At 37.6% G+C, this 138,181-nt stretch overlaps 15 protein-coding genes, 4 long non-coding RNA genes, 1 other non-coding gene and 3 pseudogenes across 37 annotated transcripts; 12 read left to right on the top strand and 11 right to left on the bottom strand.

Annotated features, from left to right (window-relative positions):
• The first annotated feature begins 548 nt into the window (after positions 1-548).
• LOC126596947 (ADP-ribosylation factor GTPase-activating protein AGD3-like) lies at positions 549-8,723 on the top strand. Of its 5 annotated transcripts, none has more exons than XR_007614073.1 (20): positions 550-1,143; positions 1,830-1,906; positions 2,321-2,421; positions 2,508-2,578; positions 3,035-3,097; positions 3,192-3,236; positions 3,357-3,422; positions 3,539-3,586; positions 3,675-3,770; positions 3,851-3,892; positions 3,971-4,186; positions 4,328-4,459; positions 4,576-4,800; positions 4,946-5,032; positions 5,116-5,451; positions 5,978-6,123; positions 6,217-6,310; positions 6,848-7,338; positions 7,499-7,690; positions 8,382-8,723. XR_007614073.1 is itself a non-coding variant. In XM_050263663.1 (19 exons), exons 1-19 carry the CDS (start codon positions 1,099-1,101, stop codon positions 7,611-7,613), a joined length of 2,487 nt encoding a protein of 828 aa, XP_050119620.1. In that variant the 5' UTR covers positions 549-1,098; the 3' UTR covers positions 7,614-8,082. The 5 variants fall into 5 exon arrangements, 3 of the variants coding, with proteins under 3 accessions (XP_050119620.1, XP_050119619.1, XP_050119622.1); XR_007614072.1 differs by lacking the exon at positions 8,382-8,723 and adding an exon at positions 7,786-8,082; XM_050263663.1 differs by lacking the exon at positions 8,382-8,723 and having other exon boundaries at positions 549-1,143; positions 5,978-6,125; positions 6,228-6,310; positions 7,499-8,082.
• A 1,881-nt stretch (positions 8,724-10,604) lies between these two features.
• On the top strand, positions 10,605-13,495 carry LOC126596951 (inactive leucine-rich repeat receptor-like protein kinase CORYNE). The gene is made up of 2 exons (XM_050263669.1): positions 10,605-12,169; positions 12,979-13,495. Exons 1-2 carry the CDS (start codon positions 11,301-11,303, stop codon positions 13,289-13,291), a joined length of 1,182 nt encoding a protein of 393 aa, XP_050119626.1. The 5' UTR covers positions 10,605-11,300; the 3' UTR covers positions 13,292-13,495.
• Positions 13,496-15,265: 1,770 nt separating this feature from the next.
• LOC126595219 (uncharacterized) lies at positions 15,266-17,735 on the top strand. Its single transcript, XM_050261591.1, has 2 exons — positions 15,266-15,321; positions 17,096-17,735. The coding sequence occupies exons 1-2, from the start codon at positions 15,266-15,268 to the stop codon at positions 17,733-17,735; spliced, it is 696 nt and encodes a 231-aa protein (XP_050117548.1).
• Positions 17,736-20,292: 2,557 nt separating this feature from the next.
• On the top strand, positions 20,293-21,179 carry LOC126596956 (light-regulated protein 1, chloroplastic-like; annotated as a pseudogene).
• On the bottom strand, positions 21,174-22,939 carry LOC126596955 (uncharacterized). Of its 2 annotated transcripts, none has more exons than XM_050263677.1 (7): positions 22,620-22,939; positions 22,414-22,546; positions 22,226-22,269; positions 22,034-22,144; positions 21,862-21,954; positions 21,674-21,780; positions 21,174-21,601 (listed from the first exon to the last, which is right to left on the bottom strand). In XM_050263677.1, exons 1-7 carry the CDS (start codon positions 22,709-22,711, stop codon positions 21,543-21,545), a joined length of 639 nt encoding a protein of 212 aa, XP_050119634.1. In that variant the 5' UTR covers positions 22,712-22,939; the 3' UTR covers positions 21,174-21,542. The 2 variants fall into 2 exon arrangements, with proteins under 2 accessions (XP_050119634.1, XP_050119633.1); XM_050263676.1 differs by having other exon boundaries at positions 21,174-21,569; positions 22,620-22,934.
• A 6,622-nt stretch (positions 22,940-29,561) lies between these two features.
• LOC126596948 (pentatricopeptide repeat-containing protein At5g13270, chloroplastic-like) lies at positions 29,562-32,536 on the top strand. The gene has a single exon (XM_050263666.1). It carries the CDS (start codon positions 29,722-29,724, stop codon positions 32,014-32,016), a length of 2,295 nt encoding a protein of 764 aa, XP_050119623.1. The 5' UTR covers positions 29,562-29,721; the 3' UTR covers positions 32,017-32,536.
• Positions 32,537-34,705: 2,169 nt separating this feature from the next.
• Positions 34,706-37,919, top strand: LOC126596953 (protein NEOXANTHIN-DEFICIENT 1). 3 transcript variants are annotated; one of them, XM_050263673.1, is made up of 12 exons: positions 34,706-34,910; positions 35,125-35,236; positions 35,397-35,544; positions 35,648-35,731; positions 36,159-36,222; positions 36,413-36,459; positions 36,586-36,640; positions 36,735-36,773; positions 36,883-37,051; positions 37,172-37,232; positions 37,328-37,384; positions 37,488-37,919. In XM_050263673.1, the coding sequence occupies exons 2-12, from the start codon at positions 35,152-35,154 to the stop codon at positions 37,663-37,665; spliced, it is 987 nt and encodes a 328-aa protein (XP_050119630.1). In that variant the 5' UTR covers positions 34,706-34,910; positions 35,125-35,151; the 3' UTR covers positions 37,666-37,919. The 3 variants fall into 3 exon arrangements, with proteins under 3 accessions (XP_050119630.1, XP_050119631.1, XP_050119628.1); XM_050263674.1 differs by lacking the exon at positions 35,125-35,236 and having other exon boundaries at positions 34,909-35,076; positions 37,514-37,919; XM_050263671.1 differs by lacking the exon at positions 34,706-34,910 and having other exon boundaries at positions 37,514-37,919.
• On the bottom strand, positions 34,769-35,151 carry LOC126596958 (uncharacterized). Its single transcript, XR_007614077.1, has 2 exons — positions 35,015-35,151; positions 34,769-34,915 (listed from the first exon to the last, which is right to left on the bottom strand). It is a non-coding gene; the product is annotated as an uncharacterized LOC126596958 (long non-coding RNA).
• LOC126596950 (serine carboxypeptidase-like 45) lies at positions 37,910-40,877 on the bottom strand. The gene is made up of 10 exons (XM_050263668.1): positions 40,530-40,877; positions 40,314-40,415; positions 40,140-40,235; positions 39,549-39,641; positions 39,343-39,416; positions 38,987-39,268; positions 38,762-38,886; positions 38,564-38,656; positions 38,360-38,477; positions 37,910-38,258 (listed from the first exon to the last, which is right to left on the bottom strand). The coding sequence occupies exons 1-10, from the start codon at positions 40,783-40,785 to the stop codon at positions 38,109-38,111; spliced, it is 1,389 nt and encodes a 462-aa protein (XP_050119625.1). The 5' UTR covers positions 40,786-40,877; the 3' UTR covers positions 37,910-38,108.
• Positions 40,878-47,278: 6,401 nt separating this feature from the next.
• On the bottom strand, positions 47,279-57,481 carry LOC126596949 (coiled-coil domain-containing protein SCD2-like). Its single transcript, XM_050263667.1, has 17 exons — positions 56,947-57,481; positions 56,277-56,452; positions 55,573-55,648; positions 55,397-55,438; positions 55,242-55,304; positions 55,101-55,150; positions 54,989-55,016; positions 54,710-54,784; positions 54,346-54,456; positions 54,199-54,259; positions 49,088-49,207; positions 48,851-48,972; positions 48,581-48,650; positions 48,430-48,471; positions 48,281-48,321; positions 47,747-47,873; positions 47,279-47,615 (listed from the first exon to the last, which is right to left on the bottom strand). Exons 1-17 carry the CDS (start codon positions 57,310-57,312, stop codon positions 47,494-47,496), a joined length of 1,692 nt encoding a protein of 563 aa, XP_050119624.1. The 5' UTR covers positions 57,313-57,481; the 3' UTR covers positions 47,279-47,493.
• Positions 57,482-62,071: 4,590 nt separating this feature from the next.
• LOC126596946 (RNA polymerase II C-terminal domain phosphatase-like 3) lies at positions 62,072-68,623 on the bottom strand. Its single transcript, XM_050263661.1, has 12 exons — positions 67,545-68,623; positions 67,278-67,410; positions 67,123-67,178; positions 66,972-67,029; positions 65,451-66,884; positions 64,590-65,186; positions 64,361-64,507; positions 64,003-64,265; positions 63,788-63,899; positions 63,407-63,664; positions 63,079-63,125; positions 62,072-62,979 (listed from the first exon to the last, which is right to left on the bottom strand). The coding sequence occupies exons 1-12, from the start codon at positions 68,189-68,191 to the stop codon at positions 62,916-62,918; spliced, it is 3,816 nt and encodes a 1,271-aa protein (XP_050119618.1). The 5' UTR covers positions 68,192-68,623; the 3' UTR covers positions 62,072-62,915.
• A 4,528-nt stretch (positions 68,624-73,151) lies between these two features.
• LOC126597315 (L10-interacting MYB domain-containing protein-like) lies at positions 73,152-76,223 on the bottom strand. The gene is made up of 4 exons (XM_050264100.1): positions 76,134-76,223; positions 75,718-75,785; positions 73,584-73,925; positions 73,152-73,508 (listed from the first exon to the last, which is right to left on the bottom strand). Exons 3-4 carry the CDS (start codon positions 73,914-73,916, stop codon positions 73,401-73,403), a joined length of 441 nt encoding a protein of 146 aa, XP_050120057.1. The 5' UTR covers positions 73,917-73,925; positions 75,718-75,785; positions 76,134-76,223; the 3' UTR covers positions 73,152-73,400.
• Positions 76,224-78,265: 2,042 nt separating this feature from the next.
• On the top strand, positions 78,266-80,591 carry LOC126596964 (transcription factor bHLH63-like). Of its 2 annotated transcripts, none has more exons than XM_050263687.1 (7): positions 78,266-78,622; positions 78,868-79,023; positions 79,201-79,266; positions 79,372-79,440; positions 79,603-79,686; positions 79,796-79,935; positions 80,151-80,591. In XM_050263687.1, exons 1-6 carry the CDS (start codon positions 78,611-78,613, stop codon positions 79,925-79,927), a joined length of 519 nt encoding a protein of 172 aa, XP_050119644.1. In that variant the 5' UTR covers positions 78,266-78,610; the 3' UTR covers positions 79,928-79,935; positions 80,151-80,591. The 2 variants fall into 2 exon arrangements, with proteins under 2 accessions (XP_050119644.1, XP_050119645.1); XM_050263688.1 differs by lacking the exon at positions 78,266-78,622 and adding an exon at positions 78,643-78,774.
• A 242-nt stretch (positions 80,592-80,833) lies between these two features.
• On the bottom strand, positions 80,834-80,906 carry TRNAK-CUU (transfer RNA lysine (anticodon CUU)). Its single transcript has one exon. It is a non-coding gene; the product is annotated as a tRNA-Lys (tRNA).
• Positions 80,907-81,087: 181 nt separating this feature from the next.
• LOC126595218 (uncharacterized) lies at positions 81,088-83,846 on the bottom strand (annotated as a pseudogene).
• A 2,168-nt stretch (positions 83,847-86,014) lies between these two features.
• Positions 86,015-88,687, top strand: LOC126595154 (uncharacterized). The gene is made up of 4 exons (XR_007613514.1): positions 86,015-86,255; positions 86,339-86,488; positions 88,244-88,406; positions 88,549-88,687. It is a non-coding gene; the product is annotated as an uncharacterized LOC126595154 (long non-coding RNA).
• On the bottom strand, positions 87,946-89,683 carry LOC126595153 (uncharacterized). The gene is made up of 2 exons (XM_050261536.1): positions 89,344-89,683; positions 87,946-88,948 (listed from the first exon to the last, which is right to left on the bottom strand). The coding sequence occupies exons 1-2, from the start codon at positions 89,530-89,532 to the stop codon at positions 88,154-88,156; spliced, it is 984 nt and encodes a 327-aa protein (XP_050117493.1). The 5' UTR covers positions 89,533-89,683; the 3' UTR covers positions 87,946-88,153.
• Positions 89,684-92,314: 2,631 nt separating this feature from the next.
• On the top strand, positions 92,315-107,537 carry LOC126596232 (putative disease resistance protein At1g50180; annotated as a pseudogene).
• On the top strand, positions 92,707-105,769 carry LOC126596233 (putative disease resistance protein At1g50180). 5 transcript variants are annotated; one of them, XM_050262745.1, is made up of 4 exons: positions 92,707-92,853; positions 103,421-104,091; positions 104,731-105,419; positions 105,616-105,769. In XM_050262745.1, the coding sequence occupies exons 2-4, from the start codon at positions 103,572-103,574 to the stop codon at positions 105,640-105,642; spliced, it is 1,236 nt and encodes a 411-aa protein (XP_050118702.1). In that variant the 5' UTR covers positions 92,707-92,853; positions 103,421-103,571; the 3' UTR covers positions 105,643-105,769. The 5 variants fall into 5 exon arrangements, 3 of the variants coding, with proteins under 3 accessions (XP_050118702.1, XP_050118703.1, XP_050118704.1); XR_007613921.1 differs by lacking the exons at positions 92,707-92,853; positions 103,421-104,091; positions 104,731-105,419; positions 105,616-105,769 and adding exons at positions 98,516-99,600; positions 101,058-101,306; positions 101,410-102,761; XR_007613922.1 differs by lacking the exons at positions 92,707-92,853; positions 103,421-104,091; positions 104,731-105,419; positions 105,616-105,769 and adding exons at positions 98,516-99,600; positions 101,058-101,306; positions 101,407-102,761.
• On the bottom strand, positions 94,692-105,907 carry LOC126596236 (uncharacterized). Its single transcript, XR_007613926.1, has 3 exons — positions 105,760-105,907; positions 95,037-95,194; positions 94,692-94,840 (listed from the first exon to the last, which is right to left on the bottom strand). It is a non-coding gene; the product is annotated as an uncharacterized LOC126596236 (long non-coding RNA).
• Positions 97,098-111,569, top strand: LOC126596234 (uncharacterized). 4 transcript variants are annotated; one of them, XR_007613924.1, is made up of 5 exons: positions 97,098-97,486; positions 98,053-98,101; positions 107,978-109,095; positions 110,569-110,817; positions 110,921-111,569. XR_007613924.1 is itself a non-coding variant. In XM_050262748.1 (3 exons), exon 3 carries the CDS (start codon positions 108,113-108,115, stop codon positions 109,097-109,099), a length of 987 nt encoding a protein of 328 aa, XP_050118705.1. In that variant the 5' UTR covers positions 97,098-97,486; positions 98,053-98,101; positions 107,978-108,112; the 3' UTR covers positions 109,100-109,368. The 4 variants fall into 4 exon arrangements, 1 of the variants encoding a protein (XP_050118705.1); XR_007613925.1 differs by having other exon boundaries at positions 110,918-111,569; XR_007613923.1 differs by having other exon boundaries at positions 110,569-111,330; positions 111,369-111,569.
• Positions 111,570-112,941: 1,372 nt separating this feature from the next.
• LOC126595575 (protein LAX PANICLE 2-like) lies at positions 112,942-122,580 on the bottom strand. 2 transcript variants are annotated; one of them, XM_050261853.1, is made up of 4 exons: positions 121,288-122,580; positions 121,022-121,072; positions 120,827-120,899; positions 112,942-113,440 (listed from the first exon to the last, which is right to left on the bottom strand). In XM_050261853.1, exons 1-4 carry the CDS (start codon positions 122,208-122,210, stop codon positions 113,249-113,251), a joined length of 1,239 nt encoding a protein of 412 aa, XP_050117810.1. In that variant the 5' UTR covers positions 122,211-122,580; the 3' UTR covers positions 112,942-113,248. The 2 variants fall into 2 exon arrangements, with proteins under 2 accessions (XP_050117810.1, XP_050117811.1); XM_050261854.1 differs by having other exon boundaries at positions 112,942-113,437.
• Positions 122,581-133,823: 11,243 nt separating this feature from the next.
• Positions 133,824-135,619, top strand: LOC126597359 (uncharacterized). 2 transcript variants are annotated; one of them, XR_007614227.1, is made up of 4 exons: positions 133,824-134,245; positions 134,346-134,538; positions 134,637-134,703; positions 135,393-135,619. It is a non-coding gene; the product is annotated as an uncharacterized LOC126597359 (long non-coding RNA). The 2 variants fall into 2 exon arrangements; XR_007614228.1 differs by having other exon boundaries at positions 133,824-134,538.
• Positions 135,620-138,181: the final 2,562 nt, after the last annotated feature.

Raw genomic sequence — 138,181 nt, 5'->3', positions numbered from 1 at the left:
ATTGTACATAAACTTGTCATTAGAACTCACTAGTTGATTATGCTTGAACCTATGTATTGTGTGAACTCTTCACCATTATTAAGAACTACTCTATCTTCGTGGACGTAACTCAACTTAAAGTGAACCTCGTATGTCTTCTGTTTGCTTTCCTATCCTCATTAGATGACTGCAACAACCTTATAAAGATCATAAACTTGACATTTACATAGTTCTAAAATCTCTCAAATTTTGTGCATAAACAAAGGTCATCATTCAACAAGTAACACGTAAGTCAAATCCCGGAAACTCTCCAGTCTTCAACAAGTAACAAGTAAGTCAAATCCCGGAAGTAAGTCAAATTATTTGTCAATTTTCTGTAGCACTCCCTTTCGACGTTTTCAGGTTAATAATAAGAAGATTCTTGCAAAAATAGAACTCAGTATGAATTATTTGTCAATTTTTTGCAATAATTTATATACCAATATTATAAATATTATGCTAAAAATATAAGTAGACGAGAAATTCATAAAAAATCATACTTAAAAAAAGTTCCCGCACCATTTTTCATTGAAAAATGGCCTAATTGCAATCCAAACATCACAAAAACAATCGCTCTCAATTCCCAAGACTCCCCATATTCTGTAATTATAGGCGTGTATCTATATGCGGCTTAAGCTTAACAAACACTCAAACCTTCGTGCGATGATGTTTTCTTGCCTCTTTCTTTCTTCGTAGGGTTCCTTCTCTCTCCCTCTCTCTCTCTTCTTTTGGGGTGGGCCGTACTGCTACTACTTCTAGGGTTTTGAAGCTCAACTTTAAAACAGTGAAATAAAGGAAACTAAAACTAAAAGAGGGTTTTTGGGTTGGTGGAGGTGTGTAGCTCCTCAGAGTGTCTAAATTTATGCAAGTTGGAGCTGATTTGGCAGATATAGATTGTGATTTGGACTTGGGTTTTTCCTTAATTCTGGGTTTTTATTGGACCTGAATCTAAAATGTGCAAAGATCTTGGTGGGCGAGATTGACTGCTTGGACTCGCCGGAGAAGATGAAGCAGAGGAGTTGTTGTTGTACTGATTGATATTTTTTAAGAAAGAGTTGGAAGGGAAATCAAAGCTCAAAAATGCATTTCACTAAGCTCGATGACTCTCCTATGTTCCGCAAGCAGGTTCCTCTCTCTCTCTGTTTCTGTTTCTGGGTTGTTTGGTTGCATGGTTTTTGTGAGAGCTTTTTGTTCTTTCTTCCAAATGCCGTGATTGGCTGCTGAGAAAATCCGGAAGTGAAAAGGAAGTTTGGAACTTGAATCTCATTTGGGGAGTTGGTGGGTGGTGATTTCTGAGTTCCAAGGCAGACCCAACTTTGTTATGGATAGATTTATTATCTTCCGATTGCTAATTGCTTGCATTTTTGTTTCCGTAGTATTGTTTGTCTGTAACTTTCAATCATTTCGGATTCCATAGAAAAACAGAAGGTTATATTGCAGTTGTGTTCTCTGCTTAGGATCGAAGATACTAACGTTGCAAAGATGCATGTTAAATCTGCTAATGCTCTGCTCGGGCTTTAGATTACTCAGTCTCTCCTAGTAACAAGTGTAGTGAATGTTAACTAGCTCACCGTTCCCCTTCTTATTATATTTTCTTTGTGATGTATGTGATGAAATAATACTGTCATGGTCAACTTCTGAATGCAAGGATTCCTGTCATTGCATTCTGGTTATATCCATTCTTCAGGGGCATTGAACTTTCACTAACAGATATCACAGATGCTGTTCATACTTGTGTATGTTATGACATAATTTCTAGTCATAAGCTTGGCTGGGGTATGCAGTAACTTATGTTAGTTTTGTTGGTGCAGATACTATCCATGGAGGAAAATGCGGAAACGTTGAGGGAGAGAAGTTTGAGATTTTACAAAGGATGCCGAAAATACACGTATGCCTACTTTTTGGATGCATTTTAGCTTTGCATTTGCAAATTCATTTACATTTCTGATAATGTAAAATGTAAATTTGGCACCATTTACATTTCCGAAAATACACGTATGCCTACTTTTTGGATGCATTTTAGCTTTGCATTTGCAAATTCATTTACATTTCTGATAATGTAAAATGTAAATTTGGCACCATAACAAACTTGGCCGCTTAGTATCTTTAGCTGTTTGCACTTTTATAGCTCTCAAATATGGAGAGCATTTGAACTTCGAGACTAATATAGATGTGATGAAGTGGTTCTGGATCTTCCTTCCTCGCCTTTTTTCTGGATGGAAATCAACCCGCACTAGACTTGGATGTGAAATTTTGTCTGGGAATTACTTAAAGGCCTTTTCTTTTTTTGTCTTGCTTGCAGGGAAGGGCTTGGGGAAGCATATGATGGGGACATTGCTTTTGCTAGCGCCCTAGAAACTTTTGGCGGGGGGCATAATGATCCAATTAGTGTGGCTTTTGGAGGTATGCCAAATTGTCAGCATAAAGAGTACCAAATCGCGCATTGATGATTTTCAAATCAATAATTGAACTCATGTCTTCTTCACCAGGTCCTGTTATGACTAAATTTACAATCGCATTGAGAGAAATTGGGACGTACAAGGAAGTTCTTCGATCCCAGGTAGTAACTTTGTTTTGTTTGTAATCTACATGTCAAATCTATTGCTGGAAGCTAATTGGCTTCATTATGATTTTACAATTCAATATACTATTTGAGAAATATAGTTATTAGTTGAAACTTGAAAGGGTTTCCCCATAATTTTGGCTTGCGATGGATTCCTTTTGAAGCTTGATGTTATTTCCATTTTTTAACTCTTGCGTTAGAAAGTAGTTTTACTTGAACAGAAGGAACTCAACTTTGTACATGTCATGGCTAACTGTAATACACTGCGGCTTATGCAGTCACAAGAAGTTTTTGGTGCATTAGCTTCTCTAGTCCTTACATATATCAAATGTCTTTCATGCTCTTCATTTTCAAGCTCTGTGTTTGTTGCCTGTTGGATGATTAGTTTATTCTTTATCATGGATAATGTAGAGTTGTTATCTTGTTTAACCTGTTTTTCCCTTCCCCCTACAGGTTGAGCATATGCTAAATGACAGACTGTTGCAATTTGTGAATGTTGATTTGCATGAAGTCAAGGTATTGTGAAAGATTTGTTCGTTAGATAATTTAGGTTATCACTTAGTTTGTTTTCAATATCATTAGCATCCAATTGAGTATTGTCCTTGTGCAGGAAGCACGGAAACGTTTTGACAAGGCTAGCCTTATTTATGACCAGGTGTGTGCTTGATATCCTTAATTAATTTGATAGATCTTCCAGCTATATTGAGATTATCAAAACAATTTGAAGTAGTTTTGGTTTTGGACACTTGGTTTGATACTTTGATACTATTTGCAGGCTCGTGAGAAATTTCTCTCTCTGAGAAAAGGCACAAAGAGTGATGTGGTTACCCTTCTTGAGGAGGTAATTTGTGGTGCTAATTTCTTGTTTTCATTTTATTTTATAAACCTGGGCTCTTATCTATATTATTGGAAACTATCCATTCTTTATGTTCTAATACGCTATAAGAGATACTGCAGGAACTTCATAATGCAAGAACTACATTTGAGCAAGCTCGTTTTAGTCTGGTAACTTTCTCAGTCTTGTTCTTCCCGAAATCAATGAGTTCACGCCATTGAGGCCTTGGATTTATGATTTGGACCTTTCTATTCGCAGGTGACTGCTCTTTCTAATGTTGAAGCGAAAAAGAGGTTTCAATTTCTGGAAGCGGTCAGTGGAACAATGGATGCACATCTTCGTTACTTCAAACAGGTAGATTGAAAGTCAGGCTTGCTCTATGTTTTGCTTGCTTTATCGTTAGCATGCTGACCTTAAACTGTTGTCATGTGTAGGGTTATGAGTTGTTGCATCAAATGGAGCCATATATTAATCAGGTTTGTTACATGTTGTGGACTTTTTTCATATGTTTGTAATAAGAATCATTTTAAATTGGACCTGTTGTTATTTCCTAGGTCTTGACATATGCTCAACAATCAAGAGAGAGATCCAACTATGAACAGGCTGCTCTTCATGAAAGGATGCAAGATTACCAACGACAGGTTGATCGAGAGAGTAGGTGGTCTTCTAATGGTTCTAATGGATCTCCTAATGGAGATGGGATACAAGCCATTGGTAGAAGTTCACATAAAATGATAGAGGCCGTTATGCAGTCTGCTGCAAAGGGAAAGGTTTGATGAAGCTTCATATTTGCCTTTAATTTATTGATGGGACGTATGCTCAACTTCTTTATGCATTTTCATGGTGCAATTGTTTTTATTTCATCTCTACGTTTAGTACTATAGACAAGTTTAACAGTAAGCAATAATCAGGTTCAAACCATTAGGCAAGGTTACCTCTCAAAACGTTCCTCAAACTTGAGAGGTGACTGGAAGAGAAGGTTTTTTGTTCTTGATAGCCGAGGAATGCTCTATTACTATCGGAAACAATGCAGCAAACCATCCGTAAGTACTCTTTTCAAGAAAGAAGTTTGGAGTCTGGATGCAGGAGGCTAGAAGTTTGTCCTGGGTTATTATATTAATATCAAATTTTGTTGTTTTTTTTTGTCTACAAATTTTAGGGTTCTGGTAGTCAACTTTCTGGTCAGAGGAATAGTTCTGAGCTTGGTTCTGGACTGCTGAGTCGGTGGCTTTCTTCTCATTATCATGGTGGAGTGCATGATGAGAAATCTGTTGCTCATCACACAGTGAATCTGCTTACATCAACTATCAAAGTTGATGCTGACCAGTCAGATCTGAGGTTTTGTTTCAGAATCATTTCACCGACAAAGAATTATACTTTGCAGGTTCGATTCAGTGTAGCTGGCCCTTGTGAGCTTAGGCTTGCTATGTATTTATCTGGTTTTTCAACCTGCCAATATGGCGAGTCTTTTATGGTTATTTTTATCTAGTGGTTCCTGCAATGATATTGATTTATACTTGTCAGTGCAGGCAGAGAGTGCACTTGATCAAATGGATTGGATTGAAAAGATAACAGGGGTTATTGCTTCATTACTTAGCTCTCAAGCTCCTGAGAGGGTAATTGTTTTGAAGTTTTACATGATTATGTGGCCATTGATTTTCATAGTATCATTGATGGGTTTGGTTCAATTATATTTCAGTTTTTGCCTGCTAGTCCCATGGGAAGTCATCGTCGTTCTGCCAGTGAGAGTAGTTCATTTGAGAGTTCTGATTTTGATCACACTGGAGTTGAAGAACTTGTATCTGAGAGGAGCCTTACTTCTGCAAATTCTGAGCGCCCGTTGAGAAGCTCACAACACCAAAGATCTTCGTTAAAAACCGAAAAGACTATTGATATGCTACGACGAGTATGTGGGAATGATAAGTGTGCTGATTGTGGTGCCCCAGAGCCAGATTGGGCATCATTAAATCTTGGTGTTCTCGTTTGCATTGAGTGCTCTGGTGTTCATCGTAATCTTGGTGTACATATCTCAAAGGTTAATAACAATATTTTTCTCACTTGGCCTTTTTACATGTTATATCTGTGAGCCATGCACTGTTTAACTAGTGTTGTGTAGGGATAACTATTATTTTTTCATGTTCTTGATTCCTCTACTGTTTTTACACATACAATCTCAAATATTTATTGAGTAGGAGTCTAAAGAACCTTACTCATATGATTCCTACTAGTATGTGGTTTACTTTTCGAAATGGCAATAAGAAAGTTTTGAGATGTGTAAACTGCCAATGGTATGTTAAATCTTTTTCCAAGATTTTCTTTTCTTTGGCAATGAATTGTGAGTGCAATTACAGGAGAACCAAGAATTATACAAATGATAACTTGGTAAAGTATTTAATATGCTGGAAATTACCAAAATTTGTTTTGGTTTGTATATTTGTATATGGACAGTAACTTCGTCCTAGTAATTATTTTTGTTTATAATGTACTTAACCTATCAAAAATTGGATATCTGTACCAGTTACTGAATTTCTGCAAATTTTCTTCTTGCTGTCTTACTGCAGGTAAGGTCTCTTACACTGGATGTCAAAGTGTGGGAGCCTTCCGTTATAAATTTGTTTCAGTCTTTGGGTAATGCCTTTGCCAACTCTGTCTGGGAGGAACTTTTGCAATCAAGAAGTGCCTTTCAGGTTGATCTTATATCCACAGGGTAGGGATTCTCTGTTACAACTCTTTCGAGTATTGTATCTGTTTCTTCTCTACTGGACTGTTGTGAGTATTCACTTGTATTCTTCTGGTGAAGGTCATACAAGTCCGATAAAAAACAACTAGTTTTTATCAGCAAACCTGGTCAGAGTGATTCTATACCTGTAAAGGAGAAATTCATTCATGCAAAGGTATCTCTTTTCATGCCTCGTAGTTACTAGTTGGATAACTTGAAAGCATTTCAATTTATGATCTAATTGCTAAGATTGTAGTATTAAATGCTAAGTTCATAGGGAAGCAATTGTTTCAGAACATCAGCCAATCTGAAAAACACATATTTTGTAATACTAAAGACTAAAAACAATTTTGTCTAGACTTTAGTTTGAGACTGAACCTTTTTTGGCTCGTTGGGATACTTGTTGTCCTCTCTTTTACTGCTTTTTGGTGATCATGGCTTAGGGATCTTGCAAGAACGGCTGTACATAGTGTATAATGGCATAACATTATTGTTCGTCTATGACATGGATAAGCCTTGCTTGAATTCATCTTAGTTTTTAAAAGACTAATGATTTCTGGACTAACTTTTGTCAACTTATGATACATGAGCATTCTTGAAAATCATGTATTATATAGCGAACTGATCTCCTGACTATACTCGCTACTAGTTGAAAATCTACAGACTGCTTCAGAAATGTGGAAGTTAATGTGTATTCTTTTGTTAATCACAGTACGCAGAAAAGCTTTTTGTCCGGAAACCAAAAGATGCACAATATACTCATTTGGTAGCACAACAGATTTGGGAGGGTGTTCGCGCTAATGACAAGAAAGCTGTATATCGTCACATTGTTAATTCTGAGCCAGATTTGAATGTGTTGTATGAGCAAGCAGCTTGTAACTCTTCATTAACCCTTGCCAAAGTAATGCTGATGCATGAGCAGACTAGCCATGACCAAAGCTCGAGCTGCTTAGCTGGGGATTCGTTGGACAAGTCGTCTCCTAGCTCTTCAAACTTGAGTGGTACAAGTGAAGGCCAGCAGGTGGAGGATCTAGATGGTTGCACTCTGCTTCACCTGGCTTGTGAAACCGCAGACATTGGTATGCTTGAACTCCTCTTACAGTATGGAGTGAATATAAATGTGACTGATTCAAGAGGTCAAACACCACTCGACCGTTGTATTCTCAGAGGCAAAAACACATTCGCAAAATTGCTTCTTACAAGGTGATAATTTATCTCATGGTTGGATTTGCGGTTTTTAAAACCCATTTATTACATTTGCCTATTCTGTGCGTATTGAACGAACTCTCAGTTTCTTTAAAATGCTGTGTTTCCGCCTTTTTTTTTGTGATTTGCAACTGAAAGGGTTCTATTGCATCTGCAGGGGAGCTGATCCACGGGCATTAAATGGGGAAGGAAAAAGCCCCCTCGAACTAGCAGTGGAGTCGAACTTTGATGATAGTGAAGTCCTTGCTATGTTATCAGACTCCAATGGGTGAAACTCTCGTATTTGTAACGAAACTATCCGAGGCCAAATTCATGAGTGCTGGGATGATCATTATCAAAAGAAACAAAGGTACCACATTTGTATAATTATAGTGCGTAAATTTGAGAGATTGTTATCCTTTGAACGAAATATCAGCAAGTGTTTTGTGGTTTTGAGAGTGGTAGGATACCGATGGGGTGCATTGTCGAAAAATGTCCGCCGGTGCTGTAATCTAAAATGGCTCCGGTGGTCTAAGCCGAAAGCATGCGGTAGCTTTCAGCCAAGGGCTCTGTAATGTGTTCCTGTGAGGATTTAGTGTAGGCCATTGTGTATTTGTACATTATTTCTTTTGGTGAAAGCTTTTGGTGGCTGTAATAACTCTATGAAGCTCAAAACTTCGACCTTATGTTGTTCTAGGTTTAGGTTTTCCGAAGCCGCAATAGAAAATATGAAGGTAATACAAACAAAAAAAATTTATGCTATATTTCTTCTTATTCGTCTTTCAATTGTGTTAAAGAGTTGATTACAAATAGCAGATATGAATTAAGCTAGTTGATTTGGATAGTGTAATTGGAATGCTACACTTTGCACCAAGTGTAATCGAAACTTTGCACGCGAGTTTGAAATTTCGATTTTCTCGTAAATCAAAATAATTTAGAATATTTTTTTTCAACTGATCTTGCATAACATTTTAACCACTCATGTTTAACTAGACTTAGCTACTTGATTGCATCGATTCTTGTCTTTTTAGAAGCATTTGATCCACCTTCATATTGTACAGCGTAGATTCCACCATCGCATAATCAGACGAGCTAAGATCCTACACCCCTAGCTTTCGAGAGCATTTTCAAGCATTTTACACATTTGGACAAAACCACTAAGCAGCACTTGCCATCGAGAATATGGAGTTTTGAGCACATTCAATTGATTGGCTTATGAATTCTAATGCCTTTTCCGTGAGTGAAAACTGTCCGTTTTCCGTCCTTCAATCGTGTATGTCATTGTCGTGGACGGGACCAGTATATGTAAACATAATTTGCCAAGGAGACAAGGCAATCAAATATACAGATTTTTGGATCACCAAATTTCATCCATGTCAGAGTAAAATACAAAGTTTGTGAAATGAAGTGTCAAATGTGTTGCAGTGGCACTGACTTTTTCTGAAGGTCAGGGATGATGATGTTACGCTAGCTATTGGAGAGTCAAATGTAGCAAGTAGGCCAACCCAACCCCATCACGTACCAGACAGCCTTGTATGGGGCTTCCATCCAAGTCAAATGTAGCAACTAAACCAATAAGCCCTATGAGTTCGTTTGTTAAGTTGGAAGAAATTGCGCCCTATGATAAGATGAGATTAGTAGGACACATGATTTATTATTTATATGTAAGAATAAGTTAAATAATTTACTCTATTGTGGATTCATAACTTATCATGTCCAATTTAGTTCTATTTATCTCACATTTTGACATAACAAATAAAAGATCAGACTCAAATAGGCCATTTATGTTACTCATTAGCTAATTATGATTTTTTTTGAATTGCAACAATTAGTAACCTAGATATGTAAAAACCGCGACAATTCAAAATACGAAGGCTATAACAAAACTACTCAAACTATAGCGAATAAAATTATAACTTTTCTTGCAATTTTGGATATGGCAGTATGACAAAATGCAATAGTCAGACACTCTCACAAAGAAATGAGCTTGACTTTATGAGTATCGTTCCACTCCATCTACGTACGATTGCAGTTCACACGAGCCCACGATGGTATGAGCAGCAACAAGAACTTTCGCATCGATACATACCATCAAAGTAACCACTTACTCGTTATGACACAAAACATGATAAGGAAGCATAATTCCAATTAAAAAAAGTTTATATTTTTATATTTATTTATTTATTTTTATTTCTGAAATTGGATGCGAAAAAGAAAAGCCCTTGCCCTTGCCCTTGATGCTCGTGTTGGGCCTGAAAAGGAAGAGGCCCACAGGTGCACGCGTGTTGGCCTTTCACCCGTCCCGAGACACTGGAAAGCGAAAACCGAGCCAACCATGAAACAAAGATTATTCCCTTCGGCTTTCATTCCCACACAAATTATTAATTATTGTTTCAATAACAAACCCAAAAGGCCAAAGAGATAATCACTTTACTAATCACCATTCGTTTAACCTGTAATCCCCGAAAGAGACTCCTATGAGATGGAGACTGTCATGAGGTGTTTCAAACTAATTAATTACGAGACGTTTGGTTAAAAAGTAAAATACAGCACGACACATTGATTTATTTGAGATATACTCTTATTTTATAGTTTTCGAATTTCATATAAATATGATATATTAAAAATAAACTTGCATGAACCGGGTTTACAGTAATTGAATGTTCGGTCTAAAAAATAGTACTATGTGAAGAGATTTTTGTATGCATCATTTTATTACAAGAAGTGATATCACGCACCATCTTTTGATCGCTCATCTATTACAGAAAAACTGTATTTTGCAGATTGACGCTTGTCTAGTGTTGCAAGGTCATGGAAGTTTGTGACCTGATGACAGGAGAGATGGCGACCGAAGCTTTGGTGAACAACCGTAACTATAATGGTCTTAAGGTAGTAAGTTTTTACCCGCACAAAATGTTTACTTCGTCTGCTGATTTTATTTGATTATTCAATTCAATGATTAAAAAAAAAAAAATGTGAAAGGGATGTACAGAATCACTTCCTAGCATTACACGAAGACAAATAGCGGCATACTACGGTAATAGATAGTCTCTTTAGTATTATTCTAATCGAAATAAATTCCCGCTGTTGGTTCCCTGTAGACGGCCAGAATCTCCTCTCCTCACCAACCAGCGGCGGAGACGTGTTTAGCGTTGTCCTGGCCTTGTCTCACGCAGTTCGATGTTTCGCTTTCGGGCCTCTCGTGATAGCGACACAGTGCCAACGTGTCTCCGTGGACCCCACCGCTTACGGGGATTCGAAAGGCGGGAAGCCCCCAGTTTTGTCTTCCGCAGCATGAGAGAGAAAAAGAGAAAAAAAAGGCAAACAGCTACAGAAAGTGTGTCTCTCTCTCCTCCAAAACCCAGAGAGGGATTTTGTGCAGTTGGGTAGTTTCAGTTTGTGAAGAGAAGGGGACTCGCTTTCTGTGTGAAATAGCAAGTTTTGGGACTTGCTTTGTTTTTTTATTTTCGGTCGCCATTTTTTGCAAGCATTTTAACTCAGTAGTTTCAGTAGTGGGTTTAAACTTAAAAGAGTACAAAAAAACAAAGAGTGTTTTGATTTGAAGTGAAAAAAATATGCGAATCGGTGACGAAACGATTCGTTGCGTCTTTTCTCTGAAGATTTTCCCATCAAAAAATTCGAATTTTATCTGATATTCTCCCTCTCTATCTCTCTCCCCTCCTTCATGACTCCTTGAAGCTTTCTCCTTGATGGGGTTTTCTCACTTTCCCGCAGAGCTCCAAGCGTTTCTAGGCGGCGTTGCATTTTCTGCGCCTCCATGTTGCACGGTGGCTGAAGCCCTGAGAAAAAATAGAACAAAAATTTGAGGTTTTGATGCCAAAGCAGCTGTTGCTCTGAGTATTTTTGGTCGGATTCTGAAGAAAGATTGCAGCTTTGATGTTGGCTTTGCTAATTTTCATCTGGGTTTTACTGGGTTTCAGTTGATTTTTTCCTTGGATTTTTTTTGGATTTCTACTGGAATGGATAGAAGAAGAAGAAGAAGCACCTCGGAAATGAACAATCCAATCCCAAGGCTTCTCCTTTTGCTATTGATTTTCTGCTGCCGGCAAGGGGCTGTGCAGTCCCAAGAAACCGAACCTCCGTCACCGGCGAAGCATCCCCACTCGAAGAACGAGCTCCAAAGAATCATTCTGAGCATCGTGTTGGGAGTCCTGACCGGACTAATTTGTGCCCTCCTCACTGCACTCTTAGTCCGGTGCTTTGTCCGCTACATCAGCAGAACCCCAATTCTCAAAGGGCCCGTCATATTCTCCCCGAAAATCGACCCCAAAACGCTCCAATTAGCACTAGCTAGTGAAAACCGGTTGCTGGGTTCTAGCCCCAATGGGAAGTACTGCAGGACTGTTCTGGACACCGGGCTGATTATTGCAGTCAAGCAGCTCGGACCCTTTTCAGAGTGTGGCTCACCGGAGGCTCAGAGCAAGGCGGCGAAGCGGCGGATACAGCAGGAGCTTGAAGTGCTTGCTGGCCTGAGACACAGGCATTTGATGAGCCTGCGGGCTTATGTTCGCGAACACGATAGGTTCTCTTTGGTTTATGATTTTGTGCCTAATGGGAGCTTGGAGGATGCTATGAATAGAGTTAGAGAAACCCAGTTGCAGCTTAGTTGGGAAGTTCGGCTTCGGATTGCTGTCGGGGTGATTAAGGGGCTTCAGTATCTGCATTCGTATGTTCCTCAGATTATGCATTACAATTTAAAGCCTACAAATGTTATGTTGGATTCGGAGTTTGAGCCGAGGTTGGGAGATTACGGGTTGGCCAAGCTTGCGCCTTATTTGACTGGAGCAACATCTGGCTACAGTGCTCCAGAGTGTTTCCAGAATGGCAGGTACACATATCAATCTTGGATGATATTCGAAATTCGTAAATGTTTCGTTTTATACAATTACTTTGCAATTCTATTGACGGAGCTATGTAGGTGTATGTGTAAATGCGGAAATGGTAATTGTGTTTTATGATATTTCCCCATAGCTCCTACTAATTTCCTTTGCTTTTAGAATACTTATCAGGAGTTCGGTATTCCACATCCCAAAATGTTGGTACACGTTTGTAGTTTCGATTGAATTAGGTTTGCTAGCTTTTATTTTGTATTAGCCATTTAGCTTCTGCTCTGTCAAATGGCTTTCTCTCCTCCACAAGGCCATGGACATCTCCTAATCCTGGGATGTGTGACTGTTGTGGTTGGGATTGCAATCCGTCTCCAGTTTTTCGCGCTTTTTGTTTCCCTGCGCTGGAGGGAGAAATGCTCCCTCCCAATACTCTTCTACTCAATGACTTAGGATTCTGATAATCATCCCTCTTTGACAAGGCATAGAACTCCGAAATTACCTCGTGATGGTTTATTGATAGTTAACAGTGAAATGCTTGTTAGTTAAGATTCAAGGCTGTATGAATGGTTTTTTGATGTTTGCCTTAGAATTTAAGCTGTGGGGTTTTGTATGTTACAGTTGCGTTGTTTGTACTGAATTATTAGCTTTGTAGTATTGAAAGCGAAAAGAGAAACTCCCTTTAGGAAGAAAGCTTTGGCTGTGAATAGGTGAATGGAAAGAACAACTTGAACAGGAGATATTTTTATTTATTTTTCCTTTGAAAACATATACGCTCTTTTGCTAAAGGCAACACATTCAATTTCACCAGGTACACCGATAAGAGCGACATTTTCAGCTTTGGGATGATATTGGGCGTTTTGTTAACCGGAAGAGATCCAACCGATCCCTTCTTTGGGGAAGCAGCTAGTGGGGGAAGTTTAGGGCGCTGGTTGCGGCACTTGCAGCAAGCAGGCGAGGCACGGGAAGCATTAGATAAGAGTATAATAGGGGAAGAAGGGGAGGAAGATGATGAGATGTTGATGGCAGTGCGAATCTCAGTGGTATGCCTATCTGATCTGCCCGCAGAGAGACCCTCAAGCGATGAACTTGTTCACATGCTAACCCAACTGAACAGTTTTTGAATCAGATGTAAGTATGTTTTTGAAGCTCCTATTTCTGTAGATTTTGGGGAACTTAGACTTCAGAAGTATTTGCTTCTGCAATCTGCACATTTCTCTTAGAATTGTATACTTTCACTGTTTAAATCTGTGGATATTCACTGTGGCGAAGAAGCTGGAAGTCAAGGAAGTTTCAAACTTTTGGAGTAAAAGTGAGGAGATTAACAATGTGGGGGCACATATCAATTATTTTTGTTTTTCACCTCCTAATGATTGTAGGGCTTTGCTGGGTGTTTTCAAAATCACGGGAAAGATCGTTCTACCTCTTCACCCAGCGACTCGTATAATTCCAATGTCGATGTCGTAGTCCCATGTATTGGAATTTGGTGGTGTACTTACCTTTTATTTTTTTTCTTTTTTGTCAAACGATAAATTTGTCAGATTAGAGAGCCGGCATGATTCAAACATCCCGTGATGCAAGGGCAACATTCATGTCCACCACTGGTTGAGGGTTGCTTGCTGGTGTAGTTGCCTGTTGGCTTTTTAAGTATTTGGAATGACCAGACATAATATAACTGTAAAATTAAGGGCTTGTTTGGTATGTAATTTGAAATAATTTTTTTTAACATAAAAATAGTTTTTAAGTCTTAAGTCAATAATTCTTGTTTGGTCAAAATATTTTAAAAATTGAATTCAATCAACTTGAAAAATAGCTTATTTATGAAAAAAAAAAACAGTAAATTTTAAACTCATTTATCTCTCCTATTTTTCTCTCCATTTTCTCTCCTAATTTTTTTCTCTCCTATTTCTTCATTTTTCTCTCATTTTCTATTCTCCCCTCACTCATTGATCATTTTCTTCTCTCCTCTCTCTCTCTTCCAATCTGTTATGATTTTTTTTTTTTTGAGAACATCTGTTATGATTTTTATCTCTCCTATCTCCTCTTCCTTTGTCTCTCTCTCTTCCAATCATTTCCCTCAGCTTTCTGTCTCTCTCACCGTTCTCCCTCCTTTTTAAATTTCATATCAAATAAATTTTTGGGTCTTATACAAAATTGTTCTTAAGAAATGGTTTTATTTTATTTTTTTTTGAAATTGATAATTTTTTTTAATCGGATACGAAACAGGCTTTTAAAGAGCCAAATGAAACTCAATGGGAGCTTCTTGGGCCTTGGCCTACATATGTCGATATTTTAAAGAACAATATTCTCGGGCTTTGCTTTTATTTTTAGTATTAATATAATCAGCTACCCCTTACCTATAAGGCTTCGTTTGGCAGCTCGGACTGTACTGATTATTTCTGTCGGATAGGATAAATAGTCACCGGATAGTACTGACTAAATTAATCGGGTGTTTGGTGCAGTATCGGATTAATGACCGTATTATTTATACTGTGTTTGGTACTGAATCGGATAAAAAAGTGGAATGTCAAATAACAAAGAAAGATAGTAAATTTCATACATCAATTTCAAAATATTTTCCAAATAAACTGACAGAAATAGTTTTAAGAAAAAAATTGTTAATAAAATAATTTAAAAAATGGAAAAATAATGATAGAATAATGCACAAAGGGCTCTGCTCTTAATTTGTCGTTCATCTTCTGCAGAAAAACCTATTTTGTTTATCTTTTGCAGACAACACGGATCAGTTATGGGTTTGTTTTCACGGCAAATCGAGGCACTGTGAAGGTGCGGCTTTCAAGCAGAGACTACGGTCCATCCACGTCGACGAGGATTGACAGAGCTTATGGTCTTGCAGTTTTCTGGGAATCGTTGAGATTCTACTCTAGATTCCGGCGAAAGGGCGGCTGCAGGTCATCAAGTTTAGGATCCTGTCAAGGAAATCGATTAATTGGATTTCCATAGTGGTGGGTCATCGCAAATTAAGCCAAGAAGCTGTATGAATTTAGCCAGGAAGCTTCATCGTCCAACCCTAATTAACTTCACATAATTTTATAGAAACAGAGAGAAGAAGAAGAAGAACGACGACGAGAACAGGAATGAGTCTTGCGAACGATGCAAGAGAGAGGAACGAGACGACAGAGGGACAGAAAGAGTGAGAGAGCGAGAGTTTTTTCATACCCGACTAATAATCCTTAGGTTCTGGGGTGGATAAATTAGCAGGTGTGTGCCGTATAAAACATGTGGGATCAGTACAATTAATCCGGGTGCTATTTAGTACGAAGCTGTGCCAAACACTCGGGACCGTATTATTTACCCTATCCAGTCCCTTATACGGGCTGCCAAACGAGGCCTAAATTGTCATCTATCTCTCACTAACCACAATCACCAACGCCGCCAGCAAATCGGAAACATGAATTCCGGAAAAGCTCCCAAACCACTCAGTAACTGTTAAGTTAGAAGAGAAACATGGGGACTTGAGAAATAGCAGCAAAAATGCAACGTCAGTCGAGTACTACTGCAACGACTACTTTCCTGTAGAGATCTTATGCGAAATCCTCCCGAGACTGCCCTCAAAATATTTAATCACATGCTGCGCCGTCTGCAAGTCATGGCGCTCTCTGATCAAAAGCACTGCCTTCATTGCCAACCATCTCAGCCGCTCATCACTAATCCAGTCCAACCACAAAAACCAAAACGATGGTTTTGATCAGCTCCTTCTTATAAACCGGGGCCATGCCTTCTACTCTTTGTATTTTGGGGATAACCCTAACCCTAAACCTGCAGTTCAGTGCACTGTGCTTATGTATCGTTTGGTATGCAGACGGGACAGGACGGGATAGGACGGGACGGAACGGAGAGGGAGCAAAGATGCCATTGGATGGAAACAAGGAGGAAGAAGAAGGAGACGGAGAGTTATAATTTTGTGTTCCACGGATGTGAAACGAGTCGTTGTAAGGGGGTGAGACGGAATGAAAATTCACCCAAAATTCGTCCTGTGGAACAGCATGTTCCACCCGTTTTAGGTGCACCAAGTGTGGGATGGAACGCCTCGTTCCACTCCGTTCCGTCCAATCCCACGTACCAAATGGTACCTTAATGCACCACTAGTTATGAAACTCGGAGCTCCTACGCAAATGGTCGGAAGTTGTAATGGGCTTACATGCCTTTCTTGGTCAGTGTATTAAAAGGCCCGGCCTAGGCGTCCGAGGGATAGCCCGACCTAGGGGTTCGAGGGATAGCCTTGCCTAGGCATGAGGCGTGAAACTGACCTAAATACTGACCTAAATTTTTTAATATATACACTCAGCGTACACATATATTATATTAAAAAGAAGAAGATTATTAATAAAAAATCATCCTGAGCACACATATATTATAAATATATATACATATATATATATATTATATATATATATATATAATAAAGGATGAAAAGCACAATAAGCACATATATAACAATGCACGCAGACAGTACACACATCCATTATATAAAAAAATAAAAATTAGAAAAAATGGCAGAGAGATTATAGTGCAAGGAAGAGGTGGCAGTTAAAACCTTACCCAGATTTGGGTTTGGGAGTATATAAAAAAGAAAAAAAGCAGCCAAATAGAGACGCCTGGACCCTTGAGGTGCGGCTCCAGCGATGCCTTCCGCCCACCCTTCCACCTACTCCCTCAAAACAAAGGCGGCAACCCTCACGCCCAGCCTCAGAGGCCGCCTAGGCGCGCCCTGAGGCGAGCCTTTTAAAACATTGTTCTTGGTACTCTGGTGGCCGCACAATAATTTTGAACCCTTCAGTTAGAAAGTATGTGGTTTTGCCTTGGCCTAGGACCACTGCGACCGTAGGGGATAAAGAAACTCATTACTTTGGCTATGATTCTCGGACTAATGACTAGGTATTGAGAATTGTGAATAATTTTTCTAGGCACACCCGATTTGCAGTTAAGGTTTACTCTTTGCCCCGGGGCTATTGGAAAACCCTTAGTGCTGCAGCTCTTCCTGCGTATGGGAAGCTTTCCAAAAGTGTTTTTGTAAATGGTACTCTGCATTGGGTTCAACTCCGTGGCAAAATAGGGCAAGAACATATCAATATTGTGTCTTTTGATTTGAACACTGAATTATTTGGCGAGATTATGATGCCTGAAGCTTTGAGAAAAATAGGTTCGAATACCTGTGTCTATTTGAAATACGGAGAGTCTCTTGCCTTGATTGATATTGAGATAGAGCAAACTAACGATGCGGGAATGTGTAGGCTTCAAGGGTGGGTCATGAAAAAGTATGGTGTGGCGGAGTCGTGGACTGAATTGAATGTCAGTGTAAAACTGCAAAAGTATTATATGCCAAATTTTGAAAGGGAGGGTTGGATTTGGATGCTTCTTGGTTTTAAAAGTCAGGATGAACTGGTGTTTGTTGACTCTAGTAAGCTGGGAACCATTGCAGTTGTGGATTTGAAGACCGACGAAGCTAATCACATCGCAATTTTTGGCGACAGCTACCAGTTAAAGTGCCTTCCGTTTGTAGAAAGTCTGGTGTTACTTGACCACGTTAATACAGTTTCCTACTAATTAAGGAGCAAGCAAGATACAACAGCAATAGGTGTGACTTATGGATTTTAGCACTTACACTATTTATGCGTTCTTCTTCCTTCAAATTTTATTTGAAATTAATTGCAAAGCTTGTTAGATTTCTGGAAACTTATATCCTTTGTAGTAGTTAAATTAAATCCTCCATTAATTATGCGGTATTATTTCACTGCCCAAAATCCTCCTAGGTGTTTGCTATTTAACTGCCTCATGCCTCCTCTTTTTCTCACTTCTAAGTTTCTGGCATGTATATTTTGTTGAATAATCTGTTAATTGCATATTCATGCCAGTTTACTGATACATCTGTTTTACAATTCAAAATCGTGTTAATGTGAATGAAACAAACACATGCATATTTAGTGTTACACGGTTACACCTTAAGGTGCAATGAATACATACAAAAGAATATATATATATATATATATATATATAAATATATATATATATATATATAAATTCGGGGACAAAATTATATTACAGGAATAAACATAAAAATCCAGAAAAAGAATACTAGATTTGACATAAGAAAATCGACAAAATCACTACTAGCTAGTTACATTATTGAAGTCTTTTGAGATAAAATTGCAACACCTGTTGTGATAGTAGGTGATAAAATGCAAGTTGACGACAATATTGATGTGATTAGTAGTGGGCCGCATACCCTTGAAATCTTGACATGCTATAAGAGCGGGTTGATTGACTAAGGTCAAATTGGATCTTTACCTTCCCTTGCCTGAATTACAGTCTTAACTATCTTAGCTTACATCTGCATTTGAATAATTGATGTCGATTTGATTGCACGCATGTGTGGTGGTTCCAGGCGTGTAAGAGGGCACGTTGAACTTGGAAAATACAAGAATTTCATGTCGGAAAACTGACAAAACTCTGCGAAGAATTTATCATTTTCTCCTTTGATTTGAGCACTGAATTATTTGGCAAGATAATGATGCCCGAAGCTTTGAGAAGAAGAATTTTGAACTGTGTGATTTTCAAATATGGGGAATCTCTTGCTTTGATAGACATTGAAACGACAATCGCCTTGTCGAATATTAGCAAGAGAAGAAGAATGTGCAACAAAGTGATTCATCCTTTTGACTTGGGATGCAGCTGGTGGTTAGCCACCTTCATCCCCCGACTCCGTTGGTGAATTTATTCCCCATAACTGCATCCATAACCATTATTTCAAACGTGAATTCCCATCCCCAGGGGAAGATACATACCTCTAAATCCACACCCGCCAAACTGCCTGTCATAATTTTTTTTATCTCCAGACTCTGCTTATGCAACATAAGTTAATCAATAATCCACTAGGTAAGTATGTAGCCTATTAAAATTAATAAAAAAGGTAAATAACATATAAACAAATTCACACAATTGTAATAGCAACTTTCAATTCGTTGAATGATCATTCCACGTCGAAAGAATTGTTGAACAAAGAAAATTCGAAACAGTAAAAATTATATTAATAATTTATTGGGTCGGGTTCGGATTGGGGGATGACAAACCATCACCACTCCATACCAGATTCGGATATTTAAAAGAATCCCCAAACCCATCCATACCTATTTGTTGTCCTTCATAACCGCACTATTAGGTTGGGTATCCATGAATATCCAAACCCGTGGAGCGTTTTGTCATCTTTAAGACGGTACCTTCCTTTTGTGCATTCTATATAAACGCCTTAAAAAAAGTGAGACGATTTTCACTCATTTCGTTTCCTGCATAGTTTTTGTCTTTGAATTAAATAAATTAAAAAAGTAATCAAGTGACAAAAATAAGCCCGGTGTGCGGAGAAGGAAAAGAAACGTGCATAAATTAATCCAAATGGTTTAAGATCTCTAGTTTTCGTGGCTCGAATTTTCATGTTATTGTGTGGAAATTTTATATTATTTTGTGGAAGCTTATGCATTTAATAAAAATAAACTTAACTTTCTCAAAAAAATAAAATAAAAATAAACTTAAAAAATGATGGAGACGAGTTTCGAAACCCATTCTCTAGGCCAATGTAAAGAAACAATGATACCACTTGCACAAAGACTTAAGTTTGCAATATTCTACACATAATACTATATATACGTATATACATGCAAAATTGAAAAATCAATCGGGGGCCATATGCGGTGGCACCACTTGCATCCTCTCAAGGCTAGCCCTGCACATCAGACTTAGATATTTAAAAGAATCCCCAAACCCACCCATATCTGTTTGTTGTCCTTCATAACCGCACCATTAGGTTGGGTATCCACGAATATCCAAACCCATGGAGCGTTTTGTCATCTTTAAGGCGGTACATTCCTTTTGTGCATTCTATATAAACACCCAAAAAAAAAGTGAGACAATTTTCACACTCATTTTGTTTCCTGCATAGTTTTTGTCTTTGAATTGCATAAATTAAAGAAGTATCAAGTGACAAAAATAAGCATGGTAAGGAAAAGAAACGTGCATAAATTAATTCAAGAAACAAAGGGGAAGATATGGAGAATAGGAGGGAGAAAAGTCCAAGTTCATGGGTGTCTCTCAACGTTTTATAGTTCACCAATAAATTTCTTGCCCCAAAATATGTATATGCCCACCGTATCCAATATCCATCCAAGTCATTTCCCAAAGCTGATGCCATATAGTTTGGTTGAAACCTTGCCCCTCGTTAGACTCAGCAAATTAAAACCAACTTCTAAATTACAAGCCATCAAAATGCAGGCCACTCTACATCTCTCACCAATTTCATCAGTGTCATCTTTTGCTTTTGCAACCACCAAGTCCCTGGCCTTGCCATGCAGCTCCCTTCCGAGGCCACTACAACCCTCAAGGTGCCCTCCCCTCAGGGCAACTTAGGTGACAGACGACCCTTCATCTGTCGATTACAGCTCCATCACTTCGTAAGTCAATTCGTTTTTTTTTTTAATACGTCTTGGACTTAATCTTCCGATTGATTGTTTCAATCGTTGACTGTGGAATGTGCAGTGTTTTTCCAGCAGAGGCTTGTGAACCAGTCGGAGGAGAAGCTTGTGATGCCGAAATGTATCCTGAAGTGAAGCTCAAACGGAAGAGGGCAGGAGCAGCACAGCCAGGACTAGTTCTGAGCAGCTGGATAGAGATTATCTAGAGTATGACAGTCCCAAGACGTAAGATCGATCGATTTTCGTAAAACTCAGCTTCAAATGGTTTAAGATCTCTAGTTTTCGTGTTATGATTAACTGATTAATTGCCTTGATGATTGCTGCAGGGTCTTTCCTGGGGAGGCTTGTGATGATCTGGGAGGAGAATTTTGTGAGCCAGAGTATCAGAGGGGGGTGAACTAGGCTCCTCCATGGGATGTTTTCTCGTATCTTCTCAGTTTTTACTGCTCACTGTAATATTCTGTGAATAATTATGTACATGAAACTGTATTAAACCCAGTGGGAAGATTCTAGTTACAAACTATTAAAACTCTCTGAAACCGTATAAATTGATGAATCGGTATGTTCTCCATATATTTGAACTAACAAAAGATGTACCTAATTTGCTTCTGGAAACTCGAAAATCAAAATACAGATCAAATCGTGTTTCAGTGAATGCACATCACAGAGCCCAAAGGATTTTTACAGAACTTACACTGAGCAAAACTAATGAAGGTGAAGTAGATATTAACTCTGACATAATGCACGGATCGAAAGTAATGGATCCTGGACCAATTTTGAGCCTAAATTCGATACACCTACGATTCACTTGCTTCAGTGATCTCCTCTAGCAAAAGATTCTGGAGAGCTACCGAGTACTTAGCAGTCCTTCCCCCTGAATTGCTATAGTCTTTTACAATGAACGATCCTGAGCCATCGCCTTCAACATACCACAAGAAAAATAGAAAAACCCTGCTTATAATAGGCAATATGTTCTACATGAATTTATAATGTATACCACCCCTTCTGCTAAACTAAACCAACCTTGAATTGTAAAAATGGTCGAAACCCATCTTTTGTAGATGAAGAGCAACCGCGGGGAGTCTCCGCGGTGTGTATCTGATAACACAAGCTTGCAAGGCCTTGTTTCACTGCCATACCAAATCAAATCGTATCAAAATGTTACTAACAGAGAGAATAAAGTCGCCAACTGTAATCACATAGTCACTCACTTGGCATGGATCATGGCATTGTGACACAAAGCCAGTGTCCGAACCATTGCCAAGTCTCTTCCTCGTGGGTTTCCATATCTTTCTTGGCAGCTCCTTCAAATCAATTGCAAGCACAAAAGAATTAATCTTTGTAAAACGTTGAAAGTCCATGAGCAAAGAAGAAAGGAAGCACCTTTCATCAAAGAAAGCTCCAAAATCATCGATGACAACTGCGACCGGAAATGTATCGTGCAGATGAAATGCAGCAAAATACTTCTTAATTCCTTCCTCATCGTCCACATACCTACACAAATCACTTCTTCTCTCAAAATCCCATTTTTTTTGCATCACCATTGTTCATTCTCTAAAGGGTCTCTTGACTTACTTCATTTGTATTCGTTGAAATGCTTCAGAGGATGAATCAACGCCCTGAGCAGTTTTAACGCAATTACTAATCACGTAAGTAGAGGTTTCACCCCAAAACCAATTGGCGGGAAGTGGCCCAAAATATAATGCTTCTCAGATTAAAAAATACAGGTAACATAGGAAGTAACATAGGAAGTGGAAAGGTACCTGGGAAAGATAAGGGGGTTTGGCCTCTAATCTGCGTCGGTTGCAGATGAAAACTACTTGACCATTTTTGCAATCGCGGGCGGCCTCCATTGCGGAGTTGAATGCAAACTGGAATAATAAGGAGGTCTTTCCGCTGCAAAAAAGGATACCCCAGAAAGCAATCAGAGAGAGAGAGAGAGACAGAGAGTTGGAATTGTGAGTAATACCAGGAAGGAGGGCCGGAGAGAAGCAGAATAGGGTGGGAGTGATGGTTTTGTTGGAGGTCCATTTGCCCAACTGAGAAAAATCTCCGCACCATGGTTGAGCTGCTGAAGCTTTACATTGTCAGCCGTCTGATGAAAAATTTATACTCTTACTTGCTTCAAATCAGAATACGCGGGCCTAATTCGTTTTTTACGGGCCTAGCGTATAATGTGCCCTTCTTAGTTTGTCCAATGGAAACCATGAGAACCACGCCGGAGATCTGCTACACATTCTTTGTTTCCAAATTAGACATCCTGTTTTAGGTGGTGCAGGAATGATATTCAAAATTAATGAAAAAGGTCTTACAATCTTTTTTTTTTAATTTTTTTTTATCAGAAACACATAATGAACCGTCTTTCATAAAGATATGAGGTTGGCACTATCGTGAATAAGTTAAAATTTTGGAGCGGTTGCACTATAATAATTCAATTAAAGTTTGGTGACACTGATAACTGTTTTTGTCTTTTTTTTTTTCGTACTAGTGATATTTGACGAGGCCAACTCATTTCCAAATCCACATTCTGATACTAGCCTCAACAAGCCACTGCTCTAAAAGCAGGCACGGTGAAGGGCCTTGACGCATTTTGTAGCCTCATTATCATTTACTCTCGATGAGATGTAAACCTGATTTATAATAAATAAATTATTGAACTATACAACCCATTGTGTTGTTGTCACAGCCCGTCCCGAAATTTTATTCTCGAGGTTGTGAAACGACGAAACTGCCCTGGCGATTACTAAGGTATGGGTGTGACATATTATGAATAATATATATATTCTTCCCTAAGTTTTGGAAAAATTGGAATTTGATTAAAGGATATGTGTATATTTGTGTGGTTAGGAAAATAAGAGTGGAATTGTTTTGAGGGACCACACACACACACGGGACACCCTGTCCCTTTCCTCGTGCCCTCTATCTCTCTCCCCTTCTCAGTTCTTCCTCTCTCCCTCTCGACTCGTATGGACGAGGCACCAAAACCCTCAAACCTTCACAGATCGACGTCAAAAAGGTAAGTTTGTGAATCCTTGCAAGCTTGTGAGTTCATTGGTGCAATTTTTAGGACTTGGAACCCTCGATATCACGTGAAACCCGAAACCCATTTTGAGATCACTGTTCATGCACACGTGAATTATTGGATTTCAGGAAATTCTAAGCTTATAGTGAGCTTAGTGAGGTCCTAAGGAAGCTTGGAGTGCTTAGTTTGAAGGTTTTGGACGTCGGGATCATTGAGTTCAAAGTTGGCTGGTATTCTTGGAATTTTTCCGGTGAGATTTCGTTATTTTTAGAGCCTTAAATTAGTCTAACGTGATTCTACATGTTGAGGGCTTCAAATTGATATAAAATACGAAGAAATTGGTTGAGAAATGACGGAGAACAAGGAGATTGAAAAATCCCCAGTTTTCTGGCCACCGGAAAAACCAGTCCGGCGAGCCCAAGGTAGGAGACGCGCGTGGGGGCGCGTGGACCCGTGCCTGCCCAGGCGCGTGGACCCGTGCCTGCCCAGGCGCGTGGACCCGTGCCTGTCCAGGCGCGTGGGGGCGCGTGACAAGCCCAAATTTTTTTCTAAAAATATGTCGATGTTCGTGACGTCGAGTAGGTCACTGTGGTATATTCATATACCCAAATTGAGCACCGTATGAGAAGTTATTTTGAATTGTCGGTTATGTGCTTTAATTAACGTTTTTATAGTTGTTTCGCATATAGGTGACACCTATCCCGAGGACGAGCACATCCAGGGACGTCACGGGGGTTACGACCCATCGACTTACCAGTGAGTGGGCAGTATTTCTATTTATACCTATATATTATTGATATTTTTTCCAGAAATTGAGTTTAAATGAAAGTACGTTTTAAAATGCCATGCATGCATATTGTGAATTATATGAATTGATATTTGATGCATATATATATATATATATATATATATATGTGTGTGTGAATTGGTGTTGTGGACGCACATGTGAGTATCATGTGAGGTTTCTGTTATTCATGTGAATTATTGATGATGTGAATTGTGTTGAAAGCTCATAACCTGCACCTTTGGTGATAATGCTTATAGTATTCACCGCACTGCACGCTCACCTTGGATCCAAGTAGGTGCATGTTGTATAGACCATGAGAGGGTTCCGACATGCTAATTGTACAGATCACTAGAGGTGGTTCTGACTGGTAGGTGACCTTAGATTATGCGCGCAGACGATTGATGAGAGAAGCACTAGAGCGTATTATTTCACCATTTTTGTCGTATAGACTACTTCAGGTAGTTCCGACCAAGGAAGAAAATATCCGTAATATCGGAAATATCGGTAGTCCGAAAACACGGAAATATCGATGGAAATATCGGGATAATATCGATATCGATAAAAATTACATGGAAACCACGGAAATTGTAAGAAAAACTTGGAAATTTTTATTGAAACTTTGCAGGATGTTTATTTAGTCAATTATCTATTAGTTTATCACAAAAAATTGGAAGGAAATGCATTACATGATGGATTTAACTGATTTAAGTTGATTATACAGCGAGCTGGCAAACACTGTGAGTGAAGAAAATATGTAGTAATTAATGAAAAAAAAATTAAACACACCATAATCATTTATATATAATAATTTACTACAACTTTCGAGTAAAACTCATATTTTAGTTTTTAAATCTATCCTAATTCTGGCATATTGCCGCACCCATCATTTCTCTACTACCTTTCTTCCTTCTTCACGTGGGATGTACCTCCCTCATTTTCTATTATTTCTTTCCTTTCCACACACACACACACGCACAGACACACCCTACTCCTTCATTTTCTATTATTTCTTTCCTTTCCACACACACACACACACGCACAGACACACCCCGCTCCCTCATTTTCTATTATTTCTTTCCTTTCCACACACAGACACACCCCACTCCCTCATCTCTCGATCCATCTCTCGATCCTCCTCGTCCGCGTCTCCCTCTGCTCCTCCCTCGCCTTCCTCCTCGTCGAGCCCGTCACCATGTCCCGCGACCTCTACCTCTCCTCCGTCGTCCCCATCGGCACGATCCTCCTCGTCCGCGTCTCCCTCTGCTCCTCCCTCGCCTTCCTCCTCGTCGAGCCCGTCACCATGTCCCGCGACCTCTACTTCTCCTCCATCGTCCCCATCGGCGCGATCCTTCTCGTCCGCGTCTCCCTCTGCTCCTCCCTCGCCTTCTTCCTCGTCGAGCCGTCGCCGTCTACTCCATCGACGTCGCCTTCAAGCAATGTCGCGATAATATCGCTAATATCGCGATATTATCGCTAATATCGCGATATTATCGATATTATCTCGATATTTTGACGAAAACCTATTGGATATGTGTAGAAATATCGGACTCCTAAAAAAACGATAATATCGGCGAAATATCGCCGATATTATCGATTTTTTATACCATGGTTCCGACTTATGTGCAGAGTAGTGCCGTACAAATCACCGTGGTGACTCCGGCTGGATTGGATATTGAGCTATAGAATTAACCGTACATGACCAACTGCAGGGTCTCAAATTTATTCATTATGTCACCTTTTACATTGATGCATCCATATTCTGTCATTGACATTATTGCATGGCATACTTGCTGGATTTTGGTAAAGATTAATGTTTTGAGAGATTTGAACAAATATTATGCTATTATGTTATTTTCTGGGAAAGTATACAGGTTTTACAGTGAGGGGTTAGAAATGTTTTAAATGAAATGTTTTGGAAAACTTTGGTTTTACTGACCCACTCAATTTTGTTTTGCGCCCCTCCAAGTTCTAGTTAGTAGTTGGCGGCTCACGAGGTTTTCTTCGGCATTCTGACAAACTTCCTGCATGTAGGACTCACCTGCGGGTGTTGTAATTAATTATAGTCCTACTTGACTGCACCTAGTATTTATGCTCTGAAATTGTGTACTGCACACTTAAACTCACTCTAGCATACTGGTTGGTTATTATTGCTAGTAGTTGGTTTTTTTATTCCTTCGTATTTCTCATATCTTTTGCTTCCTCATCGCACTTTTGGTTACGTCACGCTCATGTGACGGCCAACACGCCTTGATTTTAGGATTGGGGCGTGTCAGTTTGGTATCAGAGCCTAGGTTGCCGTCCTGTATAAATTGTTAATGCTTTAATGATCTTTTGATGTTTTCTGTCAGAATTATGCCGCCTCGTAGGGAATCACGCTGTGCTTCTGAGCCTAATTTCCCTGATATAACTCAATTAGGGGAAGCGATGGCCCATGCCTTTCAGAATGCAATCCGTCATCCTCCTCATCCCCAGAGGACACCCCTGGAGACTATGTATAATATGAAATTGGATCGTTTCATGGGTAATGAAGGTCATGAAGGGGCAGAAAAGTGGCTAGACCGTATTGATAAGACTTTCCAGGTGATGCAGAGTTAAGGGAATTTTCTTGCTAGTAGATGGGTGGAGACCACTACTTGTTTTTTGGGGCGAGAGCCAGCAGCTTGGTTGGTAAATCAGACTAAGTTTATGTCCCATGAGATGGCAGCTAATTGGGAAGTATTCAAAGAGAATTTTAAGAAAAGATTTGTCCATCCGGAGTACATTGATCGCAAGAAGCAGGAGTTTACTTGATTGAAGCAAAAGAATATGTCGGCGCATGAGTATTACAGGAAGTTTACAGACTTGTCTTGTTATGACCCTGATACAGTTGGTAATCAAGTAGAGATGTTTCGCCGTTTTAAGCTGAGAACTAAGAGGAAATGACGGACTTTTGCTAGTGCGCTTCCTTGCACCGATTATCATGAGTTTTTTAAGATTTTGGTTCGGATGGAGGATTCCGACAACCTTCCTAGTGACAGTGAGGATGATGAGGACAAGAATGATAATCAGAAGAAAGATGATAAGGGCAAGGGTATCTCCACTGAAGGACCTTGTAAGACGCAGAATTTCAAGAAAAGTGGAGTGAGCTCGAGTTCTTCCAGTGGAGGATTCAGTGTCACAGGCCCGAGGAGGGTGGAAGATTTGCTGATGGACCCAGGTTTCAGAGACAAAGAGATTTTGGTGGTGCTGGTGGTTCTGGTGCTCCGTTATGCCGCCGTTGTAATTTCAGACATCATGGAGAGTGTAGGAGAAGTAGTGGTGCTTGCTACACTTGTGGACAGATGGGACATAGGGCTGCCCAGTGTCCCTAGAGTCAACAGAGATCTCAGCAGTCTACTATGCCACCTCCAGCGCCGATTCAGCAGAATTTTGGATCAGGCAGTTATGGTCAGACGGGTTGTGGTGGTGCTTATCAATACCAGAGTGATACTGCTCCCTATGCTTCCGGACAATATCAGTATTCCCATGATCCTTATTCTTAGACTGGGTATTCCCAAGACCCTGGGGGTTATACTTCTTATTCTTCCATGCCAGCTAGCGGGTCGCAGTGGCATCAGGGAGGTCAGCCCTGACAGGGAGAGGTTGTTGCTAGCGGTGCTGGACTGTCTAGGCAGGCTAATCAGTCAGGACAGGGACGTACTTCTCAGGGGCGAGGTAACCAAGGCAACAGAGGTCATGGTGGACGTCAGCAAACTCAAGGACGTGTTAATCATGTATCACATGTATCACTGCAAGATGCTCAGAACCATCCAGATTTGATTATGGGTACGTTAAATATTCTTGGTCATTTTGCTAGAGTCTTGATTGATTGTGGTGCTACACATTCTGTGATTTCTCATACGTTTGCTCAAATGACTCAACCTCACCCTTCACCTCTAGGATTTGATTTAGAGTTTGCCATGCCTAGAAGGGACAGATGTTATGTTGATAGTGTTTATCCAGTATGTCCAGTGATGGTAGATGGTGTAGTTATGCCAGCTAATCTTATTCCGTTAGATATTGTGGATTTTGATGTGATTCTAGGGGCAGATTGGTTGCATTTTAATCGTGCCTATATAGATTGTTACGGGAAATCTGTTACTTTTCATCGTCCTGGATTTCCAGAGGTTACTTTTGTGGGTGAAAACAGTGGGTTGAGACATGGTGTTATTTCTGCCATGAGAGTAAGGAAGTTATTATCGAAAGGTTGTTAAGAATACTTAGCACATGTGGTGTTAAATGATGTTGTTCCTAGCAGTGTGGAAGAAGTTGAAGTAGTTAGACACTATCCTGATGTATTCCCAAATGATTTGCCCGGATTGCCGCCAGATAGAGATGTGGAGTTTTCTATTGATTTGCGCATTTAAATGGCACCGCATCAGAGCCGCGGCTCTATTGTCGCATTCTCTTCCCCTTCTTCTCCACGCACAGCTTCGATTCTTTTCCTCTCGCTCTTCACTCTCGGCCTACTCTGCTTCTGCATGCATTTTCGACCGCCGCGTAGCCTACTGCTTTTGCATGCATTTTCGACCGCCGCATAGAACGATCGCGACGACACATCTGCGGAGAACGGCTGTGACAAGTGCGAGAGTCTTGGACTTCGCGAGTAGCTGGGGATTCTACCCCGCGGAAATGCAATGAAGCCTCCATTTCTGCTTGCAAGTCATTGGACGAATTATCAAACTTTTACACAATCTTTGCACGTGGGAAATAAGAATTTTAACAAAAGTCAAAATTTATAAATTGATATGCACTAATTTTTTTAATTTGAATTTATAAACATAAAAATTTAGAATTTTACTTAAAAAAAATCTGAAGCCTTTAATTTTCACGTTTAAAGTCAATGTAAAATGTATCATTTCTAAAGTGAGAGTTTAAAAATAACAAATTTCGTATTAAAATTTCATTATTCTTTTAAATTAACCAAATAAGAAAATTCACAAATTCTAAAAAATAAAATTATGTCATTTCAATTACCGTCATTTTAAAATTCCTTAATAATTTTAAATTTCTTCATCCCAATGTAACCTAAGAATTTCGATTTTGCTGAATTTTCATTCGTTTTCCAGAATTTTCTCTGCAACCAAACAAAAAGCGGGAGTGAATATTTTATTTAGGATACGGTTTTCTGCCGACTTTTTTTTTATAGAAATTAAAATTTTCCTGGCATTTTTTCTTCTTTTCCTGCGAAATCCCATGCGCGTAAACTGTAAAGATTTTTGGGAATTAAAAGCTTAAATTCGAATGTCGTCTTCCTTCGCAGTCCAATGTTCTCTGCTACCTTCCCGCGCTTTACACCATCCCGATCAGACTCCGTTCGCAAAGGCTTCCAACTTTGCTCAAATTCCATCGTGGGTCTCTCTTAAATCCACCGGTCCGTCGATCGAAACCCGCCAAACAGAACTGGGCCAGGTCGAAAATGTGCACTTGGTTTCTCTCTCCAAGCAAGGGAAGCTCAGAGAAGCGCGCCAATTTCTCGAGCAGATGAACGAAGCCGGTGTATCCGTGAGTCCTCAATCGTATAAATGTTTATTTGAAATGTGTGGATTAAAGGGTTCGTTGTTAGATGGAAAATCTGTGCACAGATGGTTAAGAAGGACAGTGAAGAACCCACCTGAGTTTCTTGAGAACGACGCTCTGCAGATGTATTGTGAATGCGGAAGTTTATCGGATGCACAGAAGGTGTTTGATGAGATGCTTGAGAGGAATTTGGTTTCTTGGGTTATAATTATATCGGCATATGCGCAGAAGGGTATTCTGAAAAGAGCTATTTCGATGTTTTCAAAAATGCTGGAGTCTGGGATTAGACCGAATGCATCGATTTTTACAAGCGTTTTAAGTTCCTTGACTGAGGATTCGCTTTTGGAGCTTGGGAAACAGATACATTCTTATGTGATAAGAAGTGAAATGAGTAGTAATGTTTCGGTTGAAACGGCGATTGCAAACATGTATGTGAAGTGTGGGTGGTTAGAGGGTGCTAGGCTTGTTTTCGATAGGATGGAAGAAAGGAATGCTGTGGTTTGGACTGGGTTGATGGTAGGCTATACTGAAGATGAGAAACCGGAGGAGATTTTGGAATTGTTTGCTGAGATGGTTAGGAAAAGTGTAGAGGTGGATGATTTTGTGTTTTCGATAGTTCTCAAGGCATGTGCTGGTTTGCAGGACTTGAATATGGGAAGGCAAATTCATGGCTACAGTGTTAAACTTGGGTTGGATTCTGATGTTTCTGTAGGAACTCCTCTAGTGGACTTCTATGCCAAATGTGCAAAATTTGAGTCTGCTTGCAGAGCATTTGAAAGGATACATGAACCAAATGATGTTTCATGGAGTGCTATAATCTCTGGCTATTGCCAGAGTGGGAAATTTGAGGGGTGTGTCAAGATTTTTCAATCTTTAATTACTAAAGATGTTACCTTAAATTCGTTTGTATATACAAGCATTTTTCAAGCCTGTTCTGCAATCGCGGATATAAATTTGGGGACTCAAGTTCATGCTGATGCAATAAAAAGAGGGCTCATTGCATTCTTGCATGGAGCAAGTGCATTGATTACGATGTACTCAAAATGTGGCAGATTGGACTGTGCCTATCGAGCATTTGAATCAATAGATAAACCTGATGCTGTGGCCTGGACTGCAATAATATGTGGTTATGCTTATCACGGCAATGCCTCCGAAGCTCTTACACTTTTCAATAGAATGCAGGATTCCGGCGTAAAGCCAAACTCAGTTACATTTATAGCAGTTTTAACTGCCTGCAGCCATTCAGGTTTGGTGACTGACGGAAAGCAGTTTTTGGAATCAATGAGTAGTGTATATCATGTAGAACCAACCATTGATCATTACGATTGTATGATTGACATATACTCCCGTGCTGGGCAACTACAAGAGGCACTTGATCTGATAAAGAGCATGCCGTTTGAACCCGATGCAATGAGCTGGAAAAGTTTATTGGGTGGATGCTGGATACATCGAAATCTTGAGCTCGGAAAGTTAGCAGCTGAGAACCTCCTCCAATTGGACCCAGAGGACACTGCTAGTTACATTATCATGTTTAATTTGTATGCATCATCCGGGAAGTGGGAAGAAGCTGCAGTTTATAGAAGAATGATGGCTGAAAGGAACTTGAGGAAAGAAATCGGATGCAGCTGGATAACCGTCAAGGGTGAAAAGCATCGGTTTATAGTGGGTGATCAACACCATTCTCAGATAGAACAGATATACACGAAACTGAAGGAGCTGAGCATTTCTTTCAGGGATGCTGAAGATTCGCTTCTTACTGAGGAGGACGTATTGAGCGGTTTTCCCGAAAGGAAAGAACAGCTTCTTGACCACAGTGAGAGACTTGCTATAGCATTTGGGCTTATTTCCATACCAGGTGATGCTCCTATTGTGGTTTTTAAGAACATCAGGGCGTGCAAAGACTGCCATGAGTTTGCAAAACATGTTTCTGTGGTAACGGGGCGTGCAATTGTTGTGAGAGATTCCAACAGATTCCATCACTTCAAGTTTGGGGAGTGTTCTTGCAGAGATTATTGGTAACCTAAGCAAATTTCAAATGTAGATTTGGGCATGACACATTTTGGATGGATGGTTTGAAAGAGCAACCTCATGGTTACTAGTTGATATCCGAGAGAAACGTAACTACGCCCGGAATGTCATTGTAACGGCATATCAAGTTAAACAACATGATCAAGTGAGAAAGTTAAACAGCAGCATCATCACATAGGTAAGTCATTCCCAGGGTTTCGGGCAGGCCACATATCTTGTCATACATTCGTGTGTCTAATGGGGTGCATTCATTTAAAATTTGATACAAAAGCAATATGATTCATGATGTGATTTCTGATGGTAGTTTAGTTTTGATCTTATATTTTAATTTAAACTTTTGGATGTATAGACTTAGAAATGGGTTGGTGATGCAAGTTTTTAAGTTGTTTTTGTGGGTTGTTCCCACTTTAGTTTTGCCCTATCAAATTGATACTTTTGTACTTCTATTGAAATTCATGTTGAACACGCCATTGATGTATGATAGAAATTTTAATAAACATCTTTATGTTCACGATTTGATCTACAATATTATGTTGATAGTACATGTTGTATTCAATATGTGAAATAAACGATTGCAATTTTAAAAAAGAACTTTAACGAAAAGTATCTGGTATTGTTCACTTTAACGAAAAACCATATTTTTACACTAAAAAGTTAATTCTGGTACTATTTACTTTACATTTTATTTTATCTTTATCATTAAAACTCAAAGTTTTCAAATCATTTTCATTAGTTTTCCTTTTAAAAAAACAGATGCAACTTTAGTATGTGATACCCTTGCAAGTTAGTGCACATATCATGCAATGTGAAATGAACGAATGCAATTTTAAAAAAAAAAAGAAAACTAATAAAAGGTGTTTGAAAACTTTGAGTTTTAATGATAAGGACAAAATAAAGGGTAAAGTGAATAGTACTAGAATTGACTTTTTAGTGTAAAAATATGATTTTTCGTTAAAATGAACAGTACCGGATGTTTTTCGTTAAAGTTCCAAAAAAAAAATGCAGCCGTAGTGTGTGATTTGCATGTTAGTGCACACATGAAGGATGGGTTACGTGTCTCTTGAAGATTGCTGCATCAAGACGGAAGCACTAGTCACCTTCTCAATTGAATAGTACGGAGGATCACTGATATCGGTAGTAAGTGCGACTCAGAACTCACCTTCTTGTCTTTCCTTTGTGTGTGTTCAGTTAGTTGACACGTATTTGAATGAGAATCTCAACATTTTTCTGGCTTTTTAGTGGTTCAAAATCATCGTCACTATTAGTATTATTCACATACCTTTTTTTATCTTTTACACATTTTTTAAAATTTTTTATTGTTGAATTGAATAAATTAAAGAAGATTAAAACACAAAAATTAATAAAGCGTAAAAGCTATTCTTTTCTCTTTATTCTCCTATTTTTGCAAGTTTAAAATTTCTGTAAGAATTCAACAGAAGTTTTTGTTTGCATGATATCCATTATTTGTTGAAATAATATAAGAATAAAAGCCTTTACTTGACGGTAAAAGCCGTCTAGAAAGCCATTTCTTGACGGAAAGTCATTTTTGACGTTTTTTAACCGTCAAAGTAAAGGATAGTTGATAAAGATTGATAAATGTGTTCATTTATATTGGTGATACATCATTTAGTTTATAAATTTTGTTTCCTCAATATTATCCTATGTTAAAATTGTTAAAATGTCTAAGCATTTTACTATTGACATGTTATTGGCTACTCTTATCAAGATTATAGAAAACTGTTTGTTCTTTTATGTTTAGAGGAGTTTAACCTGCCAAAGTATTAAAACATTTTGAAGAGAAATTTTTAAATTTTTGGCAAACTACAAAGTAAATAGTATCAAAAACCTATTTTAGCTATTCAGTTTAAAGTTTAAAATCCCCACCAACACACTCTATATTAACAAACTTGAATATTTTATTATTAACAATTTAAACTCAACATGCTCATTTTCAAGGGAAAGGATCCTTGTCGGATCTTTTCCTAGGGATCATGTGATCTCAGTCGTTCATTGTATATCGTGCGGTCAGAAATTATTTCAATATTTAAAATTAAATATGAATAGTACATAACGAAAACTGACTACACAATATACAATGAACGGATGAGATCACGGGATCCCTAGGAAAAGGATCCTCTAACCTCCTCTATCCCTTTTCTCCTTGCTCATTAGTCCATCCTTGAATTTTATTATTATTTTTAATTATTTAACGGATGACAGTGACTCTGCAAATTTAAAAAGACTATAGTTTTGGTTGTTTTACATCATCTCTCTCGGAGATGCTTTAGAGTACGAGATAAAGTTTGTTGGATACGATCTAGCTTAATATATAAAAGAAATTAAAAATGATACTTTGAGACTAAGAATAAATATATAGTGATGTTGGGATCCAGGATATCTGCTTAGAGACCAACCTAAAGAATTAATTAGTAGAAAAAACAAAACTCATCTCATCTGTTTTGGTATTGGCAAGTTGCAGGTTCCATGTCGCTGAATGTTGATGGTATTGGTACTGGTATTGGCCATGTTATTGGTATTGGTAAAAGGGAGGGTGGTAGTTATTTATTTTCAGTTGGCGCCAAATAAAACCTGTGGTGGGTTTGGATAAAGTACTCCTAGTCCTATCCACATCCACTCCTCTCCCATTCCTAGAGTCCTACTACGGCTATTTATGTCTCAGCACAGCCAGCCAATCCCTGTCTTTCTATCCGTTTTGGTTTGTTTCTCTCACCTCCTTGAATTCTTCCTCCTCTCTCTCTCTCTCTCTCTCTCTCATCATTTTTTTCTTCTGGGTTTCTACCTCTCTTTTTTTTTCTCGGGCAGTTAACTTTAGGAGCTGAGTTTTGTTGTGTGCAGCTTTCCTTGGTTGGTTTCGTTTCTTTCAGGTGAGCTTTGCTTGTTTGTGTTCCTTTTTTTTTCCAACTTAGCTGTGCTCTTGATCTTCACAATGCATGTATTAATGTATTCAATATTGTGCACAAGGAGAGACCGGCTTGCGGAAATCATTTCTCTTTTGACGATGCCTGATATCCAATCTCACAATTGTTCCTAGTAAGTATAAAACATTAAGTAATTATTTAGTGTCCGCCACCCTTACAGTTCGAGAGAAACTTACTGACACCTGAGATGTCATGGTGGCGGCCAATCATGTATTGCCGTGACTTTTTCTCGCTTCAATGTGTGATTGACTCAGAATACGATGGCATCCCAGGTGCATGGAAGTTCTTCTTTCTACAATTCAAGATTGTGTTTGCTAGTATTTAACAAAACAGGGCAAGTGATCATTGTAATTTGTAATTGCATGGGGTGGCACCACCACCATGAGTTGATTAGGGACTTTGCTTCTGATAAATGATGCACTTTTTGTTTAGGGACTTCCCGGACACAGCTTGAATTACTTGATTTTGGCATCTTCAAATTTGCTTCTGGTAAAAGCACTTTCTTGAAGTCATTCAAGTTCATGGATGTTGGAGAAACAAAATGTTCCTATGGAAAGCCTCCATGGATATTCAGAGGCAGGTAAGTGTCCAACAACTTTTAGTTTTTTTTTTTTTTTTTTTTTTTGCTCTCTGTTCTCAATCATGACAAATGACTCTGCTGATTGCCCGGTTTTTCTGATCAGCGCGTTGTATCAGCTCCATCTTGTCAAAGCAGCAACTGTTCGAGCATGCATCCCGAAAGAGTTCAGACTAGTTGAAGCATTTGGGTAAATGTACTATTAATTGTTGTTTAAAGGATGGCTTTTTCGGCAAAATGGTCCTCAAACGAATACATCTCCTCTCTTTGGTCCCTGCAAATGAAAATCGATGGAAGTTGTCCCGAGTTTGTTGACCCTAAGTCATTTTGGTCATTCCGTGAAAAACTGTCAATATCATTGTTAAGTGGTCGGGTTGGTTTCGTGTGACAATTTAACAAGGATATTGACAGATTTTTTGTGATTACAGTGGACAAACTCAGAGATCACTTTTATCGATTTTCATTGTCGGGACCAAAGTGAGGAGTTATACCAATCTTGGAGACCACCTTTGATAAAAAGCCTTAAATGATTGAGCGATAAAGGAGAATAAGGTTGATAGGATTCGGGATGGTCAAAGAATCCGATCACCAAATATGTGTTTGATTACACTTTACAGGTACACTCTTGGTGGCTTCTTTCTTGCCAACTATGATGACAGTCCAGTTGGAATCTTTGATGAGGTTCATATCTTCTGCATAATCATCACTTTACAAAGTCATACTTTTTCGGGCCTCGATCCAGAAAGCTAATGAACAAGTTTTTGTTTATCGTAGGAGTAATCCATGTTTGCTTTAGCAAAATATAGATAGGAATTCTTCTGAAGTTTCTTCAACCACTCACTAACAAGACTCTTTATGTTCTCCCTCTCAGCTCGTTGTGATCGCTGGACTTGTTTGGAGCCCACCAACATCTTGCGCGTATGTTTCCTCAATCCTTTCTTTGTTCGTAATAAGCCGAAGAGCATGTAATCTTTGGGAGAGAGACTTGTTCTAGACCCTAAACCCTAAATCATAAGCATTTTTACTTCTTTTTTTGTCAAACAGCTGGGCAGCTAAGGTGCTTGTGAATAGTGATGAAGCTTGTGACCATGGACGAAAGGTGTGAGGCTGCATAAGGCACTCTGCCGCGAGCTTGTCACAGTTTCTTATTTTTCGTATGTAATTCTCATGCTGGTTGCAGTCCCCTCTTGCAGGAAGTAGGCCTTCCAAGTCAAGTTGCGAGGTTTTCGAAGGTATGATTTGCATTTGAATTATAGACATTTTTTTGCAGCTTGCATATGGTGAACTATTCATCCTAAGGTGGGCTACAGCTTACGAAATTCATTTTTCTCTACAAAACAGAGGATTACAGCAGTTTCAAGGCAACCAAAGAGCAAAAACATTGGATTTCTTAGTGTAATTGGTAGCAGTGCTGCTTTCTGTGATCCAAAAGATTGTATGGAAGTTCAAGTGACCGAAATCAAGGCTTCATCGGTTAAAGATTCCTTTAATTTCAACCTTACCACTTTCGGTAAGTTGGCTAATCCAAATATCTCATTTCACTAGTATACGTTGGATGTTTTTCTCATGGTTTCATCCTTTGGCGTGATTCAACCATCGATATTCCTAATTGCGTGTTTGACGATGGCAGTGCCTGAATCGAATGGTGGGTGGAGGGGGCCGGCGATCAAATTGTCACTTCCAAGTTTTAGGTAAGGTTTCTCCGTTTGTTTTTTGTGCACATAATTATCTATGCTATTAGTGTATCTTTTTCCCTTATTTACTTCCTTCTGTTGTGAAATTGTAGCGGTGGCACAGAATATTATCCCAACCTTCTCAAGTACTCTTGCCGGATTGAGTGCAGGTTTTCTTTTAGTTTCAGTTGCTTTTTATGTTCATCAAGCTTCATAAATGTTAAACTCGCATGCTTCCATCGTTCTCCACCAAACTCAAGTGTTAATTGTTAGTGTGCTACCTGATCGATTTCTGATAGGGTACGAGCAGTGCATCCAGCAAAAGTATCAGGACCATCTCCGATGCCAAAGACCGAGACAAGACAATCATCAGAAATCCATACTAGCAATACAAAGAACCACGCAACTGAAGAACTCGTGGATAATGGCAAGAACCTCTGTGAAGCTGTGATGTTATCAAAGCCTGTATTGGCATTGGAGTTCAGTTGTATGAAAATGCAGGTTGAAGCTCCAGTTGTAGTTTCCAACTGCAGGAACTCTTTAGCAACCTCTTGATCTTGTGTTCTTGTGTTGAGTTATATAATATTCCAACTATTATCTTTTGGAGTGCTGTAATTTATTTTTTTTAATATCAAACAGATCAATTATTTGAAACTATTATAAAAAAATGAATTAAATAAAATGGAAACTTGGGATTTTACAAAAGCACTTTCTTTCTTTCATTTTTTTCTTGAGATGTTTACAAAATTCTTCTACTTTCCACAGCATGGACAAACCCATGTAACCTGTTACAAATAACAAACAAATGCAATTTTTTTCATGCTCAGATGATTAAACCTTTGCAACCAAACTTCTTACAATCTCAATCTGGTCGCCATCTAACTGATCAGTAGATCAGAACACTTCTGGCAGAGGCCGGCCCTCCAAAAACGACTTGAATAGCACGAGTGATCTCTCAGGCTGCGAGAACGGCGCTTCGTGTGATGCTCCTCTAATGGTGGCAAAAGAAAGCATATTACCGTAAACTTGAGTCCACCCACCAACCTGCAGGTGATAAAAACATGAAACATGCATTCATCGCGTTACAATTTATAACAGAAGCAACCAAAAATTCTTAGATTTTAGTAATCTTGTAGTTAATTCACCTGTTGTCCTTCAAACCAGACTCTATAAGGCACAGTGGTGTTTAGTCTTAACTGCTCTGCAAGTCCATGAATTAATGTTCGACTTCCAGTCAACGGGATAACAGAATCTTGGTCGCCACTGAGTTTAAAACTTGAAAGTTTAGTCCACTGCAATAACATTTAAGATGAAACACGATGTTTTGATGCTGTCTAAAATTCTTCTACCTGTAAACTAAGACCGGCATTCCTGCTTTGATAAGTTTGCCTACGATTGTGATCGTTGGTATCTCCACATCCAGCACCTGATAACCCAGTATGCTGCCATAACACAGAAGATATTTTCATAAGCAAAACTGTTGACATGAATACTACTTTGAGGCGCATTCGAATTTTTTTAAATGTACATCTTCAGAAGAGAATTACTTGCTGCAAACTGCCCAATGCCGAACTCCAACAAGACGAGCATGAAGCGCCTTCTGCACGTCTGGCCTGTTCAGATAATTAACTACTTCATCCTCAACACATACATCTATTGAATCAGCAACTTGCTGCAAAAACGAACAAGTTCAATCAATTAGAAGATGGACACGAACTTTGTGAAACCAAACCAAAATTTCATGCTGCAATGGAGCAATAGAGGGTATTCACCTGAGGAAGGAGGGCTTTGGATTGGGAAAACACAGATGATATACAAACATCAAGGGTGACATCATACTTGTCAACAAATTTACTGGTTTCTCTGCTCACTTGGCTCATCACCCTCGAACAAATAGGCGAAACTGAGCCTCTGTAATATTCACTCACAAACCGCGAGTAGTTGCAAACGGAACTGAACATTTTGTAAGTTGAATCCGATATCAATCCATGAGACCAGAAGAACTCAGCTCTTGAATTGAAGTCAGTTGCATATTCCAGGACTGGATTACCCAACTGCAATGAAAACGAAAAATTTAGACCACAATCTAGACGACGAAAAGCTGGTAATTTGAGATTTTATAACTCACAGCAATTCCTTTCAAATTGAAGTGATGTTCCTTGAACTGGAGCATGAGTTCTGCTAGCTGAGGAACATAGTGACCTACAAATAAATAGATAAAATCAGTACCTCCATTTCTTATTGGGGTATTTCGTTTGAAGTCGAAAATATTTTCAACATTAGGATCGAGTCAATCAACATCGAGAAATAATCAAAAGTGACATGATGATATACCAGCATAGCTTTCTCCAGTAATATACAAGCTTCTATTTCTGTATTGTGGGAATTTTTCAAACCACTTTTGCAAGAACAGAAGATTGTCCCTGGCTGTAGATAACAAGGACAAAATTCAGAAATCACACATAGCCTGTAAGGAGTAAAGGTGAACTTTTTGTCAACCACAAGGATAGTTACAAAACACCATCACACAAGGCATATCTGTAAAGTGAATTTTTCGAAATTAAACAAAAAATGAAATTAGTGCAAACCCTGTCATGAAATATTCTTTTGAATATTTGGTGTACAAAGGAAATTAAAAGATTTCATGTGGAACTTTTGAAGAAATAAAAAGAATACTTTGTTCGTCTTTGGGAAATCAACAAAGGAAGATGATAGGAAGACAAGTTGACTTGAATGTTGGGTGCAGACGATTTTATTTTGTTTTTTGTTTTTTGCTTAGCAATATTTTCTGCTTGCTGAGAAAATTTGGAAGACGGAATGTAGATAAAGATTTAGGATCCGTCTTATAACCATTTCGATTTTAGTTTTTATTATTTGACCGAAAAATAGAAAATCAAATTTGAAATTGGTGATGGTGAGTCATGCCTGTGATGTGATCGGTTACAGCCTCATAGGAAGAAGTATCCGTTGAGTAAGAGAACCCCACTCCAATTGGTGTCTCCAAGTACAGCATGTTTGCTTCTGCAAATGAGTGAGCATGTCAGCAATCTGCACCGTTGGATTGTTTCGCAAAACCGCATTGATCAAAAAAGATCTCACCTCTATTCCAGCTATGCTCATTTCGAACCAAGACTTCTCCTTTAGGCCTAAACGGTCCGTTCTCAGAAAATGCTCCGACTCCAAGAGATGAACAACCAGGACCTGGAAAAATCACAACCCATCAAAAACCAAGAAGTAAAACCTCATTGTTTTTTTAAACCCAGGTGGTAAAAAATAAAAAGATGGAAAATTTAATGGTGGGTAAGAAATGGGGACCTCCATTGAGCCAGAGGACAAGAGGCTTGGAAGCTGGATCTATTTCTGCTTCAGCAAAATAGTAAAACAGAGCTCTCTGTTTTTTCGCATCAACGGTCACATAGCCAGAATACTGCTGGAACCCGACCGGGGGCTGACCCGGCAACCCGGTAATTCTGTCGAGCAGAGAAGGAGAAGCTTCTGCTTCAATGGAGGAAGAAGTTACGTGGAAGAGAATTAGAGTGAGTACAATGGTTTTCCATGGTAGGGAAATCATGGGTTGAGTGGGAGGAGAGAGCAAAGAGCCCAGAGAGAAGGAAGGAAAGGAAGAGTGAATGGAGGTCAGCTGGGCTGAAATGTTGGCCGGAGTGGGGGCACTATATAAAGATTAAAAGAGAGGGGATATCTTGTTTGAGAGGTGTTATTCTTACTCCAATATCTTATCTTCCCACCCATCTTTTTATGAATTTTTTAATTACAAATTTGTCCATTTGTAAAATGACTTAGTTACCCCCTTTTGTATTACTTTCTTCTTCTTTTTTTTATAAAAAAGAAAAAAATAGTTTAGGAGTGATAACTATCACACTATGTTTAGAAAATTTATCTCCCTTAAACCCTAACTCATCATTCCACCAACGACGTCACAATCTTGCTGGCGCTGCTGCATTGCAGCGACGATCGCGATTCGTCTCTCGCTGCTGCTATTCTTTTTTGCTGACAGCTCGCCATTTCTCGGCGGGGTGGTTCTGCTGCTGCTGTATCCGAGTGGCGGCGCGTAGGTTAGCAGGCTTCAATGCAGCTATTCTTTCATTGACAGCATCCATGCCCACATCTATTAGAAGCATACAACATCCACATGATTAAAGTTGAAAATAGCGGACAGATAAATTAATTGATGCTGAGTAGCTAAACAATACTATACGTCAATGACAATGCGAATTGCTATGCATCTCAAAAAGGACGCTCAAATTGGAATTTGGAAAGGAAACATGGTTTTTTTTCTTTTCTTTTTTCCGGTTTTTAGAAGGTTTGGTTATATTCTTTTTTTCGGTTTTTAGAAGGTTTGGTTATATTCTTTTTTTAAGAGAAATTTATCTCTAATTATATATATGGTTATTATATGAATAATAGTGAGTGGAAAAATAACATTTTAATTTTTTAACTTTTTATAGTAGGTGTAAATATAACGTAGGTGGGGAAATAAGACAACGGAATGAGCTTAGCAGCTCTCTCTTGTTTTTGTAATTATTATTATTTGAACTTTTGTCCCTTCAAAGACTCTGGGCCTGAAACAGAGATGTGTGTGATCATGTGAGGAGGAGACTCTTGGTGTGAATTCACCGAATTGGTCACTTTGGGGTCCTCACAACTCACAAGAGAAATTCTTTGGTCCGACTGGTGTACCGCATCATCCATCAATTTCAATATTTAGTACTTTACATCTTTATACGTTTAATTATTTTATAAAATTGACTGTCAACATGAAATGTGATTTAGTATTTAGTCGATGAAATTGACGGAAAAGTTAAATTGGTGCAATTCAAAAACCAAGTAGTGTAAAATGCAAAAATTAAATCTCATAGCTCATTTTCCAAATAACTCTTAAACCTTGTAATGGAAAGTGCAGTGAATCCAAAATTGAATTAAATAAATCTTTTCTATATGGAAAGGAAAAGGAGCCATAAGCATGGCATCACTCAAGAGTTGAAGGTGACAACCAACCAGAGTAATTGATAATTTTGTCTCTACGGAAATGCACTACAACTTTCTAAACTTCTAAGAAATAGTGAGGGTTGAAATGAGTGATGATTTAGGTGGTCAATGCCAATAGTAAGGGGTCAATGCCAATAGTAAAGACTTATCGTGATTCATGAGCTACGATAAAAAAAAAAATGCATTGTGCATTGACAATCTTAACATAAATCATACTCCAATCTATATTTGACCGCATTGAAGATTTTTAACGTAATCCAATCTATATTTGACCAATTCTCTAAAAACATACACACGTATAAACGACTGATCTTAGTACAACATGCAGTTTTTCAGCAATAACTTATTCAATTAGTTATCCTAATAAATGATATAAGATTGTATTTGCGCGTGGGCCGTACAGCACTAAGCCGCTGCTGGCTAAGCTCCTTTTTTCCACGGTTGATGGTTCTGTGTGACATCGGACAAAACATACTCCATGTCTTGTTTGCTTCTTAGCCATCGAGCTCGACTTAAGGTAAGGTCTCAATCTTTGCTCGTGACAACTTGGAAACTGGTCCAACTTATCATCCATTTTATTTTTCCACACAAATTAAACCCTAGTTAATCCGCATGCAAATTTTTGTTTTTATCGTCGCCAAACAAAATATGCTTACTTGTTGGCTGTCGCAGCAGCTAGCATCTCTGCAATATTTAGGTCACTTTTGAAGAAAAAGAAAATAGGGTTTCAATGAAAAGTGCATGTGCCAGTGCTCAACTTTGGTTGGGAAATGTGCCTAAAAATGGAAGTGGAGCAATGAGCATTCTGTGAGTCTTCAAATGGAAGCAAAGGTTTACCTTGATGGGTTTCTTTCTTTTGATTATATTTTAGTTGTTTACAGGTGGAAAAGCTAGCCAACTTTCTGGGTCGATATTATCTATTTTTTGTTTCTTAGATTGGCCTAGAGGCTAGACAAGCATGGTTAGAACCCATACATTTTGGTTTCATATTCGATTAGGGTTTCTGTGTGTGGACAAGTAAATGACAATGGATTGAGTTTTTCATTTCTTATTTGAAACCATTCAAAATTTCAATTTACATTATTCTAATACTTAGAAAAGGTAGTTTATAGATGTATACAAGTCGTTGGTAGTTAGTTTGTCTCAGCAATACGTGTATTACAAGTAGAGAATTCCTAAAGCTTATTATGAGAATTTCTTATCTAGCAAGTAACCTACTACTTATTATACTGATATTGTACATATTGTCCTAAACTTAAGCCTATTACAAGTATCTTGTATCCAACAACTCAACCTTTATTTGTGCAATCAATATGTGTTAGATTTTATCATAAAAAACATCGGTATTATTAAAAGTTGAATCAGTTTATATGTTGTAGTTTATTTAGTTAATACTCCAATATTTGGCCTAGACACACATGTTAGAACCCATAAATGCTGGTTTTCACATTTGAATTGGTTTTCTGTGTGTGGATGAGTGAATGACAATGGATTGAGATTTTGGCCTCTTTACTCCATTTCTTTTTATTTATTTAAACCCATTCAAAGTTTCAGTTTATATTCATTCATTCTAATACTTGGAAAGCTACTTTATAGATGTACACAAGTCGTAGTTAGTTGGTTTGTCTCAGCAAAAATATGTATACAAGTCAGAATTCCAGAAGAAATTGTGAAACCCAAAAGCAAAATTTGTTAAATTTGTAAAAGTCAGACCAGCTTTTAACTTGACAAAATGGATGAATTATTGACACAGGTGAAAACTATAAAAAAAAGAAAGATCTATACATTGAAAATCTCTCTCTCTCATGAGTGTTTGTGTGGTGATGATGGGGTCAAGAGGGAATGATTTTCACTCGAGCACGTTGGAGAAAATATTTGCGGTTGACATGCCTTCAGGCAAAACATGCTATGTAATGTCACATTTAATTTTGGGAAAATTTGAAATAGATTCAATTTTTAGTTACTTTATACCCATATCAAAAGACCTCTTTAATTTTTGAATAATGCTAGGAAGATTAAATTTATAGACAGTTTTAAAAACTAAAGGACATAGAAGTTGATGATTGGTTTATTATTTACACGTCGATAAGTGTGCTTATTATTATTGGTGACACATCATTTAATTTATAAATTTAGTTTCCAAGTTTGATCTCCCTAGCATTATCCTTAATTTTTTTTTTTACCAACCCTAGACCACCCGTTTTGTAGACACAAAAGGCAAACCCTACCAAAAGCCATTACCTTGGGAGAAGAGATCCTCTCTGGATCTCTTCCACTAAGATTACCGGATCAAGTGATCCGAGCCTTTGAAATTTTATCCTACGGTAAAAAATTATTATAGCTTTTAAGAAGTCAAAATAGGTAGGCCGTTTGATGAAATTTCAAAGATCCGAATCATTTGATCCGGTAATCTTGGTGGAAGAGATCCGGAGAGGATCTCTTCTCCTGCCTTGCCGCCCATAGTATGTCTCTACATTTTCATCTTGGAAACCTCCTCCCCCCACCCACCATGTTTGCCTTTTCTTTTATTGCGGTCCCATCTCAAGCTCAACTACCTTCCAAAGCAATTGTGGAGAGAAAAGTATGAGAGTTCCAACTCCAAGCCTCTTAACCAAGCATAATCTAATCCAGTGTAATGATTTCAGTGTAATAATTATGAGGAAAACCATGATAGATATGTCCATTTGTAGGCTAATCTTTAAATTTCAAGGTGAGTTTACACTTTATCCTTCTAGTTTTGGATCAATGACAATTGTGATCATATTGTTCAAGGATGCTTTTTGATCTAAACCCAGTCAATGATATGATATGTGATGAAACGAAACTTGCATATCTACACTAGCAATACGATCCATTTAAGCAACCGGATGATAAGAAAAAGGATTCAGATAAGCAAATTATAGCTCAATACTTTTTGTACAAAATACAAGGATTGTGGTCAAATAAACTATCGGTTCCATTTTTCAAAACTTTCCATGCATTTTCAATATTTGCTATAAACATGTTTATCAATTAAACTTTTAATTCAAACAAGCAAAAACATGACCTAATATAAAACTCCAGCTAACAAAACAAATTCCATAAATTATATATGGACCATTTTTTCCTTGTACGGATGTCAAAGATAATATGTAGACTAATAGAAATCTTTATGAGCAAGAAAATAAGAGCGTTTCCAAAGAAAGAATTAACTTTATAGATATAACGTGATGGACATTGACTCATGTGACATTAATTTGGCGTCCATGTAAGTTAATATTAAGTCGATTAAATGCTCAAAAAAGTATCGACTTAATAGTTTGACAAATTGATAGCCCAAGGTAGATCAATTTGTAATTTTAGGGTTGTTTTTTTGCTAATTTTTGTAAGGCAATGCATTGTTACATACTATAAATCACAGATATGCAAATGTAATTAATCACCATAAACTTTAATTATAAAAGAGGAAGATTCTAAATGATGTAAAACATGTAGGGTTGTGTGTGTAATGTGTGTAGGGTTCATAGATTAGGGTTTATAATAATCCTAAATTAGCAGATAAGGGACCCATTGCACAAAATGGGAAAGGGAAAAACCGATAGGGTAGGGGAATTGGGTCAAAATTACCTTTAGAATTCCAGTGTCTTTACTCTTTCTTTCGTATGTATGCGCACCTTTTCACCAAAAGAATGCTTTGTTTTTTTTCTTTTTTTTTTTACTGGGGTGGGGGTAGGCAATGGGGAGTCCACCAAGAAGGCCATGGCCCCAATGGGGGGCACTACTTACTATCATATTCAAGTGCACATGCTGCCTATCCTGCTAAGTGCCATCCAATCCTCCACAATACAATACAAATTGTAGACATCTCTCTCTCTCTCTCTCTCTCTCTCTCTCTCTCTCTCTCTCTCTCTCTCTCTCCTTTGTTAATTTGGTCCCAGTTAGTTGATCAGTTGCCCATACTCTCTTGTGGTAAGCTTATGTTATGGCCCCCCCGGTGGACGCTTGTAATATTTTAGTTACAGTGGCCAGTGGCTTCAGCAAAACTTGCAGAGCGTGCTAAGTGCCATGGACCGCGTGACAGAGACTCCAGTGAGTGAGAGAGAGATTAGCAATATTTATTATCCTTCAACGGCCATTTTACAACGTTCCATCTGTGAGAGGACAAAACCATTTTCCTATTGTTATTCTTTCTCAAGACCCAAAAATGAAGTGAATCATCAATCATGTAAACAGGTATTTCACTATGACCATTGCAGGTCTTGTGTGGAAAATATAATTCACAAAGTTAAATTTTTTTAGTCCAGATTGCCTAATCACGTGACATGTTTAACCATTTAATATCAACAAGCGTATTGTCATATTATCGACCTTGATTACATAATTGTCAATATAAGTTGTTTGCACATTTCACTATTCACAAACATTATTTTGACAAACAATAGAATAATTACAATAAATTATTTTTAAATTGCAAGATGAGAGATTCAAACTTTGTTGTACAAAATGAAAGACACTGCAGCACTTGGCCTACCTGACAAAATTCGCACATATTACCATTATTATTTGGTCCAAGTTTCATCTCATAATTCTGAGAAGGGGTGGTTGTGGGTGGTTGTGGGAAAAAGATAACCATAGTCAGCAGAAAGAGCCGTTGAAAGATAGAGTGGACTTTTCTGTATTGCTTCAAAACTACATACACAAACATACACAGAAGCATCGGAACGGGCGATAGGAATCATTGTTATACCTATCAAATATTGGCATGAAAATTGTTGGTGGACAACTGAATGCCGGAAGGTAGGAACCAACAACAGTAGATGGTGATGCTCCGATCAGCTCCGATGCGTTCAGAATTCAGAGTAGGAACTTAATTGGGTAGAATTAAAAGAAAAGAACTTCAACAAAAAGCTCACAGTACTGTTTACTTTAACGAAAAACCATATTTTTACACTAAAAGTCAATTCTAGTACTATTCACTTTAGACTTTATTTTGTGCTTATCTTTAAAACTCAAAGTTTTCAAGTCATTTTCATTAGTTTTTCTTTAAAAGAAACGTAAATGGCGTACTTGAATTTCGATTTGTACAAAAAAGGAACTCTTTGATCGTGATTCGTGACCATATAGACGTATTACAAGGGAGGAACTCACTTCTCATGTGTATTAAGCAGAAGCTCAGATGGAAATTGCTACAACAAAACCAGTTAACACAAATAAATGAAGTAAACGTAAAATCTCTTGCAATAGGTTATACATCAAAGAGATCTTTACTTTCAGAGTTTCAAGCACAGGTTTTTCACCGTGGAGCAGATTTCTGTGCAACAGACACGGAAGAGTCTTGATCAATTGCTTTGCGGGATTCTTCCCACAGCCGGCTCTCAATTCCCAACTTCCTGAGTTCCATCAACCCTTCCTCAACTGATCAAAAACACGGGCATAAAAAAAACCCCATAACGCTGTAATACTGAATCTCAAAAAGAATGCAATAGTTTTGTGTGCAAGGACCGAGTGAAACGTAAAGTTTTGAGGAAAAAATAAATAAAACTTACCATCGACAGCATCATGTGAAGACGGTGCATGCCCACTTCGGTTAATCCAAAACTGAACTCTTTCCTTGGCAATGTCCTCCTCTATACCAAGAACTTTGGCTCTTCTCCAAAAATAAGTAAGCCATGCCTGTGACAGTTGAATATGTTTGATATCATTACACTAACAATAATTAATATCATGTCCTTGTGAAAAATGATTTGTAACAAAGAAACGCATTGACAAGTATGTTTATTAGACCAAAAATGAAACGACTAATAAGATTGAAGATTATGACAAGTAATTACCTGAACTTTTTTTATTGAGTTGCTATAAATCAAATGTATGTGGCAGTTGATTAACAAGCTGGTATATTTTTATGGATAGAAACCATATTATTACGTTGAATATTTAGCCACAAAGGTAGGTCAACATAGTATCCGTTAAATAGAATTTCAGCAATTGAAGTGTACATGTAATTACATAAATGCGTATATGGAAAGAATGATTTTGTATGAATGGGACACAAATACGTAAAAAGAAAGGAAATTTCAGACCTCTTTAAAAAGAACATCCTCTGACTCCTCGGGACTCAATTCTGCAAGAAACCATTAAGTTAGTAACAGTACCAAATTTTATTTGTTTATTTTCAAATATGGCAAACTATGGATCACCCAAAGACTTGATATATAAGAAAAATGCATACCAATAGCCTCCGTAAACTTTGGATCGGCAGGTGATTTGATATCTGAAAATACCCGTATGTGTCAAAAGACAGTAGGAACTTTAGATGATAACAAATACCAGAAGAAAAGCCAACCAGCCAAGCCAACATGATATAAAAATACAATGCATACCCGAGAATGATAATCGAACAGAGTTTGGACGCCGTTGTTGAGCCAATGCAAGCACAATTTCATTCTCAACCTTCGTTGAACAAAACATCATATATTAGTGAGAAAAAGAAAAAACAGCAGATTACCGCAAGCAAAACACTGAAGCAACCTAATAAAGACTGTAAAAAAGAGACAAATGCTAATCTAACATGGTGAGTCTGAGTCGGAGAATAACAAAAGAAAATAAAAAGTATGAGAACAAAATAAGACGGCAATGCATCAAAAGTGCACCTTCAAGGAAGAAAGTTCCTTCAATCCCATTTCAACTGCAAGCATACTCTCAATGTTTCCTTCTCCAGTAAGATCATTCAAGTCTTGCACCAGTTTGTTTCTCTTCTCAAGACCACCATTACCTGTTCAATATAAAACGAATTAGAAGCATGCCATAACTACAACGAACTACTCTTGTCACGGAACCGAACAATACAAAAATATATACTAAACAAAAAACTCTGCAGTGATGATTACTAGCTTTTTCCCAAAGTTCCTCCTTAGCCCTTTGTCCTGCAGAAATGACGACCTCAAATGGAAGAGGAGCTAATGATGACCAGTATTCGTACTTAGCAACTGCAATATCTGCACATATACCTACAAGGCACAACAGAGATTGAGTAAAATTGAGTCATATGAAGGGTGGGCATCATGAAATCCTATTATGCTGGTAACAGCTCTGACTTCTTAAGAGATTGCCCTCTTTTTATTATCTTGTACAACAACAACAACAACAACAACAACAACAAAGCCTTTTCCCACTAAGTGGGGTCGGCTATATGAATCCTAGAACGCCATTGCGCTCGGTTTTGTGTCATGTCCTCCGTTAGATCCAAGTACTCTAAGTCTTTTCTTAGAGTCTCTTCCAAAGTTTTCCTAGGTCTTCCTCTACCCCTTCGGCCCTGAACCTCTGTCCCGTAGTCACATCTTCGAACCGGAGCGTCATTCGGCCTTCTTTGCACATGTCCAAATCACCGGAGCCGATTTTCTCTCATCTTTCCTACAATTTCGGCTACTCCTACTTTACCTCGGATATCCTCATTCCCAATCTTATCCTTTCTCGTGTGCCCACACATCCCACGAAGCATCCTCATCTCCGCTACACCCATTTTGTGTACGTGTTGATGCTTCACCGTCCAACATTCTGTGCCATACATCGCTGGCCTTATTGCCGTCCTATAAAATTTTCCCTTGAGCTTCAGTGGCCTACGACGGTCACACAACACGCCGGATGCATTCTTACACTTCATCCATCCAGCTCGTATTCTATGGTTGAGATCTCCATCTAATTCTCCGTTCTCTTGCAAGATAGATCCTAGGTAGCGAAAACGGTCGCTTTTTGTGATTTTCGCTAGATTGCTCCGGTCATTAGTGTGGATAAGTATATAAATGGATAGAGATAGGAAAGCAAACACAAAATGTGCGTGGTTCACCCATATTGGCTACGTCCACGGAATAGAAGAGTTCTCATTAATTGTGAAGGGTTTACACAAGTACATAGGTTCAAGCTCTCCTTTAGTGAGTACAAGTGAATGATTTAGTACAAATGACATTAGGAAATATTGTGGGAGAATGATCTCGTAATCACGAAACTTCTAAGTATCGGAGTGTGGAGTCGTCTTGACTTGCCTTATCTGTCTCATAGGTAGATGTGGCATCTTCTCTGGAAGTACTCTTCCTCCATCCAGGGGTGGTATCTTTAACTGGTGGAGATGCACAAGGTAATGTATCAATTTCACTTGAAGCTTACTTGTAGTTTCAGGTTTGGTCAAGCGCGATACAAACCATGTAGTAGGAGTCCCCCAAGTCGCCGAGCTAGGGGGTCTGCTGAAAGAGGTGACAGACAAGGTAAGCAATCAGAGCTCCGACTGATTGTTCACCTTCTCCCCATCTTGCAGCAGCATGAAGGATAAAGAGAAGAAAAATGAGAAGAGATGATATGAGATACTTTTGCTTTTGAAGAAGTAACTTTCCACAGGCTTATTCTTGAACTGAGCTGGAGGGTTTTCTGGTTTCCTCCAGAGTATAAGGCCGACTGAAGAATTTGAGGGTCAAAACAAGTCCATCAAATCTAGAGTACGTTCCACCCTGCTGATATGGGATACTTTTGCTTTTGACAGAGTAATGGATGTATCGGCACGTGTGCTGTTACGCTTGTCTCCAAATGCTTCCTTGTATCCTTCGCACTTGCCCTATCTGTTCCTCAAGCAAATGCGGAATCTTCCCTGGAAACATAAGATGTTGAAGATGAGTACTCGAGAGCAATGCCAGGTAAGTAATCAGGTAAGGGGTTCCAGGCAGTCAGATCCTGGCTGGAAGCTTGATTCCAAGTGCTGACTGATTGCTCTCTTTCTCCTTGTCTTGCAGGTAAAAACAAGGCCAAAGGAAAAGACAGGGAAAAAGCATGATATGGGATACTCTTGCTTTTAACCCTGATGATATGAGATATTCTTGCTCTAGTATAGCTTGTTTGCAGAGGTATTATCGGGGGGAAAGAAAGCTGAATATTTCGAAAGGCTTCGTTGGGAGTGCCCTCTCAGATATGATGAAGGGTTGAGCATTTTTGCAGGTCTGCCTGTCCGTTGGGGATGGGGGTCGACATATATAGGAGTCTCCCTAACAAGTAGTAATGCTATTCCTTTACCCTGCTTGGTCATAGCACGGTAGTGGGAGCTGCCAGTTTCACATGTTTTAACTCTGTCAGAGCACTTTGAAAAAGTGGTCTGTGGTATCTGGCTCTCGAGATTCGGAGAACGATGCCTCTTCGATTTTTGAGAAAGCAATCATGCTGGGGGTCTGGCTCTCGAGATTCGGAGAGCAGTGTCTCTTCGATTTTTGAGGAAGTAATCATGTTGGGAGTCTGGCTCTCGAGATTCGGAGGGCGGTGCCTCTTCGATTTTGGAGCAAGCAATCTTGTTGGGAGTGTTGTCTCGAATGTGAGTAAAGGTTGGGCATGTTTGCTAGTCTACCTTGCCACGAAGCACAAAGGTTGACACACAGGGACTTTCCAATTATCCAGCAATGGTACTGTTCCTTTACCCTCTCTTCGATTTTGAGAAAGTAGTCATGTTGGGAGTCTGGCTCTCGAGATTCGGAGGACGGTGCCTCTTCGATTTTGGAGCAAGCAATCTTGTTGGGAGTGTTTTCTCGAATATGAGTAAAGGTTGGGCATGTTTGCTAGTCTACCTTGCCACGAAGCACAGAGGTTGACACACAGGGACTTTCCAATTATCCAGCAGTGGTACTGTTCCTTTACCCTTGTGGGTAATAATATGGTAGCTAGACCTTCAAAATTTATGGGTCTAAACTTTGTTAGTGCTGTTTCTTTGCTATTCTTTTACCCTTCTTGGTCAGAGCGATGTAATGGGAGCTGCAAGCTTCACGTGCTCAACTTTGGCAGAGAACTTTGGCAAAGTTTTCTGTGGTACCCATGAGCTATTGTTGCGTGTGGGAAGTGGGTGATTGAACAGTAAGATTCATGTGTTTTCTACTTCCCCAGAAGTCTTCGACAGAATGCCCATAATTTCCGCAAAGCTGAGTGTGCGTGACAGGTGCTGACAAGGCTGGAAAAGTAGGTGCCTCTTCGATTTCTGAGATCGGCCCTCGTGGTCTCTGGGGAGCCCAGCTTTTGAGAAAGCGAGCGCCTCTTCGATTTCTGAGATCAGCCTTCGTGGTCTTTGAGCAGCCCAACTTTTGAGAAAGCAAACGCCTCTTCGATTTCTGAGATCAACCCTCGTGATCTCTAAGCAGCCCAGCTTTTGAGAAAGCAAACGCCTCTTCGATTTCTGAGCAGACGCCTCTTCGATTTCTGAAGCTCCGTCGAGTGCAGATTTTTATAAGGGCTGGCATTAAGTTCCAAAGCACACTTGAATCTCCACCAGTAGAAGCTTCATTCTTGCACTTCTAAGATCTTGATTTGTCCGACCTCTTCTCTCTTCAACACCTTTGAAAATGTCTGGCCCCTCCGACCGTCGTTTTGACTTGAACCTTGTTGAAGAGGCAGCCCCGCCTTCTCCAGACAACATATGGCGCCCATCCTTCGTCTCCCCTACTGGTCCTCTTACCGTTGGGGATTCCGTGATGAAGAATGATATGACCGCTGCGGTGGTGGCCAGGAACCTTCTCACTCCCAAAGATAACAGACTACTTTCCAAACGGTCTGATGAGTTAGCTGTTAAGGATTCGCTGGCTCTCAGTGTTCAGTGTGCAGGTTCTGTGTCTAATATGGCCCAACGCCTATTTGCTCGAACCCGCCAAGTTGAATCATTGGCGGCTGAAGTGATGAGTCTCAAACAGGAGATTAGAGGGCTCAAGCATGAGAATAAACAGTTGCACCGGCTCGCACATGACTATGCTACAAACATGAAGAGGAAGCTTGACCAGATGAAGGAAACTGATGGTCAGGTTTTACTTGATCATCAGAGATTTGTGGGTTTGTTCCAAAGGCATTTATTGCCTTCGTCTTCTGGGGCTATACCGCGTAATGAAGCTCCAAATGATCAACCTCTGATGCCTCCTCCTTCTAGGGTTCTGTCCAGTACTGAGGCTCCAAATGATCCCCCTCCGGTGCCTTCTCTTTCTGGGGCTCTACCGACTGCTGAGACTTCTCCTAAGCAACCTTTGTGAAGGCTCCCTCTTGTGTGTTTATTTTGACTCATGTATATGTACATATTTGTAGCTTATCGGGGATATCAATAAATAAGCTTTCCTTCATTTCAACGTATTGTGTTAAATACACCAAAGCCTTCTTCGCTAAGTTCTTTGAATTTTCTTTTGTTGAAGCTTGTATGTTGAAGCTTTCTGAGTGGAGCATGTAGGTTGGGGTAGTGTTCCCTTAATTTTCCGAGTGAGGAAAACTTCTCGGTTGGAGACTTGGAAAATCCAAGTCACTGAGTGGGATCGGCTATATGAATCTTAGAACGCCATTGTGCTCGATCCTGTGTCATGTCCTTCGTTAGATCCAAGTACTCTAAGTCTTTTCTTAGAGTCTCTTCCAAAGTTTTCCTAGGTCTTCCTCTACCCCTTCGGCCCTGAACCTCTGTCCCATAGTCGCATCTTCTAATCGGAGCGTCAGTAGGCCTTCTTTGCACATGTCCAAACCACCGTAACCGATTTTCTCTCATCTTTCCTTCAATTTCGGCTACTCCTACTTTATCCCGGATATCCTCATTCCTAATCTTATCCTTTCTCGTGTGCCCACACATCCAACGAAGCATCCTCATCTCCGCTACACCCATTTTGTGTACGTGTTGATGTTTCACCGCCCAACATTCTATGCCATACAGCATCGCCGGCCTTATTGCCGTCCTATAAAATTTTCCCTTGAGCTTTAGTGGCATACGGCGGTCACATAACACGCCGGATGCACTCTTCCACTTCATCCATCCATCTTGTACAAGTTTTCATTTTCATTACCGAATTTAGTTTATTTTCTATAACATAAAATGCAAGCAAAGGCAAACAAAAGCAGATATCAATGGGAAATTAATTGTCAGAATTAACGTAAAAAGAAAATAAAAACATATAAATGTATAATGAGTTCCTTGCCAAATGCTAGAAATTACGACATAGCATATCATGTAGAATACCAAGCTTTGCAGCTAAACCCCAATTGCGTGCAAGCCAACACCTCTTGAGGACTACTTCTTCCTGAAATATGGATATACTAAATAATCAGAGTCCCCAGATGGCTACTAATATGCTCTATCAAGTGCTTATACTATGTGTATACATACCATTTCTTCCTGAGTCAATATCATTCTTTGTGTCATTGACCGTAGAGATTTCACTTCAGATTCAGCTCCATTGAGTTGTCTCATAACAACTGCACTCGCTTCTTTTGCTTTCTGATCCAAGCAATTAAGTTAAAGACAAAAATTAAAAGATGTTGCAGTAGTAGCAACAGAAAATTCCTCAAAGATCCAATGTGCAATAAATCATACTCTCAAAATACTAATCAAAGCACTTTCCCGAGTACTGTTTCCTAAAGTTATATATTTGTATATTGAATCTATATATTTAAAATTTTGTTATGCTTCAGACTTGAATTTAGAAACTCTTTTTGGCAGACTGACAATGACCTAATGGTAGCATGCTTACCTCAACTTCAGACCGAAGGGATGCAACCTCCTTTTCGGCCCCATCTTTTGATTGTTTTGCATCTTTTAGTGCAACCTATAACAATAAAAAGCCTCTTTAGCTTTATTTGTTTTGTTTTCTCTAAAACAATTCATGTGAATTCTGGTTTAGCAAACTCCAGATTAAAGTTAGATAAAAACAAAAAATTTCAACCAAGAGAGTCACCTATGAACAAATTTTAAGTGGGTTTGACTTGTAATTAGGTGGAGCAAACATAAAACATTCAAGTTTCCTAATTACCTCTTTTTGCCGCAAGGCAGCTTCCTTTCTGCACAACAATGAGAAAAAATGTCATTAAAGGAAAATGAGAATGAAAAAGGCAGGCGAGAAGGTTATGTGAACTTTAGTACACCTGCTCAAGAATTTAGCATCCAAAGACATGCCTTCTCCAAATGCAGCAACCTGAAGACTCACAAACATATAGGCAACTTTGTATTTAATAAAAGCACACTCTCAGACATTATGCAGCTGATTATTGTATTATAGAACTTACCTGTTTTTCAAGTTCTCTAATTCTAGCCTCTGTCTCATCGCATTTCTCTTCTTCATGTCTAAGCTGTAAGATAAATTTCACAGTGGAATCAGTCACAGATAAGGTCGGTTAAACTAATTACTTAATTAAGAAAAGGAAAGGATGACTTATGGTACCTTATCAAGAATATTCTCATTCTCTTCTTGTAGCATTTCAAGCTGCATTTTAAACAGTAAATAAACACCAATAGGAAATAGAAAATAATACCATATTTATCTAAAGTAGTATAAAAATGGCACATATTCAGATGTTAGGGGAAATAAACTGAAATAGATGCAATTCATTGGCATACTTCATCACGGAGTGCAGAAGCATCACGTTGATCTCCTGGATCTTTTGATTTGTAATTTCCTATTTCTGATAAGAATCTGCAATTCGTGCACATCCATTAGCTTCACTTGTTGTATTATTCAATCAAATTGACTGTCCCACAGTCATAGAAGCGAACACATAAATCTATTTAAAGTACGAAATAAGTTGCAAAGATTGGCATATATGCATAAAAAGGTCGTACCCAGTGCACAAGGCTCCCGCTTTACGCAGGGTCTGGGAGAGGTGAATGTCGGCTAGCCTTACCCCCATTTATGGAGAGGCTGCTCTCAAGTCTCGAACCCGAGACCTACTGCTCATGGGCGAAGGCACTTGCCATCGCACCAAGTGCGACCTCTTTATGCATAAAGTATTAATTTTTTAGTCAGCTTGTTCACGTGTAATGAGGCCACAATCGCAAAAGCCCATAGGAAGTTCAGTTTTCCATCCTTGTTTAGGGTTATATCAACCATAAAAATACATTGTTAGCAAGATATTAATCGGATTCCTTACATAGTATGTATACATTTGAAATCCCAAAAGAGAATGATAGTCAAAACCAAGGTAAACTATGATATGAGCAAGACATTGATAGAATTAAAAAAAATTATCCCTTTACTGTATTCCTAAACCTCTGAAACACAGAGTTCAACTATATAAATGACAGCAGAGAGAAGATTTTTTTACCGATTCTCTTTTTTGCTATTAGTGATGGGAGGGTCCAGTGGTGGCATGGAAGTTGCTGTCCTCGGTGTTGTTCTATTGGGTGGTACCAATGGAGGTGCTGCACGAAGAGACATTGCTGGCCTTCCCGTTGATGTTGAGCGAACCTGTGGAGTTTCGTCCAAAGAGGTCCGAGCTAACTAATCAAAACATCCAAAAATTCAATTAGCCATCTGCATTGAAGCCTGAACCTCCCCATCCATTCACAATACCATTCATAGACACACACACACACACACACACACATTCCTTGCTAAATACAAAAAAGTAAATTTCTACTAATCTAAGCTGTGTATGAACAAATCTAGACGTCTTAGTTTCTGGTCAACTCACTCACAGTCAATCAAACTTTCCACTCACTGGTCTAAATCCCCACAAAAGGCAGCCTTTTTCAAACAGAAGACGGCAGAATTTCACAAAATTCATAGTAAATTAGAGTACACAGAGCAACGTGCAACCAGAATTCAAATACAACGAGCAACTAAATCCAAGTTCAGTTCCCTTCCTCTCAAATTCAAGCACGATCTGATTGCATTTCGACGAATTCATTCAACCACTCAGCACTCACAACCGGCAAATTTCAAATTCCAAAATCTCAATAAAATTTTTCAATTGGGAAAGCTCAGAGATTTACCGCGGGCGAAGGCGATCTAGTAGTGGCCCTCAAAGACGGAGCCGCAGGCTTAGCACCGGGACTGTTAGCATTCCTGGAAAGAGAGAGCGGTGGGGGAGCACTGTACCGGAATCCTAGATCATCATCTTCGTCGTCGTCGTCGTCGGCGGTCTGAGAGGCCATGACCTGAGCGAGGCGCTGGGCCGCGGCCTTGGCGGCAAAGTTCTGAGTGCGTTTGATGTTGGAAACTCCGCTGGCGGAGGAGGACCGCGCGTGGTGGCCACGAACCGGCGACATTGCCGGAGATGTAGCTCCGCCGACAGTGGTGGCGGACTCGCTCGTCCACTGGCGGGCGTAGACCGGGCTGTCCGTTCGCCTCCGGTCCATGGAGCGGTAGTTAGTCAGTCAGTTAGTTAGAGGCAATGGGAGGCCTAGATCGTCGTGCGGGAGGTAGGGGTGGAGTGGACACGAAGGCTCCAAGGTCGGAGCTTTTTTCAGCTCAAGACTGAAGAGAGTGGGGTGGGAGATATTTGGGTCTTTGGATTGGAGACCGCTGTCTGTAAAATCTACCATTCGTTAGTCGGACGTTGCATTACGTCACGTGTACTCTGTAAAAGTAGAGTGATAATTTTGGTAAAAGATAAACAAAATGTCACTTAAACAAAGGATGATGATATATTAGCATCTATTTTTACTTTTTGCATATTATTTTTACTTTTTAAATGTCTAATAAAAAAATTTAAAGATATCAATAAATAAAAATTAATAATAGTGTGTGGAAGGTAAAAATAAATACATAAATAGAACTACCCTAAACAAAATGTCTTGCCAATTTACTATCTTAATTCCACTTTACCCCTCTTTGTTAAAAATTCTATCAAAACAAATCATATGCTGCTCATTTGAGAAGAGATTTTTTAATGTGTCAGAAATATAATCTAATATACCAAGTGTTATAACACAAGTAGTTGAATACTTATATATCGAACTGTGTTCTTAGCACACTAAAAAAGCTTTAGTCCACTGAATTTTTACCCCAAGCCATAAACTTGAAAAATGGGCTCACGTGATTTTAAAAAAAAATACATTTTGACCAAAATTTGACAAAATTACTAGAGGTGGGTACACTAAAACATGAGTTTGGTGGAAAATTTGCAATTTTTTTTTTTGTTTGGATGGTGAAATTTTCTAACCATGAACAACTTTTCTAGGGTTAAAATTCACCCCGAACAAAAATAAGTAAATTATTTTGATCTCTAAAACCAATTCGTTAACAACTTCATGTGTATAATGATAAGTTAACAGATACATCAATACATTTGAAATTTTCTTAAACGCTACTTAGTTAAGTTGAAAAACCGGCTAATCAAGATCAGTAACCAGTAGTCCATCCAATGAACCTTCCAAGGATCGATGCCCCCCATAGATTTTGACCTTGACAACATATCAGATCTTGCATGATCGGCGTTACGGCTTGCCAGATGACTCTTCAAAATTCTGTTATCATTCCTTAGCCCTTGGACGAAAGCCGCTCAATTATTTTACTCTTATCCATGTTTCTCTTGATCAACTCAGCCTGGGTCTGCATAGTTTCGTTGATGAGCTCCAACATCTTTTCGTTCCACAAATTTTGTCTCACCAACATTAGCATCAGATACTTCGTGGAATTCTTAGTCTGTCTCAAACCATGTCTTGAGAGCCTTACGGTCCATGGTCTCAGCAGCGGGATGACCTCTCGAGATTGTCCTCCAAAGCCCTAAACCCTAAATCAATCAAGTATTTTGAGACAAAGTGTATAAGAGAGCTCGAGTGCTTAGAATTAATTGACCCCCTCGGCCATGAGGCCTTTAAATAAAGAGAGATCCAATAACCCTTATAGAACTAGGATCCTTTGGATCTCAGCAGGTACGGGATGACTTTAGCCTATTTGGGTCTATAACTCTTTTTCGGGTAACTAAACTTCATACCTTAGCAAATCTGAAATATCTTAGCCTTTTCAGGACGGGGAGGAAAAATTCTAACTTGAGACCTTTTCCAACATTGACAAGGTAAGTTCCACTAGACTACTCCAAGTAAACTTCGACTCCAAGCTATCATATTTAAATTTAGGGTTTCTAGCTACGGTGGAAAAAGTATTATCAAACCGACGCTCATATTTATTAGTATTTAGCAGTATACACTACCACATGTTATAACTGGTGTGAAAAAGTACACCACATGAAGGTGTTACTGTTACCACATTTTTCTCATAAAATGAAACAAGTAAACATTCCAGCCCTCTAAATCAAAATATTAACAAATTCTTTATAAGGTGCCAAAATCAAAACAATTGTCATAATTTACTCGGAATATTCATATGTATTATGAAAACATATAAATAGATACATTTGAAAACTTAAAACGCTACTTAATTAAGTTGAAAAGTAACTAATTAAGATCAAGTTCCAGTGCATCCAGTGAGCCTACCAAGGAAAGATGGACCCTTGGATTTAGACCTTGAAAACTGAGGCTTGTTTTGCCTTGTAATTTGTATGATCATTAGCATCCTTATGGCTGCCCAGATGACTCCTTAAAATTCTGTTCTCATCCGTTAGCCTATGCACCTGGGACAAAAGCCGCTCAATTGTTTCACTCTTCTCCTTGTTTCTCCTTATCAACTCAGCCCGCTGCTGCATATTTTCGTCAATGAGTTCCGAGCTCTTTTCGTCCAACATTTTATCTTTTCCACCCACATTACTATCAGATTCTACACCCTGCTCAATATTCTCTTTTTCCATATGTGTTCTTCGAAGGATTCTTGGTCTGTCTCAACCTGTGCCTTCAAAGACTTGGCTTTCAAGTAAGTTGAAATTTCTTCTTCACATTTCTGGATGGTTTGGACTTTCAAGGAGTTTAATGAAGAAAATGATCTCAGATGAGAGGCTTGAATCAGTTCAGATCTAAGCTGATCATACTTCTCGGCGAGCGAACGGTACGACTTGTAAAAGTCCTCTAACATCTTTATGAGCTTTAGGTTTTCTTTTGAATAACATTTCAGCCCTCTTTGCAAATGAATCTCTATCTTCTTCTATTATATTTAGCATTAGTTTGGTCTTCTGGTTCAACTCTGTAACAATAATACCACATCTTTGGTTAAAAAACCAGTCCTTTGTTGGAAGTGAATAATTCAACTCATGTACTACTTTTCTTTTCATATTTTCTTGTGATCCCAAAAAATAATATTAGTACGGATACTGAATCCATATATATATTTAGGGATTTAAATTGTGAAAAAAATTGTGCTGAGAAAGAGTACCAAAAGATACAAAACCTAGATTCAAAATGTTATCATGCATTTTTTCTCTATTACTTTCTAGATTAAAGGGAGTGCACGACGACAATTTTAGAATGCCAACAACCGTACTCTCTAAACCCTTAACCCTAAACCCTAATCCAGCAACGAAAGGAGTAATTATGCAATAGTATGGTGATATACCACGCAAAAGCTGATTTACTATTAACTGGGTTGGTCATACTCAAAACCCTAGATCAGGAAGATGACATGAAGTAGTTATATTACTAAACCTGAGAGAGTAGCTTCAAGCCACTGAGATTGATTGGGACGATTATGGCTGTCCCACCACCATGAAAAGGAGGCAGCCTGGTCTTCCTGCTTCTTCACCATCTCTTCTGAAATCGAACCCATCGTCTTCTCCACCGCTATATGCTGGCACTGTTGATTGAAGCTATGAAGCCAGAAACCCTCCTCCCTCTTTTACATGCTTTGTCAGTATCCCTCCTGATTTTAAGGACTTTAAAATAAAATATTTTCGAGAATGTGACGCGTCTTAACTCTTGCTAAAGTTTAAGTTTGAAATTATATGATTTTGTGACCTTTAAAATATTCGCCATGCATTTTAAAAAAAAATAAAAAATCTTATATTTTTACTACGTTCTAGTGTATTCCTCCTCACTATAAGTTAGAGGTTTTTTAATCGATTATCATCAGATGCGAATTTGAACCACATTATTAATAGTTCATCGTGAAGCAAAACCCATCACATTATGTTAGAGTAAATAAATATTTTTTGTTCAAAAAAGGAAATTACGGTATTAGGTTGAATGTGATAGAATCAAAACCGTACTTTCAAAATAATTATTGAATCAAAGGTTCTTATTTAATGTCTATAATATATTATATTATTATTTATTTTTTCAATATCAAATTCGATAATGTAATTAATTTGGGATGATTAATGTGAAATTGACCGAAATTGAAAGAGTCGAGAGAAATCTTGTTAATTTGGGAAGTCAATCTATCGATTTAAATATGAATCCCTTAAATAGTCACTGCAAATTTATTATATTTAATTTTCACTCAGTACTACGACCTAGTTGTATTTCTTTTCGCTTAAAAGTGAGAAATCTTAGGTTCAAATTTCGTAGATAGAGAATTCGATACTAAATTAGGTTGCCCAATGTGTGGCTTAACCGAATTCCCCCTTCCTCTAATGTAAAAATATCGATGTACTAAAATAAATAAATAAAAAAGATCAAGCCAACAAAGAGACTCTACCTCAAGAAACATCCTTCATAAAAAGGTGGGTTAAACCAATTGATAAGGACAATGCATCCGTCTTTTACACGCATATTCGACCCTCTCCCCAATCCTCACAAATTTTTTCGTTTATTAGAAGTATTGTGTTAAAAATTAAGAAGAGGAGGAAGATTCAAACCCAAAACATAGTAAGTTAAATAAGAAGACCATGATCACCAGGTCGATTTACCACTTGCAGTTCAACCTCTCTTTTTTTAAATATAACCACTTGTCATAAAAATATGGATTTGGACCATTGCTTTTGCATCAAATAATGTTGCTGTAAAGTATAAGCAACCATCGCGTTTGCTAAATAATAAAGCTCACGTCCACATTCCCTACATAACCATGCAGAAGTGCTAAAAAATGTAATCTCATTGAATTCTTGACAACTACTCGAAATAGCCTCATAAACTTTAATGCACCAGCAAACCCTCAACCAAAAAAGATTTCTGAATTAGCGGACATTCCTCCCTGCAGAATACAGATAGTAGTTGTCCTCCTTAGGTTTACCAGATTCCATATGTTAAGGGTTCAGTACCGTTAGCGTATGTCACGTGAGAAGAAAGATACAAAGAACGGGATTTAGTATCGAACAATATGTTAAAAGTTAGAAAAATATAAAAGGTGATTCAGGCAGAAAAATCTTCTGCAACATACTTCGTGTGCATGAAAATCCGTTAACTCGCTTATCCTCGATGTTTTCTTTCTTGGAAAACCAATTTTAATTAGGAGGTGAATGCGATAGCTAAATCATAAGTTAGCTGATTAGGGACAAGGATTAACTATAATCAGGCACCATCACAACCAGCCCAGCCATTTTTCCCACCGTACCAATATCCAAATGCTTGCCTCAAGCTTTGGATGACCAGTTTCTCCCTTGCCAGACTTGGTCTTTCGTACCCCATATATACAGTTTTGTATCCCCGACAACCCCCCACCGCCACCTTTCCCTTCATACGCTCATCATCCTTTACCGAAATTTACCTCCTAGCACAGCCAATTTGCTCCATCGCTAGGTTTCAATCTCTTATTTTACGTTTTGGATCTAGAAAACTTGGCATTTGCAATCCTTGTCCCCGAAGCGACCATGTCTGGCAACCAATCTCTTACTTGATCAGGAACAAAATGTGAGAGAGGCAATCCTCAACACCCAACCAGAACCATCGAGCCCAAACAGAGCCACTAAAGCTCGACCAGAGTTTACCACCTCATTCCTCTTCTCACAATGAAACCGACCATGAAAGCAAAACCTTGGGGGGTGGAAAACACGAATCAAAACGACGCCGACCAGTGTCAGGCCTAGGGCTTAGCTGCTCCCAGCATGATCTAAGGTTTCCATCCCGACTCCAATGCGACACCTGATCCTATGTTAATCAGTTTTAGTTATCGGAAGGGTTAGGGTGCTGATTGTTTACGGTTTAATGGCAAAATCCTGCTCATTTGCCCTCCTGTAAAGCAAAGCTGATGCTTCCACCCTGGTTAATTAGGAGAGGGAAAACCATGTCGAACTCAAAATCCAAAGAAATTAACAAAGACGAAGAAAACATATGAACAAACAAGATATAATTTCTCACCAGCCAGGATGGACAACAAATTTCCCCGAAGAAATAGCCCAATTCACCTGCTCAAACAATTAATGTCATGCCTCAACGCAAAAGAACGTAGCAGAAAGGAAAGCTGAGAAAAACACTGAAGTAAGATTTCTAAAAGTTAATTTTTTTTCGGTTTTTTCAAGGCTTTTCTGGCAGAGGCGTCAGAGTTTTTGGTTGTTCTCTCTCTTTGTTTCTTTCTTTCTTTTTCAGGTAATCAAGAGTAGCTGGGAAGGCCCGAAAATCATATTTCTAAATGATATCAAGTCTTGGTAATTCGTTCTCATGGCATAGACTATGGGAGAAACAATACCTTGTCAGTCCCGAGGGAATTGGCAACTACATGGGTGACCTGGTCATCTATATAGTTGGTGCACACAGCACCAAACTGTTCAGCTGTCTGCCACAGCGGATGTAGGTGAGGATTGACCTCACCAACTGGAAATACCCTGCTAAATACTATACGACAACCGTTCAAAATCTTCCGCTGCTCAGAGGCTAGAATATTTCTAACATCTGCTTCATCTAGGGAGGGATGGGAGAAAAAGATCTGATGCATCTTCTCAATAACCTATACAGACAAAATAACAGATAATTGATTACTCTCAATGAACCAGAGAAGCAAATGAACAGATAATCAAACAGAAACATGTAAAATTATCTGCAATCTCAGAAAGTTGAGCGGCATCCTCACCGACAATGAGGATGCCAAAGTCCCATCTTCTTGTCTCTCATCATGGTCAATCTCGAGCAGAGAGGGACCTAAAAGTCCAAATTGTCGTCTGCTACAAGGAAAGTACGTATACCTGCAAAAGCATTTATACATAAGCATTAGGTAACAAGGCAAGCAAGCCCATCAAAGTACAGAGACAGTAAGGATTATTATATCTTAAATTGAAGCATGGTTACCGTTCCACAACTATCAAGTTCATTTTGTTATGCGGCCAGACCCTCACAGAATCATCTATAATCACAACAGCTGATTCCATACCCAAAACTCCTTCCAGATCCTTACTCTTCGGAGCATCACCATCATCAGGATCTCCATCGTCGCCTCTAGAAATAACTCGTCCAGCAAAAAGTACCCCTGTTGGATCTAGCACCTTTGCCATTTCCGTTGCATATAGCTTGTTCCCCATTGTGTAAAGATGCAACTCAAAAAGTTGACTAGCCTGATGTCCAAAGAGGCAATGCAATGAATTCTCCACTTTCAAATAAACCACAAAATGAGAATTTATGCCAAAATAAATTTTATATACAAAATTACCCTCTCCAAAAAATTCCAAACCCCAGGACGTAATTTGGTCCACATTCCCATGTGATGGAATCGAAAGAGATGTCGCTGTGGTTTTTCACGATCCTGTTCCTCTTTCTTTCTCAAAATCTCATCATGCACTGGGTCTACTTCAATAAACTGAAAAGGATAATATAAGTTAGAACAAATTTACAGAGGAAACGGTCCCTTATAATCACTGGTCACAAGGACCAAATCCTACCTTAGCTGAATTAAGAAGTGTGTGATCTAGATCCAAGACGAGGCAAAGCTTGCGTGCTGCAAACATTTTCTTCTGTTCTTCTATCCTCCTTGCTCTCTCTCTCTGGATAGCGGCTTTTTGCTGGTCATCATATCCTTCAAACAGATGTTCAACATCTCCCCACATGGGGGCAGAAGGAGAGGGACATGCTGCAGCTGCTTCCGAAGCAGAAATACTTCCAGTACCCTGCTCCTCAGTCTTTGGATCTATTCTCTCATTCTTGATTGGAACTGGTTGGGAAGAAACACTCTGAGAAGCGATTGCTGGACTCGTTGATCCATTAGAAACAGACATGATATCAGCAATATTTTTCAGATTCTTTGTGAATTGGCGAGCAATGTCAGGGGCCTCTACTGATTGAGAAGTGACTAGCTTCATATCCGCCTGACCATCGTGCTTTTGGCCATTAAGATTATCCTTATTCCCCTGGCTGCTTGACAGTGGGGTTACAATATTTCTGAACTGCTCTTGTCCCAGACTCCCATTCTTTTGAAGTGCATTAGCATGGAGAACACGGCGAGGGTCACGGGGTTTCATGCGGACTTTCCCTGACTCATCCTGCAAAATTTGCAACGCTAAGAGTTTTTATAACTTGTAACATGACTTATGGATCTAAATAGTACAAAAGGTTATCCAACAACCCATCCGCTAAAAACAGAACATTAAAAAAGAGAAGATAAAAAATTAAACTAAATCAATAATTAGGAAAACTGAAATATATCGGGGCAATCATACAGAATAGGAAGAATTTGCAAAAAACACATGCTTTAGCCCATTCTAAAACAACAGTTAGGAAAAGGATATAAGTACACATGCACTAACCGTCAGAGCTTTTTGTGAACTAACGGGAAGTGTTCCTGCTAGTGTCTGCAACATGGCTGCGGACTTTGAAGGAACATTCACCGATGCATTTGATCTTAGTATTGAACTTGAGCTTATAGGATTTGTCATGCTTTTTTCAGGATCAGCAGACTTCTGCTGGGCTTCTGCAGCTAACCTTTGCTGCTGTCCCAGCTTAAGTATGTTTAACAGCATGGTTGGATTCACAGCAATATCTTTAAATATTGCAGAATTCACAGCAATGTCCTTAACTAACGCAGGCAGGGAAGCCGTGCTTAAATCCATCACCGACAAAGGCTCATTTGAACTGTTTGGGCCATTGGAGTTTCCATCAGCAGTACTAGAACTACTTACATCATTAACCACCTGTCTGGGATCAGACTGTGTGTTCTCCACTGTCTGATTCTTGCTAATTAAATGAGGTCCAACACCACCAATGTCCTCCAACCAGCCACCACTTCCAGAAGCAGTTTTTGGATCTTTAACAAAACCTGAGTTATCCAATGTATTCCTTTGCCTCTTTAATGCAGGACCATCAAATTTAGAATCCTCAAGGGGTTTTTGCTTTCTCGAGCTTAACGTTATAACTGAATCTACTTTAGGTGCACTATGCACTGTCAAGGGCTGTGGGTTGAGATTCAAGGCACCCATATCAGAATTGGACAACCGAAGCCTAGGATCTCTATTCCTAGTTGGAGCTTTTATGGTGATATTAGATCCAGAACTTGCAGGGGCAGCACTTTTACCTGTAAATCGTTCTTGCATGCTGGAGCTACCCACAGGAATAGGGAAGGGAGAAACAACTTGCTGTCCCGAAATAGGAGGACCTGTTCTTAAATTACTAGCAGAAGAACTAGAAATCTCTCCAACAGTATCATCATCCCCATTATCACCATCTTCTGATGGGGTTGGACTTGGAAGTCTTTCGCTCATGAAAAAAGAAGTCCGATTAATTTGTTGATAAGTGGATACAGCTTTAAGAGCATCAGTATCATAAGGATGCAATCCAGAACCTCCAGCATTTGGCGTCACCCTAGAGGTATCAGGCTGTGGTTTTACCGTCCTATCAGTAACAACCAATGTGTTCTGAACAGGAAAACAAGATGGGGATTCTCGTGTTGGAGAAGGAAGGCTATCTGCATCATGATCCTTGTGAGTGTCTAACAGGGGAAGCACGACCCTCCTACCCTTCAAAATAGACACTCCTGGTCTTGGTACTTCGGACAACACAAATGGATTGCTATAAACCCCAGATACAACAGTGTCTGAAGCAAAATTAGCTGAAGAACCGGCATGTACAGCTTCAGAATTCTTATTATTAACCCCACCAATAACCTGTATCTCATTATCTGTAATGGCTGCTCTAGTTTGGAGGAAAACATCAGGGGAATCCACAGAGGATATCATGACCCCTATCTGGGAGAAATTAGAAACCGTGTCAATACTTTATAACATCAACTAAGTATCCTAAACTGATTACACTTAGGACAGCAAAAAATGCACCTCTTTTATCTGCTCAGGGGCAAGAAGAGGAGGATCATTCTTCACAGAAGAAAGTACCCTGTTACCAAAAACAAAACAAAGGAAATAACTACACTATCGACGGGAATAGAAACTCTAATAACGAAAAAAAGAGCATCGGACTCATAAGAACCTTGATATAATATCTTTGTTTTGTTCCTTTTGGTCAGGTCTCATTGAGCAGAACACCTGCAACAAACAGCAATCAAACCTCTACAACTTCAATAACCAGAATCTGGAAATATCGGGACAGAACAACATCAATGTGAGCAATTCTTAGTGGCTTACAGAGCTGATAGCTTGTACTGCAGTGAAGGACGGTTGAACAAGAGCTTCCTTTGTGGAAACATTAGTTTCCGAAAGCACTCCACGCAAGCTCTCCAAAGTGTTGAGTAACTGGAGACAAACATCCCCAAATGATCTACAAAACATAAACCAAACTGTAAGAAAACATTGTCTAACAGCTACAGAGCAAATTACTCAAACTGGGCAATCATCATTTCACTCCCACAATTCACCAATCAATCGGATTTCGACAGCAATCAGTTCACTTACTTCTCTGCTTCATTTACAGTAACGCTTTCCAAAGCCTCCCGAATCGAGCTCACTCGCTTCTTCAAACCAGTCTCGGAATTATCAACATCCATATCATCACAAACCAAAACACCATCTCTAGCCTCCTCAGCTGCCGCCGTGTTTTCGCCATCGGCAGGCTCCGAATCCAAATCAATCTCGCCCTCCTCCAACTCCCCTTCCTCCTTCTCAGCATCCATTTCATCACCACTATCAACAATCACCACTCCATCCACTTCCTTCGCGTTGCTCCTTTCGGACGAAATCAACGACGGCGACGACGACGATCGCTTCAATTTCTCGTCGGGGTCATTCACCTGCAGAAGCTGATTGAGCGGCTTATTCTGTACGGCCTGAGCCCAAGCGAGGTTAACCAAGCCGGACCTGTACCCCCGAAATCCCGGGTAGTTGTAGATGTCGCGCATCGTCCAAACCCTAGCATCATCTCCGCCGTTGGATTTAGACTGATCCTTGGGTGGCGGCGGCAGCGGAACCACCACCTTAACTTCCTGCTGCTTCTCCTGCTTGACAAAATCTTCCTCACTGATCTCCTCCACCGAAGTCGAATCCGAAATTTCCCCTTCTTCTACATCTTCAACCACTTTCGCACTTTCATCGTCTTTCCCCATCACACCACCCCCTAAAATTTCCTCGATTTCTTTGAAATTGTTCCACACCACCAAAATAATTTCCGCACACAAATTACATAAATCGCTAAAAAATTATCCAAATTTTCCCACCACCAAAATAATTTCCACAGACAAATTACATAATCTCTTTCGCTTACACAAAATTGACTTTTAGGGTTTAATTTTTCCTCTTTTTATATTTTTTTTTTCCAGAATATGGAAATTTAACGCCGTAAATTACGATCGGATTCAAGAAATGAAAAGAATCTGAATCTTTCGTAGAAATTTCTGGGTTTTCAGATCTGTTTGGCGGAGTTTTGAGATCCCGATCTTTGGGATTATTTACGCTTTCGGATCGGGAGAGGAAAAAAAAATTACAGAAAAATAAGAGAAAAGGACGAGATGAGAGATTAAAGACCGGAAGAGGCGAAGGGGAGAGAGTTTATAAGGACGAGGGAATCTAGTACACGCAATGAGTTTAAATCTGGACCGTCCACGTTATCAATCCGGAAAAGCTAGGTGATCCTTTTTTCTTTTTGGTCGTAAAAAGCTAGGTGATCCAGGTCAGGGATTTAAATGACAAAAGCAAATTGGCTCCATTAGGAATAAATTGGTAATTTAGTCTTGGTGGGAGTTTGTTTCATTTTGGATTCTTTCCGGATCCATTCTTTTAAATCTATCAAATCTGGATATCCGAATGGTTGAAATTTAATCTAATTTGTAATCTTAATTTGTACCCGTTAGATCAAATTTTAACAATCCTAATTTTCGAATTTAATGAATTAGAATGAAGAAATCCGAAAAAGATCCTTTCCTCATTTGACTAGTTGTGGGTTATGACCTGGAGGCTTGGATGGATCGCCGCCCAAACACTATTCCATTTTCTTTTTCGCCTCTTTTGCCGTCACATCAATTCATAAAAAAATATTAAAATTGATGTAATAAAATTAAGAGTAAACTTTTGAAATATCATATAAACTTGTATTCATATTTTTAATTTATCGTATAAATTAAAATTTTAAGCAATTTATCGTATTAAGTTTCGAAAATTATTAATTGGTCATCGGATCCTATCTGTATTAAGTTTTCTATCTAAAAATTAAAATAAATCATGTGCAAGGTACATGACTTATTTTCAAGATTATTTCAAACATTTCAACTTTTCATTCTGGTCACTTCCAAGATTATTTTAGAGATTTTAAAGTTATTTCGGATATTTCGACTCTCGTTTTTTTTAATGAAAATGATCAACCTTGATGAATTTTCAAAACTTGTAATTAGTTAAACTCTATGTTAGTGAGCTTAATATACATTTTAGTAGTTCACCATAAGTTTTAATAATTTGAAAACCAAACTTAATCGAACCAAGTTCCATTACAAGTTTTACACTTAACCAAGTTCTATTACAAGTTCTATTATAAGTTTTACACATAAAATGTTGTTGCTGTTTGTGATTCGTATTTTCTTGCTATTAGTGATTTTTGTGTTCATTAAGGTATCGTTTGGTATGCAGACGGGACAGGACAGAACGAAATGGGACGGGATGGGACAGGACAAGACAGGACGGAACGGAACGGAGAGGGAACAAATATGCCCTTAGATGAAAACAAGGAGGAAGAAGAAGGAGACAGATAAATTATAATTTTGTGTTCCGTGAGGCGGAACGAAAATTCACTCAAAATTCGTCTTGTGGAACATCGCGTTCCACCCGTTTTAGGCGCACCAAACATGGAACGGAACGCCTCGTCCGACTCCGTTCCTTCCCGTCCCACGTACCAAATGGTACCTAAGTAGTCGGTTTTTTCCATTGTTTTTGGTGTTTTGCTTTTTCGGCACCAACATTTTCCCGGTTTTTATTTTGCAGCAAATGTGATTAACTATTTGTAGTATTGAACGCACTTGGTCTAGCCAACTATTGTGGGTGCAAATATATCTATGTCACAAAGCTTTATGATATGTAGCCAACTCAAAGTTGAACAACTTGAATTTCAAAGGCAACATGGAAAACAAAAGTACACCAACTTCATATAATCTTTTTGGGATAAGTCTTCAATAGCATATTCATAAGACTAACAAGTAAGCAAAAACAATATTTTCTCAATTTAATCATGACGGTTCATTTTCGTATTATTGAGAAGTCCGAACTATTGAAGAAAATTTGATTTTTTTTTTACCGATGGAAGAAAATTCAAATTTGTAACGCTTCTAATTAGTTGTAAAAATAAATAACTCGAAATCTGATGTGAGTTACAAATTCTTAGGAAAATGCATGTGCGAATGTCATTGGACAAGTAAGCATTGCTTCCTCTAGTGGTAAGCTGGGTGTCGTTGTACATTACACTCCCCGGCTCCAACCACATCACTACCACTTTGAGGACAACACAGCCAACACTTGAACATGGTACACTCCCACAAAGTACACACAACCACTTCAGTGTTCAGACCGAAGAAAACCAGTGTAGTAGATGGAGGAGAATTATCTCCCTTCCTATTTTTATTCCCGCTTACCCCTTTTTTTTAATCTAGATTGTTCAAAATAAATTTGATGGCATGGAATTGTGCCGCATATTTGATGAGGCTCTTTAAATATGCGATAAAATTTCAAAAGGTCAGATTTATTTTAAATGCTCTAAATTAAAAAGGGAGGATGGAAGGGGACATAAATGAAAGCAGAGAATTCAAGCTCGTAGTAGATGGAGAAGAGATGTTTGAGCCCATAGTTATGATGAAATGAACAAATGGGGCTCCAGCTGAGACGATTTAGGGATGGTTTGGTATTGCTGTGCTTTGAAAAAAAACTGTTGTGAGAATAAGCGGCTGTGCTGTGAGAATAAGCGGTTGTGAAATAAAGCCAGCAGAGTGTTTGGTAAACTTTTTTGTAAAAGTGTTTTTGGAAAAAAAAAGTGTTTGGTAAACTTTTATGTAAAACAGCTGTGACTGTGTGAAATGACCAAAAAGGGTATAATACTATATGTGCTATTAATTTAATTTTCTTAACAAATAAAAGTGAATTATTAAATATACTTTATTTAAAAAAAAGAAATATTTATAAACTTTATCTTAAATATTAATTAGTATGACAAAGTACTTCAATTGAAATATTTTAGACTGAATAGCTAGGATTCATTAGTACAATATTGTTAATGTACTTGAAAGTAGTCTAATTAGATGCATTCATCAAACTTGCTGCTATTCTATTTCTTAATGCTTCTATCTCATGGAATCCTTCAACTTGATAATTTTGGTATTCTTCATCATCATCATCACTACTATCGCTCTCTTCACAATAGTCCATGGGGTCATCAAAATGACGATCACTTTCAGAATATCTCCTTATGTAGTTATGAAGAGCCATTGTAGCAATGACAATCTTCACTTGCTTATTGAACGGGTAATTAGGCATATCCTTTAAAATTGCCCATCTTTTCTTTCATACCGCAAAAGTTCGTTCAATGATACTCCTTAGAGAAGAATGCATGTGGTTGAATACCTCTTTATGACCCGTTGGTTCGGGACCCCTACGAAAATCCGGGAGATGATATCTTTCACCTTTATATGGTCCCAAATAACCTCTCATTTGTGGGTACCCCGCATTTACCAAATAATATTTTCCTGAAAATTGAAAATTTTGTTTTGTATTGTAATAATTATACAAAGCAAGTATGTAAATTGTTATAAATAAGTATGAAGATTACCATTTGGAGGCTTTGGAAAGTTTAAATTTGGATTCCGTAGCACGCATAAAAAAACCATTGTATCATGTGCAGTGTCTTCCCATCCGGCACAAGCAAATGTGAATTGCATGTCAAAATTACATGCAGCCATAACATTTTGCGTCGGTATTCATTTCCTACCAATGTATGGAACTTGATCCGGAGGTGGTATTGAAGCCTCAACATGTACTCCATCTATGGCACCAATACAATCCTAAAAATAATAACATAGAAGAAAATCGTCAACCTACACTTATAGTTTACAAATAAGTTAGAAGACTAGTCAAAATTTACCTTAAAATAAGGCATGTATCTTGTATTCCTCATTATTTCTTGGGGAATGCCACGAAACTCAAAATCCATCGGTTTGATAATATCTATTGCCATCTTACATACGATATCTAACACAACACTAAAATATCTACTAACAGTCTCACCAGAATGTTGAAATCTCTCTTGAGCTAATCTATTTTTCACACCATGTCCCGACATATGTAAGAACATTCCTAATATTTCAATTGCATTCATTTTCCTTGAACCTTTCAACCCATAATTAGTTTGCAAGTCATTGGATAATCTATAAAAGACATCTTTGTTCATCCTAAACATTCTATAGCATCGCACATGATTTCCTTGTAGTACTTCCATCAACCAAATATTACCTGTTTGGGAAGAATTCATACACAGAGTTTTGTGGACATATTTTAAATAATATGTTTCAACAGCTCTTGCTACAACGCATATAATTACACCATCCTCCAAATCCTGAACATCATCATCAGAGGTATTCATATTGAATATACACCTGTAACCTAACACATAATTCAACATTCCACAAGTCATAATCCAACAATCACTAAGAAGTCATACTCCGACATTCAAGAACAAGTCATAATCCAACGTTTAACAAGAAATCATAATTCAACATTCAACATATAATCCAACATTCAATAAACATGTAGTAACATTCAATACATAATCTTAATGCAAAGTACAACCACACATATAGTCCTAATTCATAGTTTTAGGCTTTTAGCTCCCTATTGTTCTTTGTTGAACATATATTTCAACCAAGTTAGCTGGACTTTAGGATCTTTCATCGTGCCAAACACCTCTCGCTTCTCTGCGCTACAAAATAAACATGTAGCAAACAGCCATAACTCGCTAGGTGGCTCACAACCAGGCAATTGTGCAATAGTCGCTAACACTTCTGAAATACTATTTCCTATATGCAGTTTGGACATCAATGAGTTTGCAGAACTCCTAATTTCATAAACTTCAACAAGACGGTCAATTTGACCACAAAGTTTTGCAGCACCTCCAATTTTTTTCTCTTTCTTGTTTTGCAATTCTCCTTGGTTAGCCACTCTTTTTTTTCCCTTCATACTAGCTTGCCTTATATCCTGCATGGTCTCAATTTCATCCTCATCATCTGAATCAACTTGTCCTATAGATTCATCTCTTGTATCTGGTGGTAGTACTCCAGAGGAAGGTGCTCATGCATGTTCACCAGTAGCAATTGTGTTCAAGAACATCCTATCTAACTTGTCCTCCATCTCAGGACTAATGCCCTTTTTTCGGAATTTTCCATATTTTTTGTTTATCTACAAGTAAGAAAGAATATGGTTAAGCCATATTGCATGATATCATAATACATATTAAAAAATAAATACACAAACCTGAATTTTATTATTCCACCACTCCTGAGAGGCATCAACGGTACCCTTGCTCGAATTCCACCCTAGGCCAGTTTCTTTACCAACTAGCTCTTTCCACAACTTCCACTCATTTTTAAGTGCATCCCACTTATTTTTCAGTTGCTTTCTGTCATAATCATGCCCTGTCTCTGCCTTGAAGTTAGCTCTAATATTTGCATATCCATCTTTGTCAAAGTGAGTGCCAGGACGATGTCCGGCCTCAACCTCCTTGATGCAAATATCACAAAATATAGATATATTGTGGGCATTCCATGTAGCAATAGGATTTGACGAAGATGCCCCATTCTTTGCCATTGATACCAACTACTGATTTGTAATATAACCAAGAAATAACCAATAAACGATCCACATACAACTACAAAAGATTACATCACAGTTTGGGAAAAAAACTGGACCATTAATCACAAGATTAAATTGCACAAGTTTATATGGATACCCCACAGGTTTACCAACACATGCTTATATGGATACCCCATAGGTTTACCAAATGTAATTTTAGTCCATGTGATTTTCCATACAACTATTTATTATATAAGACTACTCAGACACAACAATTTACGACCATTAAAGCATTCTAGACTAAATAAACATTTCATCACATTAATTCATTAAGTGGAAGTTAGTTTGAACAGAAGAGAAAACTTATAATAAAAAGGACCACATTATAGAAAGAAAAAAAATTATGTTAATTAACATATAAGTTTGAAAAGTGGTTCGATTATTCTTTGGAATTTCAGAATGTAATGTCAACTATCCTTGAAGAATTCACACGATGAACCATAAAAATACATGAAAATTCATTAACACATAGATCATTAACACATAGATCAACCATAAAAATACATGAAAATTCACACGATGAATAAGATAAAAATATTCACTTGACTATTATTATTTTTTTAGTAGACAAGAAGACTGAGAAATGAAACAAATAGTCTATCTAATCCTAATCTCTGAAAAACCTTGTTTCAAGTAAGAGCTGAAAGCCAAACCAACAAACACCAAAAAACCTAAAAGAAAAGAAGATGAACACACCAGAACATATAACCACTTCTACCTATTTCATTCTTTATCTAATCCTAACCAACAAACACCTAACCACTTCTACCTATTTCATTCTTTATCTCTCTTTACTCCTGCTTAATTTGTTTTTGAATCATTCAATCTCTCAGGAACATTGTTCGATAGCTAAGTAACAAGGCCTTTTTTTGGGTGGCTGGTAACAGACTTTGTAGTTGCTCTGTTTTGTCATTAATCTGTCTAATATTCTGTTCTTAGGCTGCTGATTCTCAAATTGTGTCTGATTATGTGCGTCACTTTCTTCATCAGTACACGTAAGTGACAGAGCCTCTGGTTTTTAACAATTGTTTTTTGTCTTCCCTTTTGTAGTTGGAATTGTGCAGTTTTTTTATTCTTATTTTCGTTAGTGTTTTCAGTGGCTTTCAACTGTATAATGTTGACATGCTGAATTTTGGCAATAAATCTTAAAGACATAATTCCAAGCAGGCTGAAGTACTTTTGGGAAGCATTTTGTTGCACCCAACTTATGATGATCAAGATATTTCGTTCATCTTGGACTTCATTTTGGGGCATCATATGTTTTTTGGGTTTGCAGAATGCATTTTCTTTGTTTGACATTGCATTTTCTTGCTTAAAACCATAAGACACGTTAGAAATCATGTAACCTGGTAAGTACTTTACAAAGCTATGATTTAGAGGTTGAAGTTGTAAACATTTGAAACTTGCGGTAGGAATTATCAGTCAAAAGTTTCTCTTTTGTGTAGGATACAGCTGGGCCAGCCTGCAACAGTCAACGTTGTTGCAAACACTCCATGCCCAAATTTAACAGAAATCAGCTACCCTAATTTCATTCTTTCAAGTTTTGGTCTTCTACTTTAATCCCTAGGTTTCACGAGAGGATATGTACCACTAATCGAATATGATCACGAAAATTACAAAATGCTTGAAAGAAAACTCATTTGAAGTGCAAACTAATACGTGAACACATAAACCAAATACCATTTAAATGCAATCACAAAACAGATTTATCAAAAACATGAAAATCGAATTTTGTACCAAGACAAAAATAACCCACATGTTCGAGTACAGCCTCAGCGATGTCCTCAGAAACCCACTTCCTTCCAGAGAGATACGATACGAACACTGACAAAGGGATGACAAATCAGAAGCACAGTTCACAGATTAGAACCAGAGCAAAGCTTTATAAAAAATTATCCTTTACCTAAACCCAACTCAGAAGCAGACCTTCTCAATTTTTCTTGTTTCCTCCACAAACCCTAATTTTTCCCCAATTATTTTTTTTCCCAATTATTTTTTTCCACAAACCATATCACCTTCCCCAATTAATTTTTCCCCACCCTCCATCCCCAATTGTTTTTCCCGACACCCATGCCCTCATCCCTTTGCTCTTCCCACCCCTTATTCCCTCTCCCATCCCCAAAGTTAAAAATCCAAACAAATAAATAAATAAAATTTACAAGAGAAACTTACCAAACGAACCTGGAGAACGAGAGAACAAGAGAGAACGCTGGTTTTGGAACGAGAGAACGAGAGAGATCTGGTTTCCTGGTTCGGGTATGCGAGAGGAGAGTAGATTGAAGGAAAGAAAGGAGGAAGGCAAGAAGGAGAGAGAGGCGGAGAGGAGAGACTGTAAGGAAGGAGGGCAATTTTGGATTATTGAAAAATTCATTAAACCTACACTATTCACCCGTGTTTTTGGTTTGGGAAGCTGCAGCTGTTTTTGGGAAGCTGCAAATAGCAGCTTCCGGTTTTGGGCTTCTTTTCACCCTCAGCTTTAAAACAAAGCTGCTTTTGGAAAATTTACCAAACACCTCAAATCCTTCTAGCTTTTTTTCACCCTAGCTTTTTTTTAAGCACCTCACTACCAAACTGGGGCTTAATCTCTCCTTATTGGACCGATTATTACTGGGTTGTTTGAGTTTGAATTATGAGGTCCCTAAGCAAAATTCATCTCAAATACAAAAATAAAATAAAATAAACTAATCTCTACTAATTAATAAAACACTCATTGTCAAACAAAATCTTATGAAATTATCAGTTTATCCTTTTAATTAAAACAGAACATGAATAAGAAATATGGGATAGAAATGTAATTTCACATAACCAAATTTTGTTGTTTTTTTTTCAAAGTCTCGCATACATATAATCATAATATATCTCTAATTAAAAAAAAAAAAAAAAAACTTCTCACTCCCACATTCTCTATCATTCTCTTCCTCTCTCCTTCTATTTCAAAAAATAAAAAATAAAAAAATTTCTTACACACTTTGTGTGTGCCCATATTCTAGTAATAATATAATATAAGAAATAAAAAGGTTTATATTGGAAATTCGGTTACTAAAAATTCGACATTGTATTGTATTGCTTACATTGCATTGTGTGATCTTTTAAAGTGTCATATATGATAGTTTTATATAAAGTTATTTAACATAAATGTTAGCATTTTTCTCGTTCTATCTTCTGATTTCTTTTATGATTTTATTAGCAATTGCCCACATGCTATGCGTGTATAGAGCATTTGAGGGGAGTTATTGCAAAGAAAACATGTGAGGAAAAAATGAGAATTGGAGATTGTTTTATATTTTAATAATTCATTTGCAGTTTTAAATGAATATCATTGATAATTAAAATTGTTAGTACAGTAAGTGCTAGGGACATATGCCTCACAATTTTTTGAAAGAGGTTTAGCATTTTCTTAGTAGTATAGATAATGTTGTTTAATGATCATAATTGACTTTTTTTAAGTTTATGATTACCAATTATTTTTAAAAATTAATTAAATTTGAGATTGTTTAATTGTCGAATTGTTATATGAAAAAAAAAAAATAGACAACCACACTTTTCAATTAAACATTGAAATTTTATAAATTAGTCAAACTACTAAACGATTTATGACTTTTAGTTAATCTTTCACATCATTGATCTTTAACGGGTGACAGAGAAAATATAAGGTTTAATTATTAAAACGTTGCAAGATTGCATAAGTAAACGAAAAGAAAAATACAAAAGGTACATATGAAAATACTGCTAACTTAAAAGACATTTTCGTTTTATTTTTCTTGACACAAACGATATATTTACAATCATATATGAGAGAATATATGTACGAGGATCTTTTCCGAATCCTCCAATTATGTTCGTTTATTGTTCATCGTGTGATCAATTTTCATCAGCTACTGTTTATATTCAATTTTGAATAAAAAAAAATTACAAGAATTTATAGCCGCACAATGTACGATGAACGGATGAAATTTGATGATCTGAAGAGGATCCTCTTTCAGAATATATTAGTATCGAATTCATTTTTACAATATTTAAATACAAAACCTCTCATTCACAACTGAAGAGAAATAAGCGAAACATCACAAACTTTTAAATTTGAAACAATTACATGCATGCATTGATACATAAAAGAATAAAACTTCACATGATGTGGTGCTTTCCTCTGAGTCTCTCTGATTCTCAAACAAAAGGCCCACTCTCCCTCTCAGTCTCATCAACCAACGCATCTATCACATGTATCATGAAGAACCAGACCCATCGAACTTTACAATTCAACACCCAAGCTACTCATAATTTTGCAGCCTTTGGCCTTTTTCCCCATTACCTCCCCCACCCAGATAGCTCTCCGCTCGTATTTCGTGCCCCAAGAGCCAAGAAACTGTCTACCCCATTTCGGGAAACAAAGCAACCGATCCCTATCACCGCCTGTTTCTCTCCAATTATACTAACTCAGATGGGAGAAAAACCTCAGGAGATTCCCCTGCGTGTCCAAATCCATGAAACCTTATTAATTGATGAGCTTCTCGATACTCGAAAGCTGGCTCATGGGGCATATTGGATTAGTCCCTTTCAGTGCTACATGCATTGAAAGTTGAACTACTTGAAACATACATGTCGTGGTGCTCATGACTCAAAAACCCTAGTGGAGAAAACAGAGGAAGAAAATGGTTTCGCAGGTAGCATTTCACGCTGCATTTGGGGAGTTGGGTTTTCATTTTCTTGAAAGTTTGGGAATTGGGTTTTGTTTTTTGGGTGGTTTGGGATTTTTTTCTTCCTTAAGCAGCAGAAGATTCGTCGTTGGGTCAGGGTCTTGTTCACAATTAGAATGGTTGGGGTGGTGATTTGGGAATTGGGTTTTATTTTCTTGTGTGAAATGATGCAATTAACACTTAATTAATTTTTTGTGGTTAATCTTGGTTAGGAAGAAGAGAAGCTCGCCAAACAGATGAACAAAAACAGAGCAAATAAACAGAGCAAAGTTGCTGCTGCAGATAAAGAGGTCCAATTCCAAAGAGATGGGGTTCGTGTGAAAGCAAGAAGGGGTCAAGCAACTAAGAGTCACAGCCTTGCTGAAAGGGTATTTTATTTACAAGTTCTTCCTGTTTTGTTTTGACTTCGAGCGATATTCTATCTAATCTAAACTGCTAGAGTGATGTTCTAATCTAGTCAACTTGGCTACGCAGAGGCACGACTCTCCCATATTTTTTTACGAAATAACTTGAAATTTACGTAAATTTAAAGTTTGATTTTCCAGGCAAGAAGGGAGAAAATCAGTACGAGAATGAAACTTTTGCAGTCCCTTGTTCCTGGTTGTGATCAGGTACCGACTTATATTCAAGTTTTGGGTATTTTTCACACGATTTTCTCAGAGAAAATTAGTAGTCGAGAGTTAAAATCTTTCATTTTATATGCATGACAATTATAGATAACTGGCAAGGCTCAGATATTGGACGAGATCATCAAATACGTCCAGTTACTGCAGAATCAAGTCGAGGTAATAAATTACTATTTACTTCCACCTTTAATTGCTAGAAGAAGCTTGCTTAATCTCCCGTATTTTCGATTAGATTAATTAGAATATTGCTTGAATTAAAAGGAAAAACCTGGTATATATACGATCACTGAAACAGTCCAGGTCTTGTTTTTCCTTGCGCAGTGCCTCTCTGCGCAGCTTGCTTCGGTGGATCTCATGCTGTACATCTGCGAGCTGAACCAAAGTGCAAATCCATCTGCTTCGGAGGTACTCAGATGGAAGATTATATATCATTAATCATTATGTTGTTAAACTACATTTTGAATCTTCTGGACTGTCCTAATTCCTACATCATATACATAATAATATACCTCAGAGGCTATGTTGCTTGGAACCTCAATTTTCGTCTGCGCTAGAGCCTAGCTCTACCCAGTTCGGGCCTCTGGCGGACGCTACACCGACTTCCGCTTCCATATTACTTACAGAGGAACACAGAAAGCCAGCTTAATCCGTCAGGTAGTGACACTTAACTTGATCAGGAACAGAAAATTACTTCGAGGATGCAGGATTAGTCAACTCCTGCACCCTCTAACCTTGTTAAAAATTAGAAAAAGGTCCTCTATGAAATCGGTTAAGCTCTTAAATGCCCAGTTCCATTGATTAGAAAACCAAATAAGAAAAAGGTCCTCTGTATATTTCTTACGTCATGTTTTGAATGCTTTTAATTGCAGGCAACCTGGGAAAAGAAAGAAAATAGCGAGATGGGAAAGAGACTCGATTAGTTTACTATTTGTGGTTAAAAGCACAAACTTTGTGAAATATGTAGGAGCTGTAAAGTAACTGCGTTAAGTTTAACTGGGCAGTGTGCCCTCTGCCGATTCTGGTAGAAATCAATGAGGGGAGTATCACTATCCTGCTGTATTGCATCGGAGAGAATGTTGTCTATCTAGTCCATCACCTCGACTTTCTTCGGTGAAGAGCTGCAAATGCACACACGCTACAACTATTGGCACTTAGTGCAGCGAAGCGACGAAGAAAAACAGCTTTAGTTACCAACCATCAACCTTTGTTTTGAATTTGATATATGTATCAAGTCAACTACAATTTCAAGGTTCTTCTTCTTAAAACGAACCGAACGAGTTTCCAGTAGAATATGATTTGTTGCCAGCAGATTTCCTTTGGCTGAGACGCTGCCCAATTGTTGCCAGCAGATTTGGTAATTGTACGGTGACTGGTTCATGGAGAAGCACTGCAATTTTCCCATTTTTTGTAAATGGTGAAAAAATTTCTCACATAAGGAGGGAGGCCACATAGTTCAAAGTGACCTAACTACCGAAGCCCCCACAATGCTATGTATTTTTGTAATTTTGGCCCATTGTTTATGAAACAAAAAATAATGCTAAAAATATTTTGGCGCCCACCGTGGGGCTCGAACCCACGACCACAAGGTTAAGAGCCTTGCGCTCTACCAACTGAGCTAGACGGGCTTGTTGACTTGTTCCTATACAAACCTTTTATCGATGTAAAAATAAGTTATACATCAGAAAGATATAGTTCCACAGATACGTCATAACAAAAAATCAGCAAAGAATACATCCATAGATACACTTATCTACTTACATCAAGCCTCTCGTCTCTTTTCGTTGTGCCATTGCAAGCATGAAAATTTTATTTGGGTGACGAGAAGTTGAAGTCAAAATCCATTTGACCCATACCAACGTTCCAGAAGTCGTCTATTGGATTGCCAAGTTCATATGAGGATCTAGAAATATCACTGCCAAATAACGGTGATAGTGACGGCAATTTAAACGAACTATGGTCATCCAAACTAGGAAAAACCATCTCGTTTGCAACATTTACGTTATCACTAACGTAATTGTTCGCATTTATCATCATTGTTTGATGATCGTCCGTAACTTCAGCTGTACCAACATCATTGTTCTCATTCACCGTAGTTTGACGATCTTCTACAACTGGAGCCACTGCCACCTCAACGTTGTTGTGCTCATGCACAGTCGTGCGCTGATCCTCTTCAGCTTGGACACTGACTTGATTGTTGGTGCTAGGACTCGCATCCGTAACCCCGATGTTGACCGCAATGTTCTCTATCGTTTGATGATTATACTCCAAAACTCGCGGTACAACAAATAAGTTGACCCCAAAATCCTGCAACGGGTCACAAGGTAATCTTTGGGGTAACTGAACGGGGTTGTGCGTCGTAGGATGAGCTAAAAGTCGCATAGCATCCCTTCTAGCTCGGATAAGCTGCAAAAGTGTTAAACCAACAAGCAATTAAGTCAATGAATTACCTTGATGTGGTTGTACATATTATAAGAATGTACATGAATCACTCACGTAGGATCCAAGACGATCATCTTTAAACAATGTTATCGTATCCCCGGCGTCCAAGCCATGCGTCTGAATGAAGCTCCCTGAAAAAATTATAATGATCAGAATATCCTCAAAACAAATCTAGGCATCATAACTATGCTAAGGAGAGGTGGTGCGTGAAAATCAGCTCTGTTAAGAAAAAAACGTGGTCTGAGGATGTGATGATATGATGAATTGTGTAGTTGAGTTAGAGCTTAGGTTCACTTGTATGATCAAGTATATACATCCTGCTCCTTTCGTTGGGCCAAAACCTGCAAAAAGATTCGATAACATTTTAGAATTTATTTAAAGCAAAAAAGAAAAAGAAAAAAGAAGGTTAAATAGGGAGTTGGCTTGATATTAACCTGAACCTGACAGTCCAAACTTGCATATAATCCATATCGTCCAAGTGCAGCCACAGTCCTCTTTCCTTTGATACGAGGACAGGGAAATGGCTTTCGGCTTCTCGCTGAAGCAATACATATATGGTCATGATACAACTCAAGCAGAAGCACATTCCTATTATATACGTACGTATGATATCAGAACTGAAATTTAATACATGGTTCCGATCATATGTACATTATTTTGTTCTAACCTTTGGTACTACAATGCGACCATTTGCCTTGACATCGCTATTCTGTAATTTTTTCTGGAACAAAAACCTCATCTGTTGTGGATTGAATAGCTGAAAATAATGCAGAAGGATCTACCAATAAGTAATCATTTGTGAATGTAGACAAATAATAAGCAAAATTACACTTCAACTCATTTAAATATGTGTGCATATAAGTATGTATACTTCAACTCAGTTAGGTAATACCGTTGATTTTAGACTGATTTAGTGTTGTTTTTAAAGAGTTCGTAAATTGTATTGTGCCACTTGCCATCTATCGTATGATATATAAGGCAAGTTAAGTAATATCATTGATTTTAGACCGATTTGGCTTGTATATAATTTTAGAGCGTTTACAAATTGTTTATGCCGTGTATCAATTATATGATGAGGTCAGTTAGGTAATATCGTTGATTTTGTACCGGTTTGGCCTGTGTTTTGTTTTCAAGATATTTGCAAATTATTTTGTTTCATGTGTCAATTATATGATACAATAAGTTAGGTTATATCATCGATTTGCAACTTATCATATAATTGGCAAGTGACACAAAACAATTTCCGGACACTACGAGATACATGAACCAACAAATCAGGCCAAAATCAATGATGTTATCTAACTTAACTATATATCATACAATTGACGGTTCACAACACAAAACTGTTACAAACACTCTGAAAACAATATACTCGCCAAATTGATCTAAGGTCAACGCTACCATCAAATTTATCTTTTATAAAATTGGCACACAACACAAAATACTTGATGAACATTTAAAAGTCATGTACGCGGCAAACGTTTCTTAAATAATCACTATTATGCCTACTTACCTTTTTATAATTGACACGCGACATAACACTTTTAAAAATTTAGGCGCGAAACTACTCTAAAAGCGACGCTATTATCTAAATTGAAATATGTAGATGTCGTGCTTTTGTAAGCGCAAATGTTTGTGAAAGTATTACAAATTTACATTATATTTCAATTATTAGAAATTTTCTTATTCATCACAGTTCATGTGTAATTTCAGATCAGAAAAGAAAAGGAACTCAGTGATTCGTATATGAGAAACTTAAGATTAAGAGGTTAGGTAATTCATATCAGATCAAGGCATGACATGTATATATTAGTCATGAAAAACATAAAGTCAGCTATGTAAGAAAAAGCATTTCTTGAGAGAACCCAAATATCATTATGTACGGTGAAAAAGCTACAAGGACATCACAAGGCAAGTAATTAGCTTACACGGGGATCTGGAGTCGGAGGGGGATAAGTTAAGACAGGGGGTTGGCGAGCAGCTGGTTCGTGAACCAGCGGCTCATCCCTAGGGTTCCATCGGTACGAGTTCTCGCTACGTAGAGGCCCGCCACTTCTACTGCTTCCGGCCAGATTATCTTCAGCAGCAGATGCTGCAACATTGTTTTTCTCGTGAACACCGGCCATTTTTGGTTTTTAATAAATTTTCAAAGAATGATATGAACTAGTAAGTTAGTACCGCCTCCCCACGCTAAACTGCTTTCTCTCTAAAACTCTCACTCTCTAAGCTGTATGGTCATATGAAGGCAAGGCCTGGGCGTTATAAAGAGAGGGAGGAAGGTGTTAGACTCTTCGCTGGAATTGTCAGTTTCTAGGAATTGGCGGATCAGTGTACGCCTGGAGGTCTCGCTCACTGACGCCCGTCAACCACACCAACTATTTGAGTGACACCATTTACTCAGATAGATAAACTCGGGGTCTTTTCGTCACCACTCTCATTTCACTTTAATCAATCTCTCTCTTAATAAGATTATTATATGTAAGTAACGTTTGTTGATATGGTTCATGGAATCCAGCTCTCTGAGCTAGCAAGCTGCCGTTTGCATTAATTATTTAGTTTCTTCTTTTTTGTTTGTTTGTTTGTTTGTTTGTTTTTTGGGTTTTGTTTCATCATTTTATGTACATATAATTAAGTGTGATGAAGTTCCTGGGATATAATCAAAGGGGTAGTACTAGATGATGCTGTGTAGAAACGGACAGAGAGTTGAGGATAGGGTTTTGTTGGAGGGATGAGAAAATTGTATTGACAGATGGGAGGAAAAAGTTGGGAAGAAAATATAGCGGGGAATAGGTGTTGTTCTAGTTCTCATTAGGAGGACATCAATACAATTAATGGTGCAAACCAGGCAAGGTGGTTTCCAAATTCCAGAGAAATCCTGTAGAAACGTGATTTTTATGCACCACCTTCTTGGCACTCATCACCTTCTGCCAAGCGAGGGAAGAAGACGACCCTTTTTTTTATTATTTAAGTTTTTTATTGAATTTTTTTTTATGGGTCTACCGAATTCTAAAAACCATCTTAATACTCTATATAGGGCTGGGCACAGGCTGCGTAGGGCCAACCCAAATTTGGAGGAATAGGATCTACCCGTTTTATAATGTAACAGGCCGGGCCGGATGGAGGGATTTTGAGTTTGAGAATCGGACCTAATCTGGCCTGTTTGAAACGGACTAGTTCAGGATGGGTCCACGGGTTTAATTACTTTTTTTTTCTTTCCGATTTTGGGCATACTGCCAGCAGGGGCGGATCCACAGTGGGGTCGTCGGGGTCGCACGACCCCTTGGAAACCATGGAAACAACCTTGAAGCTCCCATACGCGACCTCTTGGAGCTGAGGTCGTCGGGGTCGTCGGGGTCGGAGTCGCACGCCAAGTGTTCGACAAAAATCCTGAACGAAGCTCGGCACTGCAGGAAGAGGAAGAAGAAGCTACGCGCTTCTTTTTTTTCAAAACATACGGGCAAAACGGCGTCGTTTTGGCCCAGGAAATTTTTTTAAATGACCTGGCCAAAACGACGTCGTTTTGGGCCAGGTCTGAACAAAAAACAAATGCCCAGCGTGTCCTGGGCAGGTCTGAACAAAACAAAAATACCCAGTGTGTCCTATCAGCCCTATTTTGCACAGATCCGAATCCCTTCTTTCTAAAACCCCCAAATTTCTTTTGTTTTCTCCTCCTCCTCCAACCCTAATTCATATTTATTTTGATTATGTTGGTGGTTTGTTTATATTGTGAGTATTTATTTTGAATATTTTGTATATGTAGAATATATTTAATTTAATTGAAATTGAATTCATATTTATTTTGATTATATTGATGATTTGTTTATATTGTGAGTTTTTATTTTCATTATTTTTTATATGTAGAATGCAAGATGAGATATTTAATTTAATTGAAATCCAATTTATATTTATTTTGATTATGTTGATGGTTTGTTTATATTGTGAGTATTTATTTTGAATATTTTGTATATGTAGAATATATTTAATTTAATTGAAATTCAATTCATATTTATTTTGATTATATTGATGATTTGTTTATATTGTGAGTTTTTTCATTTTAACACCAATTATTTTGTTAAAAATTATTAAAAAAATTTAGTATTGTTCCATGCACAGATTAATTCGACACTGCACCAAACGCCCGACTAATGTAGTTAGTACTATCCGACGACTATTTATCATATCCGACTGAAATAGTCAGTACAGTTCGAAGTACCAAACGAGGCTAAAAAAAAATTTCACGCTGTGCGCGCTATGACCCCGCAAACATTATTTCCTGGATCCGCCACTGACTGCCAGTGTCTTTTTTCTTTATCATCTTCGCATCATCTCCATTCTTTCTCTATCACTTTCTCTCCTCTTCCCCTTTCCCAAATGAAAAACTGAAGAAATCACCATTTCCCGATGGTTGCATCACCTGTGCATCTACCACTGCTGATGTCTTCAACTTCAATCGTCTCTCTGTTTGCAACTTCAGTCATCTCTTTGTTTGCAACTTTAATTGATCTCAATGCCGCCGCTTAATGATTCGATAACAGGTTTCCACCTTTTTCAAATCTTTAACTCCTTTGCACTTTCTTTTTATTTAGTTCGTCGGATCTAATGGTTTCTCGACTTGCAGGTGTTGAGAGGTGGCGGATCTACGATATTGTCAATATCTTGGACTTGGGACTTGGGAAAGAAGGAGAAGGAGTCGAAGAGGCTTTCAAGTTGGGAACTGAAATGGCTGATTAATGAGGGTTATAAAGACGGGGTTTGTGGACCAAAGGTCGTTTTGGTGAATCGGTGATGGTCTAAGTTTGGTGATGTCGTCGAGGAGATGAGTGGGAAAAGATGAGCCGAGTGGGAGTCTGGGAGAGGAAGGATAGACTATATCACTTGGAGAAACAAGTCCAATCCAACGAGTGAGATTCAATTGATGATTGTTAATCATTCCATTTTAGAAACAGGCCGGTTCCAGGCCCTGTAATTCTAAAGATTTGGACCCGGCCTTGCCCAGTAGATACCACCGTCCCGCCCCGACCTAGTGGTCCTTGATCCGTTTGTCCACCCCTAACTCTATATATAAAAAAGGATACGTTTTCCTAGCATAGTTGACAAACGCTGGTAGTACTTTTCATGTGGCCGTGTGCGGGTTCGACTGCCAACTTTTTTGTATTTGTTATTTTTGATTTTTTTTTTCAACCATGTTTCTTTCATATTGGCCTTTGGCCATGTGCGGGGTAACTATTTGGGGCCTTTTTGAGCTACACTGTTTTCTATTTTATTTATATTTTTAAATATTTTTAGTTTAATTTCATTCATTATAAAAGATAACTTTTGCTAATAAATTTGTAGTTAGGAATATCATAATAAATTAAAATTCTTAAAAGTCCAATATAATTTTTAAAAAGCCCCCCTTTCTTATATGATATCATTTAATAGAATACATGTCATAACCAGAATCGTTTATTCTTTTTGCCATCGTTTAAAAATCATCTATTTTTCATTCCATTTGAAGACTATTTAGTCATCCATTTCAAAAAGAAAATTATAGTACAACTACACCTACTGTTAGATTAATTTGGTTTAATTGTTGAAATTTTAACTAACTTGACAATCAACAGGAGAGGGGGAAAAGTATCATCCTCACTCTAGGGTGTGAGGAAAAATGCAATAAAAAAGGTTCATTATAAGATGCTACTAATATCATAACCAGTTATTAGTTTAGCACATAATTTTTTTCTCGAAATAAACTCTAGATGATAATAAGAGCATTAATGGTTCTGATCATGGTATTTGTATTTGTATGGTGATATGATAGGTACATAGTCATCACACCATACTTTTGAATTTAAAAAGTAAGAAGATTTGAATAAAAAATATAGAGAACACAAATAGGTACATGACCACCACATTATGCTTCATTTTTCTTTATTTTCTTTATTTATTTATTTAGGCATTATATCTATTTATATACAATAAAAAATATAAAAGAAAATATAACAACCAAAACTTTTTAAACCATGTAAGGGCCTCCGTTTGAGTCTTACTCAGGACCTCCAAAATCTCGTGACCAATCCTAAAGAGGAGCATGCGAAAGGTACATAGATGTGTGTGGATATCGTTACCTTAAAGAATAAGGTATCATTACCATTTGATTTGAACAATAAATTGTAGAGTAATACTAAGTAGACTAAAATTGCAAATTAAATGATGCGTCACCAGTAAGAAATAAGTACATTAATCAACACTTAAATAATAATCCAATTATCAACTTCCATATCATTTAGTTTACAAAAATTAGTCTACACATTTAGTTTCCTTAGCATTACCCTAAGTTGTAATACAATAAGGTCCAACTATAATAAACTACAATTAATTAACATGCTTATTTCTTGTTAGTGACACATCACATTGTTTATAAATTTGGTCAAAAAAATTGATCTACGTAACATTACTCATACATTTCATTTACAAATGAAGAATAATTAAGAAAAATACACTTATCGACTTGCATCAAGTCTCTTGTCTCTTCGTTACGTAGTTCCATGCATAAAAATTTCATTTGGACAACGAGAAGTGATGAAGTCAAAATCCATATGATCCATACCAATGTCCCAGAAGTCGTCACTTGGATAGCCAAACTCATAAGAGGATCCAGAAATATCACTTCCACACAATGGTGAAGCGAAGACAATTTAAACGCAGTATGATCATCTAAACTAGGAAAAATCATCTCATTTGCAACATTTACGTTATCTCTAACGTTGTTGTTTGCATTTATCATCATTGCTTGATGATCTTCCATAATTACGGCCATACCAACATTGTTTTTCTCATTCACCGTAGTTTGATGATCTTCTTCAACTGGAGCCACTGGCACATCAACATTGTTGTTCTCGTGCACAGTTGTGTGATGATCCTCTTCGGTTTGGACACCTTCTTGATTGTTGGTGCTAGGACTTGCATCCATAACGCAAATGTTGACCGCAATGTTCTCTGTTGTTTGATAATTATACTCTAAAACTCGCCGTACAACAAACAAGTCGACCCCAAAATCGTGCAAAGGATCATAAGGTAATCTTGGAGGCAACCGGTTGTGCGTTGTTGGATAAGTTAATTGTCGCATAGCATCCCTTCTAGCTCGGAGAGTCCAACGTCGTAAATAATCCATGTCGTCCAATTGTAAGTGGAGCCATACTCCTCCATCCTTTACTTCTGGGATATGGTAATGGAATTCTGCTTCTCTCTAAGAAATATTCAAAACAAGAAAATTAATATTATACTTAGAAAAAGGCATAAATAACATGCCAAAAATGAAAACCTCTAACAAGTAAAGGGATAAATGTGGAAATCAATATATATATATATATATAAATTAAAACAACCACATTTAAATTGAGTAAATAGAAAAACAATTACGGTATCAAAGCTCCTTACTCAAAGTTTGAAAGGGATCGATAGCAGTTTATTTTTTTAGCCCCTCACTGTATATAATACGTCATTGTTTAAATTTTTTTTTGCAAAAGGCATTAATGTTTAGTGAAAAGAAAAAAATGTGAAAGAGGACAATATCTAAAAAAAAATTCTTTGAGAAAAAACCCACAAATTAATATGTATTTGAAAAAACCTATTCGACCTTACCTGACGTGGAGACAGAGGAGGATCAATCGAGACAGGCGATTCGTGAGAAGCTGGTTGTTGAACCAGCTGGTCATCCTCAGGGTTCATTTGGTACTGCCTTCGTCTACGCATACGCCCGCCATTTCTACTTCTTTTGGTCGAATTAAAGTTAGCTGCAGCTGTAAACTTGTTCTTGAAAACATCGAACATTTTTTGTTCTTAATTAATTTTCGGAAAAAATATATGAACTTGTAACGCTCTCCATGCAAACTGCAGTTTGGGATTGAGGTGATTAAAAAAAAAACTGCTATGAAAAATAGATGGATGTTTTTTTATGTTTGGAAAACATTCAGCTTCAGTTTTTTTTCATAATTTTGGGTAAAAAAACAAAAAACAAGAAGCTGCAAAACCCAGCTTTGAAAAATCGACTTTTATTCACATCTGTTTTACATAAAAGTTTATCAAACACTATAATACTGATTGTTTTTTTTACAAAGGTATTTTTACAAAAAAATTTACCAAACACTCTACAACTTTATTTCATAATCGCTTATTCTCACAATACAATAAAAACTATTTTTTTTCAAAATACAATAATACTAAACCAGCTCTCTCTCTCGCGCTTTGAGTTGTGTGGTCATATGAAGGGCAAGACCTGCTTTTAAAAAGATGGAGGAAAGTCTGAGCTGGAGATTGGTGTACGTCTAAGGGGTCTCACTGATTGACAGCTGCAACCACACTACCTATTTGAGTGAAACGGTTTACTCAGATAAGTAACGTCAATTCATGTGGATCTTGACTAGGTTCATGGAACCTAGATCTTTGAGCTAGCAAAGCTTAAAGATGATAATTTTTTCCCATAGTACGGGTCTACGTCGTGGGGCTTTACCTCAAAGGAAAGATTTTTCAATATGATCGTTCACAAGAGACGATATATTATATATCGTTATATAAATTATGAAATATATGTATTAAAAATTTAATAATATAAAAAATAAATTTTTTCATCATTTATATAAAAACACATAATGTACCATCTATTTTTCCGTCATAACTAAAAATTTCTCCCCTAATAGGTCGTACATGAATAATAGGAAAATGGAGAATGTAAACGGGTTTGGGAATTTTTATATCAAGGTGTTTGGGACGGGAGAGATGATATAAACCTTCGATCCAAACCCGCCCCATCAGCACTTCTATATGTAGTCAATGTTATCGGTCCCTTTTTTTTTGTTTTAATTTCATTAAGGTTTTGTTCGTTATTTACATATTTGCTATAGTCGAACGAGATCGTAAAGAAAGGTTCGTATATATTGGAACACTCAAGGATTAACCTGTTAGGGCCAGTTTAAGATTTTGTGCTTTTTTAAGAGATTGATTCTTGTATGCTTTAAGAATAATTAATCATAAAATAAATTATTCGACTATTTAATAAATATTATTTTTTAAAATGATGTGAATATGAATAACAATAAAATGGCGTTTGGTAAAATTTACTAAAAAACAATACAGTTGTGTGTAATGATAAAAATAGACATAGTAATGGGATGGTGGTGACTACAACAGTGGCAACCATGGTGGTTGAAGTGATGGGTGATAGTTGTCACTTTTTTTCTTTCTTTCTTTCTTCTTTTTTATTTTTATTTTTTTATTTTTTTTTTCAACAGAGGAAATAATGCCATTTGTACATACTATTGAACGTATATATTCATTAGCGGCCTAGCTCTAGTTTTAATGAAAGCATGATTTTAAAACTAGGATATTTTATTACTAAATATTTTTTTATTGCTTAATTTCAAAGTGAAGTAGCTTTTTAGTGAAAAAAAATAGCAATACAAAATGGACTTGGATTCTCTGCCCTCCCATTTCGATGCCCTCCCCGTGCCCTCCTGTTTTGTGTGGTCACGGTTAATCCATGCTAACATTTTATATTATTTTTTATAAAAATAATAAGATAAAAAAAAAATAGTAATATAAAATATTGACGTGGCTTAACCATGACCACACAAACAGGAGGGCACGAGAAGGGCACCGAATTGGGAGGGCAGAGAATCCAAGTCCATACAAAATTGGTGTGTGACTTAATGTGACAAGTAATTTTTACATGTTACGTCAATTAATAAATTTATTTCGTTGAATGTTGGTTGTATTCATAGCTTGCCACATCAGATGATACAATTGGGCTAAGTCAAAGACCTAAACTGTTTTTATTTTTATATTTTTGAACAATCGATATTTCTATGTTAATGTGACAATTCATTCCTAATTTTCTATTTAATTTCTCCCAAATGTGTAAATTGATATTTATGCCTTGGTAGGCAAAATGACGTGAATGTGTTTATTAATTTTTAATTTATTTTTCTTATTATCGTAATTAAATTATACTCATCGAGTCTGCGTTAAATTGTTGAACGTCAAAAACATTGTCTTTGATAAAGCTCGATAGATTTCTTCTGATTTCGTCTGTACAAAATCCTTTCCGTTCTCTTCTTTAAAACCGGACCCGTGCCCTACACTCCACCACCAATTATTTTGATTCCCTCATTACTGCAACCATTCAGACTCAAAGAGAAATTTTTACTCCTCAGTGTCCTCACTCACCCTCTCTTCCGTTTACACCAATCAGAACTCACTTTCCCTATCTGCCATCTTTTCCCCCTCACCTCACCCCACCCGAGCTTCTTCACCTCTGCAACTACTAGGACCTTCACCAAATCTTCACAGATCGAGTTTATAAACTCCACCATCGTCCTCCCCTTGTCCACACGAACCCAACCATACAATCAGATCGTGAAACGGACGAGTTTTGACTCGTCAACTCGGAAGGTCCAACTCGGAGAAGTTTATTCCGACGTCATCCCGGCCGAGTCAAGACGTTTTGAAGGTTGTAGGAGCTTCCTTACAACTCCCCGAGGCTCCTAGGACAAGTTTGAAAAAAAAAACAACCTCGAAAACCCACACGGTTTCGAGGAGTGAAGTTTTGGTTGCCCTTATAACCATTTACTTGTTTGCCTACGTAAATTGTCTTGTTCATTAAGAACTCTTTATGAAATAGAAATACTTTGAAACTAAAAGTCTAGCGCACGATCGATATGGCTGAGGCAGTGGTTTCCTTTGTGGTTGAAAGGCGTGGAGACTTAATCATTCAAGAAGCGAAGTTCTTGCATGGAGTCAGCAATCAAGTTGAGGCTGCACGAACTGAGCTACAATTAGTGCAGGGTTTTCTGAAAGATGCAGATGTAAGGCAAGAGGCTGCACGAACTGAGCTACAATTAGTGCAGGGTTTTCTGAAAGATGTAGATGTAAGGCAACGAGATGATGAAACGGTACATATTCTGGTCGCGCAAATTAGAAATGCTGCTTATGATTTGGAGGATGTCATAGAAATTTTTGTCCTCCAAGTGGCCTCGAAGAGGGAAGGAGGTATTAAGAACGTACTGAAAAGGTTTGGTTGTGTGCTGAAGGGAGGAGTTGATCTTCACAAAATTGGCTCAGAAATTGAGAAAATTACCACCAGATTTCCAATTTCAGGTCAAGCTTGCAAACTCATAACATCATAGAAATAAGGGACTCTAGAGGAGCCACTTCTTTGTATGAGAGGCGGCAACAACTAAGAAGAAGCTATTCTCATATTATTGATGGTGATGTTGTCGGGTTAGAAGCTGACGTACGAAAATTGGTTATGCATTTGGTGAAGAAAGAGCCCAGACACCAAGTTGTTTCTATCTGGGGAATGGGGGGTTTGGGAAAGACAACTCTTGCAAAACAGATTTATCGTCACAATGAAGTTAGACGCCATTTTGGCAGCTTTGTTTGGGTATGTATCTCTCAACAATGTCAAGTAAGAGATGCTTGGGAAGAACTTTTAATTAAACTTCTTTCTGCTACCACCGTGCAAAGAGAAGAAATTGCAAAAATGAAAGATGATGAAATAGCCAAGAGAATTTATCTTCTACAGCAAGAAAGTAGATGTTTGGTTGTCATCGATGATATTTGGGGCATCGAGACATGGGAGTCTTTGAAAGCTGCATTTCCACTAAATCAGAGAACAGAAAGCAGAATATTACTCCCAACTCGAGCCAAGGAAGTAGCTTTGCATGCAGCAGATAGAAATGGTATCCTCCACCAACCTCGGCCGTTGAACGAAGATGAAAGTTGGGAACTATTGGAGAAGATAGCAATCTTCGGAAGAGAAGAAATAAGTAATTTCTCACCCCATTCTTTTCTCCTGGATTACTTTAATTTCTTATTTCAATTGATTTCATATTCCATTTGACACAAATTAAAAAGAAATACGTTTTCAAACCTCCGTGTATGCTAAAGATTCGAACAAGGAGGACATGAAGAAAACAAATGGGTTTCAAACAATTTCTCGCACCGTTGCACGTAGATATTTCAAAACAATTTCACATGTTTAAGTACATCTAGTTATTTCAATTACATTGCTAAACGATATATGGGAGAGTAAACCTAGTAGGAAGACTACGTTTTGTACCAAATTGATGTTCGATATTCTGCACTAAGGGAAAAGAAAAAGGTTTGGATGCATGACACAGTAGGTTTAAGACGAAGATCCTAACCACTAGAGTAATTCACCATTTACCCTGGTGTAGATAGATAAAAAGATAGTATCTAACATAAATTATATTGTTTTCTCAGTTATCTAGAACTATATGTGTGTGTGTATTTGGTGAGATATCTAGCATCCGTTTAGTAAAACCATTAACTTATATTGTATGTATTTTATAAATTCATTTCTTTGACTCTCCATTAGACAATGCAGTTGTTAATATGACAAATAATTAATGTGGTGTTTCATTATTTATCAGCCTCGGAAGTTTTCGGAAAGATGAAAGAAATAGGAAAGAAGATGCTTCAACATTGTGCCGGTTTGCCATTAGCTGTCATTGTGCTCGCAGGACTCCTTGCTAGAAAGGATACAATTGAAGAGTGGGATACAGTGCTTAACAATGTTTATGCATACATAAGAAGAGGCAAAGGCCATGAACAAGAATGCATGGGTACATTGTGGGTGTTGTCATTGAGTTATGATAACTTACCCTATCACTTAAAATCATGCTTTTTGTATTTAGGAATTTTCCCTGAAGAGTTTGAGATACCAGTGAAAAGATTGACTCAACTGTGGATGGCAGAAGGTTTTATATCTATGCCGCTACAACAAACACAAGGTTTAGTAGAAACAATGGAGGAGATGGCATACAACTACTTAAATGAACTGGTGGACAGGTGTGTGGTTCAAATTGGGGAACGGGGTTCTGTTAGAAAGATCAAGTCTTGTCGTCTTCATGATCTTATGCGAGACTTGTGTTTGATAAAGTCAGAAGAGGAGGGCTTTCTCCGAAATGTCAAATCATTGCACAGAAGTGAGACGATGTATTCTCCTCCTTCTCTGATGATAGCCAAGGCAATACCAACGGGTAAGGTTCGAAGACTTGCCATCTGCTTGGATGAAAATGTTGATAAATTAGTTCCATCAAGTTATGAAAGAGATGACTGTCTCAGGTCTCTTTTATACTTTTGCCCATTAGATTGGCATCCAAAAAATAAAAGGGTAGTATCATCACTGTTTAAGGACTTCAAATTGCTCAGAGTTTTGAAGGTTGAAGGTATGACTGGATTAGTAGACTTGCCAAATGAAATTGGGAATATGGTCCACTTGAGATTCTTAAGTCTAAGTGATAGTTATATAAAACGGTTGCCATCTTCCCTGGGCAATTTGATACTTTTGCAAACTCTGAATCTTTGCTTTCGTAATAGGTTGTATATGTTACCAAATGTATTTTGGAAGATGGTGCAACTGAGGCATTTGTATTTACCCTTGTATTACACCGCACGTGGTAATAGACTACACCTATCTACTCTTCACAATTTGCAGACTCTAAGTTATGTTTCGAGTCGCTGTTATGATTTGAATGATCTTGCTGGATTAACCAGTCTCAGAAAACTGGCCATACAATTGGCAAGCCCCTTGAAAAATTTGGAGGAAACCTTAAAAGGCATAAGCAACACACTCGATGGCATTCGATCTCTATATGTGCACAACTTACTTGGAACTGACAGTGGCACGGAGGTAACACAAATAGTATTAAGTTGTCGTCATGTATACAAGCTGGAATTGAATGGTCGAACAGTAGAGTTACCTGGAGACCTTCAGCACTTTCCAAACCTCATTAAGTTATCTTTTTGCGGGTGTTATCTCAATGACAACCAAATGGCGGTACTAGCGAAGTTGCCAAATTTGAAAACCCTATACCTAATGGAAGGAACTTTTGAGAGTTCAATTTCAGACACACTGGTTTTCTCCAACGAAGGCTTTCGTCATCTTGAATGTCTTTCCCTTGTTTGCATGTATGAGTTAAAGGATTTGAAGGTGGAAAGAGGAGCCATGCCGAGCCTCCGCCGATTGTTCATACAAGATTGCTACAGATTGACCGAAGTTCCAAACGGGCTGAGGTATCTTACTACGCTCAGGGAGTTAAGCTTCGTAAGGATGTCTACGACATTTCGTAACAGGCTCCAGGTAGGAGGAGAGAATTTTGATGAAGTCCAACACGTGCCTTCCGTTGTATTTGCCAACATGGGGGACAGGTACTTCTGAATTTGAAAATCTCGAGGTTACTTCATTTGTGTTGTGTTTTCTTTTAAACAAGTAAAATTACAGCGAGGATCCGCGACGGATTTCATTTGTGTTGTTTATTTCAGCAGCTTCATATTACCTTTTTTTCTAAAATTTATATTGATCTTCTTTAAATTTTTACTGTTATTCTCCATTGTTGGTTCTCTGTTTTTTGCTGTTCTTCTACTTCATGTTCATGCTCCTACTCCGACAGTCTGACCTGCCCCTTCTTATATACTGCTTGTTCTAATTTTCGATTCACTGTGTTTCGCTAAATTTTCAATAATTGTAACCTAAGCATACCAGATAGGGAAATTGTTGGTAATATAGTACTACCGTTCTTTGAGCGGCTAGAAAGAAGCAATTAAAAGGAACATCTCTCCTACAATGCACAGCAGTACAAGCTGCAACTGATCCAAATTGTGTTATTAGCTACTTTGTGGTGTGAAAATACTTTATTTGTTTCTTGCTTTCTTGTATAAGCTCTAATATTTTCTCAATTTGTTATTAGTTCTGAAGTCGCGAAACTCCAATCACGGCCGCCGCGTAGATGGCCTTCTGCCCAAGACTGGCCAGGTATTTCAGTATAGGGGTTTTCATTTTGCAATCCAGTTCTTTCTTTTAAAACACGTATAATTTCTATCCCAGTGTACTGACTATTCTTGGTATGTTGTTTTGCTATTTTGATCTAATTCATTCCAGGAAAAACTTGTTGGGGTTTATAGACACGTTATTTGGTGCTCAAGCAAGGTTGATTGGATACCAAGGCTTCCATAGATTCAATTGTGAGTATGAATAATCAAGTGTGACGAGAATTCTCAAATCGGGATGTTTGAGCGAGAGGCAAATACTCCTCCTCCGTCGGCGCCTCCAGTTTCAGATCTGGTGCTTCTGGATGCGCAACATGGTGGTGCCATAATTGTTTGAATACAACCTGGATGACTTTTACGTGTGATTGATTGAGACTACTTCCATTTCAAAATTGTGATCATCTTCTTTTGCCATCAGCGATCGTCAAGGACAAATGCTATATCTTGTCTTTGTGGTTGTTTGTAACTGCTTACTTTGTTAATGTTTATGCGATCTTTCGGCTACATGTTTTGTTCAAAATTTTAATTGGCATCAGATCTTCAAGTTCAAAATTGGCTACTAATTAACTCTTAATCTAGTGATATTTCCTTCGATCTTTCCAGCATTGGAACAAGTAGTGAGTTCAAAGTTTTCCTCCTCCATCCGTAGAAACAAAGTTGACTGGAATTTGTGGTCGTGGCTTCGAGGCTTCAAGTTCACTGTAGTGGTATGAGATTGAAAGGTTTGATGGGAAGAACGAATTTTAGGTGTGGTAAGAAAAAGACAATTCAGACATTCTCGTAGGTTCCTTACTTTTATTATATCATTGTAGATTACCTCGCAAAATAGCAATAGACCTTTTCTAGACATTTGTAATTACTGATTTAATTAGACAATACTTTATTCGAATATAGGAGTTGCTAAGAATAAAATTCAAGAAAAAAAAACCGATTGTATGTAAAATATCTCAAGAAGTTTTTTTATTTTTTTATTTTTATTTTTTTTTGGAAAGAGGACAAGAAACTTTATTAACACAACACAACTAATTACACAAATTGAGACCCATATACAATAACCACACAAGCAAAAGAATGGATCTCAATAGTAACCCAAAAGCCCAAAACAAAGTTTTGAGCCCAAAACAACAAAACACAGAAGCTAAACCTAGCAACTTTCCTTCCAAAGACACCGCCAAAAGCACAAAAACTGCACTCCACGACGATAACGAACCGCCACCACCAACTTTCGCCAGGAACCCACACCTCAGAGAAGGAAGAAGGATGAATTTCGCCTTCCAACAGAGAACATCTCACCAAACGCAGCCACAAATGAAGAGAAACCAAAGAAGCCCATGGGATCACCACGAACAACACTGCCAGAACTGGCAGACAGCAAAGAGAAGGAGGTGGTGTTGCCACCCGAGCCGGTGAGAACGCCGGAACTCTACGCACCTTCTCAGAAGACCGCATCACTTTGCGGTTAAAATTGATTGCAGAGCGGAACGAAGATGGAGTCGGTGGAAGCCAAAATATCTCAAGAAGTTATGCAAGGACATCCTATATTATTATTCAGGTAGGCTATTTCCAACCCATTTTAGGGTTGGTTTGGTATTGCTGTGCTTTGAAAAAAAGCTGCTGTGAGAATAAGCGGCTATGCTGTGAAAATAAGCGGCTGTGAAATAAATCAGCAGAGTGTTTGGTAAACTTTTTTGTACAAGTGCTTTTGGAAAAAAAAAAGCAGTCTGATAGTGGGTCTTTTCATTAAAGGAGCATTGTAGCTCTGTGTGCTTTAAAAAAAGCCAGTTTTTCAAAGCTACAAACAGCAACTTCAGTTTTTTCCTTTGATTTCAGCTTATTCTCACAGCAGCTTCCAAAATAAGCCTTTTTTTTTTCAGTTTACCAAACACCTAAAACCCTTACAACTTTTTTTCATGGATATTTTTTTTTAAGCACCTCACTCCCAAACCACCCCTAGTAGAAGGACGGTTCCACATATGAGTCCATAAGGCAAAGCAACGGTGCGCTCCAGGCCCAAATATTTAAAAAGTCCCATCGCCCCTACCTCCGCCGTTGGATTATCAACCAATGATCCTGATCCAACGGTGGACATTGAGACATGGATGCTTATCTAGAACTAGCAGATCCCTTATCCTACGCGCACTCTGTACTCTTTTCCCACTTCACTCTCATGGCAGCTGAGCTACAAGCACCGGAAGCTCCAATCACCGCCGGCCCGACAATTCCAACCACCACAATGACACAGCTGATAAATACAGAAACATCCTTAACTGCCACAATGGCAATAGCAACCACAACGGCCGTACACGCCGCGGAGAACCACGGCCCCCAATTGGGCCCCAAACGGCAGCGACGCCCCAGCGTCCGATTAGGCGAGATCGGCGACCAGCCCGCCGCTACTGGCTCATTTGAATCACATATGCGACGAGCCAGGCCCGGCTGGAGGCTCCCCAAGGACTCCAAATCGGTCAAGGCCCGGTCAATCACCAACCTCGTCAACGGCAACGAGTCCAACGAAATGACGCCGCCCGATGAGAGGAATCCAAACGGCGATGGAGGGTTCGAGTTCGGGAGCCGGAGAGTCAAGGCGAAGCGAGCCACGGGGACCAAGAGGATCCGATCGAATTGGGCTTCCAATTCGAAGCTCGACGATGGCGGTAGCAGAGAGGAGGGAGGCGAGTGGTTTAGCGCGGATCCCGATCAGGATAGTCCGGTGAGGGGCAGCACTCCGGTGAACTCGGGGGACGACGCGGGGGAGGATATGTGGGATGGGCAGAGGAGGATGGCGGGAAATTGGGCTAGGGCGTCGGTGAGCAGGGAGAACGATGCGGTTGAGGTGGATAACATGCCGGAGTTGAATTGGAGTGGAGTGAGGTCATGGCTGATAGAATTGGGGCTGAGCCGGTACACGCCGGTGTTCGAGATACGCGAGGTGGACGACGAGGTGCTGCCGATGCTGACGTTGGAGGAACTTAAGGATATGGGTATTATCAACGCCGTCGGTTCACGGCGGAAAATGTACGCCGCCATCCAGAAGCTCCGGAAGGGGTTCTCGTGAGTCTTGCTTTCCTTGTTCGTTTTTTCTTGTCCTTTTGGTTTAGTAGAATAGTGTAATCCTTTTGTTCTTACAATAACATAATCACAACAATGATAATCATAGTTTGTGTTGTAACATTACCTATTTGCTCATCTTTTTGTACTTTAATTGTTGTTTTCCCATCAACGCAATGGGACTTTTCTTTAGTTTTTGAGCTAGAGTTTTGACTTGTAGTTTGTTGATGTAACACTACCATATTTTGATTCAAATAAAGTTTATGTTGTTTAGTAATTTGGAACCGGCCTTCATTTCACCCTTCCTTTTGTGATGCCCTTTGCTTCTTGCATTTATTGCATGTTCGTAGGTTTCTAGCAGCATGTTGCGAATTAAACTAGCGTAGCAGTTATGTTGTTGTCGGTTGAAATGATACATAGCTCGGATGACAGGATTGTATTCTTGTTTGGGTTGGATGATAGGATTGTTATATTGGTATTCTTTTGAGGTTCCTTCGTTTATGTCAGGAAAGCTTTGGTCTCCATACTACTGTCTGTAACCTGGTAACTGATAGTGTTGGCTTCAATGCTCAGTGTGATGACATACTTCATACAATATAGTTTGGGTGATGGGAGGACAGGGTAGGAACCATTTGGTAGGGTTTATAAGAAATGAATATTGATGGTTCACTTGTTTCTAAGCATTAAAAGGGGTTATTAATCATTTGTTAAGAAGGATGCTGCGGTGGATTTGATCCGAAAACTCAAAAGTAATGTCGTGTGTGGTATTGCTTGTCTGGCAAGAACTGAATCTAGTACCTTAACCCGACCCCAGTACAGCGCAAGCATAACAACTGATTGTGAATTTGTTTTTTTTTGTGTTTGAGTACATGGTCTAGGACCAACAGCAAAAGAATCATAGTTTTGCGAGCTACGCTAATGTGTGCAAATAATCTTTGATAGATAGTTGGGTGGTCAAGCAGTCTACACAGAAATCGCATGTTCCTTGGCTGCATAATTGATGATGTAGGAGTTGTTTCTTTTAAATGATTGTGGAGCTGGTGAAATTTGAGTATTTGAGTATTTGAGAAACAGGCGTGTTGTTAACCTAGAGACAGTGCACTTGCGGTAACATATTTGGTGTAGTGTATTTTGCCTTTTCAGTTAGTCTTGTACTATTTCTACTGGATTTTGCCCTAAAGCTTTTCCTAATCCGTAATATGTTTTAGGATGTTTTTCCTCTTTGGCCCAACAGTTGTAATTGGTCTCTGCTGCAATGTTTCATAAAACTTGACCTTTTTAAAGTTCATTGTGCCATAATATGATCTGGATGCTCGTATTTCTTATGGTTTGGCCTTGTTAATCTTGTCACCTTGTTTTCCTTTAGCATTTCGTACGTAGCTCTGTCATACTCTCAGTCTTCGTAGGTTCAGCTTCGGTCTACATCTCTTATGATTCTCAAGCTAACTTTCTTTCTTTAGGAGGAAAACTGTATGCACTCATCTGGGCTGTTTGCTTTGAGGCCATGGCAATTTCTTCGAAAGTCATCATCGGTCATCGTCAACTTCAAGCAATGCCCAGGTCTCTCGATATCTATGAATCCTTACGTGCAAAGCCGGTTCACAAGCACATTCACTTTGTTGGTAATCGGGGCAGAAGTCATTGCCTGCGTTCACGAAGTTGAAAATCCAGTGAATGTCCTAACTTTCTTTCTTCGGCTTCAATTTTCGGTTAGTAACGCACAACTATCTTTGTTGTATACCTTGAGCCGGTACACCGGTGGCAGTTAGTCTTGCCTTTTTGAGAGTTTTAAAGAAGATGTACTTGCAGCAGATTCACGAGAAAATGCTGGCATCGTATTCTGAATTAATCCAGCTAAAACAAAAGGATTGGAGCCTCAAATTCATCTATGTTGTGGGCTTGTCTTGGATCTTGAAGCCCAACAAAGCAATCCAAGTCCCAAGTGCATTGGTGATTACGTCACATACTACTTTATTTCCCATGGTTTGGTTTGATCATTAACAACAGATAAACCAAATTAGTATGACATCCTCCAAATCATAAGCAGCATTTCTAATTTTTGCGACCAGAATATGTACCGTTTCATCATCTCGTTGCCTTACATCTGCATCTTTCAGAAAACCCTGCACTAATTGTAGCTCAGTTCGTGCAGCCTCAACTTGATCGCTGACTCCATGCAAGAACTTCGATTCTTGAATGATTAAGTCTCCAAGCCTTGCAACCACAATGGAAACCACTGCCTCAGCCATATCGGTCGCGCGCACAAGGAAAACAACTTATAGACTTTAAGTTTCAAAGTATTTCTATTTCATAGAGTTCTGAATGAACAAGACAATATACATAGGCAAACAAGTAAATGGTTACAGGCAACCAAAACTTCACTCCTCGAAATCGTGTGTTTTCGAGGTTGTTTCTTCTTCAAACTTGTCCTAGGAGCCTCGGGGAGTTGTAATGAAGCTCCTACAGCCTTCAAAACGTCGTGACTCGGTCGGGATCACGTCGGAATAAACTTGTCCGAGTCGGACCTTCCGAGTTGAGGAGTCAAAACTCGTCCGTTTCACGATCTGGTTGTATGGTTGGGTTCGTGGAGATGAGGGGAGTACGATGGTGGAGTTTTTAAACTCGATCTGTGAAGATTTGGTGAAGGTCCTTGTAATTGCAGAGGTGAAGACGCTTGGGTGAGGAGAGAGGGCGAAAAGATGGTAGATGGGGAAAGTGAGTTCTGATTGGTGGAAAAGGAAGAAGGACAAGGATTGTCTGCCCAAAACTTCCGGTGCCCGCCCCGTGCCCTCCTGTTTTGTGTGGTCACGGTTAAGCTACGTCAACATTTTATATTGTTTTTTTAATAGATATAATAAGACAAATATGAATAGTAATATAAAATGTTGACGTGGCTTAACTGTGACCACACAAACAGGAGGGCACGAGAAGGGCACCGGAAGTGGAGGGCAGACAATCCTTGTCCCTCTTCCTTTTCCACCAATCAGAACTCACTTTCCCAATCTGCCATCTTTTCCCCCTCTCTCCTCACCCGAGCGTCTTCACCTCTGCAACTAAAAGGACCTTCACCAAATCTTCACAGATCGAGTTTAAAAACTCCACCATCGTACTCCCTTCGTCTCCACAAACCCAACCATACAACCAGATTGTGAAACGGACGAGTTTTGACTCGGAAAGTCCGACTTGGACAAGTTTATTCCGACGTGATCCTAGCCAAGTCACGACGTTTTGAAGGTTGTAGGAGCTTCCTTACAACTCCCCGAGGATCCTAGGACAAGTTTGAAGAAGAAACAACCTCGAAAACACATGGTTTCGAGGAGTGAAGTTTTGGTTGCCTGTAACCATTTACTTGTTTGCCTACGTATATTTTCTTTTTCATTCAGAACTCTATGAAATAGAAATACTTTGAAACTTAAAGGTCTATAAGTTGTTTTCCTTGTGCGTGCGACTGATATTGCTGAGGCAGTGGTTTGTGGTTGCAAGGCTTGGAGACTTAATCATTTAAGAATCGAAGTTCTTGCATGGAGTCAGCGGTCAAGTTGAGGCTGCACGAACTGAGCTACAATTAGTGCAGGGTTTTCTGAAAGATGCAGATGTAAGGCAATGAGATGATGAAACGGTACATATTCTGGTTGCGAAAATTAGAAATGCTGCTTATGATTTGGAGGATGTCATAGAAATTTTTGTCCTCCAAGTGGCCTCGAAGAGGGAAGGAGGTATTAAGAACATTCTGAAAAGGTTTGGTTGTGTGCTGAAGGAAGGAGTTGATCTTCACAAAATTGGCTTAGAAATTGAGAAAATTACCACCCAGATTTCCAATCAGGTCAAGCTTGCAAACTCATAACATCATAGAAATAAGGGACTCTAGAGGAGCCACTTCTTTGTATGAGAGGCAGCAACAACTAAGAAGAAGCTATTCTCATATTATTGACGGTGATTTTGTCGGGTTAGAAGCTGACGTACGAAAATTGGTTATGCATTTGGTGAAGAAAGAGCCCAGACACCAAGTTGTTTCTATCTGGGGAATGGGGGGTTTGGGAAAGACAACTCTTGCAAAACAGATTTATCGTCACAATGAAGTTAGACGTCATTTTGGCAGCTTTGTTTGGGTATGTATCTCTCAACAATGTCAAGTAAGAGATGTTTGGGAAGAACTTTTAATTAAACTTCTTTCTGCTACCACCGTGCAAAGAGAAGAAATTGCAAAAATGAAAGATGATGAAATAGCCAAGAGAATTTATCTTCTACAGCAAGAAAGTAGATGTTTGGTTGTCATCGATGATATTTGGAGCATCGAGATATGGGAGTCTTTGAAAGCTGCATTTCCACTAAATCAGAGAACAGAAAGCAGAATATTACTCACAACTCGAGTCAAGGAAGTAGCTTTGCATGCAGCAGATAGAAATGGTATCCTCCACCAACCTCGGCCGTTGAACGAAGATGAAAGTTGGGAACTATTGGAGAAGATAGCAATCTTCGGAAGAGAAGAAATAAGTAATTTCTCACCCCATTCTATTCTCCTGGATTACTTGAATTTCTTATTTCAATTGATTTCATATTCCATTTGACACAAATTAAAAAGAAATATGTTTTCAAACCTCCGTGTATGCTAAAGATTCGAACAAGGAGGACATGAAGAAAACAAATGGGTTTCAAACAATTTCTTGCACCGTTGCACGTAGATATTTCAAAACAATTTCACATGTATAAGTACATCTAGTTATTTCAATTACATTGCTAAACGATATATGGGAGAGTAAACCTAGTAGGAAGACTACGTTTTGTACCAAATTGATGTTCGATATTCTACACCAAGGGAAGAGAAAAAGGTTTGAATGCATGACGCAATAGGTTTAAGAGGAAGATCCTAACCACTAGAGTAATTCACCATTTACCCTGGTATGTATAGATAAAAAGATAGTATCTAAGATAAATTATATTGTTTTTTCAGTTATCTAGAACTATATGTGTGTGTGTGTGTGTGTGTGTATTTGGTGAGATATCTAGCATCCGTTTACTAAAACCATTAACTTATATTGTATGTATTTGATAAATTCATTTCTTTAACTCTCCATTAGACAATGCAGTTGTTAATATGACAAATAATTAATGTGGTGTTTCATTATTTATCAGCCTTGGAAGTTTTCGGAAAGATGAAAGAAATAGGAAAGAAGATGCTTCAACATTGTGCCGGGTTGCCATTAGCTGTCATTGTGATCGCAGGACTCCTTGCTAGAAAGGATACAATTGAAGAGTGGGATACAGTGCTTAACAATGTTTATGCATACATAAGAAGAGGCAAAGGCCATGAACAAGAATGCATGAGTACATTGTGGGTGTTGTCATTGAGTTATGATAACTTACCCTATCACTTAAAATCATGCTTTTTGTATTTAGGCATTTTCCCTGAAGATTCTGAGATACCAGTGAAAAGATTGACTCAACTGTGGATGGCAGAAGGTTTTATATCTATGCCACTACAACAAACACAAGGTTTAGTAGAAATAATGGAGGACATAGGATACAACTACTTAAATGAACTGGTGGACAGGTGTGTGGTTCAAATTGGGGAACGGGGTTCTGTTAGAAAGATCAAGTCTTGTCGTCTTCACGATCTTATGCGGGACTTGTGTTTGATAAAGTCAGAAGAGGAGGGCTTTCTCCAAAATGTCAAATCATTGCAAAGAAGTGAGATTATGTATTCTTCTCCTTCTCTGATGATAGCCAAGGCAATACCAACGGGTAAGGTTAGAAGACTTGCCATCTGCTTGGATGAAAATGTTGATAAATTAGTTCCATCAAGTTATGAAAGAGATGACCGTCTCAGGTCTCTTTTGTACTTTGGCCCATCAGATTGGCATAAAAAAAATAAAAAGCTAGTATCATCACTGTTTAAGGACTTCAAATTGCTCAGAGTGTTGAAGGTTGAAGGTATGACTGCAGTAGTAGACTTGCCAAATGAAATTGGGAATATGGTCCACTTGAGATTCTTAAGTCTAAGATATAGTCATATAAAACGGTTGCCATCTTCCCTGGGCAATTTGATACTTTTGCAAACTCTGAATCTTCGCTTTCATCATGACTCGGATATGTTACCAAATGTATTTTGGAAGATGGTGCAACTGAGGCATGTATTACACTGCACGTGGTAATAGACTACACCTATCTACTCTTCACAATTTGCAGACTTTAAATTATGTTTCGAGTCGCTGTTGTGAGTTGAATGATCTTGCTGGGTTAACCAGTCTCAGAAAACTGGCCATACAATTGGCAAGCCCCTTGAAAAATTTGGAGGAAACCTTGAAAGGTATAAGCAACACACTCGATGGCATTCGATCTCTATTTGTGCACAACATGCTTGGAACTGACAGTGGCACGGAGGTAACACAAATAGTATTAAGTTGTCGTCGTGTATACAAGCTGCAATTGGTTGGTCGAACAGTAGAGTTACCTGGAGACCTTCAGCACTTTCCAAACCTCACTAAGTTATCTCTGTCCGGTGTGATCTCAACGACAACCAAATGGCGGTACTAGCGAAATTGCCAAATTTGAAAATCCTATGCCTAAGGGAAGAAACTTTTGAGAGTTCAATTTCAGACACACTGGTTTTCACCAGCGAAGGCTTTCGTCATCTTGAATGTCTTTCCCTTTTTTCTATGTATGAGTTAAAGGACTTGAAGGTGGAAAGAGGAGCCATGCCGAGCCTCCGCCGATTGTTCATACAAGCTTGCTACAGATTGACCGAAGTTCCAAACGGGCTGAGGTATCTTACTACGCTCGGGGAGTTAAGCTTCGTAAGGATGTCTACGACATTTCGTAACAGGCTTCAGGAAGGAGGAGAGGATTTCGATGAAGTCCAACACGTGCCTTCCGTTGTATTTGCCGACATGTTGGACAGGTACTTCTTGAATTTGAAAATCTCGAGGTTACTTCATTTGTGTTGTGTTTTATTTTAAACAAGTAAAATTACAGCGAGGATCCGTGACGGATTTCATTTTTGTTGTTTATTTCAGCAGCTTCATATTACCTTTTTTTCTAAAATTTATTTTGATCCTCTTTAAAGTTTTACTGTTATTCTCCATTGTTGGTTCTCTGTTCTTTGCTGTTTTTCTACTTCATGTTCATGCTCCTACTCTGACAGTCCGACCTGCCTTTTGTTATATACTGCTTGTTCTAATTCTTGGTTCACTGTGTTTCGCTAAATTTCAATAATTGTAACCTAAGCATACCAGATAAGGAAATTGTTGGTAATATAGTACTACCGTTCTTTGAGCAGCTAGAAAGAAGCAATTAAAAGGAACATCTCTCTTATATTGCACAGCGGTATAAGCTGCAACTGATACAAATTGTGTTTTTAGCTTCTTTGTGGTGTAAAAATACTTTATTTGTTTCTTGCTTTCTTGTACAAGCTCTAATATTTTTCTCAATTTGTTTTTAGTTCTGAAGTCGCGAAATTCCAATCACGACAGCGGAGATCGCATTCTGCCCAAGACTCTCCAGGTATTTCATTTTGCAATCCAGTTTTTTCTTTTACAATACGTATAATTTTGATCTAATTCATTCCAGTGTACTGACTATTGTTGTTTTGCAATTTTGATCTAATTCATTCCAGGAAAAAACAAGAAAAAATAGACGCTTTAGTTCGGTACTCAAGCAAGGTTAATTGGCGCCTACAGTTTCAGATTTGGTGCTTCTGGATGCCAAAATTGTTTGAATGGAAGCTGCATGACTTTACGTGCGACTGATTTGAGACTATTTAAATTTCAAAATTGTGATCATCTTCTTTCTCCATCAGCGATCGTCAAGGACATTTTGGCCGAACAATGCTAAATCTTGTCTTTGTGATTGTTTGCAACTGCCTACTTCATTAATGTTTATGCCATCTTCGGCTACAAATTTTGTTCAAATTTTTAATTGGTATCAGATCTTCAAGTTCAAAATTGGCTATTAATTAGCGCTTAATCTAGTGATTTATCATTCGGTCTTTCCAGCATTGTAACAAGTAGTGAGTTCAAAGTTTTTCCTCCTCCGTCCGTAGAGAAAGGAAGTTGACTGGAATTTGTGGTGGTGGCTTCGAGGCTTCCAGTTCACGGTAGTGGTATGAGATTGAAAGGAGTGATGGGAAGAATGAATTTGAGATGTGGCCGGACGATCTGTGATTGTCGTAGGTTCTTAACTTTTATTATATCAATGTGGATTGTCTCACGAAATAATAATAGAGCTTTTTCTAAACATTTGTAATTCGTAATTTAATTAGAAAATACTTTGTTCGAATATAGGAGTTGCTAAGAATAAAATTCGAGAAAAGAAAAAACCAATTGTATGTAAAATAATAAAATATCTCAAGAAGTTATGCAAGAGCATCCGTACTATTATTCAGGTCGGCTATTTCCAACCCATTTGGGTAGAAGGACGGTTCTACATACGAGTCCATAAGGCAGAGCGACGGAGCACTCCAGGCCCAAGTATTTAAAAAATCCCATCGCCCTTACCGCCGCCGTTGGATTATCAACCAATGATCCTGATCCAACGGTGGACATTGAGACATGGATGCTTATCTAGAACTAGCAGATCCCTTATCCTACGCGCACTCTCTGTACCCTTTTCCCACTTCACTCTCATGGCAGCTGAGCTACAGCCACCGGAAGCTCCAATCACCGCCGGCCCGACAATTCCAGCCACCACAACGACACAGCTGATAAATACAGAAACATCCTTAACTGCCATAACGGCAATAGCAACCACAACGGCCGTACACGCCGCGGAGAACCACGGCCAATTGGGCCCCAAACGGCAGCGACGCCCCAGCGTCCGATTAGGCGAGATCGGCGACCAGCCTGCCGCTACTGGCGCATTTGAATCACATATGCGACGAGCCAGGCCCGGCTGGAGGCTCCCCAAGGACTCCAAATCGGTCAAGGCCCGGTCAATCACCAACCTCGTCAACGGCAACGAGTCCAACGAAATGACGCCGCCCGATGAGAGGAACCAAAATGGCGACGGAGGGTTCGAGTTCGGGAGCCGGAGAGTCAAGGCGAAGCGAGCCACGGGGACCAAGAGGATCCGATCGAATTGGGCTTCCAATTCGAAGCTCGACGACGGCGATAGCAGAGAGGAGGGAGGCGAGTGGTTCAGCGCGGATCCCGATCAGGATAGTCCGGTGAGGGGCAGCACTCCGGTGAACTCGGGGGACGACGCGGGGGAGGATATGTGGGATGGGCAGAGGAGGATGGCGGGAAATTGGGCTAGGGCGTCGGTGAGCAGGGAGAACGATGCCGTTGAGGCGGATAACATGCCGGAGTCGAATTGGAGTGGAGTGAGGTCGTGGCTGATAGAATTGGGGCTGAGCCGGTACACGCCGGTGTTCGAGATACACGAGGTGGACGACGAGGTGCTGCCGATGCTGACGTTGGAGGATCTTAAGGATATGGGTATTAACGCCGTCGGTTCACGGCGGAAAATGTACGCCGCCATCCAGAAGCTCCGGAAGGGGTTCTCGTGAGTCTGGCTTTCCTTGTTCTTTTTTCTTGTTTTTTTGGTTTAGTAGAATAGTGTAATCCTTTTGTTCTTACAATAACATAATCACAACAATGATAATCATAGTTTGTGTTGTAACATTACCTATTTGTTCATCTTTTTCTACTTTAATTGTTGTTTTCCCATCAACGCAATGGGAGTTTTCTTTAGTTTTTGAGCTAGAGTTTCGACTTATAGTTTGTTGATGTAACACTACCATATTTTGATTCGAATAAAGTTTATGTTAAATGAGTAGTTTGGAACCGGTTTTCGTTTCATCCTTCCTTTTGTGATGCCCTTTGCTTCTCGCGTTTATTGCATGTTCGTAGGTTTCTAGCCGCATGTTGCGAATTAAACTAGCGTGGCAGTTATGTTGTTGTCGGTTGAAATGATACGTAGCTCGGATGATAGGATTGTATTCTTGTTTGGGTTGGATGATAGGATCGTTGTATTGGTATTCTTTTGAGGTTCCTTCGTTTATGTCGGGAAAGCTTTGTTCTCCATACTACTGTCTGTAAACTGGTAACCGATAGTGTTGGCTTCAATGCTTAGTGTGATGACATACTTCATACAATATAGTTTGGGCGATGGGAGGACAGGGTAGGAACCATTTGGTAGCGGTTATAAGAAATGAATATTGATGGTTCACTTGTTTCTAAGCATTAAAAGGGGTTATTTATCACTTGTCAAGAAGGATGCTGCGGTGGATTTGATCCCAAAACTCTAAAGTAATGCCGTGTGTGGTATTTCTTGTCTTGCAAGAACTGAATCTAGTACCTTAACCCGACCCCAGTACAGCGCAGGCATAACAACTGATTGTGAATTTGTTTTTTGTTGTGTTTGAGTACATGGTCTAGGACCAACAGCAAAAGAATCATAGTTTTACGAGCTACGCTAATGTGTGCAAATAATCTTTGATAGATAGTTGGGTGGTCATGCAGTCTACACAGAAATCGCATGTTCCTTGGCTGCATAATTGATGATGTAGGAGTTGTTTCTTTTAAATGATTGTGGAGGTGGTGAAATTTGAGTATTTGAGTATTTGAGTATTTGAGTATTTGAGAAACAGGGGTGTTGTTAACCTACAGACAGTGCACTTGCGGTAAAATATTTGGTGTAGCGTATTTTGCCTTGTCAGTTATTCTTGTACTATTTCTACTGGATTTTGCCCTAAAGCTTTTCCTAATCCGTAATATGTTTTAGGATGTTTTTCCTCCTTGGCCCAACAGTTGTAATTGGTCTCTGCTGGAATGTTTCATACAACTTGACCTTTTTAAAGCTCATTGTGCCATAATATGATCTGGATGCTCGTATTTCTTATGGTTTGGCCTTCTTAATCTTGTCACCTTGTTTTCCTTTAGCATTTCGTACGTAGCTCTGTCATACTCTCAGTCTTCGTAGGCTCAGCTTCGGTCTAGATCTCTTATGATTCTCAAGCTAACTTTCTTTCTTTAGGAGGAAAACTGTATGCACTCATCTGGGCTGTGTGCTTTGAGGCCACGGCAATTTCTTCGAAAGTCATCATCGGTCATCATCAACTTCAAGCAATGCCCAGGTCTCTCGGTATCTATGAATCCTTAAGTCCAAAGCCGGTTCACAAGCACATTCACTTTGTTGGTAATTGGGGCAGAAGTCATTGCCTGCGTTCACGAAGTTGAAAATCCAGTGAATGTCCTAACCTTCTTTCGTCGGCTTCAATTTTTGGTTAGTAACGCACAACTATCTTTGTTGGATACCTTGAGGCGGTACACCGGTGGCAGTAAGTCTTGCCTTTTTGAGAGTTTTGCAGAAGATGTACTTGCAGCAGATTCACGAGAAAATGCTGGCATCATATTCTGAATTAATCCAGCTAAAACAAAAGGATTGGAGCCTCAAATTCATCTATGTTGTGGGCTTGTCTTGGATCTTGAAGCCCAACAAAGCAATCCAAGTCCAAGTGCATTGGTGATTACGTCACATACTACTTTATTTCCCATGGTTTGGTTTGATCATTAACAAAAGATAAACCAAATTGAAAAAAGTAAAAGATGCATATTCTTTGAGTTTAAACTAAAGAAAACTAATGAAAATAACTTGAAAACTTGGAGTTTTAACGATTAGGATAAAATAAAGGGTAAAGTGTAAAAATGATGTTTTTCGTTAGAGTGAACAGTACCGAGAGCTTTTCATTAAGGTTCTCTTTAAACTATTATGTATTTGGTTTTTAGTTTATTTTTTGTTAGTAGTGGATAGAATGAAAGACTGAAAGTACATAGGAGAGAAGTGATGAATGGAGAATGATAAAGATAAAGGAAGGTGGTGGGAGTAGTGATGGAAATTATATTATATGTATATAAAAAATGGAGATTGAAAATAGCTCAAAATTGTTTTAGTTTTCGTTTTGTTTGTTAGTTCATGTACATTTCTTCTGCATTTCTTATTTGGGATGTGTTATCCACACATCATTTTTTACTTCTTACACTCCTTGTTAATTTATGTCTATTGATCTTCTTCAATTCATCCAATCCGACTGCCGAAAATAAAAAAGGTATGGGAGAAGTAAAAAGGGGTATGTGGATATCACACCCCTTCTTATTTTTCTCACATACTTTTTTCTCTTTCTATGACATGAAAATGAAAACTAAAACTTAAAAAAAAAAAATGAAAATACTAAGCAAACCACCTTATTTGAACCACATCTCTAAACCACCTTATGGGGCATGTGATGTTGAATTTCCAAATCATTTGAAGCAATCTACATGTATTTTAAACTTTTATCAACATAATCAATTAAAACCAATTACCAACAGTCCCTTAATATTACGATTTAATGATATTCTTCTTTACTTATAAGTGAGAGGTTTTAGATCACTCATCCACCCCCTTAATATAGATACTATTGTTTGTTTAGAGAGTAATAAAAAAAAAATAAATAAATAAAAAAACCCAATTACCAAGGTAAGCAGTTAAGTTTGGGAACCTATAGCTCCTCGACAATCAACCACCCACGCCTTTTGCACCGCAGCCGGTGTCGCGGAGACCCTCATACTCTAAAACTCCTTCTCTCATCTCTCCTTTCAATGGACGCTAAGGATATTGGAATGAGAAATAAGACAATCTTGGTTTCACATCAATGGATGTTGGGATTTACTGAGATCTTTTAGGGAATTGAAGTGTTTTTTTGGAATATTTTTTTCTCACCATCTTTTAAGTGTTGATGATGCTTACAAAACTATTTATCACCGTTTGATGAGTTTAATAAAGATCTGTGTGATAGATATTCACAAATTTTAAATTTAAACTCGTTCAGTGATAATAAATAGATAGATATGTGATAAGCATTACCATCACTTGAGTCTAGGGAGAAAAATGCACTCTTTTTTTTCTTTCATTGTTTCCCCTGGGAATTGATTGTGTGATGAGATTTGGGTTCTATTATCCTTGTTAAAGGTTGACTTTCCTAGAGAGAGAAGGGTTGATCAACGATCTGGGGAGAAGACGGCAGCGTATGAGGAGATTAAAAGATGAAAATACATTTAATTATATGAAACGACATAATATATAAATGTCATCTACTACATCAAGTGGTTTAGGATGTGATTCAAATAAGATGGGTTCTTAACAAAGTAGTAAATGTCACTTAATATTACGATATAGTGATATTCCTCTTCACTTGTAAGTAAGAGGTCTTAGGTTCGATTCTCGCCAAAGACGAATTTAAACCATAATATTGCTAGTCCATGATGAGGCTAAGCCCATCATCTTCATCTTAATGTAAATAATATCGTTTGTTAAAATAAAAAAATAGTACATAGTCACTCTGGAGCTTGTACTAGTTAACATAAATAATGAGAATAAATATCAATAATCCCGTCGTAGCTTAGAGATACACTTGGATTAATTAAGGTCATTAGCCCCGAAACCGTATAATAAATACTGCTTTTGGGGTATTGTTCTCCAACAATTAGAGAAGTGAGAAGTGAAGAGAAAAAGAAAAAACCATTATAAATTAAGGGGGGGAAAGAGTAAAAGAATGCCAAAACGAGGAAAGGGCCAAGGGGTTTTGCATAATTAAATAAACAATGATACAAGAACATGGGACCCGAACGATCGATCAAATTATGGGGAAAAACTCTCAATCGAGGAGTAGCTTTAATCAAGCGGTTGTAGTAGTCGTCGTCTTCGTCATCGTCGTGGTCCTAGCATAGTTCAGCACCATGACATGATCAGTGGTTGAGGAGTCTGGAAGCAAAGTGAGTGCGTCCCTTAGACTCCAGATGTTGTCTCTTACATGCTGCAACGTCAAGAAAGGTAGAAGCTCCTGTCCTCTACATGTTATCTCTACCTGCTAACGTTCATATCAATCCCAATCATATATGTGTATATACACCCACATACATACATGTACACACACTTGCGCATATACACGTAAATTTATTATTGAAGAACTAATTACATGAATTAATAATGATAATTAACAGAAACAAACAAGTAAAGAAGAAACAAAACTAATTATTAGTAACGATGGGATTTCACATGCATGAAAAAGTGAAGTTCGTACTTGCAATCATATCATACGTGCATAATTATTGTGCATGCAAGGACAACATTATGGTGCAACTCGCTTTTTTTCTTTTCTTTAGCTAAGTGTAATTGATAGCCATGCAGATTTTAATCGAGCATATAATAAACCCTAGAAATTAGGTGCAATACGCCCCTGCCACACAAAACACAAAAGACTCTACATTGTAATTGATTGTATAACGTTTTAGATTTGTTTATCGATTTATCTTATCACATCGGACAAACTAAACATACTATGTATATTTCACTTGAAACTATATTTATTGAAAATTATATGAGTTATGTATTAAAAATAAAGAAGACAAAATCCCTGAATATTATGTAGTGTTGAAGTCATGCTTTGTCACTAGCTTACGTCTATTCCATGCTATGCTCCATACAAATCTTTGTAACGTCTACTTTACCCATAAATCTCTCTCAACTTTTTATCTCTACTCCAACAGATTCTTCGTACCCCACACCCACAGTCCCCGTTGATATATCTTCATTCCAAAAAATATAAAGGAAAATAATTATATGTGAAAAACCAAAGTATCACGGGCAGTATGAGGGGTTGCCCGCCATGAAAATCGACTGTATGAGGAGCTGCCCGCCATCCCACCATCTTAGACTTCCCGGATTTAATGATTACAGGACCTACTCAGACTTTGCTGGTAAGCCAAAATAATGACGCTTTGGACTTTAATATTATACTAATAAGATACATCAAATAATATAAATGATTAAAAATAAATCCAAAAAATCACGTAATGGATCCAAAAAGCACGGCGACGAATAGGCACTACCTATCTTTTTATATTTTCGAAAGGGCCCAAAGCCTAACTATTCCAACTTTCCAATCCAATTTCATCTTCATGCACGTCTCTTTCACGTTGCTTCTGAAAACCCTAATACGAAAGGTCAATATTCCTTCATGAAGTAGCTTCCACCGTATGTTCTTCTTTGGCTAATAAAATAGACGTTTTTTAACTTAATATTATAATCTCTAATACACTGCTTAAATTCTGGCAAAACCAAGTTGTTAAAGTGTCGTTTTTATATTAGCTAACAGGGATTATCCTTGTATTTCTTTAGTGTGCATGCATCGCATTCACAAACTGTAAAGTATTCATTAAACTTCATGGTTCTTATCTGTCTCTCGTGATTTTATTTTTGTTCTTATATGAACAACTTGATTGGAATTGTTCAGTTGCAGATTTACTCATTAACTCTTATACTACTATATATAAATTAATATTTTGGGTCTATCTATTCAAGTTTGGTTTGTGGATGATGATGATGGGGTGTCTTTTAAATTCCATGCAACTAAGTGCAGCACTTAAGGTTTTGGAGGACCTTTTTTTAGCACAAACAGTGCAAATTTAGGAAAAGAATGCAAATTAGAAGGCCCTACAATATTAGCTTTCGAATGGAAAAGATGAAAGATGAGTTCAAAGAAACGAAAGCGTGACGAAAGGAAAACGAGAGAGAGAGAGAGAGAGAGAGAGAGCATGCAATGGGTTTCGAGAATGACAGGGTCCACGTGTGTTTTTTGAAACCCTACGATATAATTTAGACCGACCAATATGTGTTATTATCGACACTTTTTCGTATGGTAATAAGTGTCAACTGGGCACGATAATCCAAGATGATCGAAGATGTTTGATTTGCAAGAGCTTAAAGTCAATGAAGGAATTACAAAAAAGAAAAGGTTGGAAAAAATCCCACCTCTGATTATTGCACTAGATGTTAAATATTCATGTCCATAAAAAATAATTTATCATGCAAATGGATTGTGGCTAATCATCACAAAATATATTAGAGATATATATGATGCATGCCTAGCTAGCTAGTGTGAAAACAAACCAAAGAACACAAAAGATCATATCTTGATCATCTGAGAATCATATCATAGAAACAATCCTAGTTTACGCAAGAATCATTAGAGGTTATATTTTAAAAAAAAAAATTATACATGAAGTTTATTTTTATGTAATAAGTTAAATGGAGTTCATCTTTCACACCCTCCAATTATAAACCTAATCATTGGGTATTTAGTTGCATGCCAGGTGTGAAGGGTACGAGTTGGCTTTCCAGGTACGGCATAGAATTTAATTAAATTTGAGCGTTTTAACGAAAATGTCGTAGTACTGTTCATTTTAACGAAAAACAACATTTTTACATTAAAAAGTCAAACCTGATACTATTCACTTTCCCCTTTATTTTGTCTTTATCGTTAAAACTCAAGGTTTTCAAGCATTTTTCATTAGTTTTCCTATTAAATTTCTCCCTAGTAAAAGTATGCAGCAAGGGATTCACACCACTCTGGGCGGTGGATCCTAATGAACAAAGAAATTGCCAATTCAATGGTGTGTGATTGACTTATATATAACAAAGTACGAGAACTAACTAACTTATATTAATAAATAAAAGCAAGGAGAGAATGTTTAGTGTGTTACACATCCTAAATAATTGCTATATTTTATTAATATGGTATAGAATTAATTTGGAAATATATGGGTGCATGAAAACACTATATACAAAATTTGATTGTTGGTCGTTTGCACACAGATTAGCTGTTTTGTGAGGATTGATTATTATTATTATAAGATAGTGTCTCCATCTTATCTCCTAACTTAGGGGCATGTTGTACAAATAAATAATTAAGTAACGTATCAAATCATCGTAAAATATTGACCAGTAAGATACATATACGTGTTGTTGGTTTATCATTCTTTCAACTATTTTATATTTTCGTTTAACTTAAAACTGTTAAAGGTGTGGAGTCAACAACTAATTTGTATGAATTTTAACAAAAAACATAACGATCGAACTTGAATTGCAAAACTTATTTATAAGAAAATTGGCATGTAGAGTATACAGATCAAACATGTATCCCTATCTATATATCATTACTAAAAAATTTAACAAGGTAACTAGACATCGTATATGCATATAATATATAGTTTTTTATATTTAAAGATGCAGATGATATATAATTTAGGTCAAGAGAAGACAAATTCAACTACACCACTACGTGGTTTTCGTTATTAAATTATATTCCTTCAGTTATGATTTCGTTTTGTATTCTTAGTTTCTTAATGAAGAGATCCTATACACTAAAAACCAATTTAAAATTCATGAACCATGACAAACTCTTTTTTTTTTTTTTTTTTTTTTTTTTTTTTTTTGGGTTTTTTAGTTGTCAAATATTTTAAGCCTATGATCTAAACTAATATAATTTTATGGCTAATATGCTTTGGTCTTCACAGGTACTCAAACGAGAATCTTTATTAGGAGAGCAGAACTGGTGTCATATATATGAAGGTAATATCATTTTTTTTGTCTTGCTTCACACATATTATGAAATTATCGTAAGTACATGGTATATAAATGTACCTTTGAAATGTATATAGTTTAATCCTGGTGGATAGGGTGTTGGGTTCTACATATGCGTCTCGAGTTCGAAACTCCTCACTCCTCTAAATTAATGTAATAATTTATGTGCTTTGAAATGAACTAAGTTCTTTTATTATATACATTTATTTTAGTAAAAATTAGTATTTGGTCCATAGTTACTAATGTTCATTTACTGGAACCTTATTAGTATTTAGATTTTAATCGAAGTCCCTAGCATTAATGTAATAATGAATTTACATGTCAGTTAGCATTAATGTAATAATGAATTTACATGTCAGTTACTTAATTTTTTGAAATAAAAATAGGAATTAATATAGGTTTTAATACTCACACTTTCATTAAACTCCTAATTAATTTTCAATTAAAAAAAATCCAAAAAAAATAAAATAAAATTAGAACAAGTTTGTACCCCATTAGTTTTTATAAAAAGATTTTCAAATTTTGTAATCTTAAATGTACCCGTTCTTAAATATATCAATTTGCTGCATGTAAAATGTACCTTTTTTATATAAAATTAATTCAATTTTCAATTCATTGATTGGAGAATGTATCCATGTCAAGTTTAATTTAAGAAATTTACTAATGTTATTAAACCTTTTTTTTGTGTGTGCTTTTGAAGAATGTACCCATGTTTTGGTACAATAAATTTTTTGTTGATTTTGATGAGTGCACCCATGTTTATGTATATACAATATATTGTAGAGTGTAATTTATATTTTAATATTTTTAATCGCACAAATTATAGGTTTTTTTTTTAAATCTCATTAATGTAAACAATTACAAATTTTAATTTTTGGTTTAAAAAATATAGTAACCTGCATAGAAATACATTATCATATTAATGTCAGGAACTTCGATATGCAGAAAACCAACAAGATTCAGTCAGAGAACATTGATAGCCAAGGATCCAAAGTCTCTCTTTATTTTATTTAAAAAATAATAATGAGTGTTCTTAGGCCTACCACATAATGTATTTCAATAACTTGAACCGCATAATTTTTTTTTTAATGAATCTCTACTTTTTAGATCATTCTTATGTTATTCGTACATTCGCTTTAAAACCTAAATTCAAGTACCTAATATACGATCAATATGTGGGTAATAACTTAAAACCGTTTTTGCTAGGACCTTCGACATTTTATTTTTCCATTCCAACACTCTTCGTATACCTAAAAGCAAACTGGCATCCCTGTATAAGTCTATAATTTATTTTTCTTAATTATTTTTATGTTGTTGACGTATATTACTTACAAACCAATTTTATTCTTCCAGGCAACTTCTTTTTTATTGATTCACTCGATGATCCACTCAGTTGTTTTAATTTGAATATACATACTTACTGAAGAACCGCAAATAACTTAGCAGAAAATTGTACACAACGACCCATTAAGCCATTTATTTTGAGAAACACAATTTGCTAAACTAAGGATCATACTTTTTTTTATTTATGTACCTTTTCTTTAATAAGAAGAGACGTATGTTTCTTAGATCAATGAGGACAACTAGATATTAATTATAACTTAAAACAATCGCTTATAGCTTAAACTTGCATGCACGGAATTTAAATATATCATAAGCATATATATATATATATATATATATATATATCTACATGCATATGCATTATGCCTCGATTTTTTTTTTCATGAATTATGCCTCGAGTTTCAAATAATAGATATATAAGCTGGCTTTAGAATCATTTAGGCCTCCGCGTAACATTTAGTATTGAATACAACTGAGGCTTCATCTTAATTTTATCTACAATTATGTCTTACTCTTTAAGCTGTTAATCTAAATTTCATCATTAATTTTCTTTTTGGTCAAGATTTTTTTCCTACAATCCATGATCAATGAACTAAATTAAACTTTGCTCATTGCATAAAGATTCAATAATTTTAAGAAACCTGCCTTGCTAATAGTCAGGCCATGACTTCACTAGTGCAAAGCTTAAGCCTGCTTATATTGGTACGTTATAACATGAATTGCATACACATATTTTTAAGATACGGAAGGAATTTTAACTTCAGCATAATTATTAGGAAACATATATGGGTACTTCATGATGAAACGTGTGTTAAAAGAGTTTTGTAAAATTTTGTGCCGCAATAATGTGCACATCATATACAAATTATCATTTCATGATGTGCATTGCATTGCATCTCATTCACCTATATAATGCTTTCTGCATACTACTACGGTTAAACCTAATTTTTCTATACCTGTTTAATACCAGTCATGGTTTCTCTTAACAAAAACATTAATACTTTTTGCATGCGGAAAAAAATAGAGGGAGTCGCTAGTAGGGAACAAATAGTGAAGGGGTACTGGCATATATATATATATAGGCTAAATTTTTTTTGGGGTCTGGATTTAAGCTCAAAGTGTTCAAGTACTGCATCTTATTTTATGACTTTCAGTAATAGATATTACAAAAAGTTACTGTGAAATTTTTATTAAATTTCAGTATATTTAATATATTTGGGAGCAGCCTCTCCATAAATGGGGGTAAGGCTAACCGACATTCACCTCTCCCAGACCCTGCGTAAGGCGGGAGCCTTGTGCAATGAGTACGAGTATATTTAATATATCCAAAAAATAGTTTACACATCAATCCAGGACACCGATACTCATTCCATCTATTAGAAGTGAAAAAACTCCAAGTGAATGTCTATGCTCAATATGCATGTACACGTATATATTAGTTATGATATAAAAAATAAAAAAAAAGGTCGTACCCAGTGCACAAGGCTCCCACTTTACGCAGGGTCTGGGAGAGGTGAATGTCGGCTAGCCTTACCCCCATTTATGGAGAGGCTGCTCCCAAGTCTCGAACCCGAGACCTACCGCTCATGGGCGAAGCACTGGTTTTGATTTGCAGCGACTTGTTAAACCAGTCCTCAAGTAACAACTAAAAACCATTTCTCATATAGGGTTTAAGTGTAACAACTCCACTGCAGGCTCAATCACTGTCTTAGTGTGTGGATAAGAAAGAGTTGTTTTAAGTGTGGCAAGGAAGGGCTTACATCTATATATTGTTTGCTCATCTTTTTTGTCAATCCATTATTTCTTTGTTACCGTCTTTCTTAATAGTGGTGTTTCTATCTTTGGTATTGATAATATACATTTTTTCTTTATGTTTTTTGAATATTGGTTGCTTTATTCTGCTTTCCATGCAGGAGTATTGCCATTTCGATGAAATGTTACTTTCATTATTTTTAGATATGAAAGAGAAAACCTCTTTATCGAACCATTAATTTTGAGGTTTGAGCAAAAGCGGTGGTAGGTAAAGTACCTCTTGGCCAGTAAGTATGTTAATTTCCATCACCAATTAAACACTCCGTAACTAACTAAACACAAGCAGATGACCCATTTTAGTTTTTCCCCTTAATAGAGAAATAGATGATTATGAACAAAAAAAGGGAAGACCTAAATCTACTTACTACCTAAATATGGTTCTATGAGCATAAGAAACAAATAGCACTACAGAACCCCATTTTAGTTCTGCTGTTCCTATCATGTCTCTAACACCATGTGCTTACTGCTTATACCTAGTTACTTGATAAAAACAAAAGGTCAGTTTTCTGTATGTTCTTTATTAATGTTTGTCATCATATTTGCTTCTTCATGGTGTTAATTAAGTTCGTAAGCAACTTGAATATTGCAAGGCACTAACAAAAATTAACTAAAATTTTCTATAATTTAATACTTTTCGATTCAATTTATATTGAAGTGTGTATGATGATATACATACCTCTGATTCGCTATCCAATCTCAGCTTGTTAACCAGATACTTCTTTATCAACCGAACTGTCATTCTTCCATCCCTAAAGTTTCCACACACAAGAAATTAATAAAAATCGAACTAAGTAAAAGGAAAATAGTAATTAATTGAAGCTGAGAAAATGAAAAAAGAACTGGTAGGAGATGGAAAGATAGAAGATGTTACTTGATTCTTAAGTAGCTTTTGGGTATCTGGGGCAAGAATGGTTCTTTTGCTCTGCATTGACAAACCGATTAATTGAAAATGCAGTTTCATCATCAATATTTTCCAAATGGATTAACGAAGAAACAAAAAGGGAAGAAAATGAGTTCTAGTACTAGTAAACTTTTTTTTTTTCTAGCAAACCTCGACGTCTGCAGGAGGGGGAGTTTTATAAATTCAACAAAGAAAATTACACCTACTCAGGGGGAGTTTTATGCAATAATACTTACTGATTTTGGGATGCTTGGAGCGTAAACCAAATGCCAGATTGGGGCCTTCTCGGAGGATCAACAACTCTGAAATCTAAGCTCGGTCCGGCGACATTAAATTCATGAAGAGGATGGTGGAACGGGCGTGCAAAATAGGATGAACCCAGTTGTATAAAAGAGGAAGCAGAAGAAGATGAAGTAGAAGCCATCATCCCTATATTATTATGAGGGATTGCTGGCCTAAATGCCCAGTTAACGTCCTGGTGAGGAAATAAACCCGACGAGGAGCTACTCATTCCCGGCCCCGGTTGCTGGAAGTATAAAGCCGTAGCGTTACTCGAATTAAACGGAGGCCTGAAAGACGGATTCGAAGGAGAAGCACGGAAAATATTTTCGTGTTGAGAAACATGAAACATTGGAGGCATATGTGGCATGGACCTCACTTGCCGTAATGACGAAAAACCACCTTGATCATGGCCTGGTGGTAATAGATCAAGATCAAGTTCAACCAATCCGGGACCGGAAGGAGTAGTACTACTTCGTAAGCTTCTGAGGGTTGGATGTTCCGTAGTCGCAGGTGGGTGGTTGTTAGAGCCGCCGCCTATAGTCAATTGGAGCCATGTTTTGTTATCTTCCGGAGCATCTTTAGAACTCGAACCTGCTTCGTTTACGCTGTTAGTTCTCGACTCATCCTCGGCCATTGAATCAATTCCCGCTAGCTGCTGCTGCTGATGATGATGATGATCAGATTCAATAACAATATTATTGCAATAATTGTTATACTCATAACCTTCTTCTACAACTTGACTAGTATTCATAAGACCGAAATTGCTGATCTCCGCCGTGTAATTGGAACCACAACCACCATAACCGCCGTAGAGATTGTGTTGTTGTTGTTGGTTGGGTATGTTTTGATGATGAGCAGCAGGAGGAACCATGGTCATTTCGGACTGTTGACCGACCCCAAATAATAGAAGTTTGGATTGTTCTTGAGATTGCAGGAATATTGCTTGGTGGTCTCAAAGACTTGAGCCATGGAATATTAGTAATAAAGAAAATGATTCCTGAATCTGGTGTTTATGTGCCATGGGAATGTTTTGAAGTAGTGATTGTGAGAGAGACACCCATGAACGTCCTGCAGCTGACCATGTGGGTTTGTGTTTGCTGCTGTTTCATCCTAGAAGAGAATAAACCCTGCAAATCTCACTTTCCATTAATTCTATTTCTTTGGAAGCTTGTGGACATATGAAACAGTTGCGCAGAGAGAGAGAGAGAGAGAGAGATGGAATAGAAAAAAGAGAGCAGAGATGGTGGTCAGTCAGGTATATTATATATGTATATTTGTTCTTCTATATATTCTACATATGCTGAAGGAGCTAGAGGTCGAACTGTTCCTTTTTTTTTTCGTTTCTTATTTTTTTACTTTATTAAGAAAAATACACATTCACCTGTTTTCTAATAAATTATTCGTGTAGGAAATATCAATATTCGTGTGTAACATATATGTACAAATATAGGTAATATAGTTCATTCTTATGCTAAGTTTTGCAACACTATATACATACATACATACATACATATATATATATATGTTGTTTTGTAATAGAACGATATATTTAGGATAGTGTTATTTACACACTCAGTTTTACCTCCTACGCACCCTTGTTAGTTTTCGACCATTGATCTTCTGCAATTCATTCAATATGACGGCTCAAAATTGTGAAGAGTGTGTGAGAAGTAAAAATGAATGTATGGATAGCACTATTCTATATTTATATTAAGAGACTGTAAAATTGAGATTAAGGTTAATCATACTCTTTGCTGACTATGAAAATTAGTATTGAACTAGTTATCCATAAAAATTAGTAAAAATTAGTATTGAACTAGTTATCCATAAAAATCAAACCTTATAATAAGAGAGAAGTATCACTAAATCATTATTTTAAGTGACTTGACTATTGTATATTTAAGTTACTATTTATCATTGATCATGAAAGTTACAATAGTATTTCTACTTTTTATTTCACAAATTCGAGATAACACCCATTGAACCCATGATAATAATAATAATTACATGTAAAGTATAAGCATCTTTATCGATCGGAAAAGTAAAAAGTAACAAGCTAAATTAATGTTTGTGCATCTCTAATTGCAAATGTTGTGTGTGCATCAAAGAATTGCCATATGTTCCAAAGATAAAATGACATAACGGCTCTCTCCTTTTGAGATATCTCTAAAAGATCCCTTTCTAGGCTTACATAGCAATGGTGGATTTATGTGCTAAAGCCATCACTGCTGCATATATTAGGCCCCATCTATTATATATTTGCTTTTCAATTTGGTACTCTTATCATAATCATATATAAGACATATCAATTATGCTTTGAGAATCATTATTTTGAAAATATCCACGAACTCGATCATCACAATATTCTGATCGATCATCAATATGTCCTGGGGAGTGTTAATAAAGCGACACCACCGGCCTTATTCAGTTATTTAGTTGATCAAAGTTTTGTTTCTCGATCGTCTATATTTCCAATTACTTAAAGAGTAATCCCAATAAATGTTATACTAATTCATCATTACTAGCTCTCGAAGACTCAGCTCAGACTCGAGGGACTTTTGATGTATTTGGAACACCGTTACTTGGTGTTATAGTTTTAGAGTAATGCTAGAAAAATTAAATTTGTAAACTAAATGATGTGTCACTAATAGAAATAAGCATGTTTATCAACGTTTAAGTAATTAATCAATCATCAATTTTCATGTCTTTTAGTTTTCAAAACTTTGTTTCTAAATTTAATCTCTCTAGGATTATCATATAGTTTTATTCAATTATAATACATATATTTACTTTATTTACATAAATAACACATATCAATCTTATTGTCTACTCATATTATAAAACTAAAATAAAATAAATATTTTAGATACACATAAATTTTTCTCAAACTCAGCTTGTTCTAGTCAAGGGTTAGAATGCAGTTTTGGTGGGTACGTACTTTTGAAAGCTTAATTAATTAAGTAAATGGCTGAAATTGAGAAAAAGAGGGGAGTGGCAGGGCATAATGACATTACCTGTCTGTGTCTGAACAAGCCTAATTAAGATATTAATACACAGAGAGCACATAGGACTGAGTTTTATATTTAGAGGTAAGAGGTAATTATCTATAAACAAATAAACATTGGGGACTCGGGCATGCATCTATGATGGTGTTTTGCTTCCCCACAACCCAAGAATCGAAACACTGCGACGTGGGCTTTAACTGTAGGAACTAGGAAATTTAGAATATGTAATCCCTCCAAAACCCATGTGCTTCCCACCCTCTCTCCGGTTCTCCTGTACGGCCACTGATTTGTCAAATGTAACTCTCTCTCTCTCTCTCTCTCTCTCTCTCTCTCAACTCATCTAATTAGGTTTAGTTAATTTATTTTCCAAATTCTATTTGCAGGATGCTTAGTTCTAATTGGTTAAACTTCAAGGATCAGGATCCTCTCCTGAGCAAATGGAGAGGATCCTCCTGACCAGGTTCATTGGGCCGTTCAAATTTTATCTAACGATTAAAAACAGGAGAGTCATTTAAAAATTATAATAATTATAGCCGTTGGATAAAATTTGAATGGACAGATGGATCTGATCAGAAGTATCCTCTTCATTTGCTCAGGAGAGAGAATCCTGATCCAAACTTCAAGACACTGACATTTTAATTAGACACATATATGGTGTGGTTGTTGGCTTGGCTGCCTGATCGTTTCTGAAAAGCTGACCATTTTTCTTTCCAGCCATTCAACATGCTCTCTCTCTCAAAGAAACCCTTTTATATAATTCTGTTGTTTTTGAAACAAAGGGGACTTTTCAAAGACGCGTCAATCAGCGAATTCTCTTGAACCCTGGGAAGAGAAATATATGGCATGCCAAGGAACATGCAATTTAAATTAAAATTGAGCGCCAGCGCCCTACATATATTTTTCATCATTATATATGGATATGGCTCATGGCGCACTACTCTATAGCTGATGAGACTACTCTATACCCATCCAATCCTTGCATATCAATCTTCATGAAGACTGTATTCTACCCAATAATCAAAGACCCCACCAATGAATAAAAGAACAAAGAAAATTCAAATGAAGTAATTGTAATTGTAATTGTAATTGTGGGCAGAGTAATTTAAGGCGGTTTGATCATCATTTTATTTTTAATTTTTAATTTTAATTTTGTCTTGATAGAGACATAGGAATTCGAAGAATGAAGAATAATAATGAAGAGTGGAGAGAAAAATGAAGGGAATGTAGGAAAGAAAAACTAGAATGATAAAAAACCTATTAAGAAGTGTTTGGTGTTTAGTTTTTAGACATCTTCTTTCTCAAAAAATTGACAACTAAACATTAAAACGGAAATATTTGTCAAACAAACTCTTAAGTTCATCCACTTTTGTTCATCTCTCTTTTCTCCCTTGTATTTCCCTATATTTTAACAAAATATTAAAACTTTAAAAAACTGAAATATGTATCCAACAAATCTTTGGGCCATCTTTAAGTGATACATGCATAATCAAATCAAATGATACATTTGCCTCAAAACTTTACTCGATGCCTAGAGCATCTCTAATTAATGCAAGACTTATATTTGAGTCTTAAAAAGGTGGTGCCACTGCCACCGAGCTTTTTGATTTTCTACTTCAATGCCAAGAATTATGTATATATATTCTTAGATTTGTATTGTTGTGGTTTGATTTTTAAGATTTGAATCTTTCAAAGGAGAAGAAAATATTAGAGTCAAAATTTTGATATTGGCATTGAGGATTGTTGGAAACAAAATTCAAATGTTAATAAGGGTTTTACCATGGACTAAAATCTGGGTTTTATGTCTTCAATACATCGAAAATGTTTTGCCGCATATTTGAAACCAAATACAAGATTTTAAGTACTAAATCTCCGGTGCATTAAAGAACTAAGAGTTACACCCTCGTGGCCCATTTTAATTGTTTGCTATTTTCCTTCTCTGTTTCTCCAATGGCGATGCAATGTTGTTATAATTTCATAATTAATAATCCTTTTGTGCTGTTTATGTTGACAGTATTAATTAAGATAGAATGTTGTATATACTTATAAGTAAATTGGGCTACTTTTTATTTTGTCAATTGGTTTTAAGATGAAACCTCAACTTTTTTCCTGATATTAGAGCAAGTTGTGCCTTGTGTAAAGCCTAACGGATACATGTGCTCGACGTCATTCAATTTGTGTTATCCACGTGCTAGGCTTGAAAATTCACCACACGTAAGGAACTTGAAAATTCAACACATGCGAGGACGCATATGTGTCTAAAATATAAATGCCACATCGGAAAAAAAAAAAAAAAACTTTGATTATGTTATAGTTGGACTATTTCTCATCTTTTAAATTAAATTTACGATAAAACCTTAACTTTTGTCAATTTACTCTTGTACAATTGAAAAAGTTGTTGTCGTGCATGTACATAGGTAGATATAGAGTAGTGTAGAGAGAGAGAGAGAGAGAGAGAGAGAGAGAGAGGGCGAGTAGCTAGTGTGATGATGCGCTTTGATTTATGGAATCAGGATCCTCTCCTGAGCAATTCCCTAGGATCTTAGGGATCCCACAATCTTGTCCGTTAATTTTATATCGTGCGGTGAATTTTTGTTAGGTACTATTTATATTTGAATTTTAAAATTTAAATTTTAAATGATTTCTGACCGCACAATATACGATGAACGGACATGATTGCAGGATCCATAAGATCCCTAGGAATTGCTCAGGAGAGGATCCTGGTTCTGATTTATGGGGTTATATGTATAAAAGGGGAGCAGTGGTGAGATGGCATGCCTGGCTGGTGACAGTGCATGGCCATGGAATGACTTAAGCTTCGAATAAAAGAATGGAAAGCAAAGCAAAGGTGAAACTTGAAAGGCCATTGACAGAGACATTTTTCTACCCAAAATTCATCCGCAAGATATTGCCTAGCTAGTGCACTCAACGGCCCTACGTCACGCCGACTCCTCCATTTTTATTAATTTGGACGATCGATTATATGACATATGGACAAAAATGTTGAGAGTTAAATTTATAAAGTATCTTAAACCGGAATAAAATAAAGCATGCAAAACCATGGCTATGGTCTCTAATTAAGATATACCTTCATCGTCACTAAGCTAGCTCGAATATTGTTCAACTTGCTATATATGGAAGTCCTCGCAGAAGACTGCAATTTCAATTCGAACCCTGGTCCCCTAATGTTCTGGTTTATTACTTAATTTGAACCTTAAGATCCGTAGAAGCATTTATGCTTAGGAGCAATTTCAATAAACACGCTTCCATTACAAGCACACCGAAATTTTAGTGTAAGTGCAAGTGCTTGCTGAAATTAAAGCGTTAAACAAAACAAAAGACGAGAAAAGGACAAATTAGGAATTGCAAACTTTGAATCTTATTCCATGGAAAAATAAAGAGCACTACAAAATTATCAAGAATGCTACATAACCCGAAAAGACTACAACTTGCATTACTTATTTCCTACGAAGTTAACAAGAGGTGAATTTACAAAGAACTAATCCTGAAACAAACAGGACATGAATCTTAAACTCTAATAAAAAAGTAGAAAAGAAACCATGATCCTTATCCTACAAGAAAACCTTAAAACATAAAATACCAAAATATCATAATCTTTATATATCCTTCGAGTTCTTTTTTAAACCCAAAATTAACAATTTTGATGAACTAAAAGCAGTTTTAATTATTTTAAAAATACTTTCAAACAAGTTTTAGTGGTCACAACAAATTTCATCAATTGCTTAAGTATGTGTAAGTGTTGATTTAATCTATAGCAGATCAGTTATCTATTGTTTTTGTTTTTGGTCAACTTATATGAGTTATCCATAATTTTGCCCAATTGGGTTGGACTAAAGATTTTGTTATTATAGCTCAAATTGTGTGTGAAATCAATAATATTGACTAATTATATATACATTTCATATAGACAGTATCCATAATGTACATCAAGCTTTCTTGTAGTACTGAAAGAACCAGGACTTTATTGGGCAAAACAGTTGGAAAAATATCTGAAAGACATCGCTTTTGCCTTTCGAAGGGTGCAGAAATATGAAAGAAATTAAGCACGAGGAATACGTAATAATCATGCATGGGATGCTCTGCAATTCTGACTTCAGAGAGAGATGTGATCATTTCATGCATTAGAGTCCATTGGTTTTGATTAAATACCGTACTAAGAGGCTGGGGACCAAATAATGATGGCTTTCTAATGTGCTTGTTCCCATTGCGAGAACTGGGTTTTGTTTTGCGTTCTCAATTCCCTTCCCAATTCCCCACTAATTGTTTGGGAATTGTTGGATGCTTTGGATGTTTCTACTTGAAAAATTGGGAGGAAAAAAAAAAACTTGGTGGGCTTTAATCTCGTCATCATGGCATCATCAATGCCATCATCAGAATGCTCCTAATTCACCCATGCATGATGGGTTTTCTTTCTGTTCTTTCCTTCGTTTTTCTATAAAATAAATACTTTAGGGTTCTTTCTACTTTTTATTGGTCAATAATTTTACTAGCTAGGGTTCTTGTTTAAACTATATGTTTGGTTGTGTCTGTCTGCATGTGCATGTGGTGTAATGAGTGCTGGATGTCAGCCCATCTGTGCATGCATGTGATTGTGAGAGCAAGGGAATGGATAATTCAAGTTTGATGAAACCGAGAGAGAAAAGAGTGCATGGCGTATATGGGGGTTTGTCAGGTATTTTATAGCACGGCACAAACTGCTTCCTCTGAGTCACCTCGCTTTAGTTTTTGCTTTTGGGTTTGAATGCATTTGATGTGAGAAGTCCTTCCTTCCCATCCTATATATGATATCTTCTACTAATTAAATTCAGAGCCCGGTCTAGTTTAGTCAACAGATTCCTCATCTGCCTGCCATAGCTACAGGGGTGTGTGGATATTTTTTTATTTAATTTCTGTCGTTTGATCTTTTTAATTTATTTGATCCGACGATCGCTAATTAAAAGAGTGTGAAAAATAAAAACGAATATGCGGATAGCACATTCCTAACCATATACTTTTTTTTCTTGCAAAACATTAATCATATATAATTAAACAATTGATTAAGTCTGTGATCTCAACTCTCAAGTCAATTGGGCCAAAGTTATGTCTTTTATTTTTGGGGTGATGGGGCTTGGCAAGATCTTCAACTGCATTTATGACATGCATAATTTTTTTTTAAATGCAATTGGAGGAGCTAATACGACAAGGAAGAATTTGTCGTTTATTAATTTGTAAACTGAAATTGAATTGAGAAGAATTTGAAATGAGGAAGAGTCAAAATTAAAATCGAGTTGAAATGCATACAAAAATATTTATAAAATCGAAGTAAGATTAATATAAAATCCGTATAAGTTATTTACTAAGGCCTAGTTTGAGATTGTTGTGGTTTCTAGATAAGCTTTTTTTTTTAACATTCTATAATGGGGGAGGGGGAAACGTTTGTCAAACACAGAACTTCAAGTGTAAAGACAAATATTTATTAGAGTTCAATTCCACTTTTAAATAAATCAGCTTTTAAAATCAACATATATGTTTTAAATATGCTATGGAAGGCCATTGTTTCTAAAATAAATAAAATATTTAATTTCTACAGACAGTTTTTATTATTTAACGGGTAAAGATAAGGAATTCTGAATTCCTTTCTCCTACATGGAATCAGTAGGATTCTTATTTTGATTCCATATTGTTTGGTGAACAACCTTAATGGGAATACAAATTGAAATTTATCATATGTCGTAAAGTAAATTGACAATATAAAGAGCAACCAAACTTAATTATAAGACTATGTAAGGTTTCTCCTTTCATCGGTAAGATTCATTCTCAACATGCTCTCTCACATTTTCAAGTCTAACATGTGAACAACAAAACAGCTTGCCGTGGAGCACGTGTGATTATTGAACTTCACATACAGGATAACCTGGCTTTGATACCATAAAGAAAGTTGAGGCTTTACGAGATTCATTTTCTAACAGTTTTGTAGACGTACAAAAATTTATCCTCCACAGGAGCTATATAAACCCTTCATGGACTGTACATTGGAGCTAACCCAAAACAGAACATCGATCATGAGGAGTGAAGACTTTAGTTTGGATTTTTGTACTGTACTCTATCACCCGATATATACGAGCCATCATTCATACACGTTCATTGATGGAGATGACACCATGTATAATAGTACTCCCGACTGGTGATGACCGTACAAATAATCAAGTTAAGAGTTGATTTTTTTTGTGGGGGGGCGGGGTCAGAAGTTAAGAGTTGATTAATTAGGATGTCAAACGTAAAGTAATTAGGATATCAAACGTAAAGTAAGAACCAACTTGATTGTCCAAAGAATATTGCTCTAAGGTTCTCATGAAACAATTATGTAGCAGTAGATCAAATTTCTGTCCTTCCCTCCGTGTATTGCTTGCTTGGTGGGCAATTCAGTTCTCCAAGTATTGGGCAAACTTTTAATATTAGGTCATAGTGTGACAATAGGTAGAGTGATCTCTGTCTCTCCCCATAAAACTCATCACACAAAGAAGGGAATGAACAATATAGCATATGACATACTTTATTTCTTTTACAATCTTGTAACAGGGACTGTTCTTAGAGAGAAAAGGAACGTAGGGTTTGGGTTTGTCTACTTTGTTGGTGGAAAATAAAAATAGAAAAAAGATATTATATATGTGAGCGATCAAGGAGAGATGTCTTTTGTAGACTTGTTGGATAGCTTTTGTCTTGGCTTAGGCGCCTCGATCTCTCTCACATAGTGGCCTGTGGGGGTGATCTAGTGGAGAAATGCTAATAAGAAGATTCACTTAAAAGTGGGACTTCCTATAAAAATTTTGTCACTTCATATTTTTTGTATAACGTAATGTTAGCACGAGAATTAACATAAAACTGTAAGGTGTCAGAAAATTCATAAAAAATCTCACTTTGAGAAATTCTCCTTAGCATTTCTTCAAAGTGAAAAGGGGGCCAACTTTCTATAAATTCCTTCGTCTTGGGTTACCACTTTGCATTGCATGTTCCCTTTGGTAGCGTTTGGTACGTAGACGGGACGGGACGGGACAGGACAGGACGGAACGGAACAAAGATTCATGTCATGTTTGGTACTGACAAGATGGAACAGAACGAAACTAGATTAAATGACTAACTTACCCTTTTTATTTGACTCTCTCTCTCTCCCGTTTCTCTGCTTTCTCTTCTTCCATTTGACTCTCTCTCTCTCCCGCATGCTCAAATCTCCCAGTAAAAATCAAACCCATACTTTCTCTTCATTTCATTATCTTTCTCTTCAATGCCAGTAAATCAAATTATTTTTCCCCAATTTAAAACCAATGATATGAAAAGGCTAAGGGAGGCGAGTGTGGACTGAGCTGCATCAAACTATGATTTCCCTGCACTTCGCAAACGCCGCGTCGTTCCGGCCAGCGCAAACGCCAAGTTTTTCCCTAGAAGGAAGTGCGTTTCGGTCTGTTTCGCTGGTATTTCGATGGATTAGTCTCCGACTCAGCCTGGAAAGCCCGAAATCAAGCTCTAATTCATCTGGGTTGCTGGGTAACGAAGCTACGTTTGGGTAACGAAGCATTTGGGTTGCTGGGTTTGTGGTGGAGGAGGAGGCTACATGAGAGAGGGAGGGTAACGAAGCTACGGGAGAGAGAGGGAGGGTAGACAATGGAATTTTTGTGTTCCACATACGTGGAACAACTCGTTCCAGGGGGGAGGCGGGACGCAAAAACACCCAATTTCTGTCCCGTGGAACAACGTGTTCCACCTATTTTTGACGTACCAAACGCGAAACGGAACGCCTCGTCCCATTTTGTCCCGTCCCGTCCCACGTACCAAACGCAGCCTTTTAAGTGCAAGAAAAGCTTCTCGCTCGCGTCTACAGAACATTAATATCTTTGAATATTTAAAAACCGTTATCTGCCCACCCCATTTTTTGGTAAATGGGGCGCACCCTTTTAATTAATTTGAATAAATATAATCCGTTCCCCACTTTATGGACTAATCTATGCATAATCACTTGTTAATCAAGAAGTTAATCTACTCCAATGAATTTTACTCGGTTTAATAAATTTCCTGATTCACATGTAAGTGTTCACCGTGCTTAAACCCTAAATCCTAAAGATAATAATTATGAGCTAAATTTAAAATGATGGGGCAGTAGTAGTACTACGTATATATGGTGTAGTACTATTTACGTGAAATCGGTAAAGGATTGCTGGGGCTGCAGGCTGACTAGCTCAAGAAACAGAGGTCTTGTTTTTTCATACATGAGAGCAGCGAGCACAGCAGGCACGCTTGGCAATTTGATCAAAAGCATATATGCATGGGAAATTACGAATGAAAAGAGAGTACTTAGCAGTAAGTAATTATAAACCAAAGATTGACAGAAGCAACGAAATGCGCCAGCTCTATGCATGTCACCAAACCCTAAATATTCCATTCTTTTCTATTCCTTTTTTCTTCTTCACTGCTTCCCACTCACCATGATTACTACAAACCTCATCATTTTCCAACTCTTTTTCGTAGTCCTTGATTTTTATACATTTTCTTGGCTTGCTGGTTTTCAGAGATAAAGCTTTCTTTACAAACCTACCAACTTTCTTCCCTTTTATCATTGTTTTACTTCCGTCTGTGCGATTATTAGTTTTACTACCAAAAGGGTACTTGCAATTACTCTCAAATTGACTTGGAGATCACCTTTTGTGCTTTTTGTTTCTCACTTCCTTTTCCCCTTTTTTTTGTAACTTTCCAAATGGGTCTGAGTCAGGTTAGCTAGCTTGTTAACCTCTTCTTAAAACATGTTAATTAGTTAGTGGATTATATTACAATTTAGTATGCTTTTCCCTTCAAAATGTACATTTTTATTCAACTACATCCAAGAAATTTACCCAACTATTAGGTCATCTCCAATTATTTTTTATAAAAATGGACAACTACTTTATCAGAAGAGATGGGTATAAAAGAACAAGATAAGAATGTATGCAAAAAGCTAAATTACATTTGCCATCTTAAGTTTTCACTTCTCTTTTCAAAATTGATACTTATCTTGGTGTTGTTTATGAGGAAGAATATTTTGTATGACCGTATATTTTTTTGTCCATGAGAAAGAAAAAGAGTAATTCAACGGATTCCACTTTAAAATTATGATTCTGTCTTTGATATAACTAGTAGTCACAAGAGCTAGATATGGCACACAGACTGTGACGACCCGTCCCTAATTTTCCTATGTAATTTCTTTCCGAGTATGTGTATTGACTATTATGTCCTTGTTGGCAAGTGAAGTGGACGTATTCATATCGCTTTTATTTTATTTCTTGCTATTGCATTTAAATTGTACACGTTGTTACGAGTGCATGTAAATTTTTATCAGTGTGAAAACACTATTTTGGATAGATTTTCGATACCATTTTATGTACAAAATGAAAACTCTATCCCTAGCCTTCTATTTAGACCATCCCGTGCACTCCACCAATCCCATCCATTCCCTCATTTCTATCAACCAATTAGAAAAAAGAGAAAAGGGACTCTCTCTCTTCCTTCTCTCTCTCCGGTATACTCTCTCTCTCTCTGCAAATCCCTTGAACGAACCCTAAACCTCTCAGATTGAACCCAAAAACTACCCCATTGTACTCCTCTCATCTTCACGATCACAACCATGTCCTTGAACCCCGGAATGGACGAGTTTTCAACGTCGAACTCGTGAGATTCGAACTCAGTGACCTGAGTTCATCAGATTTCAGGCCAAGTTAAGGAGTTTTAAAGGTAGAGGAGACCTTCCCACAACTCCCCGAGGCCTCTAGGACATTTTTTAAGAAGCTTGGCCATCGAAACAACCGAGTTTCGAGGAGCTCACTTTTGGCTGGAACTTTCGAGGCGTTTTCTGGCGACCTTCGTCCACTTATTGGACTCCAAACAGGTATAACGCGATTCTACACTTCACTAGCTTCAAATCCATATAAAGTACGTCAAAAATGGTTGAGAAATGAAAAAGAATAGTGAGTTTGAAAAATTTCCAGAAAACTAGTGAAAAGTCAAGTTGCAAACGGCAGCGGACAACGACGACGACGAGGACAACCTGAGAAGGAGACGGAATATTCCTGACGGCATCAAGCTAGCTGGCGGCACTGGCCTGCGCGTGGGGGCGCGTGAGCCGTCCAAAAAATATTTTAAAAATTTGGGGATGTTTGTGACGTCGAATAGGTTACGATGGTATATTTAAACCCTAGGTTTGAGCAAACTATGAAGATTTTATTTAGGTTTATGTATATGTGCTTTAATTAATTCGAAATTAGTTATTTCACATATAGGGGGAACGTATCCCAAGGACGTTTGAGGCCAAGCTAGGCTCGGGAGCTACGACCCAACGACGTACTTGTGAGTGGGCAATTTATTTTATATCTATACGTATTTATAGTTTCCAAAATTGCATAAATACATCACTTTACGTATATATTACCAAATAATTGAGAACTGCTATATAATTGTGATAAATGATGCTATATGGTTAGGATATTACTGTCATGACATTAATATATATTTGTACATGCTCATCTTGCTGCGCTGGTGTTAGTACTCGCCCCAGGGCCAACAGGGCCAACATGGCTAGTCCTTCACGTGTATGTTCACATCGCACTGTTCACTCTCCTTAGATCCAAGTTAGGTGCCAGTCCTATCGGGTAGATAGGCAATCCAACTTGTATGTGATCGTGCTTCTGCACCAGCCTTCACGTGATCGTAGTACTAGAGCATATTGATTACACCCAGTCCTGTTCGTGTTAGAAATTATTTGTTCGAACTCGTGTGTCAGCTTAGATGGATGAGCACTTAGCTATACTTGATTATCACATGATTATATTATGGTAGCATTTGATACATCATGACTTGGCATATTTCTGGTTATAATATAGTTATAATATTGTTGATTTATAGTTTACGTACCTACGTAGTATGTTTTAAGGAAACTATACTTGTTTTACGGTGAGGGGTTAGTATATTCGAAAATAAAGGATTTCGTATAAGCATTGTTTTGTTGACCCACTCAACTTTGTTTTTCGCTCCTCCAGGACCTAGATAGCTATACTCTTTGTGGCACTCGAGGAATCCTAGCAATTCTGACATTCTCTTATGTTTAGACGTACGAACTGATTACTGTTATGTAATAAGTGTACTTTAGTTACTTTGCCTACTCTTCTGTAGTCTCACTATCTATTACGGTCTGAATAATTGTAGTGGGTTCTCCCCACGATTGCGCACTCTTTCACTATTTAGTATAATTAGTTCTAATTAGTTTTAAATTTACTCATTTTTTACATCACTTACCCTTATGGTTACGTCACCTCACGGTGACGGCCAACATGCTTTGACCTTCCCAAGTCGAGGTGTGTCAGTGACTCCAAAAAAATTATATTTTCCGGTTGAGAACATATTACTTTGCGACAATGTAAATGTTGTATTGTGAATTTTAATTATGTTGATTGCTTTAGATTCTAACTTAAAACGTAGGGTTCATGCAATATAAGCGTTTTTATGGTAATTAAGGTATAGGTACTATATACATGAATGGACACTCTTGCATGTAATATATAAAAATGATGAACATTTAAACTTTTTGCCACTTTTGCGTGTAATACTAAAAAGGAGAAATTAGGTTCATATCTTTCTTTTTGCTATTTCATTGATTAAAATCCTATTCATTTTCAATTTTTGATAAAGGTCCTTGGATATTAGTAACATCATTAATTATTTGAATAATAAAATATTTTTATTTTTAAATATATTCCTTTAGTGTTAAAAATGTTACAATTAGTATATTTATAGTCTTATTATATTAACACCCCACAAATTGTTGAATAAACCCCACATACTTAATACACCCCACATTTATTTTTTCAATTAAAAATTATCTTTATATGCGTTTGTAATTTCATTATTAGTTAGGATTTGGTTCAACAATGGAGGGTGTGATGGTTTTGATAATTGAAGAAGATAAATAATATATTAAAAGTGATGTGGGGTGTATTTGGAAATTTCTTATTTTTTTTAAAACTTAATAAGGTTGAAATTGTCAATGCATAGTAGAATAAATAAGTAATTTAATATTACATTTTTTGTGGGGTGCATTCAACAATATGTGGGGTGCTAATAAAAAAAGCCTATTTATATTTATGGCTAAATTTTTTTATCATATATTTTCATTTTTAGTTTGTACCTATTTTTAATTTGTTCCAAATTTGTTTTCATTTTTAATTTGTACCCATATATTAGTTTATTTTTGTGCCCATATTTTTTAAAGTTTTATTTGTGTTTGTACCCATGTGTATACTGTCACGTGACATTGTATATTTAATCAATGATAGAAAAATTACATATGGTATATTTATGTTTTATGCCAAAACTTTGTATCATATATTTATATTTTTAGTTTGTACCCACTTTTAATTTGCAACATTTTTTTAAATTTGTAGTATTTTATTTTTAGTTTTATTTTGTACCCATGTACTAATTTCTTTTAGTGCCTATATTTTTTAAAAATTCATTTGTACTCATAATTTTTTAATCTTTTATCTGTACCATAATTTATTTATAATGTACCCATTCTTCTTTATTAATGTACCACTTTGTTATATGTGAAATGTACCAATTTTTTTTGTAAAATATACCAATTTTTTTTAACACTATGGATACATTCTTTTGCCATTTATTATTTCTTATTTTTACATAGTTTTTATCCATTTATTCAATCAGAATATTTGAATTTTTTTATTGTAACTGTTTCTAATAGTATTATAATTAGGGATTTTAAATTTATAGGATTATAAATCTCATAAAATATCAAACAATTAATGTCAAAACTATAAAACTATAAATATTAATTGTAATATAATGAGATGTACAAAGTCAAGGGACTTTGATCAAACTTTGAATACCAGTAAGGTTTTAGCCAAAGAATGTTAAAAATTAGGGACCACATCCAAAGTATCCCTATTAAAAAACTATGAACTTTTAATTGTTTACCACTTTTGCATGCCAATTGATGACCTTGGAAGGCAATCAAACCTTTTTTCTTTCATTTTCTCTCACTCATATTTGATGATGGTACCTTTCATGGCTGCTAGCCAGCTCATCTTTTGCGAAGACAACGTAACGTATTGAAACAGAATTTCATTAATACATCCGCAAAATACAAACTGTGGACAAAAAAATTTCCAAAAACCAAAACAATTTAACAATTATTGGACACTCCAATTCCACCACCACCAAATTTTAATATAGCTCCAATGATGATGATTTACATGCATAGCTCCAACTTTATTATATATGGTTAACAACTTGCATGCTATAATTACTGGTTTCCTTAAAACATCAAGGCATTTTCTTCGGGTGTTTTAATCCTTAAATTTTAAAATTTTAAACAAAAATTTAACAGTTAAAAGATTCAAGTATCTCATACTCCAGAATACCATAAAAAATATTTGTATATGTACCTGAACTAAGTCTTGCTTTGTTGCTTTCATGTAACATTAAGAGAGAGGGCCCATATTTTCTCCCTCACCATATCGTTTGATGTTTAGGATTGACTTGGTTTGGACAATTCATTAAATTGAATGTTGAATGTAAATCTGGATATGAACTTGCATATTTTTTTTCTAAATGAAAGTAGAAAATGGATAAATTATGAAAAAAATGTATCCCTCCTAATCTATATAAAAACGGTAGGATTGAGAGAGAGAAGTTTCTGCATGACTTCTCCATCTTCTATCTTCCGAAAGTAAAACTTCAAAATCAGAATATTTTTCGAAAAACTGGAATGCATTTTCCGATAATTCCAAATTTATGATCCATATTTTTCTGA

Source organism: Malus sylvestris, chromosome 13 (genome assembly GCF_916048215.2).
Source record: "Malus sylvestris chromosome 13, drMalSylv7.2, whole genome shotgun sequence".
In the NCBI taxonomy this organism is placed as follows: domain Eukaryota; kingdom Viridiplantae; phylum Streptophyta; class Magnoliopsida; order Rosales; family Rosaceae; genus Malus; species Malus sylvestris.
This window is presented reverse-complemented; position numbering and strand designations above follow the sequence as displayed.

What these genes read in the sequence shown, in the direction of transcription:
- LOC126596947 (XM_050263662.1), top strand. Translation starts at nt 1,099, where the DNA reads ATGCATTTCACTAAGCTCGATGACTCTCCTATGTTCCGCAAGCAG. An exon ending in CTCCTATGTTCCGCAAGCAG is followed by an intron (nt 1,144 to 1,829) that starts GTTCCTCTCTCT and finishes TTGTTGGTGCAG; the next exon opens with ATACTATCCATGGAGGAAAA. An exon ending in AGGAAGTTCTTCGATCCCAG is followed by an intron (nt 2,579 to 3,034) that starts GTAGTAACTTTG and finishes TTCCCCCTACAG; the next exon opens with GTTGAGCATATGCTAAATGA.
- LOC126596951 (XM_050263669.1), top strand. Translation starts at nt 11,301, where the DNA reads ATGGATAGAAGAAGAAGAAGAAGCACCTCGGAAATGAACAATCCAATC. An exon ending in GAGTGTTTCCAGAATGGCAG is followed by an intron (nt 12,170 to 12,978) that starts GTACACATATCA and finishes CAATTTCACCAG; the next exon opens with GTACACCGATAAGAGCGACA.
- LOC126595219 (XM_050261591.1), top strand. Translation starts at nt 15,266, where the DNA reads ATGAGTCTTGCGAACGATGCAAGAGAGAGGAACGAGACGACAGAGGGA. An exon ending in ACGACAGAGGGACAGAAAGA is followed by an intron (nt 15,322 to 17,095) that starts GTGAGAGAGCGA and finishes TAATTTTTCTAG; the next exon opens with GCACACCCGATTTGCAGTTA.
- LOC126596955 (XM_050263676.1), bottom strand. Translation starts at nt 22,711, where the DNA reads ATGGTGCGGAGATTTTTCTCAGTTGGGCAAATGGACCTCCAACAAAAC. An exon ending in GGAGCTTTCTTTGATGAAAG is followed by an intron (nt 21,955 to 22,033) that starts GTGCTTCCTTTC and finishes ATTGATTTGAAG; the next exon opens with GAGCTGCCAAGAAAGATATG. An exon ending in GACCATTTTTACAATTCAAG is followed by an intron (nt 21,570 to 21,673) that starts GTTGGTTTAGTT and finishes GGTATGTTGAAG; the next exon opens with GCGATGGCTCAGGATCGTTC.
- LOC126596948 (XM_050263666.1), top strand. Translation starts at nt 29,722, where the DNA reads ATGTCGTCTTCCTTCGCAGTCCAATGTTCTCTGCTACCTTCCCGCGCT.
- LOC126596953 (XM_050263671.1), top strand. Translation starts at nt 35,152, where the DNA reads ATGTCATGGTGGCGGCCAATCATGTATTGCCGTGACTTTTTCTCGCTT. An exon ending in AGACTAGTTGAAGCATTTGG is followed by an intron (nt 35,732 to 36,158) that starts GTAAATGTACTA and finishes TACACTTTACAG; the next exon opens with GTACACTCTTGGTGGCTTCT. An exon ending in TTGTCACTTCCAAGTTTTAG is followed by an intron (nt 37,233 to 37,327) that starts GTAAGGTTTCTC and finishes GTGAAATTGTAG; the next exon opens with CGGTGGCACAGAATATTATC.
- LOC126596950 (XM_050263668.1), bottom strand. Translation starts at nt 40,785, where the DNA reads ATGATTTCCCTACCATGGAAAACCATTGTACTCACTCTAATTCTCTTC. An exon ending in CATTGGGCAGTTTGCAGCAA is followed by an intron (nt 38,657 to 38,761) that starts GTAATTCTCTTC and finishes GTGTTATGGCAG; the next exon opens with CATACTGGGTTATCAGGTGC. An exon ending in ATGCCGGTCTTAGTTTACAG is followed by an intron (nt 38,478 to 38,563) that starts GTAGAAGAATTT and finishes TTTTAAACTCAG; the next exon opens with TGGCGACCAAGATTCTGTTA.
- LOC126596949 (XM_050263667.1), bottom strand. Translation starts at nt 57,312, where the DNA reads ATGGACCGGAGGCGAACGGACAGCCCGGTCTACGCCCGCCAGTGGACG. An exon ending in CTAGATCGCCTTCGCCCGCG is followed by an intron (nt 56,453 to 56,946) that starts GTAAATCTCTGA and finishes TGTTTTGATTAG; the next exon opens with TTAGCTCGGACCTCTTTGGA. An exon ending in AGGAACTTTCTTCCTTGAAG is followed by an intron (nt 48,651 to 48,850) that starts GTGCACTTTTGA and finishes TGTTCAACGAAG; the next exon opens with GTTGAGAATGAAATTGTGCT.
- LOC126596946 (XM_050263661.1), bottom strand. Translation starts at nt 68,191, where the DNA reads ATGGGGAAAGACGATGAAAGTGCGAAAGTGGTTGAAGATGTAGAAGAA. An exon ending in AACAAAGATATTATATCAAG is followed by an intron (nt 67,030 to 67,122) that starts GTTCTTATGAGT and finishes TTTTGGTAACAG; the next exon opens with GGTACTTTCTTCTGTGAAGA. An exon ending in TTTGGAATTTTTTGGAGAGG is followed by an intron (nt 64,266 to 64,360) that starts GTAATTTTGTAT and finishes TTTGGACATCAG; the next exon opens with GCTAGTCAACTTTTTGAGTT.
- LOC126597315 (XM_050264100.1), bottom strand. Translation starts at nt 73,916, where the DNA reads ATGGCAAAGAATGGGGCATCTTCGTCAAATCCTATTGCTACATGGAAT. An exon ending in GGTGGAATAATAAAATTCAG is followed by an intron (nt 73,509 to 73,583) that starts GTTTGTGTATTT and finishes TCTTACTTGTAG; the next exon opens with ATAAACAAAAAATATGGAAA.
- LOC126596964 (XM_050263687.1), top strand. An exon ending in GTCACAGCCTTGCTGAAAGG is followed by an intron (nt 79,024 to 79,200) that starts GTATTTTATTTA and finishes TTGATTTTCCAG; the next exon opens with GCAAGAAGGGAGAAAATCAG. An exon ending in TTGTTCCTGGTTGTGATCAG is followed by an intron (nt 79,267 to 79,371) that starts GTACCGACTTAT and finishes TGACAATTATAG; the next exon opens with ATAACTGGCAAGGCTCAGAT.
- LOC126595153 (XM_050261536.1), bottom strand. Translation starts at nt 89,532, where the DNA reads ATGTTCGATGTTTTCAAGAACAAGTTTACAGCTGCAGCTAACTTTAAT. An exon ending in CTCCTCTGTCTCCACGTCAG is followed by an intron (nt 88,949 to 89,343) that starts GTAAGGTCGAAT and finishes AATATTTCTTAG; the next exon opens with AGAGAAGCAGAATTCCATTA.
- LOC126596233 (XM_050262745.1), top strand. Translation starts at nt 103,572, where the DNA reads ATGCATTTGGTGAAGAAAGAGCCCAGACACCAAGTTGTTTCTATCTGG. An exon ending in CTTCGGAAGAGAAGAAATAA is followed by an intron (nt 104,092 to 104,730) that starts GTAATTTCTCAC and finishes ATTATTTATCAG; the next exon opens with CCTTGGAAGTTTTCGGAAAG. An exon ending in GTTATGAAAGAGATGACCGT is followed by an intron (nt 105,420 to 105,615) that starts CTCAGGTCTCTT and finishes GTCATATAAAAC; the next exon opens with GGTTGCCATCTTCCCTGGGC.
- LOC126596234 (XM_050262748.1), top strand. Translation starts at nt 108,113, where the DNA reads ATGATCCTGATCCAACGGTGGACATTGAGACATGGATGCTTATCTAGA.
- LOC126595575 (XM_050261853.1), bottom strand. Translation starts at nt 122,210, where the DNA reads ATGACCATGGTTCCTCCTGCTGCTCATCATCAAAACATACCCAACCAA. An exon ending in AAAAGCTACTTAAGAATCAA is followed by an intron (nt 120,900 to 121,021) that starts GTAACATCTTCT and finishes TGGAAACTTTAG; the next exon opens with GGATGGAAGAATGACAGTTC. An exon ending in GATTGGATAGCGAATCAGAG is followed by an intron (nt 113,441 to 120,826) that starts GTATGTATATCA and finishes TATGAACGTTAG; the next exon opens with CAGGTAGAGATAACATGTAG.